At 42.7% G+C, this 143,748-nt stretch overlaps 2 protein-coding genes across 3 annotated transcripts; one reads left to right on the top strand and one right to left on the bottom strand.

The window, feature by feature from the left end:
• The first annotated feature begins 22,248 nt into the window (after window positions 1-22,248).
• On the top strand, window positions 22,249-83,521 carry TRIM71 (tripartite motif containing 71). Of its 2 annotated transcripts, none has more exons than XM_040548097.1 (5): window positions 22,249-22,455; window positions 23,280-24,869; window positions 64,133-64,300; window positions 74,074-74,208; window positions 76,970-83,521. In XM_040548097.1, the coding sequence occupies exons 2-5, from the start codon at window positions 23,943-23,945 to the stop codon at window positions 78,419-78,421; spliced, it is 2,682 nt and encodes an 893-aa protein (XP_040404031.1). In that variant the 5' UTR covers window positions 22,249-22,455; window positions 23,280-23,942; the 3' UTR covers window positions 78,422-83,521. The 2 variants fall into 2 exon arrangements, with proteins under 2 accessions (XP_040404031.1, XP_040404030.1); XM_040548096.1 differs by having other exon boundaries at window positions 23,209-24,869.
• A 3,521-nt stretch (window positions 83,522-87,042) lies between these two features.
• CNOT10 (CCR4-NOT transcription complex subunit 10) lies at window positions 87,043-118,937 on the bottom strand. Its single transcript, XM_040548548.1, has 19 exons — window positions 118,707-118,937; window positions 115,272-115,363; window positions 112,365-112,526; window positions 111,686-111,836; window positions 110,884-111,029; window positions 109,923-110,009; window positions 109,137-109,220; window positions 108,043-108,160; window positions 106,099-106,248; window positions 105,023-105,225; window positions 103,101-103,222; window positions 102,318-102,494; window positions 99,738-99,818; window positions 93,857-93,970; window positions 91,863-91,993; window positions 91,108-91,143; window positions 90,885-91,012; window positions 88,920-88,995; window positions 87,043-87,339 (listed from the first exon to the last, which is right to left on the bottom strand). Exons 1-19 carry the CDS (start codon window positions 118,726-118,728, stop codon window positions 87,185-87,187), a joined length of 2,235 nt encoding a protein of 744 aa, XP_040404482.1. The 5' UTR covers window positions 118,729-118,937; the 3' UTR covers window positions 87,043-87,184.
• Window positions 118,938-143,748: the final 24,811 nt, after the last annotated feature.

Genomic DNA, 143,748 nt, shown 5'->3' with positions numbered 1-143,748 from the left:
TCTATGAAGAGAGTGAGTGCTGGAAATAAAATCCTCCCAATAGAAGCCTGGTTTAGACAAGATGGGGAATGGTCGTGGTGTGGGATAAGAGAGAAACCACACCAGCTAAAGGGGAATTGGGCGCACTTGGAAATGTCTGTTTGCTGTGAACAGCACTGATTCCTCACGGCATTTTTGGCATGAGCTCCTTAAGCTCCACCAGCTTGCCAAGCTATGTGTCTTGCACTGGTTGTCCTTGAGAAACTTCACCCTTTAGCAGCTGGGTGGTGTGGCACAGAGTACGGCCCATGCCTGTATGGGAGCTTCGCCTCTGTTTCCATACCCTCCTGAAGGCAATTTGGATTTACCATGGGCATAGACCCTTGCTCAGCAAATTAACATGGGACTGGGTGTACTTTGTTCCACATGTTGGACCTGATCGGAGGAATTGGGCTGAAAAGGATCCAGTAGTGAACGGCGTTTAGGAGAGGAATCGGGGAAATATCCACTTTGGATATTTTGCTCTTCCTGAGCAAAAGCAAGGTCATCATGCTCCATTTGTTTGAGATGGATATGTTTTGCAAGCCACAGTGCAACAAATTAATACCTCTAATGTTTGTTCAGTCCCGCAAGACAGACCTGGCATATTTTAACAAAAGCTCTTTAATTACCTTTTAGGAATGCTGATGAATTACCTGGAAGAAAACATCTCATCTGGCTGTTCTCAGAAAGTGAATCGGGGTAAAACATGAAGAATACATAGCAGAAAGCAAAAGAGTGGTGACTGTGGGACAGATCTGATGTGTCTCCTCACCCCAACCCTCTCTCTAGCAACAACGAGTAGCAGATGTTTAAGGAAAGATGAGAAGCAGGGTAAATGCAAAGTGATCTTCTCCTTATACGTCCTCCCAGCTTTCGGCACACAGTGCTTTTGGCAAAGCTGTGAGTGCCAGGAGAAAATCATATATATGAGATCTTCTCTAATTCTTGTTTCTGTGATGCATGAATGTGGGATTTTTGTCCCGAATCCACATGAGCTCATTCAGCCACTGAGCAGGCTTTTCAGAAAGACGGCATTATCGCAATAGCCAGATCTTCTGTGCGGCTTGCCACATGACTGCTGTGAGAGGGCAGCCTGCCAGGCTACCCAAATCCAGCCAGGAAGCTCACAAAACACCACTCAACAAGTCACTCTAACTCCAGCTTCCTAGTGGTTATATTAATGGTTGTGACAGTGACCACAGGCTGAACGGCGCGTGTTCCTCTGCGGTGTGAGAGCAAGGCCGCAGCCTCATGTTGCTCCATCCTCGGGGGCTGAAGGACCATTAATGGCTGCAGGGATCACTGCAGCTGGACTAAACATCCCTAGATTTTTGTAGAGAAGGGAAATGCCTAAAAATGCCAGGGAGAATAGTTTGTCTGGTCGGGCTCTTGGGCCCCAGCTGATGTTCACCCCACATACAAAGTGGGGAGGACCCCTTCCCAAAACGCTCCCCGCCAGCTCTGCAGGGCCGAGCACAGGTCCCCTTGTATCAGCCACCTCCTGCTGCTCAGAGAGCTGGGGCCTCAGGTCAAGGAGAGGACGTGGCCAGCCCGAGGGGCAGCCCCAGGCTGTAACCCACACCGGAGACCGCCTGCTCGCTTTCCCGGCCTGAGCCGGCGGTAGGAGAGGACGAGAAGACTTGGGGCAGCCTAATCCAGCATTAAAGTCCTGGCTAATTCTCTCCTTCCTGAGGACACCTGAGACGCGGGGCTGGCGCGTGGGGGCTGGCGGCTGCTTCCCAGTTGGCTCCGACAGCTGCGATCTGCAGCGCTCGTCTCCGGCAAGGTACGGTTTCTGCAGGACCGGCGCCCCAGGGTTGGGTTTCTGCTCCTGGGGGCCACCCTGGACCTGGGGAGGGAGGGATGCGGCTTTCTGGAAGAATGGAGAGGGAATATTTCATGTAAGCATCTATCCTTGGTGCCAGTTGGGGGGTGCTAAACCTCTGTTTCCCTCCAGAAACGTTGCTTGGGAGAGGGGAAAAGTGGTGGCACAAAGGAGAGGTCTCCTGCACCCCAAAGGTTGGACCTCCTGGAATCCAGGAGGAACACGATGTCCTGAGCACCCAGCACAGAGGAGGAAGGCAGGGAAACCCTGTCCCGTGCAGGGAATGGGGCAGGCCATGCTGTGTGCAGTTCATCTGGAGATGTTTTTCCCCAGTTGCTGCCAACAGCTAGGGAAATTGATGAGTCCGTGAAAAGGCGAGATGAAAAAACTCCGAGTGGTTCTTAAATGTAGGCTTGTAGAGTAGTGGATCACTGCTTTGGATCTTTATAATGTGGGGATGCACACATGCAGAACCCAAACTAACAGCAATATCAATTGACCTGAAACAAAAAATCAGTCAAACCAATGCAAAATTTTAAAGAATAGATATAAGAATAATGTGCTTTGCATTTCCCTGTCCTCTTGAGTTGTTTGGACCCAATGAGGCTGAAACATCTTTAAAAACGTATAAACAACTCAAAGAACTAAAAATAACACAAAATGATTAACTCATCCAGCCATATGTTCACAAGTGATGCTTACTTTCAAAATAATAGAATCAAGATTGTGTTTTTTTTAAATCTTTGCTACATTATTTAAGTACTCTATAGACTGGTTAGCATACATATCTACATCCTTCAACAACTTTGCTTTCTAACTTTCACACTGATTTCTTTTTCCTCCTCATTTTTGGTTTCTGCTGTTTGGAGACTGAAATCAGCCAGGCCAAATAAGCTTTCTGGTTCTTCTGCCCTGGCACAAAGCAGTCTTCACTAGCTGGGAGCTCTGAGCAGTCCTAGAGGCAGGATGTGAGGTTCAGAAGATGCTCGTGGAGGGCAAGGACAAGGGAGCAGGGCATGGGAGCAACTCCCCTGAGTTTCACCGCTGGCTCAGCTGCAGGACTGCTGAGTGTCCTCGGGAGGTCCTGGGCCACTGTTCCAGAGCTGTAAAATGGGGGTAACGCTTTCAAAGCTTGCATGGCTATTGGGAGGATAGTGACTATTAATGGTCACGAGAAGCTCCACCACTGGGAGATGTGGGCCTTATAAGGGCTGCTGTCTCTCCCTTGAGAGAAAAAGCTTAAGTAAAATCAGCTGTCTCCACTGGTATTAGAATCGTTATCACATCTTTAGGCTGCCTGGGTGTAATCTTTCTCCTTTTAGAACTAAAACTGCATTTCAAAGCTCTAAACTGCAATTTGACCTTCACAACTTGGCCAGATTCCTTGAAAACAAGGGTTGGAGCTTGCATTTGATTTTCTTCTCACACTCCTGGCCACAGCTGGGTTTGAAAACATAAATACCAGCCATCCACATTCAAATAAAAATGACTCTGGAGTCCAAGGAAAAATGCAACCATTATTTGGAAGCCGTACCAAAAACTGCCAGTTGCCCTCCTTCAGAGTAATAAAACACACATAGTTTTAGTGAAGAAGTAAAATTAGTTCATGAGTTTCTGGCCTGATACAGCCCGCTTCCTACCTCTGACTGCTATTCCAGACTGCAGTTTAATTCAAGTGTTTATGTGAAGATGCCCTATTGGGATAACGCAGTGAATCTCGCCAATGTTGCAGAGATGAATGCCTTTATTCTTCTTGAAATAAAAATGGTGCCATGGGATCTTTCATGCCTCCCTGCAGACAGGAGCTTGATTTAAAATGTCATCTGAGGGATCGCATCACTAGAAGCACATATTACTTCCTAGCTCGGTGCTAGGGTGTTGACAGAAAGCAATAAAGTGTCCTCAGCCATGACATGCAGTAAGATGCTGTGCTCTGGAGGCAGAGCGAACACTCAGCACCCAGGCACCTGCGCTGTGGCAAGGGATGACCAGGCTCTCGGGTCCCTAGATGACACTGGCAGGATTGTGCCCTTTGCTGGAGATATTTTTCTACTCTGTTGAATATAAGTATGGTTTTGTAAAGAGCTAATGAGCTTGAAACATCCCCACTGCAGCATTTACTCAGCTTGGCTTCTGACAGCGTAATTTACTTTTCCCCATCCACGCTGCTATTTTCAGACCCAGTTAGTACCGGTATTTCAAGTGTGAAGATCATTGTTAAGCAGAAAGTTCCCCATAATTTACCTATGATTTAAACCATCCCTTGAAATGCATTTGCTTAGTGGTGTCAGCAACCTCCACCGCTAGGACCCCCATCATGCCCCCAAGAAGGGCTGGAGCCTGGGGCAGGAGCAGAGCCATGGACAAGCAAAGGTCCCTGCATCATGAAGTGGCAGCAGGCACCACCATGCCTTCATCCAGTACCTTCATTAAATAAGCACATGGGCACATGTGTGAGACCATTAATCTGGGAGGGACGAAGCTGAGACGATGAGTGGCAAGACAGCATTTATCACGTGAGAGGTTTCAATGGCTGGCACCAGCTCCTCAGGCACATGAAATCTGTTTGGGTTTCTGTGCAGCTCAAATTGCTGTGCTCACGGACCTTTCTGCAGGCAATGAAACCCGCTGGAGCAGCTTTTGCTCTGGGTCTGGTCCCAGGAACATCTGAGCCTAGTCCCAGAAAGAGCTACGTGCAACGCGTGCCGGCGGAGGCCGAGGTGGCAGGCTCCCCTCTTGCCCTCCTACAAGTGGTTCTGCTGAAACACAACCCTCGTTTTAAATCAGCTGCAGTGAAACGGAAGGCTTTGAGAAAACAAACTCCCTCCAAACATATCCTTAACTTCATTTCCTCTGGTGGCCCTCCTTGTTTCTGTGCTAGGTTTCATGGGTCACTTTGTATTTTTTTTTTCTTCTTCTTCTAATTTTAATTCTTGTCCCACCAGGGGTTGTTCTTTCATAGGATTCCAGCCATGAATTCTCAGATGGCAATGAGAACTGAGACAGGGACCTGACTGTGTTCTCTCTTCTTTTTCCTTTGCTCTGTTCTCTAGTTTTTAAGCTGAGTTCTAACATACCCCATATTTTATTCATTTAGGAGGATTCTCTTACACCACAAGAAAAGTAGATTGTCTGCTGCTCTGTAGTCATGCTAAAAAGATTAAAACCAATAATAAATACAGTTTTTCTTAAAACATTTTTTCCACCAAACCCCACTTGTATTGAAATGCAGCCATTTGAGCACCATTTATTTATCACGTTTCTAACAACACAGCCAGATCATCCTTATCAAGAGCCTGTCCTTACAAAGACAGCAACGTCCTGTGCACTAAATAGGGGTAGGGCTGAGGTCTGCTATGAGTTCAGCAGGAATTTAAAAAGGCAGAATTTGGCAGTGTTTCTGTTGGAGCTGTCTTATGGATCAGACCCACAGAGGAAGACGAGTGATGAGCCATATCCTGCTCTCCTGCTCTCCCTCCTGCCTGGGCTCGGTGGCCCATGGGCTCCTGCGGCTGCGTTGCTCTGGCTGTTTTCCACACCTCCAGCAGATACCACCAGTGCTCGCTGCGGGCTTTGGGGCTGGTTCACGTGGACTTGCAGACCATTGCTTGCTAGGCATGATTAATGTGGTCTTTGTTACTCTAAGGCAACGGGTTACGTGATTTTTGCCAAACATCTGTTCTTAAAGGCAGCGGTCTCAGCACAGGCACTCTGACAGGATCGGCAGCTCCTGATGAGGATCAGGAGTTGGGGTGAAGTCTGACAGAGTTTCTTTGCAACTACCTCCTCTTCCATTTCTCTTGTTGGCAGACAAAATTTCGGTTTGTGTCTTGCAATCCCATGTCCCTGTCTCGCATGGGTTTCCTCAGAACAAAACCAAAGGCTGGAAAAACCTCTCTTTCTGGTGTTCGCAACGGTGGTCCCCCCTCGCCCACCGCCTGGAGAGGCTGAGGGGAAGATCAGTGTGATGGAGGAACCAGCCACTGGGTGCCACTCTTGTCCTACCAAACCCCGCCGGAACAGCTGCCGAAGAGGAGGAAAACCCCAAAAGCAGCTTCTTGGGGCCGACATGCCCACCGGGTGTGGGTTGGCAAGGCATGGATGGAGGCACTTTCTTCTCCTTGGGCTGGCAGGGAGCGGGCGGCAGGCCTCTCCATGAGGGATGTGAGGTGCCAAGGCGTAGGCCACCAGGTGATGCTTTCCTTGAGGAGATTCCTGCGACCACTGTCCCAAAGGGCTCTCGTGTGGTCAGGGCTGTGGTGTCCGGACTGGGGAGAAGCTACGTGCTCTGCCATAGCTAATAAATCTGCACAAATGGGTAAAAAACCTCTTTGTCTTCTCACAAGGATGCACAGACTGCAGTCTGCGATGCATCCACTGTCTGTTTCGCTCTGTGGGGTGGACATCGTCTCGTCAAGCTGAGAGCACTGTCAGGTTTGCACCTCTCATTTTCCATACAGCACCCACAGTTCCTACTGAAAGTATATAACTGAGACTACAATATCAGAATTCACATAAAAAATGGGAAGCAAGTGCTTACTGCAACTGTCAAATAAAATGTCTTGTGGTGATTATTGTTAAGTTCTATGCCTACCAGCAGTATACACAGAAATTTCAGATTATTTAGGACATTTACACTGATGGTTGAAAAGAAAAAAAAAAAGAAACAGGACATGGGAATGACTCTGTAAGTACAGATTTCAGATTTAACGTCTACTGAAAAATTCATTGGTACCTACCTACCTCTCTGTTTGACCCCAAGATTATTAATCCCAGAGTGAAAGCCCTGACAACTACCTCTTCATGCAGGCTTTCAGAGCAGTCCTTCTTCTTGTGCCACATGGTCCCCCACAAAGGAAGCCCCCATCCCACATGTGCACAGCAGCAGTGTCCCCATAGCCCGCAGCAATGTCCTCACGGCAGTGTCCCCGTGTTGCTTTTATGACCGCTGGAGATGGATGGACCTAGGTCTCCACTGACTTCTAGCCATTAAACTCTGAGACACCTTTCTGTGTGTCTGCGGGCTATGTTCAGTCAGATGAATCCCTCCTGGAAATGTGAATATTGAGGGAATGTGGATTGTATGGGATTTCATATGCTGTGAAATTAATCTCTAGTCACCCCCTATGGGGGAGAGGAGGGTTTAAGCAATGTGCTGGAAAATGTTGCCTCCTGAAGACACCGATCTTTCTCCTTTTTTTTCTTGCCATATTTCACTTTAAGCCTTCTTCAGGAATTTTCTTGTGATTTTAAGGTGAGATCTCTGATCTACCAGCAAATACATCTCACAGTGGCCAGAATCCACACTTCACCCACAAAAACCACTTTAGCTATCTCAGGTGTTTGTCAAAGCACCAGTATGTAAACCAAGGTAAAAGAAGAGATGCAGAGAACTAAAAAAATGTGTTCCTGGAGCCAAGGCAGACGAAAGAGCCCACCTCTGGGGCTCAGCACAGAGCTCTGAAAGCCAGGACATGGCATTAGTGAAAGCACCACCAAAAACAGTTTGAAAGACCACAGAAGAAATTGTTTACCTGAATAATGATAATGAGAAGAATAAAGTATATTGAAGATTAGGTATTCTTTTTCGTGAGGAAAAATGAATGCTATTGTTTGGGTTGTCTGAATTTCTGAAGACTGTATTTACCAAATAGTCCAAATAGAGCATGAGTGGGAGTTCTGCCTTTTATTGCCCTGGGACAATAAATCAGACCGTGGACTACACCTAAACTGCTCGTTCTCATAGGATAAGCATGAACTTGAAATGCACTTATCTGCTTCAAAACTGCAAAACTAGCAAGGCAGGCCGAAGAGTAATAATTATCCAAAATCCTGCAAAAAGCTGTGAAGATTTCAGTCATATCCAAAACATGTAATTAGGCCTTCTATCGATTTTTGGTAATTAGAATCTTCCCAAATATCTCTGAGCATTTTCATTACTTTGTCAATTTTCACCAAATAGTTTAGGCAAATTATTTTCAGCAGATGGCTTGTTATGAATAGCTTGTGAATTTTTCACTTTGACATCTGTACTGTGTTTATTGGGAGGTTTAATCAGTTCCTGGGCTGAATGACTGAAATGTTTGCAAGGGAGGAAAAATGAACACAGGATACTAAATAAGAAACAGTGCGTTTCAAGGACAAACATATTAAGCTGACTGCAGTCACAAGCACTTTCAGAGATTTCCAGCCATCGCTGACTATATTGTGGATGCTGGATGCCATGATGTGTGTGTCCCTGCAAATCAAACTTGTGTTGCTCATTCACAAATGTAATTGTGAACCTCTTCTCATTATTTAACAGCCATGTTGTGTAGTCAGAACTCATTAGCAGAATTTTTGTTCCAAAGAGTTATATTTTAACCACATGCCCAATCCTTTCTGTCTCAACACTGACGGAGGGTATTGTTAAGCAGAGCTGCGAGTCAAAATGGGCTGCATTTATCTCCTTGCTTTGTCTTTCTCAAAATAACATTGGAAGATAAGGTACACTCTTTCTTTGATCAGTAATCTCCTTCTCTTGAATGGTGACCACAAAGGATAGGTATGCATTGAACAGAAGTTGTAATGGCCAGCACATGATTACAGTTTCAAGCAATGGGAAAACTAAAAGAGAAAGGAAGAGCCCAAAACATGGGGGAGGGTGGAAAGGGAGGAAAAAGGGCCAGTATAAAAAACTTCAAATACCTTCAACGGAGCAGAAACGTAAGACAAACATATGCATTTAAGGGTGGGAATTAGCATACTCTTGCTTTAGCGCCTCTCTTCCCTCAAGATAATTTTGGAAGAAAATCACAGTAATAGAAGCTAACTATTGAACAAAGATTGTCTCTGTGGTATATGGCACATGGTGCCATGGGCTCTTGGCTCCTAGCACTGCCATCATGTGAATATTAAATAAAAATAGCATTGGGAGGAGTGGTGGGAGGTTGTGAGACTGCAGCAGAGCCGGCTGCAGCAGCACAGGCTGCAACACGCTCCAGGAGTCAGCCATGCCTTTCCTCACGCCGACACTGCTGTGCCGACCACCTCGGGCCACCCCCGCAAAGCCTGGCAAGCCATGGCCAGCCTCAGGTTTCTTGAAAGGCTTGTGATTTTCTGGGCTGAGTTGCCATCCCAATGGTAAGTAATAAACACTTTAATAATTCATAACCAGTCAGCAACATCTTAAATAATTTAACAAACAATTTGTCATCTTTCCTTGTGATGGAAGGTGCTGGCTGAAGAGTGGCTGCAAGCAGGTTTGTGTCCACCTTACCCCCTCCCCAAAGTGTGCTTTACCCCAGCCCATTCAGCGACCTTCTGCCATCACTGCTCATCATACTCAGAGCCTTATTTCTGGGGCTGTCCTCCTGCCCACCAGCCTTGGAGGTGAGACTCTGCCCTCCCAGCTCCCTGGTGCCCACTTTGCTCCAGTTACACATTTCACTTCTCTGCTGAGCAGCACAGACACGGGACACCCTGGGAGCTCTTGGTTTGTGACCCAAGCTGCTGTGCTGAGGGATGGCAGCAGCCCTGGGGCAGATGGCCCTTCGTTCCCACACAGCCCGAGCAGCAAGTCCCAGCAGGATGGATGTTATCTTCCAAAGGCGTGGAGAAGTCCTTGGAGCGATGCTCAGTTCAGAGAGCCATGCCGGAAGATAAAGCCCCAAGAGAAGTAAGAGACCACCTACTCTCGAGTCAAAACTAGTAGTTTGACTTGGTTGGACTGTAGCATGTCAGCAGCATAACCGAGGCATTACGTTAAACACAAACACCACCCAGTGAAGCCAGCCAAGCTCTCCAGGTGCTTAAAATCATGCAAGTGCTTAAGATGGTAATTGAGCAAAGCGCATAAGGATTACGGGTGTTGTCAGCTTAGGCAAAAGGAATATGTAATAAGTCACAGAGAAGCATTCTTTTTATTACGGTTTGAAAGAAGACTGCTATCACTTCCAAGTAGTTCCAATCCTGCCGATGGATACAAGCCCCAGCACACAGGTTTTTCAGGATAAATCATTGCATTGACTTCAGTGAAGTTATACTGACAGAAAATGTGGCTCCCTACAATGGAGCTGTTCCCCAAAATGCCCCTTTGCTAAGAAATTTTCCAGGTCTAAGTATGTATTTTAACTGTAGAGGTGAACGCTGAGCTGCACACCGGGGTTGTGGCACTACATTCACAAGTGCTGCTCTGACTGCAGCTGCTGCCCATGGAGAACCAGCCACATCTCCCTGCAGCCACCCACTATTAAAAGCCTTTAAGGTGCCCCCACTGCAAGCACAAGGCTCCACAGGGATAGCCTGGCAGGGCTGGTGGTGGAAGAGCTGGTTGTGGAGGCGTGAGGAGCAGCGATGAGCACCATGAGAGACGGCAAGGGGAGCAGGGCAGAGCATCAATGGGCTGCAGTGCCCCTAAACCATGCCCTTTGCTGCCACCACAACATCCCCCATGCTTTGAGGGCGAGAGCTCAGGCATTTTGCAGGAAGTTGTCTAGCCTGGAGAAGCAGGTGAAACTCCAGCAGCGTCTTTCTTACCCTGCAAACACATCTGTGGCTAATTGGCATGGCACAGCACTTTCAAAAGCACCAAAGTGAGGCTTAGGAACTTTACCCGTACCCTGAACAGGTGTAAACTTCTAAGCATTAAATCACTTTGAAAGTTCCTCTAGGCTTAAAAGTCACTTTGGTGCTTTTGAGAATTTGACTCGTGACAGGAAGCCTCTGTTCCTGGACCCTGCTAGTGGCAGCCCAGGGACGGAGCCTCGCCTGGCTCGGGCGGGTGGTCGTCCACCACCCACAGGGATGTTCCCTCACACAGACACATTTCTCTTGTCCCAGGCATGCTGAGGCTCCTGGGCACAGGCTTGGCCTCAGTGAGAAAAGGTTGATGATGAGAGGATGAAGCAGCTCTGGAGGTCGCCTTGAACCATGGGACTTGGACTTTACCTCATAGAGGTGTCTTCTCTGAAACGGGTGGCATCTAAATTACCCTTTGTAGCAGCTAGTAGGTTTGTCAGTGGTGGCTTAGTGCCATCATTTGCCAACGGGAGTTTCTACTTGATCTCATCAGTACCCTTACTCACAGGTCTGCTCAGCCACAAACACAAACAGAAGACTAATTAACTTCTCCAAAGTGCTCTCATAGCCCTCCGTTCCTGCCGTCTCTCTCTAGACCTGCTGACAGTCCTTTGATAGATTTTACTGTGCTCAGGAGAATCCCAGCTCTGCAGATGCTGCATAACAGCAAGGCTGCCCCGAGACTCGCTCCTGCTTTATAAATGCGGTAGTTTTTGACTTCTTTTTGCTGTGGTCCTCCCCCTCCATACAGGTTTTTCCCCTCAGTAATCTCAGAACCCCTTTTGACAAGATACGAGTTGACATGCTTGGTTGATGTCAGGAAAACTGTCAGTTAGTGTATGGGCAGGAACCAGCCTTCTGGGAGATGCAATACATTATTCATCATCTTCCGAAGATCATCTAAAGGTCAGGCTATTTTGGCCTCAAGGTGGATAAGATATGCATTCAGCCTCACGGGCTGGCCACGGTTCCTATACCTGAGAGCCAGGGGTATTACACAATGTGCTTTTATCAGAAACCTGTAAAGCAGAGATGGCTTCAGAACCTTGCAGATCGCCGGTGCTGGGATCGGATAATTATTTACCTTATCTTGAGACAGCCTCAGTCTATCATGTCAGGAGAGAATCAGCACTTCAGGCTTTGCTAAAAGGTAGGGCTTTTCTCTTTAGCCACTGAGGAACCACTTCTTGTACTGGGGTTTCTGCTGCAGTTTGGATCCACACAGTGATAGAAGTCCAACAAAACTTCATCATAAATGACAAATATGTGAATTCAGTTCAGAGCAGCTCCATGCCAGGGCCACCGTGGCAAGATGCCCAAGGGCAGTCAGGACAGGGCAGAAACTGCCAGGACTCTCAGCTACTGCTGCGGGGCTTGGAAGTTTTAATTTTTCTGAGTTGCACAGGTTCCCAGGGGCACCGGAAGTTTTATTTTGACAGTCATGTAGTCAGCCATCCCCCAGCCAGGCCTTTGACCAATATTCCAAGCATCTTTGGGAGGTGCTTAACATTGCAGGAAGTTTAAAACTTAAAACATTTCCATCTTAAAAACAAAAAGTAGCTCCCCAGTTAGGTGGAAGCTCTCAGGGTGCTGTGTCAAGCAGTGTTGAGACAAAATACAAAATGAATTTAGGTTTGTCATATCTGGGGTTTAAAATAGACAATGAAAGAAAGAAGGTTGGTTCCCGTATTGCTATAGCTGAGTAAAAATACTCTTTGCATCCAGGAAATACAAAGCATTCCCTAGTACCTCCAGAAATACCGCGGTGCTCTCCGTCTGCTCTGATGCTGCCTTTTTTTTGAGGGGTGAAGGTGGCCACATCCCAGGGGCTTAAACTAGACCAGCTTCTCATGTCCAGATTTGTGTCTCTCACTCTGTAATATATGTGGTGACTTTCTCAAGTGTTTGTTTGGCAAATAGACTGCGGCACGGTGGATTGGACATAGAGAGTTCTCTGCGAAGTTCTGCCATTTTAACTGCAGTCATTCGCTGTCACCATAGCTTGGAGTTAAACTGGGGAGCACTCTGCTATGTCCCAGCATCTGAATCACACAGCAAGAGGGGGCTGGGTGCTGGGGTGAGACCCAAGCGATGAATCCCCTGGTGCCATACCATCTTGCAGTAGGAATGCCCTCAGCCCATATATGAGATGTTTTTATTCCGCAGTAGCAGCTTTAACTACCATCTAAGAGAAAGGCAGAGTTCACCTTTCAGGCAAGAACTCCAGTGAGTTACTTTGTATTTAAATTACATCTAATTGTCTGGCTTTCATATGGAGTGAGGACCAACCCCACCAAGCTGTGAAGTGTCCAGGCACATGGCTTCCTACCTAGATGCCATCTGACAATGGACTTGGAAAAAACTCATTCAATGCTTTCTTTTCCTTGCCTTTACTGGCAAGGTCTGAGCTCAGTGCCACAGACAGGGGAGAGGAGCACTCCCCACACTGGAGGATGGTCAAGCTAAGCACCAAAGAAGCAAGCTGGATGCACATATGTCCATGGGACCAGATGGCATGCACCTGAAATGCTGGGGAAGTCGGTCAATGTTGCTGTGAGACCACTCTCTTACATCTGGAAGGTCATGGCAACCAGGAAAGGTCCTTGATGACCAGAGAAAGATGCCTGCCTTCAAAAGAAAGGCAGAAGGGAGAATGTGGGGAAGGAACAGCCAATAAGCCTCATCCCTGTGCCAAGGAAAATTATGAAGCAAGCCCTGAGGGACTCTTTCCATGTCATGGAGGACAGGAGAGTGACTAGGAACTTCCAGCTTGGGTTCTTCAGAAGGAAGGTGTGAGGGTGCAGCCTGCCTGCCCTCATGATGGAAAATGTGACCCATCTATGTGGTAGAGGAGGCAGTGAAGGCAGATTTCTTCAGCTTTAGCAAGGCTTTCACCATGGTCTCCCATAGCTTCCTTGTAGCCAAACCAAGGTAGTATGGGCTGCGTGGATAGACTACAAGGTGAACAAAAAACTGGGCTCCAGAGGGAGTTGTCAGTGGTTCGGAGTCCATCAGGCAGCCAGGTATGAGCCATGGGGCCAGAACCACTTTATACCACCATCACCAAAAACCTGCACAATGATGAAAGCTAACTCCATACTTGGTGGATTGGCAAGCACGTCAAGTGAAGTGATCCTTTCCCTGTTTTCAGCATTAGTGAAACTGCAAGTGGGTACCATGTCCAGTTTGGGGCTCCCAGTACAAAAAAAAAGATACAGACTTAGGGGAGCAAGGGGTCTCTGAGGTGGTTGGAGGACTGGGGCATGATGTGTGAAGAAAAGGCAAGGGAGCTGGGTCTGCATCGCCTGAAAAGACTGGAAGGACGAGAGGCAGCAGTCACGAGCTGCAGGGAAGGAAATCACGCCTGTACATAAGGAAAAATTCTTTGTTGGTGGAGGGGAGGCAGCAGGGGGCAGAGAGGCTGGGGACTTCTGTCATGGAGATTTTCAGCCCCCCCCCCATAGCTTTTTCTCTGCCTGCTACCAATGTAACACCACTCTTCCAGGGACTACAAGAAGCAAACATTTTTACCCAGCTTATTCTTAAACGCTTAGCCAGAGCAGAGCAACAAAAAGCACCATTTACCGAGTGACGAGCTGAAAACCTCTGGGGAATGGAGAAGCTGTGGCTGGCCCAAGGGTGGCACGAGGGCAGGAAGGTGAGTGCCTAGGGCTGAGACAACACTCATCACCTTGGAATGGGACTTTACGAAATGATGGAGAAAGCTGCTACTGGCCACAGCATAGCTGGAATTTGGCCTGGAGTGAAGTCAGCAAGAAAGAAGAAATAAAACCCCCAACATCAAAGCTTTCCTCTCGGGGTCAATTTACACCTTGGAGTTGTCTGCCGCCAATGTATGTCAATCTAACAGCTCGCTGCTGAGCAGGGAGGGGCTGCGTGGCTCGGGGACCCCAGCCCAGGACCTCAGCCCTCCACCTCCTGTCACCTCCTGTGAATCCCCAGGCAGCTGGTTTTCCTCCATCCACCTGGCATCGAGGAAACAGGATCTGCAACTACGTATTGATGCCTGGCATAGCGACTGGCCAGGGGAGATTACTGACGAACCATTTACTTTTACCTGCAGGTCAAACTGTCTTTCTGCTTCCTGCACTGCCACCTCGAAGGCTGCCTTCTTACCACCACAGAAGAGCTGCTGCAAATCAATCCTTTGAAAAAGTTTCCTGGCGCAGCCTCCAAATCACTTATCTTTGATTATTTCTAGTTCCACCGTGCAGTCCATCGTGTCTTGAGGGCACGGGACAGAAGCCAGGAGCCCTCCAGTGCAACCGCTTGCTTAATTCCTTGGGTGTCTTCCCTGCTGATACATAGCAGAGATTGGCAACTAATCTATATATAGTACAGCGCCGCGGCCGAGACACAATGGCTGCATTCAGCGTGCATACATGGTGATGTCAGCAATGGATGTTTAATTGCATCATGGGAAGTGAGGGGAGAAAAGAATTGGGAGAAAAAAAAAGGAAAAAAAAAAAAAAGAAAGGGGGCCCCTTGCCCCTCCACTTTACATAATTTCCTTCGCCGCCAGATGGGAAGGCATGGGAATGCCGTCCCCGCATATCGGGAGCTCCCTCCCCTAAGCCTGGCACGGCCACATCTGTTTCCCTGATTTCCTACGCTTCTGATCTTCTTCACCTGCCCTGCACCCCACCGCCTTGGGAGAGCTTCCTGAGATGCTGCCTCCGCCGTTTGATTTGGCTTCCTGAGGCTCGCTCCCTCCTTCCTTATTTTTACCTCTCCGCCTCGCGGTAGCATCCAGAGGCTGGTAGCTCTGAAATGCTGAGGAAGGGTAGGGTCCGCACCGCAGAGACCACACAAGCCCCTTGGCTGCTTTTATTTAAACAAATGAGCATCTGTACGGCGAGGCAGTGGCTCACAAAAGGGGCTGTCAGCCTCAACACAACTCCAGCGCTCCGTGGCGAGCAAACAGAAGACACACAAGCTTCTCTTCCCAGCAGCCATCCATCATCCTAACGTACGTGGGTTTTATTTGGAAGGAGAGACAACACCCTGCTTCAGCAGAGCAAAAAAAGGAAAAAGATACTCAGAGCTGTGGAGTTCCCCTGTGTGAGACCTTCAGCATCAGCCAAGTCCTGGTGTTCTGGCTCAACGGCTCTAAAATTTCCCCGAGTCGCCGCCTTCCCTTTAAAGTTCCCGCTCTTGCAGACAGTTTCTGTGGCATCCTCTGCTTGAAGAAAGCTTCCCTTTGTCTTATCCCCCCGCCTATTTATAGCTCCCGTGATGGAGGTATACTGGGAAGGATTTACACCAACATGCCCTTCTGTGTGCGGACACGAGGCGCAATGCAAAGGGACACCAGAGAGCCTCCAAGAAACCAGAGGCTCCTCAGGGCACATTTTTGGGAAGGAGGCTGTAGCAAAAAAGGGATTAATTTGGGTGTTTCACCATCAGCATGCAAGAAAGGCATTTATGAAGGACCGTATGAGTGCTGTCAGGGTCCCACATAGGAGAGGAACCACCCCAAAAGCTTCCCATGGCCAGGGAGAGCTGTCTGAGCAAGAGCTTCTCACTCCTTGGCAGCCTCACAGGGCTGTGAGGAGGGGAGCTGCCTCCCCCGGGGCGTCGGAGCCTTCCCAGTGGAATTGGGGTCTGAGACTCGAACCTCTCACACATCCCGCGGGTGCACAAGAGCCTCATCGTGTAACCTGAGTCTGGAGGAACCGCATGATGCAAGGTAGCAAAAGCTTCCTCTGAGCCCATCTTACAGCTTTCCCTACAGGAAATGCAATTATAGCCAATTACAATACTCGAGTGAAGCAGAAACTTCGATTATCACTCCGCGGGGCTGCCGGCTTATTCATTCCCTCTGCTGAAGGAGCATGTTACCATTGCTGTACTGTCACTGACCAGTTGGTTTCAACACATAAAACCCTAAACATTTGAGGTCTGGGTTGGCTCTAAGACTATTTTTCTGCTAAGGACACTGCAAAAACGCTTTTCTCTCTCAGCATCCAATTCACACCTCTGCAACAGACCTGCCTTGGTCAGAGCTCCTCCTGTGGTAGAGTGGGGTCAGGATCGGTGCCACGGGTGTTTACACAGGTCGTGGTCCACCCATGCTCCAGGAATTGTGGTCCCTGGGGAATGATGAGGAGGTGTAAGGGGATTTGCAGCACTCTATCTCAGTTATCCTGGAGATGTTTGGGATGTCTCTTTGCAGACAGATGGAGAGACTGAAGATGGGAGCATCCCCCTGAGCAGGCTGCACAAGGGCCGCATCCTGCCCTGCACAGGGCTGGCTGTGGCAGTGCTGCGGGGTGTTTGGGGCCAAATCGGGGGCTGGTAGCAAAGAATCGAGGTGCCCAAGCATCCCAGCTCCTGCTGGCAGGTCTGGAGGGAGCAGCTGCTTGCACCCTGAGTTTACACAGCTGCATGGAAGTGTTAGCAGCTGGCAAGCCATTCTCCCCCAAGCAGCAGTGTGTACCACCTCCTGCAGCTAAAAGCGTTCCCCCAGCCCGGTAAAAGGGTCCTGGGGACGTGGAGGAGAGTGAAGGTGGGGCTGAGTTGGGAGTTACAGCCGAGCTAAGCACGCAGAGAGGATAAACTCTGAGGGAGGTATCGGGGCAGCGGCGCTGTCATGAAACAGGAGACTAATAACGAAACGTTTGCAATTATTAGCCCGTAATGTTGGCACCTGCTTTCTACCCCCAGCTGTGCGGAGCTTGCGTTCCTTGACCTGCAGAGCGTGTTTACAAGACGTGTCTATTCTGCCAAGATTTTCCTGAAGGGAAAGGGGACCCGATGGGACTTTTCTTTGAAGGTGAGTTGAGAGGCCGTTTTAATACCACTCCAGCATCAGTTTTTGTGCATGTTTTATATAGTCCAACATCCAGTCACTTTCTTGTGCACCCAAACCTGGATTTAGACCATTCTTAATGGCAAGCATCATCTTTGAAAACCATGACAGCATTAGGGCAGGGCTAGGGTGAGAACAGACATTTTCATCTTCTGGCCTTGAGCCCATCCTGGAGGGCAATAGTTGCGCTGTCAGCATGAGATTAAAGCCAACACAGGTACTTAGTGGAGCAAGGGATCTGATTGAACAGATGGTGAATACAGAGAGATTTGAGAGGTCTGGAAGAGGAAACTAGTTTTTGAGATGCAGTTATTCGGAGAAAAAGGTGCTAAAAGTCCTTGGTATGTAAATCCCTTTGAGTGGTTAGAAATATACGATTTTCAGCCAGAATCTCTGAAAGGAAGAAGAAAGAAATCGGAATGCACAGGGAAAAAAAATGTTCTCAGGTTCCTACCGAGTAGCAGGAGAGCTAAGCATAAAAGGTGAGACTATCAATGCAAGTGAAAAAAACTTCTTTTATCAAATGCAAAAATGACACCTTTTCATCGGCTCTGTGCTCTCAAGCATGACAGTAGGGCCTTACTGCTCTCGGGAATGGAGAGAAGAACATCGATCCCCTAACCTGGTTGTGCCTGGGGTTAAAAGCATTGTCAGCTGCTCGAGCACAATATCCCTGCTTCCCAACAGCCCTTGAAGTGTGCAGAGACGCAAAGTTGCATGCACACCAACACGATCTAGAGATTTCACTGGCACATGTGAACAGGGGAGGCTCTCTGTTCCCCTCTGGATCCTACCACATCCCAACAAGCACATCCTTAAACTCAAGGTGACCCTGCTGTAGGGGAGATGGATGGGTGGAGGAGGGGGCATCAAGAGCTTGAATTAAATTGCTGCACAAGCCAGTTCCCAGTGATTTATACCGTGGGGACAACACTTTACCGCTTCTTTACTCCCCAGCCCTCCACCCTGCTCAAGACCCAGCATACCATACAGGAAGCTCAGCAACACATGCAGAAAGTTGAACTTACTACTGTACTTACTAATGGATCCAATGACAGATATATGGTTGAACGAGAGTCAGTGTGCAAGAGCAGGCATGGCAAATTTGGAATCTGAGGCAAATTTAGAAGTTTGTGCTTGCAAGAGGAAAAATGAGGAAAGGGGGGGGAAAAAGAAGCACAAATCAGTGCTAAAGTGGCTGGATATAAGTGGCACGGTTGTCCATGGAGTACCGTCATGGTGAAAGCCAAAAAAAAAGAATGGGTATTCCTCTGAGTATAGTGAAAAAGCCGCTAACAGTGAGCTAAGGAACAACAGCAAACCCTTCCCCTTTCACTTATTTGGGGCTATTTGACAAATGTGAAATCCCCGAAGATGAAGGCAGCATCAAAGCCTTGCCAAAGACTTTACTGGGATAGATCTGCTGAAAGTGACCCCCTCACACCCGGATTGAGCGCAGGAGGCAAAGATCCAAGGAGGATGCAGCACTGTGTCTCTTGCCTCTTCGTCACTGTTAACAAATGAAGAAGGAAGGGGATTCTCGGGTGCACCAGGACAGGGAGAGTTTAAGGCTTTTATAATCCCTAGAAAATCTTACACAACACTTAAAGTGATGAACTACTGGCTTGGCTTTTTATGTCTGTGTACTCCTTTGGTATAGCAATATCAGGGATAGAAATGTTTTCCAGGTCCTTAGGTGCAAAAAAAGCCACAATGACAGAGAAGCTTGGTCCTATACATTTATTATTATTACGTGTGCGTGTTCAGGGATTTTCACCAGCTACTCATCCTCTTCTGTTCATGTGCCATAATGAGCTTTGAGCTTGTGTGCTGCTGTAGTGCTCAACACAGCAGGGCAAAAACCGCCCGGCTGCTGGACCGTTTCACGCAGGTGGTATAGGGGAGAGCTCCTTATGTGAATGTTTGCCTCTAAAATTACAGTAAAATATCCCCAAACCCACAATTACTGTACCTGGTTCTATTTAACAAAGCTTTTAACCTTCAGACCCCTGGCTTTTCCAGCTGTATTGCTTTTGGCAGGAACACTGTTCTGTTTGTCCTGTCGTGCTGCTGGCAGAAATCAGATGCTTTCCTTCAAGTAGACAAAGTTTCCAAGCACGGACAGTGTGGAAAGCACATCCCGACATTTGAAGCAGATGCTAGGGAATGATTCAGGTGCAGTCTTCCATCCTAAAGTCTTATTTTCCTCTGAAATAAAAGGGGAAAAGGAAAAAAAAATGTATTTTTAATGCATAGGTCAGCTGCAGTGGCTGGGCAGTTAGTCAAAGGCAGACAAATGTTGCCAAATAGAGATTTTCCAATTAGGCAGAAGTTGGCCAAAATCCTTAGAGCTATTTTGAGGCTAGGTAGGTGTCTCTGAAGATCTGGCCAACAGTGCCCAGATTTTCATATTGTCAGAACGTTTTAACATTTCATATCTTAACACAGCTCCGATGCGATCACAGCAGAGTTGTGATTTCAACGCAGCCTAAGTGATGGACTTGCCTCGAGAACAAGCTATGCCGTTTCAAATTCAGATGGCAACAGTGTATGAATGGGGGACAAAAGAAAAATGGGAGAAATGGGCATGAAAAATACAGGAGAGAAGGGAAGAAATGCGAGAAACCTCAGCAGAGTGACACAAAGGAGAATGAGCAGAATGCCAAGAAATGCCTCAGACGCTCACGTAAGCAGTAAGATTTCATTTATTTGGCACGGAGGGACAATAGCCCTGCTAACCAGGATAGCTATTGTTCTTTTGTTTTTAGGAAACAAAAAGGGTAGATGCAAAGCATGAGATTCCCAGGGAAAAATCATAAAAATAAGTTCTCATCCTGCTGTCTACCGAGGAACCAGAGGACCCTCGTACTTCACCTATGGCCCTCGCGCTGTTACTCACCCCCGTGTTTGTCGGCTTAGAAAACAAATGAAATATATTGAGGCCTTGCTCTGTCTGAGGAGAGCCAAGGGTTTTTTTATAGTAGAAGAAGTTAATAGGATTGGAAAGCATCGAGTCAATGCACTAAGCAGAAAAATGCTCAGCGCTGTCTGCTGTGTCGCTGAGCACATGAGCGCTCCAGCAGCTGATGTTTCAGAAGCGAGTGTATTCCCCTTAGCTTTATTTCAGTGCTTTTCATAACGAAAACAGAAAGGCATCCATACTCAAAAGAAGCCTCAAAATGCTGCATTCCTTCGGGGGTGGTGGAAGGAGGAGAAAAGAGGGACTTAGATCTAGAAAGACAGAGGTGCCCAAACATGAGGATGACAGTCAGGGAATAAGGACCCACTGTCTGGGGACAGGGATTTGCTTATAGATTTTTACAAGCTCGGGGAGGGTTTAAGCGGTACACGAGGTGCTGGAGCTTTGGCGCAAGCACAGTGGATCCTGTCAGCAAAAAGGACCTTCCACACGCAGGTAGCCTCGTGAACCCGCAGGAGCCATTTGAAGCATGGAGGTGCAGAATTTCCCCCTTCAGCCGGCTAGCTGAAAAGCAAACAGCTGTCACCGAGGAAGGCAGGGGTGTCAGATATGCCTGGAGACATGCATCTGGGGATTTCTGCCCAATTAAAATATTTCTGAATGCAAAAGGCGAGGATTTCAACCGAGGGGGCTAGCGGAAGGCGTTATCTGGGAAACCCGAACAGACCGGCTGGGCGTTTGTTGTTCGGGGAGTTACTGCTCTTCGCAACTAACTGGCTTCATCTGGAAAAGGACAAGCTCCACAGCATCATAATCCTCTGCGTCAACCACAGTACAAATAAACAGAGTCGAGTCAAGGCTCAATGATTTTTTAACCTCTGCTAGTCAAAGCCGTGGTGGGTTTCACCTGCACGCTCCACTGTGAACATATGGATACGGGATACAAAGAACAGAGCCCCCGAGCCGAATCCTTTACTGATAAATAACGCAAGTTCCCAGCTGCATACACTACTGAGGGGCATGATAAATATTCATACTTGTTTATAACCTAATGCACGGGAGTTGCCCCGTGGACTTCTTCAGCGATTCCCAGTGCACGGTCTGGCATAAGGACGCTGTGCTCTTGAGTTTCTCAGGTCTCTGAAGAGCTTTTGGAGATGCTCGCAGGCATGGCTCAATGCTGTGTTTAGGACCTGTCAGTAAAAGACAAAAGGCGTTTTTATTTCTAAGTAGACAGTTTCAGTCAGTGCCTAGTTTTTTGTATGTCTAAGGCCTAAAGAGAGGAGGAACGTCATTCCGTGTAGTTTGATAGACTGTTTTCCTTTTCGCTCTTTTTTCCTTATTTATTATCACTACTCGACGCGCATTTGTTTTGAGTTCATTTTCCTTTTTCTTGTTTGTTTTACCACCTCTTCCATTCGCAATCCTGTGCGTACCCTTCCCAGTCTCAGCTCTTTGCTCTCCAACCCTCGGCCGGTTTCACGTGCCCGAGCTTCCCCTCGCGAGGGGCGCGACGCCGCGGCAGCCAGTTGGGATGGGTGCAACTCCCCCTCGCCCTGCTGCTGTCACGGCCGGGATTTCGCGGCGGTGCAAGGGGGATGGACGCTGATTTTTTGCTAGCTTCATCGGGTCGGTGTCGGGAGGGGAAACGCCGCTCCCCGCCCAGCAGCAGAGCCGGGGCTGGCCGCAGCAGCGCAGAACGGGCTGGGCGCAAGGATGGACCGAGCGATGTGGCAGGTCTGAAGCCACCTTAACGCCCCGATGCCTTCGCAAAGCCCCAAACGAAAAGAAATATATAAAATAAAAGGAAAGAGGGGAAAAAAGGTCTGGGGGGCGACCGCGGCTGGGGGTTCCCGGCTCCGAAAGGAGCGATGGCAAAGGGCGGGGGGTCCGGCAGGGCGGATGGGGGCAGGTCGGGCGGCGGCAGCAGCAGCAGCAGCAGCAGGAGGAGGAGGAGGAGGAGGAGGAGGGCGAATGTTTCCTGCCCGCCGCCGCCGCCCCCCGGCCGCCCCCCGGAGCCGGGCGGAAGTCAGCCCGCGCCGTCGGAGCTTAAAAGGCTCCCGCACGCCGCGCCGCCCCAGTGCCGGCGGCCGCAGCGGGGCCAGAGGCAGCGCCGCCAGCCCTGCCGAGGCCGGGCCATGCGCTGCCCCCCGCCCTGAACCCCCCCCTCCCCGGACCCTTCCCCACCTCCCAGCCGCCCGCCGGGGCCGGGCTCAGCCCCGCCGCACCCCCGCCGGGCCGGGGAAGGCGCCCGGCGCGATGGCTCTCCCCGGCTGCCGGGACGGTGCCGCCGCATCAGTGAGTAATTGCTGCTAATTCGCCCCCCGGGGCCGCCGGGCTCCGGCCCGGCGTTTTGCGGGGGGTGGTGGGCTTGGGGGGGGGGGGGGTTGGCTTTTTTTTTTTTTTCTCCCCCTCCTCCTCTTCCCTCCCTTTGCCCAGGTTTTACGTTATTTTTGTTTTCTCAATAAAACCCCACGCGAAGAGGCGAGATGACAAAGGAAACGTGATCCCAGGCGCTGCAGGGGCTCCGAGCGAGCGAGAACCGAGGAGGAGGAGGGGGCGAGCGGAGCGCTCTCGGATAGCATTGCACAGCGGCTCCAATTTGTGCGAGCGAATATAATCCACCCCCCATGAATAATTCAGGGCGGCCGGCGGGGACCTGCCGCTGCTCCTCTGCCCGGCCGCGGCGTGTGCGAGCCGAGCCCAGCCCGCGGTGCTGAGCGGGGGCCGGGCACCGCGTGGGGGCTCGCCGCTGCCCTCCGCGGGGGAGCCCCGCTGGGAAGGAGGGAGGGAGGGAGGCAGGGTCCTGCGGGAGCCGGGGCTCCGAGCAGCCGCCGGATCCCGTTCCCTCGCCGTCCCCGGAGCCTTTTTTTCTTCCTCCCTGCCACATCCATCTCCTCCTCCTCTGGGTCCCGCCGGTGGGGTGGGCACCGAGGCCGCCCTCCATCCCCACCCCCAGTCATGCGGTGGCGGAGCAGGCGTTGGCGGGGGAGGACTGGAGCCGGAGAAGTCTGCCCGGCCGCTCTGTTTCAGTGCCTCTCTCTCTCCTAGAGCTGCTCTGGATTGCAAAAGTGGAGGGGGGAACTGAAACGAAATTTCCCCTTCCCCCCCGCCAAGCACAGGTTTAAAGGAAAAGAGGACAAAACCCAACGCCCCAAGAAGAAAGAGCGAAACTCGCGGTAAGCCCCACTGCCCCCAGCCCGGAGGGAGCCACAGCGGACAGAGCAGAGCAAAGCAGAGCCAGGACAGAGCAAAGCAAAGCTGAGCCCGGGCCCCGGCGGCTGCGGGGGGACCTGGCGCCTGGCGCCCATGCACTCTCCGTTGAGGGAGAAGACGGGTAACCAAAGCGCCTTGTCAAACTGCTGACCCGAGGGGGAAATGAGAAGACTGCGTGAGGTATTGACTGCTCTGGGGATCGATACAATTTGTCTAATGCAACGGGGGATCGGGGGTTAAGTACATGGAAGGGAAGAGAGGATCCATTTGCTGAGGGAGAGCGGGACGGCTACACCTTGATACCAAAAATACCCCCCCGGCGGCGAGGTACGAGGCGAGGATCCAGCAGCTCCCTGCGGACCGCCAGATCGATGACACCCTATTTGCAAACCCGGCCAATCGATCCCACTTGGCAAAACGACTGATCGATGCCAGCTTGCTCGTAAGCCGTTTGCAAAACTACCTTCGGCACGCCCCCCGCCTCACTTTTCCTTTTTTTTTTTTGCGTGTGTGTGAGGGGAGATAAGCTTTTCTCCCCCTTAATTCCATCCGGATCAGGCCCCTCGCAAATGGCTTCGTTCCCGGAGTCCGACTTCCAGATCTGCCCGCTGTGCAAGGAGATGTGCGGCTCGCCGGCTCCCCTCTCCTCCAACTCCTCCACGTCGTCGTCCTCCTCGCAGACCTCCAGCTCCTCCGGGGGGGGCGGCGGCGGCGGCGGCTCGTCCTGCGGGGGCCCTCCGCGGCGGCTGCACGTCCTGCCCTGCCTGCACGCCTTCTGCCGCCAGTGCCTGGAGGCGCAGCGGCACCCCGGCGCGGGGGACGCGCTCAAGCTGCGCTGCCCCATCTGCGACCAGAAGGTGGTGATCTCGGAGCCGTCGGGCATGGACGCGCTGCCCTCCTCCAACTTCCTCCTCAGCAACCTGCTGGACGTCGTGGTGGTGGCGGCGGCCGCCGACGAGCACAAGAACGGGCGCCCCGCCGGCACCGGGCCCGCCGCCGGGTCGGCACCGGGGGTGGGCGGCGGCAACAACCGGCACCACGGCCGCCCCCCGCCGCACCGAGCCGCCGCGCCGGGCTCCTCTCCTGCCGCCGCCTCCTCCTCGTCCTCCTCCTCGTCCTCCGCCGCGCCTTCCTCGACGTCCTCCTCCTCGTCGGGCGGCGGCTCCTCGGCCGCGCTCCTGCTGCGGCGGCCGCACAGCCGGCAGGGCGAGCCGCGCTGCAGCTCCTGCGACGAGGGCAACGCCGCCAGCTCCCGCTGCCTCGACTGCCAGGAGCACCTGTGCGACAACTGCGTGCGGGCGCACCAGCGGGTCCGCCTCACCAAGGACCACTTCATCGAGCGCTTCGCCGCCGGGCCGCCCCCCTCCGCCGCCGCCGCTGCTGCCGCCGGGCCGGCCGCGCCGCTCGCCCTCAGCCCGCCCTACCCCGCCTCGCCCTACAACATCCTCTCCGTCTTCCCCGACCGGGCCAGCTACTGCCAGCACCACGACGACGAGGTGAGGCCGGCCGCAGGGGGCCCCCCGGGGCGCTAAGAGCCGTTAATGGACGTTACGGGGCCCCCGGGGTGTGTGGTGGGGGCACCGGGTGGGCGCGGAGGAAGGGGAAGGGTGGGGAAAATGGCCGCGGCGCCTCCCCGAGCCCCTCGGGGGGTGGTGGGCACGGAGCACATCTGAAACCGAGAGGGTGAAGAGGGGACGGTAACCCTTTGAGTCAAAAAAAATATATATTTTCCTTGTGAAGTTAGTAAAGTTGTTCATATTTTTTGACTCAAAGTTGTCCGTCGCTGTGCATCCCACCTCCATCTCCCGCTGGTGGTTAACAGGAGAGTTTTCTTGTGGGAAAAATGGGAGCTTGCTTTATGTGGTCTCTCTTCAAAGCGCTTTGCCTGAAAGCTGCCCTCCAAATGATTTTAAGCACTCTAATGCCGCTGCTTCTTCAAAATCTGCTGGAAGTGTGTTAAGTCTCCTTGGGATGTGGTTTCTCGCTGCGATAATTTGAAACTTGGTTTTCTTCTCAAAGTGGAAAATAGTGGTTTGCTGTCCCCCCCCCCTCTGTTCTGGGGGGTCAAGATGGGGGGCTTTGCTAGAATTTTCCAGTCGCTTCAGTGCTAGAAGTGGTTTTCCTCCTGGTACAGGATCAGCACAACAAGCTGCTTCAGAGGGATAGCCCGGCTGAAGGCAGGGTAGTATGAGAGGTATAAGTTTTCTGCGGGATGCTTGTTTAATAAATGCTCAAAAGCATTTAATGTAGTGAAAAGTGGTGATGCCCTTAAGGGCAAACTGAAAGCGGAGGCACTTCTAACTCTAATGCTCCTGTATCTTGAACTTTCTAGAAAGCTCTGGAAGATCTCTTCTTTTTTTGTTAAAGCTCCCAGTGACTGAGGAGGGAAAGTAGGAGTTTACTGGAGAAAGGGGGAAAAAACTTAAAATAGCGCTGGGGGCAGAGGGCATGCTTGAGGGGCAAGGAAACTTTTTAGTTTTTGTTTTCAAAAACCAGCTTACTGGCTGTTGGGCTGCTTTTACAGCTTTTTGTGGCATCTTTCTGCCTGTGGATTTCTTAAGGAACTATATGTAATAGGGAATGCTGGAATGAAGGGACACACAGTTCTTAAGCTAAAAAAGTTGCGGTTTACCTTCATTTTGGACTATAGCTTTGGGCTAAAAACTTTTCGTTCTTGTGTTTGCAGAACCCAAAACTTCTTGTTGGAGTGTAAGTGGCACACTGGAGCATGAGCTGTGGCTGTATCACAAGAGCGTGCAGCTACTGGAGTAGATGTTGAATAGTCCTTACCACCCAACAAAAAAGTGGCAGGGGCAGGAGCTCCAAGTTGTTTTTGTAGACTTCTTAAGTGTAAACACCAAAGGGAAGACATCCTAGGCTGGCTTCAAACTGTACAGCTTAACTAGAAGTGACTTCTAAAGAGGCTTGTTAACTAACTTCTATGTAACTTTATTTTCAAAAGTGTGCTTGGAAAAAGGTACATGTGTCAAGATTGGTCTTGGGTGTCCTTGTGTCCTGTAGACCGAGAAACTGTTTTAAAACAAGTGAATGTTTTCAAGCCTTCAGCCCCTGTTGAGAACCTTTTATTCTGCAAATTAATGATAATTAATGATCTATGGCTGTTCTTGATTGGTGAGTTTTGGTGGTTTCTTAATGTGGGTGTGCCTGATTAGTATTTGCAAGTATTTATTATTAACTCAAGGGGAAACATTTGGGGAGGGACTATGAGAACAGTTTATACTGTAAATCTTTCTCACTTGTTAAAAAATCTGGGATGCAAAATGTACCTCTTTTGAGAGAGGGTGGCTGCAAAACAGTGAGGGTTATTGCTTGTTTAATTCAAAGAATGCTATTTACAGCCTCATAAAAGGTATGATAAATAGAAAGGCAGCCTTCCAAGAGAGTGCTTAAGTGATGCACTAAACGCACTATTAGACAGCCAAACAAAGTAAAAGCAAACCTAAAATGCGAGGCTGGAATGGTAGCTTGAAATGTTAGTCTCCATAGCCATGAACTGTGGTTCTACTTGGTATGCAAGTAGAAAAAGCTGGTGACAGAGCAGGATATTCCCTCAGATGTGTCTCCTGCAGGTAAGTTTAGGCACAGGCAATCTAATCTGTGAGCTGCTAGAACAGTAGTTCTCAGACATAGAGTGCTGCTTCCCTAGGATATATCCTCCTCATCCTATTTGAGATAACTTGCAAAGAGTTTGACTCTGACCCTGTTCCTGCAGCTTCTCTGGGCCAAAGCAGCTGGCTCCCTTATCTTCTTCCTCTCTTAACGTGATATTCCTCTGTCCTTCCAACATCAGTATATCACTTGTCACCTTTTGGTTCTAGTCTTCAACGGTTTTTCCTCCCCTTCTCCTGGGAAGTTCTGTGTAGTTCCAATCCTCCCCCCTTCCCACGTCCCCATTTTGAGACCCCCTCAAGTGAAAGGAGGGAAACAGCACTGCCGATGGCTGCTTGCTGGGTGTGTTCCAAGTCTCAGAACAAGGCTACCAATACGCATTTGCTAGACAAAATCAGCATAGTTGCTTATCCTTTCAGTGCAGAAAGATGAAGGTTTCAGCTCTTACTTGTCAGTAAATCCTAAGTGACTGAAGGCACTCACAGAACACAAGTTAACAGCTCAACTTCACTCACAACAATAGTAACAGTAACAACTTATTGTTAGGAGGCAAATATTTTGTTTTCCTTAAGGAAAACAAAACTCCATGCATTGCTTTCAAGGTGGATAGTGCCTGTAAATACTAGAGATGCATGAAAGGAAAGTGAACTGTGTTCCTGGGGAAAAAGTAAAGGCTGATCTTTCTGTGTTTAACAGAGCTTCTGTTGATACCTGTTCCAGTTGGGCTAGTTAACACTTGGAACCTCACTGCCTGGTATAAAATGCTTTTGGGACAGCAAGGGGAATACTTAATTTCAGTCAGATATTTCAAAGCATTCTACAAAGGTGGCAATACTTCTGTTGCAGCCCTGAAGCTTTCTTCCGTGTGACCATGCTAGTGTGGATAAAACTGTTCCAGTAGTAACTGGATGATGTTGTGATAAAAGCCAGTAGAATAGGACTTTACCTTGAAAAAGGTTCTACCTCAATCTAATCCATAATTAAATCAAATAAGCTGATTGGTTTTCAGTGTATCTGATTGTCTCATATCTTGGCATGAAAGATCACATCTATTTTTCTTTCTGTAGAATTATCAATGAGACTGCAAACCAAACTAGGTGCTTAGAAAATGCTGGAATTGCTATAGGATGTTTGGCTTCTTAAGATGGAAGAAAGTATCTGGATTCAAATGACTTCACTATTGCAAAGAGTGGAAAACACAGCAAGTATCAAGTCAAATGATGCGGAGTTTCCTTTATGCCAGTCCTCAGCTGTGCTACATGGTTTAGTTAGTATCACTTGGTGCTTGGTCAAAAGACTACAATAGCAGACTTCTGACACTTTCTAGGGAAAGTGCAGAGTGGCTAAATTCAGTCAACTTAATGGTCTGTGACCCCATGGTTCTCATATTGCTTTACAGGTTCAATCTCTGAAGTGGTTCAGAGACCATAGGGTAAAACCTTGTAGCACCATGGCTTACCCCTGCTGCAAGAAAGGATTTCATTTTTTTTTCCCTTTTACTTAGCCATGCTGTTCCTTCTTTTTTGCTTGCATCAGTTATGGTTTTGGTCAGGTTCTTTATGATTTGGATTAATTCACAAACTCATTAGCAGTTTCTTATCAGATCAGTGAGTTGAAATGGATTCATGGGGCTATCAGTGCTCTTGGGCAAGACTGGCTGAAATTAGGCAGCTATTTTGAATCCTAGAGTTGCGTATATTCATAATTTGTCTCTTTAGACAACAAAGAATTACATTTATTGTTCTGCAGGTTGTAAAAGAAAATTTTGAGAACTTGTGTATGCCTAGGGGAAGGAATACAAACAACTGCCATCTCAGCTGAAAGTCTGGTACCTTGGTTAAAATTGCTGATTGAGTTCATACCTAAGCCGCTCTTATTAGTGTACTTCTCTGGTTCCACAACAAGAGGAAGCTGTGCTGTAACATCTCGTGGTTGCTCAAAGAAGAGAATCTAGTTTCTTCCTCTTTCCACCAGGCTTGGTTGTATGTGCTCAGCAGGTGAGTCTGAGCTAGTTTAGCTGATTAATGTAGTAGAAAACTTGTCTTCCTCCTAACACTACTGCAAATTTGAATCACAGAAGAATCTGGCTAAAAACGAAACTCTTACAAGGGAAAAAGAGGAAGAGTGATCCTGGGAAGGAAGTGTAGGTTAGATATGGTCCCCCTTTGTAGTGGTTTGCCATCGCTGCCAACACTGAACTTTGCTCTGTGGCACTCATTGTTGTCCACCCTCACGTCTCACCAGAATGGCTGACATAAAGGGAAATATGCCTGTACCCCCCACTTCTCTCTCAAAGGCTATTTGTATGGAACTGCAGTATGTGATTCAAATGCAGGATTTTCCTGTCTGTTTTTTCTGATCATTGGGATTTTTTTACCTCCTAACAAACTCTTAGGAGTACGTCCTGGAGGCATCAGTTTTAATATGTACTTTATAGTAGTGCCTGCTGCACCTTTAGCTTTATAGGACAACTTCTACGTGACCTAGAGAAATGTGTGTTTTCAGTATATAAATTGTGCACAGACTTCATTATATATTGCTGCACCCTTCATTTATCATATTTGCTGCATCTCTTCAAATATCAAATGCATGTGCAAGTGTCCATCTAAAGATAATAATTTGGATTCAATTTCTGACACTTGCTCTCATCTTTCTTTTCTGGTAAAGAAAGCAGAACATGCCTGAGTTACTTTGTTCATACATGGCCCATGTAATGGGGACATATCTTCTGGATGTTCAAGGGTTTTAAAAATCTCTAATTTGACACAGGTATTGACATGTACCTAGTCTTTTTACTTCCAGACAGTGTTCAGATACATGGCGCTAAGCAGCTCACCTTTTAAATTGCCTTGCTTTCTTTCCAGCTGCACTTTCCCTCAGTAAGCACTCAACTTCTGTCTCTTCCCTGCATGAAAAGGTATTTTTCTTCAACTGTTTTCTTTTGTAAGAGAATGTAAGTCCTATTTCATAGCCAGTAAAGTTAGCAATACCATATGGGACAGAATAAAACCTACCCTCTTCTCCTCTACTTTGGTACAACTGACATTCAAATACCCACAACATTTAGGGAAAACACAGTGAAGTCTTTCCTGGTGATAATCTGATACCATTATGTTCCTGGCCTTATTAAGCATGACTTCAGATGTTTTCCAGTGAGTTAACTGGAAGAAATATAAATGCCTTGTCTGTTTGAGGGACTTTCATGAGCTGTTTTTACTTGGAAAACTTCTCAGAAACCAACAGTATCAGTACAGTAGAAGCTTGCATACAGACTACAGCATAGACTTATGAGGTTATAATAACTTTCATTAGAAAATATGGCTGGATATGTGCATATAGAATGGCATGAAACTAATCCTCTCTATACTGAGGGGAAAATTCCTTTATGTAATTTCATTTTCACCCTTGGAGACATCATGGTTACAGTATCTTGTAACTTCAAGAGAATCTGAATTTTGTATCAGTTTGGCAAACAAATCTTGTAGCATGTTTAGGAGTATCCTTTCAGCTAAATTTTCAGCGTGTAAACATGCGTGCCAGACCATGCTTCCTTAGATGAAAACTACCTAGTTATCTCTTTTAAAGTTAAGAAGGTATCACTCTTCTTTCCATACTGTCTTGACCCTGTTTCTTCCTAGTTCTCCTGCCATGCTCCCTTCCTTCCTGCAAAGCTGTTTGTGTCTTTCCAAAGGATCTTGGTGTGTTGAGAGCACAGATCTTAATTTGTATGAATGATGTGCTGAACACAAGACTGGTCTTACCAAAGATAAGATTTCACAGGTTTGTCTTTACTTGTAATCCATGTTCAATAAAGCAATTAAAAATATAATCTTGGATCATAAATATGTAGTACATAATTCTTAGAAATGCTTGTACCCTGTCACTAAGTTTTAAAGTGTAGAAATACTGGATGGGAATGGAAATACTGCTTGGTAATGCAAGAACTCTTTAAATTTAATGAATGGACGTCCCTGATTCTAAAACATTTAGAGTACGTCAGTGTTGTACATGGAAGGAGCTGCAGCCAAGTGCATGTGCAAATCCATTGACCTGCTCTCTAATTTCCATTCCTGAGCTTGCTGAAGGGCTATGGGGAAGGGATGGTATTGTCCTTGTGTAATAAGTTGTTTGTGTATCCAAATCAACTTCGCAAGTCACAGAAATAGAAAAAAGATTAATAAAGAATCAGTGATACTATCTGACTTCTAACTGGAGTTCTAAAGCTTCTTTACAGTGCAATGTGATGTTGGACAATTTTAGTTATGTTCTTTTCTTCCTTTTCCCAATTTAAAGAAAAATTGTATGTAGTTAGTACAGTAGTCCTTTTGCTGAGTCTAAGCTACTTGTCCCTTTCTTTCCTTTACCAACCTTCAAATAATTTATCAACTATGGCATCTGTAGCTAATCACTTCATTTGTGAATTAAAAATGCTGGACAGTTTTGAATGCCGTAGTTCTTCAGTGTGAAAAGGAGTGAAACTTGCTACCCACAGATGAGGCTTATGAATGTATGTTCTGTGTTGTATTGCTGTGCTACATTTTGGCTATGTGAACAATACTGACACTTCAGAACAATTAATTCATAGTTACATGTTCAGCTGCAGGAAATAAGAGCTCTAGCCCTCTGTTTCACTTGAGTGTATAGCGTGCATTTCTAAAATCTCAGATAGTGAGCATGGATAGGATGATATATCTGGTCAGCAGTCTTCAAAGTAGGTGAATTTTTCTGAAGTGACTAAGACTTCAGCTGGAAACTTTAAATGAGAAACTTCTCATTAAATGATTCTGCTTGCTTTGTGCTATGCATTTGCTTTGGTGCAACTCAGAAAAATGGCTTGCTTTCCACCTATGTAGGCAACCTGAGGCAGGCCCTAAACTTGTGTCACTAGCAATAGGCAAAAATAACATTTCAGGGCTGAATACTTAAAATCTGGGGAAGGGTGAGGTATGCCATCGGTACTGTTGTGAAAATAGTCTCTTCTAACCAAAGAAATGTGGAAAAATGTGGAAAAATCTTGTCTGAAATAAGCAGCGAATTAATAGTCAAAGGCTGCTGTCTTCCTGTAGCTACCTCAGTAGTCTTCCTCCTGTTGGTTACCGTGTGGTATGATCTTCACCAAGTTCACGCCATCACCACCACCAAGGCTGGTCCCAGTGTTGTCCAGGACTGCCAAGTAGCAACTGCCAGCCCTTGCAAGGGTCTTGGTCTTCGGGGAAGAAAAAAGTGTATGCTCTCTGGTGATAGCTCTGGTGAGCTAAAGGTAATAGATAAGCTTGTGTTGCATCACTTTCCCTTTAATGTTGGCCTGTGTGCATAACCAAAATATTTAGAGGTATTTTGTCAAGTTTGCTAAACCTTATGGTTTTGTTTGTCTTACATGTTCATCCCATACATTTTGTGGGTAGGCAGTGTTATAAACTATAATTCACTGTAAATATTTCCTTTCCCTGGTTAAGGTGCTGTCAACATACCTAACTACTAAAGGATGTGTTTGGCTGGGTTAAAGGACTGTCAGGGACTTCTGATTCAGAAATTACCATCTCATAATGCCACCAGTTTAACGTTCCAGCTTGTTGCTGTATCTTCCCTTTGTCCTGTGCCATCTTAGGTTCTATTAGCACACTTAGGTACTTGTTGTCCAGAGTGGCAGGCATATGCTAGAAGACTGATTTTATACAGTTTTTCTTCAGCTGATCTTGGTGAACAAAAGGCAAACTGTTATTTAGGAGAACACACCCCCCTTTCCCTTCATTTCATGGCTTCTTATTACTCGTGCCACCCATACTGTCACTGAAGTGTACAACATAAAATCCCTAGCCCTAAATGTTCAGTGTAAGCAAAGCTTGAAAGCTGTCTGCTCTGTAGATGCCTTTAAGCTTTGGAACCCAACCCAGCGTCGCAGCAAGGAGCGAGAGGATGCTGCCCTCCTAGGTGAGGGCTGGTAGCTGGACTGGGAACTAGCTGGTACCGGTCCCTGTCAGCTGACCAGGTAACTATTCCTGATCTTCCCTAACATTGAGTAATGCCCCATCAGGTGATGGGGGGTGCAAGATAAAGATCAGGTAGCTTCCAGCATTTTGCTGTGTCTGTCGTTTGGAAGTCAACTATTCAGTTCTAAAATGTCCTAGTAAGCATGTAGATGCATGGAGCAGAGTGCATCTCTTCCTTTGAGGAAGAACCTCAGAGAACAAAAGGACTCCTCATGCCTCCTAGCCTCCTCTTCCCTTCCCAAGGCCTGCTGGTGAAGGGTTAAGCTCCCCCAGCAGCGCCCCCGCCCCCACCACTATATATGGTGTGCCCAAAGGCGCTGGGGATTTAATACATTGAAGTCGGAGCGTGAAGGGGGTCTGCAGCCTGCTAGACAAAGTCACTCAGATTTCAGGAATACTTGATCCATACAAGGATGTTACTTGAGAAAGGCACTTCTCTGTAAGAAACGGGTTGCCAAAGGAGCTGCCCCAGTGTGTCAGACACAGCGTTCCTCTGGCTACATGGGCAGCTTGGCAGCTGAGCTTTGTGTAACTGGTGACTGATAGGTAGGACAGCCCAAAATCTGGTGAGAACCATCTCTGCAGAGAAGTCATTATTTGTAGGGGTAATAAAAACTGTACTTCTGCCACTGACATGTTTGCAAGTTACAGAAACTGTTGCACAGATAAATTCTCCTTAGTTATATTGAATCAACTGAATAAAAGACCAAAGGAATGGCAAATATAATTCCCAGTTCTTGTAGAAGAAGCTGCAACATGACAAAGGTGTCCTGACACAATGCCTTTGGTGTCAACTTCTGCTACAGGGGTTTAAGTGGATGGGCAAATATTTTTTGAAGAGAAGGGAGGGACTGTTAGTTAAAAAAAACAAACTCTAAAGCAGAACTAGAGATCTGGCGGTGGTCTGGAGTAGATGAATTTCTCAAAGAAATAATCAAACTAACAACAGGCAACCTTAAAATTGTAGAAAATGAAATAAGAATGAACTACTGGAACAGTGAGATCCTTGTTTTTTCAGTGCTTCTCTTTTACATAATAAAATGGCAACTGAGGATGGATGGGGATGGACTGTAATACTTTCTTGCTTCCCTTCCTCCTCCCTTTGGAGTATTGTGGAGGTACCAAGGATTAGGCGTTAGGTCAAGGTTAAAGCAGGGGCTGTTGGCAATGTCCAGAAAGGTGACTGCGTGCCCTTCCTCAGAGCTGAGGTGTCTGCTGCCTTCTACAGTCTAGAAATGTATATTTTAACTGACAATACTGTTTCATGGTAGTTCTAGCATCACCTGTTTTCTCAAGTTCTCAAGGAGTGTGGGTCTCTTACCAGAGCAGAAATAACTGATAACTGATGTGTATGACCCTTGAGCTCTCTGTTGGTGTGAGGCATGGCTTCTTTACTTTAGGTGTGCTGTATAGCTGTAGGTGGAAGGGCTAGTAAAGATGTTAGCAGGCAGCCTAGGCAGGCTGCTGTGAATGGAAACAAGCTTGGAGGGTCTTGAGCTGACTCTTTCTGCATATCTGGCATACTGCTGGATGGCCATCTGCTCCAAACCTCAGGCCACTCTTAAGGTCTACTTTTGCCAGGGAGAAACTGCATACAGATGCTTATGAATTTGATATACTTGCTGGGATAGGTTTTGGACAACTGTCACTTGTCAAAATAAACATAATTTATCTTCATGTTGTTGCCTTCCTAGTAAATGTGATGTTATCTCATTTTTGCTTACTGAACTACTTTGGCAAGATGCACCTCTGAATTTGAACTGCTAACTGTAACAGTTGAGTCAAGCCAGCTTAAGGGATCAGACATGCTGTAGTAAGTTATGTCTTTGTACCAAGGGCAGGAAACGTCTCCTCCACGTGGGCTTGAAGGGAGGGAAGAGTTGCTTGTGGCAGGGGTTGCTGCCTTCTCAAGGTGAAACAAGGTGACTAAATCCTTGGGGTTTGCTTGCAAGGTATGTCTAGTTAGCTGTCTGGCACCTACTCTTATCCTTATTTAGCTCTTTTTGTCCTTGCTTACGTTGAAGGTAACCAGTCACCACAAAAACACTTAGCAGCCTGAGAATTACCAGTGCTGGCATCTGACATTGTCACTAAAACAGTTAGCTGAAGTAGATGGAGGGAGTCAGGGAGGGAGTCACTTTGGTGTGAAATATTTTTCAAGGAGTAATTGTAGGTTTTCAGTTTTAACTGAGTGGTGCTGTTATAATAATTCCTGTACAATCCAAGATGATAAACATTCAAAGGAATGTTAGAGAATCTGCTGGAAACTGTATAGCACTGAATTAACAGTGCACACATTCGTTTTCCCTTGCATGAGCCCTTGGCATCAACTGGATATAGGTAAGGTGGGCATGTCTTTGTGAAGACTTGAGTAGTTGGTTCTCTGGCCTCTGAAGCTTGTAGTGGCATACTATACACTCAGGTTTGGATCAGATCCAAAGGCTGCTCTTCTACCTGATCACTTCCCTGTCTGTTTTCTCATTACTGCTCCTCTCTCTGAGCTAGCTGTCTGAGCTAGCAAAGTCTGTAATCATAGAGTACTTCAACTCGTGATACTTACTGGTGTTCCTCGTATCTTGGTCTCCTGGCAATGATGCCAAAAAACCTTCTGACACTGAGAGCAGAAAGGGGAGAACCTTACCTTTATAAGTACAGGTGTTGCAAAAGTATGCTTTTTGTCACTAGAACACAAATTCACCTTGAACCACTCTTTCAGTCAATAGTTTCGCTTTTATATCTCAGTTCGTAAATGCTGCACAGTAACTGAATGTCTTGTATTGGCAGAAAGGACCATATTTTAGTTTAAGAAGTCATTAAGTTAAATAACTTAATAGCTTCATTTTATTGGTAAAAACAATGAGGATATCTTCATTCTCTAAATGACAACATTCTGGAAACCTATTCTTACTACCAGTGTATGCATTCAGCAAAGAATAGGACTGCTGAGGTGTTCAAGCTGGTGAAACCATTTGGTGAGTGGACTCCAAGCGGAGTGTGGGAAGAGGAAGCTGCATATTTTCTGGGGAGGAAAAAGTGAATTGGTGTTTAATATGCAGGCAAAGCAAGAAGGCCAACACAGAACCAGCCAGTTGCCTCACTTGGCACAGGTATCTCCTGTCATCTAAATCTGAACTTCCTGTGCTTCAGCCTCTTTCAGTCTGTATATCCTGTATCTGATCCCTTTACCCATTCATTGGCAAAAAGCAGCAGGGTGAGCTGGCTCAAAACTAGGAGGAAGGAAGCAAATGCCAGGCTGACTGAACTTACTGGACAACAGAGGTAGGAAAACCCTGCAGCTGTAAACGTGGTATGGAAGCAGGACAAACACATACTGAAATTGTTCCCTGTCTCTTGTCCAAACATGCTCTTCTTCCCTGGCTCTTCCTTGAGTCTAGCCACCCAAATATTGAAATTGAATTAAATAACTAATATATTTTGCATGGATTTTTGTTGAAAGCGGTAACTTGCCTTTTATTATAAAGTGTGATCAAGTATCTCACTGCTGCTTGTTCTGGGCGCTGTCTAAACATGGAACACATCACTTCTATTTAGTAACATGCTTTTGTTAATTTGTCTTGATTGTATATTATCAGTATACCTATATAAATATTTTATATAGTATTTATGAGGATTTGGCTAGCATAGTAAGGCAGGCTGATTTTTCTTAAAAGATAAAATTTGATATTTAATCAATCTAAGAGTAGCATATTGAACCAGAGTCCTGTTAGAACCATTCTTGTGTCTTAAATCTTCTGTCTTAAATGTTCAATGCAGATGCTTCAGAAGAAAATATGGGAAGCTGTGAAGTATACAGTTCTAAAGTAAATAGTTCACAAGGTGTCCTTCTGTTGTAACTTATTTGTATCCTAAATTAACATTGGAAAGTCTTTTGTATCGGTTTTCTGAGCAATAGCAAAAAACAGTCTCAACTGAAAATACCATACAGCAAACAAAATTTTATCTTCTCTAGAAGACAGCATTTTCATCTGTTTTTACTTTGAAATTTAAATTCCTTTTAATGCCACGTAAGGTGGAAACAAATGGAAACATTTCTCATAAGCTAGGGGGTAGATAGGAAAGAGGAAGTGTTGTATTTAAAAACAAACACCAAAATAAAGAATGAGTAGAGAGATGCTTCCCAGCTGAGATGACTGTGCTATCCAAATATACTATCAGCAGGTGAGAGAGATTCACTGAAATGCTATGCTGTCTTGGAAATTGTTTATTCTTCCAGGTATTCCTTAGCATATGAAAGAGCAGTTACTGCCTTCCTGAAATTCATGTGCATTCGGATATGGCTTACCTTGGCATGAAAGCCTGCCAAACTACTCATTGTAATGAAAATATACTCTGATTGTCAGTCCTGTCAGTTCTGACAACTTGGTTTATTCCTTGCTTTGAAGAAAAATTGCATTCTATGTGGTGGCTTATGACTTTCTTGGGAAAACTTAAGGTTTGTTTGCTTAAAGAAATAGTTGCCACCTGTATTAGTGGATTCTCATTTTAGAAATGTACTGGCAATTTTCCAGTCGGCTCCTGTGGCAGAGACTGGGTTTGATAGACAGCTATATAGTTCCTTCTTCTTAAAGAAGGGGAAATATCCAAGGTGACTTCCACAGCTGTAGATCTAGTTACTTGGTTTGGGTGCATGTATTCTAGTGAAGTAGCACGTGCCTCTTGAGCAGTATGATGTGAAAAGATATAAAACACTACACATGCAATCTAAGAAAGGAAACTCCTGTCTTCAGAGACCCGTGTCTGACCCAGGCAAACTGCTGCCAACAGTTCACTAAGAGCAAATGGCTGTTGTTGAAAGATACTCTCCTAAATTGGTGAGTTACAATATCATGGTGTGTGGGTTGTTTTTCCCTATTTCATGTATCTGTTTTTCTCCAAGCAGGGGAGAAATTCCTGCCAAATATGTATGGCATGGCTTTTTTATTATGATTAGGTATGTATAAATGTTTTTAGCATGAAATATCTTTATAAATCAAAGTTTAAACAAATAAAAAAATCAAAACCAACCAAATTCTCAAAACACCCAGTGCTCATGTGGTCAAAGATGCCACTTCTTGGAGTAAGCTGACTTGTTTCATGTTTGATCCCATATGGAGTTACGGAGGGAAACCATTCCTTGAGTGCTTTTGTTAAATAAAGCTGTTGCCATGAATTAAGCAACACTGCCCTGGAATGTTTCTGATCATGGTCTTGCAGAGCTTGTGACCTTTGCACTGAACATGTGAACTGAAACTTCATCTTCCAGTGTTCAATAACCGTGTTAAAAATTCAGAGGTGAGGCAGTCTTGGGATTTCCTTAGGCTAGCTTAAATGCCGAGTGAAATTTAAGTACTGATTTATACAGTTCCTCTTTCTTTTTTGTAACCAAGTCAAAAATGAAAAAGCTAAAATCTGATTACTATAAAACAGAATCTTGTCATGTTAAAACTACACTGACAGCCTTCTGTAGCCCTAATTTATTGGTACACACAAACTTAAAATATCACTGCCATCTCTAGAAGCATCCAGTTACTATAAACCTAGATGTTTTAAGTAGCAGCAGCAGTATATCACTACAAACAATTGCTTTTAACTGACTAGTCTCTTCAAGCTCTACACCCAGTTCTTGGTTAACTGGTCTGCAGGTGAAAGAATGGGAAAAAGAGCAGTTTAAAACTCACACCTCATGTACTCAACCACAGCATTATGTAGCTGGCCTTCCTAACCTACTAGAATGCTAACAACAATTAGTATTCTTCTTTACCAGATAGAAACACTGCCATCTCTTGGCTATTCTTTGTCCCGACCTTTTAAATATTTTTAATTTCTTGCAATGTTTTCTGATATGATTTCTGAGTAATTGGATGAGGATGACTGTGGAAGGCTTAACATATACTACAGGCTTGAGATTTTGTATGGAAATTTTAATCACTAATCTTACCATGGAACAAAAGGAAAGAGGGAGTGTTACCTCTAGCAACTCAACTTTTGACATATCTGTTATCTCCTTTAAAAACATTAGGTGAGGATGGGCTGTGTTCTTGTTAAATTAGATGACCAAATAATTTTGGCAGTAGTGCTGGCATCAAAGTAATGATGTCGGGCATAAGGGGATCTGCTCTCTATTCCCTAAAAAGGGATTGGAGAAATATTTTTCAGTGATCTTGTTTTCACCAAATTCAAATAGTGTTGATCACATACTAAATTCTGAATTATTTAGAGTTGGGGAAGGAGACACATGTTAAATTCTAATTGTTTCTTATGGCCAGCTTCACTGGAACTGCTTGAACTGTTAAGTATAGTACACTTTTAGTATTGCCTGTGTTGAGTGGGGTTATAATTGGCTCTTCATTCTTGAAGTTTCTCCAAGTGAGAGGGAAGCTGCACTTCTACCCAAATGCCTTTGTTGCTGTGAGCAGCAGCATCTTTTCCTGTATGTGTCCAGTGTTGTGCTGATCCAAGTGTATGTCTGGTTGTGGTGAGCCTTCTTCCTGAAAATGTATAGAGAAGGGTGACTTCAGGCCGGTCAATCTACCAGATCTGAAATCAGCCTTGAGGAACACCCGACACTGGCTCTTCTTCCTGAGAAGCCAGTCCAGCTGGGTGCTGGGAAGACTTCATGCTTAATGCTTGCCCAAGTGAGGGAGAAGCATGACATACCACTTCTGAGGACTCTACTATGTTAGTTCTTCTATGCAAAGAACCATAATGCCTGTATCCCAGAGGGAATAGGCTTGATGGCTATAATACCAGTCAGTGCAATCCCCACCCCATGTAGAAAGTCTTAGGGGAATGCAGAAACTTGAGAGAGAGACAAGGTGCTTATAGAACATGAGAGGACAGCACTGGTGGAGTGGGATTGTCAGGTTGCTAACAACATCCTGACTTCTGTATTAGCAAATGGAATTAATTTCTTGATGTGTAACTTAAGCTCTGGGATGGGGAATAGCGGGTATGGGTTTCCAGCATCTGTTCAGAAGTTGCATCTTAAAACCTTCTCCCAAAGGTAGTCAGGTCTCCTTCTTACACTCCCACCCCCTTCAAGTGTGTGGGGCTTGTGGGTGGGAGGTCATGGTGGAGAAGTAGCTTTGCTCGGTTGTATCCCTATTGCATGCACTTGTCAAAGATGGGACAGGCATAAATCAAATTTCCTGTTCTGTGAATGAATTTTCAAGTCTAATTTCTGAGATGGTGTCAGGGTCTCTTGTGGGAGGGGTCTCTTGTGGGAGATCTTCAGTGCTGTAGAGCAAAACCTCAGGAAATTCTCCGAGAGAGCAAGGATGAGCAAGGTTTTCCTGGTTTTCTATCCAGAAGGAAAGGAGGGTGTCTAGGCTGGCACTCTGCTCCAGTGGCTCATATTTCACATCATTAAATTCTTTATCCTGAGTTAAACAAAAAGCATGTTACTACAGAACAAACTACAAAATTAGCAGGAGTTGCTATTTAAAAAACTCTATGGCCATAGCAAACTTGGTTTCACTCAAAGATGTATGCTTTTTTGCAGATTTAGAGTGAGGAAATTGTAAAGGGTAAAAGATACCAAGTTCTACTAAGCCTTCCCTCACATCTTGACTTTTATTAAGAACTTAGTTGTCTGTCTTCATGAGTCATAAGGTGTAGGAGAGCTCTGAAATCTCATTCTTGGATTTAAATGGTAAGTCATATGATGGTCCCAATGGTTCCTAACATATTTGTATTGTGTTTAGTAGCAGAATTAAGTTTTGATGGCATAGAGTAAAAGTGCATTATGCAGAGTACTGTTGCCACGTCCTTAATAAAAACGGCTGTTCAGTGTGCATTTCCCAGCAGCATTATTGCTGAGTCAGGCATACTGTATAAGCAGGACAGACTGATTTTTGAAATGGAGGCTTACTGGGGAGAGGATTGGCAAAAAGTGCATTAAAAACTAGTTTTCTGGAAATGCTTTTGTAGTGAGAAATTCACTAGGATAAAATCTTAACTGAATAATTCTGGTTCATTTGTGAAAGTAAGCAGACCACAGAAACTTCAGAATTGCTTGCAGCTATTCTGGTGGCAAGTCTTCTGAATGGAAGAACAAAAACCTACCTTAAGATTTCTTTGCAGTGTTCTGGCAAAGCTTGAGAGTTTTTTAACATCTCAAAACATGTTTGACCTCCCCACCCTTAAGCCATTCTGATGCTCTTTACCCCACTGCATTTCAACAGGAAAGAAAGATCCTTTTTATAGCCAAATGGCTTCCTCTTCTCTTCTCCCTCTTTTCCCTTCCACCCCCCACCCCAGAGTGCCTTTCTAGTGTTTAGGCTTCAGCTGCTGCCCAGATACTGGCTACATCTGTCTTGTTTAGATGGTCCTAAGGAAAAACAGCACAGACCATGACCAGAGGGCCAACAACAATATATGTTTCTTTTCAGATCTGAAAGGAAGCCCTGCACTTGCTTCTGTCTGTTTGCCTAAACTGTTTTTAAATCAATCACAGCTAGGGCTGGTAAATGCCTTTTCTTCCCTCTCTCAAACTCCAAAACACTTAGATCCTAACGAGTTAAGTATGGTGGTGTCCACAGGGCTGTTTCCCTTTGTACCACTTCGAATTGGATGAAATAAACTCTTTTTAAGGGCTCTCTTTGAGACAGCCATTGGGGAAAGCTTGAAAGTGAAGTGGGGTGGGACTGGGAGGTCTGGAACTCCACAAAATGTTTGTGCTTAACAGTAGGCTGGGCTTTTGTAAGGGCATCAAAAAGGGCTGGATTAAAAGATGTTTTTGGGTCTGAGCACTGCTTGATGTTTTGTGGGGGGTTGTGTTGTAAGAAAGATAGTGGCTGTCAAGAAAATAACTGTAGGGGCTGATGGAGGACGGTGTGGTTCCTCTTTTGGGGAGTCTTCTGATTTTTGAAGTGGAGGATGAAGGCTGGGACAATGACAATCTGGCAGTCAAGAATGGTGTTAAATGTTGGGCTGGGGGGTCTGTTTTTTAAAGGTAAATGGCTGGGGTTGGGGCAGCAATGCATCTTCATGAAATCTAGTTATAGTTGAAATGGGTTTGTTTTGTGATATAAAATCTTGTTACATATAAAATAGGAGGTTGTCTTATAACAAGCCTCTCAGGCATTTATTTACCTCACAACTTGCACGTTAGTCTGACTCCTCTGAGGTGCTAGCTTTTGGTTAGTGGTCACTTGTTAGTGTGTTACTCATGGAGTAAGAACAAATTACACAGGGTTAGGAGATACAGCCTAAATGGTTTGTGTGTTACTTGGTTCTTTAAACTTTGTGCAAACCATTGCGAGGGTGAGACTATTCTGGGTTTCATCTGTAGTAAGTGCTTGAACTTTGGAATCCACTTTCCCTGCTTTTGTGTGGGGAGGCAGAGCAAAATGGATGTTTGCACTGAACTCAGCATGTGCACCGAGCTTCAGATAACAATTTGGCTTTTCAACATCTGTGTATTTGGTGCGTTGAACCAGCAGTGCAAGGCTGCCTTATGTATCTGCACACTAGGTGTAGGAAAAATAACCTGGTCAGCTCACAGGTGCTTTACCTTTCATTACTGTGTGTTGCTGAAAAACAGCTTGTGATTCTGTGCTGGTGCATAACCTAAATAACCTAACCTTGCTCTGAGGCTTCTTGCTTTGGTGAACAGACTCTGAAACTTGTGACTGGAATGTGTTTAAAAAGGCAGCCTCTCCTAATACATGGTACAGAATGTTGTAAACCAGTAGTGTAGGCATAAAAATGCTTTCTAAAACGTTTTCCTAATAAAATGTGGATTAAATAGGGAATTCGATTCACAAAAAGAAAAAAGGATTTAATAACTGAGTCAATATCCTTTTCACTTGAAGGGGTAAGTTTAAACTTAATTCACTGATTTAATAAAAATTAGTGGCCCGACATCTAATTCTCAGCAGACCTGAGAGGCCACAAACTAGAATAGGCTGTGCCCACCAAACTGGCAGGATTCAGGTGCTGGCACAAACTGATGTGTATACTACCTGGATTTTATCATGACCAAGAGACCTGTGGAGCCACAGAGTCACACATGCTTGTAAATAAACTGGAGCTTTGTCTTGACTGCTCTTAAGAGGAGTGGATGAAACGACCAGCTGAAACGACCTGTTAATCCCCAGGACCTCCCCAGTTTGAGACTTGTGCACTGTTTTACAATCTGTGGCTTTGCCCTGCAGAAATAGTGGGATGGGGTAGAGAGTGCAGATTAGAATGGTGTGTATAAATTAAAATGATTAGCGCTCGCTTTCATTTTCAATTTAGTAATGTTTGAGTTTCCTGATTTAGCAAGAGGATGCTGTAAGGACTGGTCTGGCTGCAGAAATCCTGCTCTCCTTGTCCCTTAGCCCTGTGTGCTGCCTTATTCCTCTGGTGTGGGGTGGGAGGAGGGGCTCAGCACCCAGGTTGCTGGAGAAGTGGACCTGCAGGGTAAATGTTCCCTGTGCACAGAGCCAGCATGTGACTGGAGAGAACCGCGCTGGCAATAATGATAGCCCGTGTGGGGAAGCATGAACACGGACCTGCCATTTGTATTCCTAGCCACTGAAAGCTGATGTTTGGCCTCTCCAGGCTGCCCCCAAAGCCTCCAGCTCCTCAAAATGGAGGCTGTTTGCTGATACAAAGGCAATCAGCAATGCTGCCGGAGGGCGTTCCCTCCCCACCACTTCGCTCCTTCAGGCTGTGGTTCTGCAGTGGCCAGAGCGAAGCGCGTGCTGCTGCGGGAGGAGGGGCAGGGCAGGCTGGCCCCCTGGCTCCTAGCTGCCTGTTCGCACAACTTGCCTTTACTCTGGCAGCTTTTTGTACCTGTAATAGTATTCCCCAGTACTTCCAACAATCAGTACAGCAAGCCATATCAGGGAACTGAGCTGACTTGTCAGCAACTCATAGATGCAGGGCAGCTTTCAGCCAGATGAGTTCTTCGATGGCATTGCAATATGCTAATGACTGCATGAGGGAATTCACGAGGAACTGTGGGGTGGGGCTGCTCTTTAATAGGAGAGTCGTACCTTGAAACAGTTGTGAAATGTCAGCTGTGTATTTGCAAGCATGAATATGAGGTCATGCTTTCATCATGGAATAGAGTAATGTTGTTTTATAGGTTCATGATCTCTGAAATTAAAGCTGACTTCCCTGACTGCTTCTACATAGCAGCCCTAGGAACTTGCAATGCTGACGAAACTAGACAGAAGAAACTGTGGGACTGCAGTAATTGCCAGGGGCTGAGAATCACTCAGGATTGCATTAGATCTGCTTGACACCACAAAACCACAGGAGTAAATAACTATCTCTTAGAGTAAACCTTGAACCGCATTCACCTTCATATCCAAAGCATTGCCTGCAGTGAATGTGCTTGGCCTTTTTTCTTCCACATTAAGCTATGCAGTTAACACAAGCTCAGTCTTTATGAAGCAGCAGCATTGGTCCAGTGAACAGAAAATAGTGTTACAACTGAAATCTATAATAGTGGGTTTTCCCCCATTCGTCTATTTACATAGGCTCTCTGTAAGTAGGTCTTACAATGTAGCTATTAACGCTTAGTTGTTAAGTTGTTGTTCTTTATCTTTTAGATTTGTTGCTTGTGTCTGGCACCACAGCTTTTCACCTGTCTTCTAAGTCAACACTTGTTTTTTTGAAACAGGCTTTAATGAACAAATGTAATTTTGGGATAAGGGAAGAATATTAATGTACAGTGTAACTGGGGCTTCTGTTCACTGTAAGGGTCTTTTGACCTGCTTTATTAGTGGGGGCATTGTTCTGGTAAGCCATTCCAGGACCCATCCTGCCAGTCTTCTGCACAGGATTAATCATTTCCTCTTGACCTCCTGCTCTCTTTTCCCAACATGTTGCATTGATCAGAATCCTTAACTTGCAAGTTTGCTCCTGTTTTTTAAAAATGGGAGGAAAAGGAGGGGGGGAAGGAATGCAAAGAAATTAGATATAATGTCTGCTGTTAACATTCTTAGTAAGCTTTTTTCCTTTTTTTCTTGACTCCTCCCTTTTTCCCCCAAGAAAAGAAATCCCTTCCTGGTCTGTATTAGCTCCAGATCTCAAGCGTCTTGAGTGCCTCTGTTTCACTAGAATTATGTCTTCTGAGCATGCAACTTCCTGCAAGATCAGTTTTGCTTATAAAGGTCACAGTTAAACTTCACCTAGCTGAAGCTATCCACTGCTGATCTACCAGATTAGAGCACTATGTTAATGTTCTGTCTGCAGTATTTCTACCATAGGTAAGCCAGCATCAAGAATACTGCGTGTAACTCATTTCTGTTTTATTTATGCCAGCAGAGAAGGGTATTAATGAGGTCGTATAGGGTACCTCCTAACAGAAAATTCAATGTTTGTTTTTGCTGGCATCTGTTAGGCCTTTAAGGGAGCTGTTGATTTAGATACAAAGGTCTGCTGCCAGCCAGTCCCAATTACATCAGTAGCAGGAAGGAATAGTTGCTCTGTTCATACTGCACAAGGGTCCCCGTCTTCCCCTACTGCCTGTTACTGGTGTCCAAACCAAGCTCCCAGGAGCAGTCCTCTTCAGGCTTAAGACTTCTTGGCTGAGCTAGTTGTTCTGTTGTAGCTCACTGTCTGAAGTGTTAATGGCAGCTTCATGGAGAGAAGGAGGCTTGAAGAAAGCTGGTGTGGTTAAAAACAAAGCTCTGCTTCTCATCAGAACTCTTTGTGCAGCTGTAATGTCCTAGGTAGTCTTCTACTCTTAGCCTTTGAGGTGAAAGCATCTTGGCCTTTGCTCTTCTCCGAGCAGGAAAGAAGGCAAGGTGGGATTTAACACTTCCTGGAAATAAGTCACTGTTTCTGTGGATAGTGATGCCAGCTGGTAAGCTGTTAAGTTCATGGCCTTGATAAGATCAGTGCAGCGCTAAATGCCAGTGCCACTCCCAGGACCACTTTGTGCTGCCCAGACTATGTGGGGATCAGTCTTGGCACTCCAGTTTGGCCTCCTCAGGGGAGTGGCTCCAGAAGAAAATGTGACAAAGCATATACCTGAAGATACACTTCTGAATGTTGGAAATGAGCGTGCCAGACGTGGATCATGAGTTGGGAAGTAACTCAGTGTGGTTCTAATAAAAACAGACTGTAAACTCTGTCTCTAGTGAAACTGTTACTCCCATGGAGCAAGAGAGGTCAGTGTGACTAGAAAGCCCATCCTCTAAGCCCATGGAGTCTGCTGAGGCTGAGACAATAGCCCTGTGTTCCTGAAACTGTGGGGGTTATTAGCTTTTATTAACCATTTGTTTTGGAGGAATCTCTGAATTCCACTTTGGTTCCTGCCCTGAGGTAGGGTTATGGGATCGTCCTTTGAGTAAAAAACAACAAAACCCAAAAAACTGTCTTCTTTCCAAACAAGCAGCGTGTTCAGACCAAGCAAAAAGACCACATTACAAAACCAAATTTTTTGTTGCTTTGTGTGCATTCACAAAGGAGTTAGAGGTAAGAGGTCCTTTCATAAAAGCACCTCTGTGGAGGAGGAAGTGGGCCTGCTGCCTGCTTGGTAATAGCCCAAGTAAAACAAGCTACCTGCACTGAAGGGGAGTTCAGGCTGATCACTGCATAGGAGCTCTGGGGGAGCTGCACCTTTCTTAACATCTTCTGCAAGAAGCAGGAGTGTGTGAGTGGAGGGTGCTTTCAGCCATGCCCAAGACTTTGCATAAATAGTTGGTTTTGGCTGCTGTTGGCCACCACACCCAAACATCCAGGCTATTGTCCCCAGCTTCTGCTGCCTGTTGTTCTCTCCAGCAGCTCCCCGGTATCTGGCTCTAGTGATAAGAGGCATAGTAGCAAAGAGGAACATGCAGTTGCACAAAGGGGGCCTCTTTGGTCACCCCGGTCTAACTCCCACAGGCCTAGGCCTGTCTGTCTTCTCCCTTTCTTCTCCTGTAGAAGGCTACAAGGTCCTTCATTGTAATTCGGTGATAATGGACTGCTTCAGCTGTGGAGTGCATGGGGATACTGCATAACCTTGAGCCCTTGTCATGTGTTATCTTGATGGCCTGTATTGGCAGTCATTACTATAATCAATCAATCTAAGAATTTCCTATTGGCTTTTCTATTTTTTTCTTTCAGAGCAACTTCTGTAGGCATATGCATAAACTATTTTCATCCTTCAGACTGAGTGCTTGAGAAAGTCATATTAGTGATTCTCTGGGAGTTCCTTGTGGATGGTCTTGAGTTTTAGGGTGTTTTCTCCCACCGTAAACTTGAAATATGAACTTGAAACTATCTTGAAATACTGTCTCTGATCCCTTTGTAGAGATGAGAATGGAGGTGTAATGGAAAGCAGATCTTTCTAGTATAAGTAGAAAAGTTATCTTTCACATAGCAGCCAGAATAGGGCTGAGGTAAGGTCAGGGCAGTCAGTTACCTGGATGACTACCATCTCATTGCATTCCCATGGCACCTTCTGTTTAAGAGCAAATAGCTGCCTGTAGCATTAGGCTGCTCCTTATGGTCCACAAGGCATCCCTGAGTCCCTGGAGAACTCTTGGGCATAGTTTTGTCTTGTATCTAGCTCAAACAGAAGGGCCTTCTCAGGAAAGTATATTAAGTAGCTGGATTTCATAGGCTTTTGACAGAACTGTAGAATCAGTGGTTTGGGGACTGGAAGGGACCTTAAAGATCACCCAGTTCCAACCCCCTGCCATGGGCAGGGACACCTCCCACCAGACCAGGTTGCCCAAAGCCCCATCCAGCCTGGCCTTGAACACCTCCAGGGATGGGGCATCCACAGCTTCTCTGGGCAGCCTGTGCCAGTGCCTCACCACCCTCTGAGTGAAGAATGTCTTCCTTATATTTAATATAAACTTGCTTCTTAGTTTAAAGCCATTACATCTTGCCCTATGCTTACACTCCTTGACAAAGAGTCCCTCCCCAGCTTTTCTGTAGCCCCCTATAGGTACTGGAAGGCTGCTCTAAGATCTCCCCAGAGCCTCCTCTTCTCCAGGCTGAACAACCCCAACTCCCTCAGCCTGTCTTCACAGGAGAGGTGCTCCAGCCCTCTGAGCATCCTCATGGTCCTCCTCTGGACTTGCTCCAACAGGTCCATGCCCTTCTTGTGCTGGGGGCCCCAGGGCTGAATGCAGTGCTCCAAGTGGGGTCTTACGGGAACAGAGCAGAGGGGGAGAATCCCCTCCCTTGCCGTGTTGGCCACACTGCTTCTGGTGCAGCCCAGGATAGTTGGCTTTCTGGGTTGCAAGTATGCATTGCTGTCTTGTGTTGAGCTTCTCATCAACCAGCACCCCCAGGTCCTTCTCCTTAGGACTGATCAGAAGCTGCATCACAATATGGTACCCACTTCCAACTTCCAGAATTACAATTCTAAAATAGCTGTATTATCCAGTCCTACATTAACATAATCTGACCTCTTTATACAAGAAAACTTAACTACAAGAGGACTACAAGTTGGAAAGCTAGAAAAGTGGGGAATGGCTACTTTTAGCAAGGCCTTTTCTAGTTTTCTAGCTTTGCTTATCTTACACTCTTCTCAGGACCATGGCACAGGAAGGCAGTGCAGCAATAGCCATAGGAGTTAGCTCTTGTTTCTGCTGTAGCTTGCAGACCTGATGTAAACCTTGCTCTGTCCCTCTTAAAAGGAAAGAAGTGGTGGTAAACCTATTCTCCCTCTAGCAAACAGTGCGTGCATGTTACACTCACTTTAAACAGCCTACCATGGTGTCTCAGGAGTGGGTTGGAGCATGTGCTAATGTGGTTAAACCAGAGTGCTGACCAAGTAAGAATCTCAGATGACCTTTCTCTGAGATGTCTTGGCAAAGTTGTGTCCTCAAGCCTCTGTATAGGAGACATCTGTTATGGTGTTCTGTTCCTTCAGTGCTACCTGAACTGGGTACCTGCAAAAAGGTTTAAAAGATAAACAGCCCATCTGTAGCTCTTTAATTTACCAGCTGGATGAACTTTGAAGTTGTTTAAGAAATTACTGGTATGGTCTTCCTGTGTTCTGTTCTGGTGGGATTTTTTACTAAAGCAGACTTAAAGTTAACAGTAAGTTTGGATAGAAGTCTCATTTCCTGTGATGAGCTGTGTGACCTGCATACACAAACCTGCGTTCAGAACCAGTTATATGCATGCTGGCTGTCTGAAAGTGAACCTTTCCTAGAAATAAAGAGTGTGAGCAGAGGGGTTGATGTGCCCACCCTTAGTTGCTCAGGTGGTGTGCTTTTCCCATTGGCAATGAAAATACTGGTTGCAAAAAGAACAAGGTAGCTAGCAGCACAGGGTATATTTTCACTCAAGTCATCAATGCCTACTTGCAGTTTTCTGAAAATATTTCTCCCATGCCATTAAGGGTTGTGGATATGATTCAGTCCGTGCCTAGAGACACTGCTGTGACTCTTAGGTTCTCGTGGGAAGAGTTGGCAGTGGCTGATCCCCTAATGCTGGGGAGAGGGCTGTTTTGTTTGGACAACTTGCTGCTCCCTAGAACAGAGGAAAGCAGTAGTTTTTATTACGACAACCATAAGAACTAGGGTTTGGGCTGTGTGGCCCTCTAGACTAAAATTGATTGATCTCGCTTTAAAACTGCGCAATGTTCTTAAATACGTGTAGACATATTTTAACAATTGATTGCCTGCAAAGTGTTTTGTGTGTGTGCGCATGTGCTCAGCTGCTAATGGAGAATCAAATATGCTTTTCAAATATACCTTGGGTGCGTCAGAAACCCCTTTTAATGGCTGTGCTGCCCTTTGCCAAGCAGCAGTAGCACCAACCCCATTCTAGGAGCTTGGAAGCTGACGGACCAGAGCTGAGCATGCACAGCCTTGGTGTTCAGCGAGGCTGTGTGTAAGGACCAGGTTGGGAACTCTTACCAGAGGGGGCAGTAGCAGATAAAATTTAAGGTTTTGGAGACTAGAGAGAGATGACAGCCTTTGTTTCTATCTTTGCTATTTTAGCTGTGTTAAATAAAGTGTTCTAGTTCTTTAGTGCAAAGAACCATGGTTGGCCACAAATGTATTGCTTAAAAATACATAGCCAAGTAAATGACTTTAAACTGTGACTTCTGAACTTAAATCATTCCAGGAAAGAAATGTGATATCCTGATATTCTCTAAAATGTATTAATTGCAGTTTTAATTTTTCCTTGCTCTCCCTACTAGAGGAATAGAAGTTACTTGAATGATTCAAATGCTTGACTGTCTTTGCCTTAAAGTTTGAAAATTTTGTAATTGCTCTTACAGCTTAGCAGAGCAAATTTTGCCTGGAGAGATTGAAGGGTTTGTTTAATCTTTGCCTGCAAGACCTAAACTCCTTTCCACCCCCACCCCTCTCAAGGATAATATTCCACTGTGCCAGATTGCCCATATTGCCACCAGAAAATTGCTTGGACCACTTCTTACAAAATCAAAGGTCAACTCCATGCCTTGGTGGCAGCTGGGAAACTAATGATTTAATGCTGCTTTGACCTTTGGCTTCCTAGTCCGTTTGAGCCTGACCCAATGTTTTAATTTTCCAATACTGCTGGGCAGTTGGCTTTTGTCTGTTTCCAGATGTAACTTGCATATTGAGGCCTGTTACTGAAGTGAGAACAAAACAACAAAACATCTCAGCCTAAAAGGGGAAGGAAAAATAACAGCACCTAAGTTCTTTTAAACTACAAAATACAGCTGCCCAGTGAGGCTTGACGTTGCTGGCTGTAGAAGAGTCGGGTTTGTCATAACACAATGTGAATATTTGTCCAGCATTTGCATCTAGACCGAAAGTATTTTAACTGCAGTCTCTAAAAAGCCACTTTTTACAGCTCTGTAAAAGGTAACTTAATAAAAACAGTAGCTCTTTTCCCCATTCTGTTCTCAATCTCTTCAAATCGTTTTTTTCTTCATGATATTTATTGGAAGAAAAATCAATGTTTGATCTGGTAGTGGGAAGCACGAGGAACGTAACCAGTAGGCTCATGAAAACGTGTGTGCTGCTTTTTGATGGGGGAGAAGTGTGAACTGAGATGGAAGGCAGTGATGACTTTGCTTTTACTGATTAGGAATTTCCTTTTTTCAAAGCACCGCAATGCTTGATCAAGTATCAGTACTTTGTCATGGATTTCTGGTGTATATGGTGAGGTGAAAATTGCACTATTTCTTTACAACCACCTCACCGGGCACAGTTTGAATTTGCTATTAATGGTGTGATAATGTTGGGGAAAGTACCCTGAAGTGACTAGTCTTTTATTGAAAAGAGGAATTTCCATATGCATCAGCACTCGAGTGGAATCTTTCCAAGCACTCAGCAATCCTTTTTGCCTGACCCGGCTGCCCATCAGGTACCAGGACTTGCTTCTTGCCTGAACTTACAGCACAGCTTTCAACTTCCAGAGGTCGGTTCGTACCCGGCCTTGTGTGTGAGAGGTTAGTTTTGCAGAGCAGATGGGCTCCTAAAACTTTTATGGTCTCCAGTCAAATCACCTCAAGCTGTAATCTCATTAAATCCTAAGTGAATCAGTGGTCTGGTTATTACTTGAAAGGGGAGTTACAGGAAGCGATGTTCCTGATGCAGTAGGTCTGTCTTGGTACTAAGCTACCAGAGGTACTTGCCTGTGTGTGTGGCTCTTAAAGTTGCTCCATTACTTTGATTACAGTGAAGGTGGTATGCAGGGTGCAGCAAGTTAACCTCTTGGTAGGGGACAAAGGTAGAGCCGCAGCGTTTCCTGAAATACCTATTGTGAGCATCTGTTAATTTACAGAGTTTAAATTCTCCCCCACACTTTTGATCACATACCCCCATTACGCTGTCCCAATAAGCCTTTTGTCTTAAATTAACCTCAGAACTGACTGAGGAATCACAGCAGAGTGCTTAATGCACACAGTTGCTGTGAAAGAGCTGCATGAGGACCCTGTCAAAAAACCCTGGAGCTTTCCCTTCCTCCTTTCTTTCATCAGCATGTCTTTAGGAGTTCCTGTGCTAGACTTGATTAAACAAATGAATAGGCTAAAGCAGAGGAAGGCAGGTAGCTTCCTTGAGAGTCTTTTAACCAAGCAGACTTAATTTAGTAAATTAATTTACCTGTGCTTGGAAATGTGGTTAAACACATTTTGTTCTTCTGCCAGGATTGCAGAAAATCTTTGTACAAAATCTAATCTATCTACTGAAAGTTTCTTCTTAGCAGGCAGGGTACATGTAGGGCTAGCTTGGCAATACAGTAAAAAAAAAAGAATCCTGGCTTCCGCTTAACTTGTGTTTTACAAATTGATGCATTTGTCAAAACCTTTGTAACTGAATGCCAGCTATGCCTGGCTGTAGTGCACGATGTGTGTACGTGAGCATTCGTAAAGACTTCCCACTTGATTGTGCTCAGTTTTTAAAAATTATTCAGCATTGCCTATCTGGTTCCCCCACAGGACAAAACCCTACTTTGTGTAAACCCAGTCTTTTGGTGAAACTGGGTACCCCAAATGCAGTTGAACTCTTGGTGCTGTCAGAAATAGTATATTTGACATAATGTGAATGTTGTGCTTCCACATCGTTGCTCGGTAGGAAAGGCCTCTTAAGAGTCTGTTATATAACATTTTCACCGTAACATAGCTTTCTTTTTGAGTTAAGACTACTACCTCTGCTCTCTTCCCAGGCTTGAGCAAGGAGTTAACTGTGTCAGTTACCCCTTCTCCCCTCTTCCTTTGAGCCACGTCTGACTCTCCTCCCTAGTTCTGCCTGGATAGCTTTTCTTTTGTTTTTACTGTCGCCTATTGAACAAACCGTCTATATTTACATTCATCCTGATTTAAAGCTCAAACAAGGCTACAGTTGAAGTTTAGATAAGGTTAACTTGCCTGAACAATACAGAAGCAATCTAAAGCTAGTAAGTGTTATGTGGAACAGCTGATGTTGCTATTGAGAAGGTCGATGCTTTCACTTAAGGTTTCAAAGTATTTAAGCATTTTAGAAAACCAAAATGCTTTCAAATTCTTAGTCTGAGATATATTGCTGAAGTATGCCAGGGTGGCCCTAAACCAATTTTAGCTTGGTTAGGCCAAAATTATAATGCTCTATAACAATTTATTTGGCAGCAGTGTGAACATATACACTACATACTACACTTACATACTTGACCCATGAGAGCCTCATGGAATGGGTTAAAAATAGTGCGTGAGTCATAACTTAAACCTTGAGTGGGACAGAGGCTTGTCTTTGGTCTCCCCAGACTGAACATACTACTCAGTAACCGTATCTGTGACACAACGACAAAACATGATTTGTTTACTGTTTGTAAGCACTTCAATTCAAATCTTCTCTGTAGTTTGAATGTGTTGTTCTGCTTTCCTTCCATTGTTTAATCATATTCATCCTGGGATGCGTCTCTTCCCTCATTTCCCAAATTCAAAAAGAAAGTATTCTTAACCCGCTCCGTGAGGGCAAATAAAAATAAAATTGCAGTACTTACTTTCTGTCCTTCTGTCATAGTTATCTCTTTAGTCAAAAAAAAAAAAAAACTTGGAGGGGGGAAGGGAAGCCATAGGATTTGAACTTGTTTGTTCCTGTATTTCACCGATTTGGAAAGAAGAGTAGGGCAGGTAAGTGATTAATTTAGAGTTCTGAAACTTCTGAGGTCTTGCTTCTGCTCTGTCACTGGAGAGACAAGCAGCTAGAGGAATATAAAGACATGCTTGAATTCTCTATCAGGGCTTGTCTGGAGCCTTCAGAAAGAAATATGTTGAATTCTGTGTTAACAGCTTGTAAACAAAGGTTTCGGTTCTTACAGTTCTGTAATGGAGATAAAATTATTCTGAGTAAACACATCTGCCTTCTAGGAACAGATCTACTTATTCTTAGATCTGTTTTTCTTTTATGATTTACAGTACCTTTTTGGCAGCAACTGCAGAGCTGTGTCATTATATGATAGATGGACAAGAATTTACTCATTCACTCACAAGGGATTAAAGAGTAACCTGCAGTAATGTTTGTTATATGATTATTGAAATGCCCTGTGGCTGTTAAGACAGCTAGGTCTTCCAAAACAAACACTAAATACTAGAGTTCATTTGGAAGTAATAGTGCACTAGCACCCAAAGGATAACGCTTTTGTGAGGAGTCTTTCATAAAACGTGATTGTATAATCCTCTCTAAAATTAAGGGGAATTGTAACAAGCATGCTAATCTGATAAATTTGGTCTTGGCTTTCTACTACTAGCAGCAAAGCTTTGATCCTCAAGTTCAACATCATTTCTCTGAATAAGATACACAGACATGTGCCAAGTCATATGCTGAGAGCAGATAATGATTATTTTGACATGGATGGTACAATTAGATGATATTAGCCAAGGAACCCCGATATGGTGCCTATATAATATGCTGTTAGAAGCTACTGCCTGGCTCTGCGACTCACCACTTTTTTCTTTCAACGCAGTCCAATCAACGCAGTCCAAATTTGTTTTTGCTTAATTAAGTTTCCTCATTTATGAGGAATCCCAACCAAAACCTCAACATGTTGTAATCTTTCTTCCTGCTCTGAAACATGTGTACGTAAGCTAGTAAAGTTTTTACACTTGCATATTTTTAGTGTGAGCGTTTGGGAGGATGATGGTAGAGAGGGAGAGACCGAATGTTTTTAAAGAAGATTTCTTCCAAATGTTCATGTTAGCAATTTTTAGGTTTCAGTGAAGAACAGTAAGTTTCTTCAAAGACTTCATCCAATAAGGACTTTTTGTATGTGGGTATACAGTTATAAAAATAGTGATTGGGACAGTGTGAGGCAAGAGGAGCAGAGAAGGCAAAGAACAGAAGAGTGGGCCAATTCAGTGCTGCTTTTGTGCTTTCCACAAAACCTGTTCCACATAAGCAGTAACTAAAAACATTGCAGTATAAAACACTTGGAATGGGTTTATATGTCAGTTTTCCCAGACAAGTCTTGCCTGTATTTCGTAATAAAAGGCTACAGTCAGTCATATTTGCTTTGACCTGAGTTTGATGTGCATATGGCACTTGGAGGTAACTGGACTTGTTTAATAGGTATGGATTGTTTCACAATTAAAGAAAAAAATTAACAGCTCCTGCTGTGTTTGAGTTCAGTACCACAGCCATTCTTGTTACAGCTTTCCTCTAAAGAGAGCTGAGCTGGAAGGCAGAAGCAGGAGGAACAGCCAAATCGTTGTTCCCCATCAGGTGTCCAATCTGCAGTAGCAGACAACGCCTAATGCTGAGAAGAAGAGAAGGGTGAGACTTCCCCTTCCCCTGTCCACCTCAAACATGTGCACACTTGGCCAACCAGGCAGTTTCTCTCTGAGAATGTGAGAGGTAGGAGGAATTCCTTCCTAATATCCAGGTGATCAGCTTATGCCCTAAAGCATAAATCAGTAGTGCTGTTCTTTGTTTTTTACTCAGCACAGCTTAAATTGTCATAGGGTAGCAATAGAGTGTTGTTTGTAAATTTAAGCTGATGGAGGTATTTCTTTCTTGTATATGCAAAAGTGTTTGAGTCTTACTACAAGGCGTCATTGCAAGCAGCCTAATCCCTTCAGTAATTGCTATCTCTGTAGTGATATTAGTTTGCATAATGCTAGGTAAATCTGTTGGAGAGCTGATAGTGGAAAAGGGGGAAGGGACAGTGTCGTCCACAAGTATGTGGGCTGATACTGCCTACAAGGCTGTTACTCTTAGCAGAGCGTGGTGGTGGTGGTGTTAGATAGCAGAATTGCTTCATTTTGCTAAATTTATATCAGCAGTCCTCTTTGTTAAAACGGCTTTGAGGTTAGCTAGCCTAAAAGTTGATGCATTTTTCCTTCCATCCTAGCAGAAATCCTCTTTTTAAAAATGCTCCTTTTAAAAAGGCACAGAGATGCTTTTTGAATTCTCTAGAGATTACATAATACTATTAAAAATATTTTTAAGAAACTGGAACAGACAAATCTCCCTCCAATTGGGAGAGAGAAATTTCAAGATAGAAATTAAAGATGTTGATACTTAGATTATTTATCAATGTCACTTCTATATGGAAATGTCACCTCTGAAATTTGTTACTTTGGATATCTGTTCTGTCTTAGTTGTTTTGACTCTGGGTTCTCTTGCTCGTTATTGCCATACAAGCAAAGAGGGGGGAACCACTAGACTATAAAGCCACAAAGGAGGCTAAGAATTCAACTGGAGATGGGAATTTATAGTTGCATAGTTTTCTAGTATTCTATAGCTGCTGTAGTTTGAGTTAAAGGTTAAATTCATGTGGTGTTTAAACAGTTGGATTTTTCAAATATGCACTGCAATATTCTCTCTTGCAACAAATATTAGATGCTGTAGTTGAAGCGTTACAGTGTGAAAGAGAGCACAAATTTGTGTTCTAAATGCTTTTCTGAATCAAGACTCCTAGTACTGCTCGTTTAAAAAAAATGGTGTGGATCTTTGTCAGTATTTTAGAAAATAAAAAATCTGCAAAGCCACAGTTTCTCTGGATAAATGTTCTTTTCCCTCAGCTGGTTTCCTCAACTACCTAACAATTGAGCATTATGAAATTAAGATGTCTAGTCTGGTAGGTTCTCTGCCATGTGTGCCCACCCCCCCCAGTGAAGCCCACTAAAAATATTAATGGGAATCTGTTGTGTAAATAAGACTTAGCTCACCAAAGAATTTTCTTAGGAAGCAGTGGTTTGACTACAGGCTTGCTCTGTAAGAAAATCTTGCAAAAGACCTGTTTGTGCTGGGACTGGGAAACTGCTCTGGCAAGCTGTGCGCAGTCCATCAGCTTAAGATGTTCCCCAATTGGCTTGTCTCTTGCATGAGGAAGGGCTGGCCTTTGAAGGAAAGCTGGGAACCTTGGAGTTCGTCTTCTCATCGCCTCCATCAAATTAAAAGGGGTAAGGTGTTTCTCTAGTACATTGAGACAAAGCTTTCTACCTATTTGTTTGCAAGGCGTATAATAGCATCCTTGCTGTCAGCCCTCCATAATGGCCAACAGCTGCCAAGGACCTGAATGGAGGTGGTGTTCTCTGTAAGGCAAGGAGCAGGACAGAGCTGAGGAACACAGATGTGAAGGGGTGAGGACTCTACTGATGTTACCCACAGGTAAGGAAGTGGGAGCTCCTGCATATCTTGACCCCTATTTCTAGCTCTTCCTGGGCATGGAAGAGAATTTGAAAAGCTCTGATGTTGAGTTGTGCATGAAAAGAGGGAAGTGTGTTAAGTTCATAGGGATGTTGAGATTTGTGGGTTTTCTCTTAAAAAAAAAAAAAAAAAAGCTTCATGTGATAGTAAAACAATAATTGTCAATCCATTGCAACTTAAAGCATCACTGAAATCGTGGGCAAGCTTTGGCAGAGAATAAGGCGCTCTTTTTAGAGAGCTGAAGAGGCAGGGATTCTGAGTGAGTGACCTATAGGGACTCATGACAGTGGCTTGGACAAAACAGACTTGAAGTGGAACTGGGTTCTGACCCACTCTAATATCTGTGTCCACAGCAGGCTATTAATGTGCTTTCTTGAACTGTTGAATATTTAGATCCGCCCACTGTCCCCTGTGCCAAGACCACCCTGCTGCTACTCGTGTCATGTAGATTTGGCATAGAAGCTGCATTTAAACAGCTAATGAGTTGCATGCTGAAGCACAGGCTGGTCTACCCTATTGAAAGCTCTAAAAGAGCTGACTTACCACTGGCTGCATAATCTACTAGCTATTGATACTATTGCATTTGCCCACAGACTGGCTACTTTACCTGCTTTACTGCTGAAGCAGATGCTGTGACTTTTTTAAGACAAAAGAAATGAAGTTTTCCTACCCCAAACAATTTCTTCAGAAGAAAATTCTGGAATGTAGATTTACTGTTACACACTGATAACCCACTGTGATAATTGTACCTGTGCCACTTCAGTATTAATATTAGAACAACTTTAAGCCTAGCTTATCCTTGTTTAGGAAGAATTGGAGCAAAGAGTTTAAGGTGGATGTGAAATGTTCTTTCCAGTCTATCTATTTACCAGAATCTCAGAGGCAGTATGTTGGATCAGATGTCCCAGTTAACCTGCACCCAAGAGCTTTAAGGAAGCTAGCTGATGAGATGTTAATCTCCAAATGCAAGGCAGATACCAGGCAAGTGGTGTGGTGCTGTCCATGTTTGGAGTGGATGACCGGGGTCCTGCAGCTGGCAGAGGTGCTGCTATGAGGTGCTTGGGATGCTGTGGTTCCAGGGCTTCAGGCGGGTAACTAAGTTCTAGTTGTAAGATTTTGGTCCGAAACACAGGATTAAATTTTGTAGCATGCTGGAGCCAGCGGATCCTTAAACTGGCTTTGCCAAAGGCATGACTTGCTGCCTCCTTGTGCAGACTGTTGTTGTGCCACTGAGGATGTGCCCTTCAAAGTGGAACTTGGTTGTCACTTCTAACCCCTTCTAACACTCTGAATTTGCAAATGCTGCTTTCCACCACAAAGATGGCTTAAATGGTCTTTGTTTATTCCCAGCTGACTGTTAATACCAATGGATTTTTCTGACCTTGGTTAGTGGAACTATGCATCTTCCAAAAAACCTTTTAATATAAGTGATTTGACTACCAACATTGTCACATCAGCTCTCTCTAAAATATGCAGCTGCTTTTACTGGCTTCATGACACAGTAGCAAGACTGGAAAAGGTAAAAATCATGAAGTGTAGGGGCACGGTAATATGTTTGGTTTTAAAACCTCTTAGTTTGTCAGACTCAAATCTGGTTAGCTTGTGTTCATCTCAAGTTCACAAGGTCAGATTGAATAAACCAGTTTCTAAAACTAGTTTTCTGCTGCTTATAAAGATCCCCTCATCTCTTAACTGAGATGGAAGGCATGAGCGGTGAAGGGGGGTGGAGATAAAGGAGAATGCAGGAGGTACAGGGCTTCCTCTTACAGCGGCTGCCAACTACCAGGGCGATGTAATTGTAGGGTGAAACAACAGCCCTGAGCTGCGGCTCCACACCGGGAGGACTGCTGGTTAGGCAGGGCTCGGTCTTCCCCCTCGTGTGCTGGGCCACGAGAGCTACCTGTGTATTTGTTCACGAATCATGCTGTTGTTTGTTCACTGGTACGCATACGTAATTCTTAAAAACGTCTCTGAAAGCTAATTATCCCAAATACAGTGGGGAAATGAGCAAGTTATTTGATACGCTAATCTTCAGTATTTATATTTAGTATTCAAATTTCAGGCGTTATTAGTGGAGAAGTTAAGGTACCTAAAATGCTACTCTGATCGTGGTGTGACACAAGCTAATTGTTGCAATTGTTGCAGGTCCATTCTCCAAGGTTGCCATTAAAATGGGAACTAAGAACCAGGTTTTTGTGGAGTGTGAACAATTTTACCTCTTTCCACTTAAACTCCACAACAATTGTCTGCATCAGGCTCTGATCCAATTCTCCTGAGTTACGTATTTATGCTGTGAAAGCCTGTGTGTATTTTATATGTATGTATATATATCGCTGCTTGAATGATGTGGGGAAACAGTTTTTCTAGGTTTTCTGAAAAAAATAGTGGAAGAGAAGGACTGAAATTCACTGGAAAACGAGTTTATACTAAATTCATAATGCTCAAAGCCTTGCATAGTACCTAACAAAGCCACTGGTGTTTGAGTTATTGTCAAGGGAATTAAATAATAAAACACCTTTACTAATGGAAAATTTCAGACTGGCTACTTTTTCCAAAAGGTAAAACCAAGAGGCTACTGTTTTGTCTGTAGGGTTTTTTGTTTAAGATTACAGGGTAGCTTTCAGAGCATCAGACTTCATTTGTGCTTTAAAACATAGCCTCGTGTGTTGCTGCCTTGTGCTAATACCTAACACTGGAGGCTTAAAGAAAATCTTGTCAGGGCTCTGAAATGTCGTGACGGCATGTTTTGTGCAATGCAGCTATATTCCACATGTTTTGCCGACAATTGTGTGCATACATGCTCTTACGGGCTCTAAAATGAGAGAAATCAAGTGTTCGCAAGCTGGGGGACGAACGGCACCGGCAGGATCGCTGAGAGGCCGTTTATTTAAATGCAGGTTAAGGATAAGCCGCCTCAACTGCTGTTTTTGCTGCATTTTCTTCTGTCCCGGTGCCTACTACATTCCACTGCTTTTGTCTGGCCTTGGTATTTGGGAAATTTTGGTGAGGGCTGGAAGGTGGGGGCGGGGGGGCGCGCTGGAAGCTGGTCAGCAGCGAGGAGAGGAGCGCTGGTGTGGGAATTGTGGAGTGGGGTCAGGGTTTAACTTTAGTGGCCATTCATCAGATGATGATTGATTGCTGTGCAGTCCCAGGGGACGTTTAACAACATCTCCGCCCATCCCCCTGCCCCCTTTGAAAGCAGATGGACCAAAAAATGGGGAGAGCGACACCCAGGAATTCCTGCTGTTGTAAAATGTTTTTACGGTGCACTGTACAGCCTTTCCTGAAGCAATCACATTTATGGCCTTGCTGTTGTATTTCTTGGGCTGCTGTGGCTGTAAAAGATGAATAGCCCTGTAATATGGTTCACTGATTCTGTTTAAATTGAAGTAGGCTCCCTTTATTGTTTTGTGTCTAAAATTGTGTGCCACCAATTCAGGAAATATTTCCTGTTTGGGAAATAATCAACCCATACCTGATTTACTTTAAAATAAATCACTTTTAACTATCTCTGAAACTATTCTGTTTTTGCTTCTGACTTTTATCTCTTCATTTAATTTTGATGAAACTCTAAAACACTATTTAATGTAACAAAACAGCTCTTTTAAAATATACTAAACTTGCTTATGCATCTTTTTCTTACTGGAAAGCTTTACTGAAATGAGTGTTGATAAGGTAAGTTTTCTCCTAAAAACAATCGTGGTAATTATATAGGAGAAAAAAAAAAACTAGCACAATTCAGAAATTCTTTGAAAGCAATCCATTTCTGCTTTCTCCTCGCTTATTTCCTTCCTATCAGAACACTCGTGTTAGAGAAAAAAAGTACGGTTGAAGGCTTCACTCTCAAACTGTTTTCATACATTCAGGAAAACGTTGAAATTAACAGGGCGATGGTTGATTAGTTTAGATCTTCTTACTTAGCTTGCTTAGTATTGTCCCTGCCTCTTCAGGTGGAGGGGGTATTTTTTCATCTTTGCTCTTATAAGTGCTGTTTTCCAGGCTGTGTGTCATAAGCAGATCCTGTTTTGGAGCACTTGGCTGTACTCTTCCCTTCCACTACCCCCACCCATCCACAGTTCAAGACTCTTCTTGCTGTTTTAAAGGCGGTGATCTGGGCATAGAAGGAGCTGTATGTTGCTGTATTAACAGCGCAAGTGAAATTCAGGATGGCCTTGCTGCTGAGATAGGCAGAAGGGGAGGCTTTGCCAGCTTCTAGGTACACTACAAATTCATTGAGGCTGAATTGAGAGCAGAGTCCTGTATCATCCTAATACCAGTATCAAGAAAATACAAAATCAGTATACTGGTTTTTGGATAGGTTGCTTGTTTGTGTTTTTGCTTTTCTCCCCCTTCTACTTTGAAGCACGTATAGAAGCTTTGCCTAACAGTACCCAACCTTTGTTCCGTGACCTAGGGACTGGGATGCAAAAAGACTCGAGTGTAACAATAAATGAGCGGCTGTGGATGTGATCATAGACAAACTGGATGCTGTGCTCCAAGCTCTGCTGGTCTGACTGGCACAGATCCCCCTTCTCCCTACACAACTGAGTACTTCCCAATTTAGCTCTGGATTGCTGAGAGTCCTTCTGCTTGGTAGAGCCGATGTATATCCTATTGGGTGCTCCTGTTCTTGTTTTCTCATTTGGGGTTGGTGTGTCCAGAGGGGAGCTTCTGGGCAGTTCCTAGTTCACCTAGGAGTTGAGGGACTCTTCCAGTCTTTTGGTGACCAGCTTCATTCCCCACTGAGTGCCCTAGGGATATTAGGCAATTGTTCTTTCTCACATGTGTATTTAAGAACTGTTTTAAACAACAGTATATTGATGGAGATCAGTCCATCAGTCTGCTTCTTCCCCTTCTCTTTACCTAAGCTTGTTAACTCCTTTGCTCCCAGATTTAAATCTAAGTAATTTCACCATTTTCTATTTACAAATTTTCTATTTACAAAGAAACAAACAGGAGGCTTTGTCAGTGACTTTGTAGTGTTTACCCAAAATACTGTAACCCACATCCTACATAATCTGGACACTTCTGAAATGAAATTATGGCTCTTGTCACTCCTCATTCTAAATTGAAGATGGATGTTCTCCACCACATGATGGTGGGTGGCAAGAGGCAACTATAAATGTTAAATTGAATTTCTCTTTGGCTTGAACAGCAGGATGATTCTTTGCAGTGGACACGGTCACCTTACAGGAATGCCTGGCTGGCGGGACAGGTCTGTGGTGTTTACCCTAGCTTTTGCTTCTGGTGTTGCCTACTTTGGAGGGCTCACAACAGATTTAAATTGCTTTTGGACTTCTGTTCATATGGTCACCATTTTCCTTTCAGCTGCTCTGCTTGATTGAGGCCCCAAATCCCTCTTGTATGTTTTTAAAGTATATCGGATTCATATGACTTAACTTGATACCCTGTCTTGGTTTTCATTCTCTCTCAACTTCTCAGTTGCTTAAGTGGAGTCATTCAGCAACATGTAATAAACATTCCCTGTAATTTCAACAGCAAAATTACAGAACGGCATGAGCAAGTGAACATTGTATACAGATTTAGACAACCGCAGTGTAAAGACAAGGAACCCTGTAGTTGAGGAAGATGTATATAGAAAAATGCATTCCAGAACCGAGGCGGCTTTTACATCCTTAAAGACAGAGGATCTGAGACACTGCTTAAGGGTTTAGTGTTTGAACAGAAGCAAAATGAAGTCTGTTCCAATTTCCCTACAGCAAAACTTAACTTTCAAGAAAAGGGTTTTAGTAAAATCTGACACGTGCACAAATGCACACATACCCCTTTGAGAAATTAATCCATATACCACTTCAGCTGTTGCACTTACAGGAGCTTAAAATGGCAGTTCATGCAACACAGGAAATCTGAGGGAATCACCTGTCCCCCTTCCCCCTTTCTTTTGTGGGAGAAGGGAAATGGGGATGTCATGCGCTGTATCACAGGCTGTTAGCTGGAGTCAGAGGGGTTGGATGACAGCTGTGAGGAGACAGGCATATCGAATACTTGCCCAGGCTTTGTTCTACTCTTGCTGCCTTTTGTGAGGTAGACCTTAAATAGCTGGTGATGGAAAAATTATTTGTACTGTACAGTGGCAAATAAGGTTTCGTAGTGGTTTTCTGGCTCTTCTGTGGTAGCCTAGATTTTTCTAACACTACTCTATTCAAAGTCTCACTCCTAGCTACATACACTTTCTTAGAGACTTTCTTGTGTTGAAGTTTTGTATTCCCTTACTTGTGTCTTCAGAAACAAACCAGCTGATGTTTTCTTCCAAGAAAACAGTTCCATGTAAGATGCTATTTTTGTGTGCTACTTCCCTCTACTGGATGGAATGGAAACTGTTATGGCTGGTGAATGGATCCACCTATTAGGCTGGGCTGATGTCTTGTGTAAGACTTTCATTGTGAATTCAAAATACTTTTTAAGTGCTTTGTGAGTAGAATGGGATTTAGTTATTACCCCGAGTTCCCCGTAACACAAAAACGCTCTGGGCAAGCTACTGTCTTGTCTTGTTCTCCTCCAACTCAAGCATTTCCAAATATCACTAGTGTAGAAATACTGTGGCAGAGTAAACGTTTTGTTGCTTTGCAGTTGGGAGTGGTAGGAGGGAGTTCTGCCTAATATTGTCGCTGCCCTGAGTACGTATAAGTGGTTTACGTGTTTTCAGAAAACAGAGGATGGTTCTTGGCATGCGTAATGTTTTTCCACTGGGAGGGGGAAAGGTGGGGATGCTCTATTTATTCTCCATTGCAGCGATTATTGTGACCCACTTCAGAGAATGTAGTGTTGTGTATGCAGGAAAAGTCTTCATCTGAAACTTGCTATAGATGACATCTCCAATCTGTAAGTGTTGGCAGATGGCTTCCGTTCTTAAGAGGAGCTGATGTGGACATTCTTCCTAGTATTGTATTGCAAAGAAAACAATGACACTTCCATCTAACTGTTAAAGTACAATTTGGAGCTTACTAGGAGGGATTGCTCTTCCTCTGTGGAGAAACTATTGTGAAGTCTTTGCCCATTGCTACTGCCTTCAACCACCTTTTTTAAATTATCTGTTTTTTTTTCCTGTCCCTTTTTTTGCCTTCAAGTCTTCATCAGACAGTGATACAGGTTTTTCTCTTCTAGGTACTGCATTTCTACTGTGATACTTGCTCTGTCCCCATATGTCGGGAATGTACCATGGGACGACATGTGGGTCACAGCTTTATCTACCTCCAAGATGCTCTTCAGGACTCCAGGACTCTTACCATCCAGCTCCTGGCAGATGCTCAGCAAGGACGACAGGCTATTCAGGTAAGATACTCCCAACTGAAGTGCTTGATTTTTCTCTTCTATTCCCCCACAGCTTGTTTGTTACAGGGCAAGGTGTCAGGCAAAAAGCTCTCTGCTTCTTCTGTCAGTCTTCTCACCCCTTCTGTTCTCCCAGAACTGACAGAAGTTGCTGCGTAGGTGAAAAGAGTGCTGGTAAGAATTTTGCATTCTTGCAGCGTAATCCTGTCATGCAAATCATAACATATATGAAGATCTGTCCAAACACACTTGAGCATGAAGCATTTTGAACCAAGTTCTGATCTTATGTAGCAGTGCTGAGCGTGTTTTTGTTTTTACAGTTGAGGCTTATTTTCAGATGTCTGTCTTGTCTGTATGGCATCTGTACTGTAACTACCTATAAGTCTGATGTGTGTTCGTGTTGCCACCAAATGTGAAGTACTAATCAGCTGTTTGGATTAGTGTGGAACTCCTAATCTGTCTGGGGAAGGGGTCGGTTATCTCCATACAAGGACTGCTCTGACTACACAGGTGCATACTGTATCCTACCTCGGCTATTTTACAATGCAAATATAAATACTGAGTGAGAACCAGAAGGATCATAGCACAGTGCTTCAGTCTACAGAAGGAATTAACACAGGGAATTAACCTGCTGAGGATATGTGGATAACTAACTTGTGCTGTGCAGTATCTACTACTAAACATTGTAATATTAGCAGTAGTTTTCTTTGCATGAAGAGGCTTTGGACAGGGAAGGCTTAGTGCGATGCTACTCTCTGCTCTACTACCATCTAGTTCTGTCAGCCTTAAATGCTTTAATTTTGAGCTGGATACTCAACACTTCTATGTGAGATTTAACCATCAAGACCTTTTCTTTGAGTAAACACTACCAGAAGGAAGTAAGCATTCTCAACTGGATGTGCTTTCCTTGCAAATACATGGTACAGGAAAAAGCTTTCCATTCATCACTGCTTATTTCCAGTAGACGAGTATTTGGGTGGGTCTTTTTAAATTTTTTTACTAAATCTGTTAAATCTCATTCTCTGAAGGGAGTGGTCACTGCTAATAGCAGTGTTTCCAAGCTCTTTTGTGGTGCTACAGAGTTCCTGCGTACTCTGGGCAGGTGTAGGACTTGTGTGTCTAGAGGGCTGGCTGTTCTGAAGTTGGGATCCCTTTCTGTGATGTGAGACGATAATTTCCTGCCTCACTGATAAGTGAGAATAAACCCGAAGTTTTATCCTGTCATATAGCTATAACCTTTTATAGGGAAGCTTGTTCAGTGGATCAGGAGCAGCTAAACTTTGTCATTTGTACCTGTGGAATGAAATAAGTATTGTGATGGTATAGATTTTAAACTGTTGATACCTCCCCTCAACTTTTGGTGTTAACAGCTTACATACACCAGAACAGCAAATGAAGAAGTTTTAGAACTGAGTGGCTAATTTAAAACTGCATGTCAACACAGAATCCTGCAAACCTTACCTTCCAAGACTTGTTTTAAACTGAATTGTAAGGCTCTTCAGCAGAATCCATACTGAAACATTTAGCATGTCCCCAGAATGAGCAAGAAGGAAGGGATTATACTAGTTTAAAGAACCTCGGTAGTGTAGTGTTTTAAATTTCTCCAGGCTGTCCTGGACAAGGGCTTGTCTGTTAGTAATTAAATTACTGCTTTTGACCTCCCAGGCTCTTAATCATTTAACTGGTCTGGATAAATCATCTAAGTAGTGACTGTCTCTTGGAGTACACACTAGCAGAATAACACTGAGTATCACTCTGCTAGTATTGCAGGCATGCTGTTGTGCCTCCTTGCTTCCTACTGGGTTTACTCTCCTCCTTTCTTCCCAGTTCTCTTCTGGCTTTTCTGTTGGAGGCTTCTGCTGTTGTGGTGAGCTGACTGCTTTATGATGGCACAGGTAAAGGGTGGGTGGCCCTAACACTGCTCATGTAACTCAAGCAAATAGCTCAGTTGAATTATGCTTGTCTAGTTTTGCCATGGTCCAGATACTGTCAATGCAGGTTGAGGCATCTTGGAAGTGCTAACTGTGCAATTTGTATGAAAAACTCTGAAATAAATGATGTTTTTCAAGAACTGACTTATTAATGCAGTGGTCCTTTTAATCTGGACCACTCTGCAGAGAAAAAAGGGGTACTGAGTGAGCATATCTGATAAAGTTGAGGTAGTAATCTGTGAGTGAATGTGGGAAGACTACAACTCTGATATTGCTACCTAAGTGACAGCAGCAACAACTAGAACTGTGACACAGTTAAAGGCAGAGGTGTCGACTCAAAGGCTGGTACAGTGAGCCTGCTACACAAGGCAATTTTACAGAGCAGAGCTTTCCTTGTTCTTGGGACAGTAGGGTTGTGAAGCTACGTGTTTATCCCAGGGAGGAGACAGCATGTCAGCATGAATTTAGGACAAACCCTGAACTAACCAGACTCTAAAATAAATTGGCTTGAATGCTTTTCTTAAAGCTTGGAAGCAGTCTGTAGAACTAAGTGCCAATATAAGCTGCAATATGAGGAACAGACTGGTGTTCTAAGGCAGGTTGAAAAGTAATATGGTGCAGTAACGCTTCTTAGTGGGATTGTTTCATAATGCTGTATTAGTAACTTTCCTAATAGGCTAGGAAAGTGATACCTCTTGGACATGCAGTGTTGAGGATGGATGAAGAGGGGTGGCTGGGAGGAAAGGGAAAAAGGTGGACTCTTAAGGGCCTTGCAGGAGAGGGGAAATCAAGCCAGGAGTCAACTGACTGGAGAGTATCTGGTTAACCAAAGTTGAAGGCTTTTAGGAAGAAATGTTTATTTAAACTCTTCCTGTGGCTTTGGAGGAAAGATTGTTTTTCAGACTTGGGGGTGGGGTGGGGTGGGGGGAATTGCTGTGAGTTAGGATACATTTCAGGACTGACTGACCAGATCAAGCTTCAGTGAATCAAGATGCTGAAAAGAACAAACCTGACTCCTCAAAGGATTCAAATTTCTCCAAAACAAGCAGTAAGCCTGGCAACATGAGGCTTGCTTTTTCCCCCCCCTTATTGATTCTGCAGCAAAGGAAAGCTGCTCGCCTGGTGCTGCCCTGGTCCTGGCTTGGAGCGTACATTTCTAAGCCCATCCCCAACACAAGAACTTGTGCATGTGTAACTGAGTGGTGAGCTGATCCAGCTGAGAGGATAACCTTTCGGTAGGATTACTCTTTTGGCTGAGTCAGCTCCCTAGGCTGGTTCACTACAGTGCTACAGGGACTGATGATGCCAGGAGTAGAGCAGAACCCCCCAGCCCTGTTGCTTGTAGGACCTCTTTCTGAGCAGGCATATCTCATCAGAAAGCTATCCTCCTCGCAGAGATAATTTTCTAGCGTTTTCAGTGACTTGATTCATATAAGGGTCTTAAAGCTGAAGCTGACATCAGATTAATGGGGTGGGGGTGTCACACAGGACTGTTCCCTTTTGATACCTATCAGCTTGTCCTGCTGACTTGCTTTTACCTTATCTCAGAGTGCATGCTTAGCTGTCTTCTTTCAGAATTTTTTCCGAGGAGGGGGCCACAAACTGAGCGTAAATCTGTTATGATGATAGATAGATGGCTTCTTCAAAATGTCATGTTCTTAAAATACATCTATACATGTGTAATTGTATATATGTATGTATGTGTGTGTAATTTAATGCACTTGAGTAACAGTAAAGCATTGAGTGCTTGCTCCCATTTAGGGTTAATTTCCAGGTGAACATGTTAAAATACAGTTTGATCTTTGTATGTCAGCTGTCTTAAAAATAGCTATTTTTTTAATTGTAGCTGAGCCTATATCTGTGTTTGCTGGGGTATTTGGCAATGCTTTAATTTAAATGTGGAAGCATGCCATGGGACTGGTCATTAGCAGAGCGTGGAAGGAAGTGACTTGCCTTCCAGCATCAAATGCTTAATCTTTGGTAAGGAGGGCCAGCCATTAAGGCAGTGCCTCTTCTTGCAGGAATAAATCTGGGGGAGGTGGTATGAAGTAGATCAAGTGGACCTTGAGCACCTTCCCTCCAGAGAAGGGGGGAGAGAGGTAACTAGGAAATTTGGTCCTTCAGAGGAGGAAGCCGATCTGTTATCCTGAGCCTCTGCCCTTCAGTGGGAGCTTCCCTGTGGGTTCACGTATGGAATCTGTGCTGCTGCTGGGAGGCCGATAGCTGAGAAGGATGGCACTGCTGTGCTGCAAGGCATCCTTTTGGTGTTGTCACACTGAGTAAGCTCAAACACCCCAGTGCATGGCTTTGAAGTCAGGCTTGTCGGGTGGAGAATCTAAAAATGAAGCCTAGCAAACAAAACACAAAAGCACAATTGACTCTTTCCAGCAGCCCAGATGAAAGGAAATATAAAACAGAATACAATTTCACAAATGATCAGTTAAGTCCTTAATGTAAATCTAGCCTTTATATCAAGAGGCTGAATTTCTTTAGGTACTCATTTTTCACCTTGTTTTAGTGAATTTCTTAGTTTAATATACAAGCAGATAGTTACCAGGGAAGACAGACTTTCACGTTTTAAGTCCACGGTACTTTACATTGTAAGTCCATGCTACTGCTCTACCTTTAAAGTTTAGGCAAAAATCCCGTTACAACTGAAGTGGTTTAGTTTGTCTGCCATGAGCTAACCTCGGCAACAGGAGGCTCTAGCCCTTCCTGTGTCAAAACTCTTTCAGATTCCTTAACCACTTTAAGTGAGAATATCTTAGTTCGTTCACGCTTCTTACGATGAACTTTAAAATCGGCCCAATGACTGATTTGCGCTATGGCCACACCAATATTACTTCAAAGCAACTGCAAAGCCTATTTATCTTAACGTTCTTACTGTAGCTATACTTTGTATAAGATCTCCAGTTAGTTTCTCTAGTAGAGGAACACTAGGAAGCTTATATCCAGTTCTTGATGGAGAAAGCTGGCTGTTATGGCCTAAGCAATTGGAAAAATCCTGTAAAACCAGCCCTCTATCTGTTCTCACTTCCTTGTGGTAACAAAAAATATTTATGGGTGCAACACCCTTAGCATGTGGTAGAAGAGGGCTACCCTGAGATATGCAGAAAGACTTCCCTAGTTTTTTTAAGTTGCTTTTAAAGTCTAGAGAGGGTTTGCCAGATATCTCAAAGCTTTTCTTCCCAAGAAAAAAGCCCCTCCCCCCCATCCTTTAAGTAGGATAAACTTGCTCTTAAGTTCCTTAGTGTTTAAGGTTTAAGTCTTCCATATTGAGGTGGGAGGTGGGTATTCAAGGTTCTTTATCCACTATCTGTGAAAGGACCTTTTAAACACTCATGCAAGCTTAGCATTGATGGTTAGCAATTCAATTACCACAAACCTCCTTTACATGTTGCATGGTGTTGCCACAGTGCAGTGTTGTACAGCAGTGTTCAAATAGATAACTTTCTGAACTGATCAGATGCAACATCATGGCTAAGCGTCTGGATTAAGAGGCTCTTCTGTTTGAGACCTAGGTTGGCCTCTTTGATTAACTGTGTACTGTGCGGACCTAATTGTGAGTGTACCCAGATAACTAGGGTAGCAGGCTGCAGAAACTCGTACAGTGAGGGTTCTCATTGAGTGTTGCACACTTCTGGCCATAACTTTTAAAAAGTGGCACTAGTGAAAACTTAAGCAGTGATTTCTAGAAAAATACTTCTAAATGTGTTGTAGGAAAATTTAAGTTAAGCAAAGATGAAAAGCCTTCTGGAATTTCATTAACATTAGGCTCTGGTTCCTGGTGGAACCAGTTCTTAATGTACAATAGAAGATAAAAAATCTGGAGAACTGCTGAAAACAGAAAATGGCAAATCCTGCTCTGGGGCCCTCCACAGTCAGCCCAGATATCCAGAAACGCAACCAAGTTCTCATACTACTTTGCTGCTTCTGACTCCTGCAGTCAGCTCCTCATGACTTTGTGCTGCAGAATCAGTTGTCACATCAGAACCGCTGTAGCAAGATCATTACTGGAAGTTTTTTGCGGGTTTTTAGATGTAGCTAAAGGGGAGCTCGCAGAGGTGTCCTAAAGGGCACCAGGGGTTCAAAACAACTCTGTTTTTGCCCTTTTACTCAGGACAGGCTGGAGCATATAGAAACTAGCCAGGCACGTCTGGGTTTCTAGTGTTTCTAGTCTTGCCCTGAAAAGGAATGCTTGAATTAGCGGTTTGTATGCAGGTCTGGCACCCTGGCTGCCAGTGACACTTTTGTGTCACTGACGTGTTTGTGCAGAGCCAGGACTAATAAGATGTAAAATGCTGTATGAATTGATAGGTATAGCTACCTTGAGGGTTCAATGGAGTTGTCTTTTTCAGCTTGTACAAAATGTCCGGAGACCAGGAGACTTGTGCACTTAATAATCCTCATTAAATGCTTTGTAATCTGAAAGTACAGGTAATACTGCATGCCATTGTCCTATTCCGCTGAATGTGTGTTCTGTGTTGCTTTTTGGGTAGGTTTATAGAGAAGAACAAGAAATTCTGAAATGGGTTGGTAACAGCATCCAGTGATGGATGTTTGCAGGGTTGAATTGCATTCCATCGTGAAAGCATGCTTGTCTGCCCCCTGGAACCTTGATTTGCAAAGCTTCCATTTGTTGTGGCTCTTAAACACACTTCGTCATTACTTGAATTTTAATATGACAAATTGGAAGTACTAGTTTCAGTCTGAAGTTTTCAAGATACATTGCAAAGTCCTTTCTTTAATTTTATTTTAAGCAACAAAAGGCACTGGTGACATCTGTAACAGAATGGTAAATATCTTGGTCATGTTACCTTGGCCCCTGGGTATTCACGTGAGTGCAAGCTGCAATTAGGCAACTTGCTGTATCTACCAACAGCAGGAGCTATGGTAGTTGTAACTGAATTTGTGATGGATAACTGAACTGGTGGATGGTCTCCTAAACGCAGTCCTTGTCTCCAGTTTCTGAAGCATGTGAACTTGTTAACCGTTGCATTCACAAGCACTGGAATAATTATGCTATGAAGCATGGCATACAGGGTGCTCTTTAAAAGGATTTCTTGTAAAAATATCATGTGCCTGACCAGAACAAGAAATGCTGCTTCTCAACATTGTTCCTAACAATCTGACCTCTCTGAGGACAAGTTCTGCATAAAAATGCCTGCTAAACAAAAGGAGAGATTTACTGTGGCAGAGTTGTGATGCCTTACAGTAACTAGAAAGTGCGAGGGATTTCCACGTAGTGAAGGCTCTCAAAAGTTATCCTTAAAGCTTCTAGTTCCTGCTTTAGGCCGGTAATTTGCCTGTTGCTCTTCTCCAACATACCACTACCTGCTGCCCTGCTTGCTGGTTAGCCTTCCTAGGCTGTTACAGCCTGTTTGGGCAGAGTGTTATGGGATCGTGTGAATTTTCTAAAGCTTTGTTAGTGTTCCGGACAATATTAGTGTTCTGGACAATGCTAAAGTTGTAGCATCTTTGCCATCCTTAGCTGCTTTGAACTGTTTGGGCTAAGACTAAGAACAAATCCACATGCCATGAGTTGTTGGTAGACAATTTCATGCTATAGAGTGCAGTTCTTACAGAAAGCATTGTGAGGATGCTTTGCCAAACTGTAACCGGTTCCTATGGATGAAAAATCAGCATCTCCTGTTGTGATGGAGTTCTTGAATGGTAGAGTGGTTTTGGTAAAGAATTGAGAATAGCTGAGATTTTTCATACCTTATAGCTAATTGCAATGTGCACACAGATCAGTCCTAATGGGTACTGCTGTACAAAAAGCTCAATTTCAACCAAGACTTTCCTGCTTTCAAAAATACTTGCTAGAATTAGAATATGTATGGATAACGTCGTTTCCCTATCGCTTAACTTCTTAAGGATATATCCCCATCTCTTAGCAAGAGGAGGGTATTCTGCCATTGACAGGACTAAATCTGCTTTGGAAGAAATACGTTTCCTGACAGTAGAAACAGGTTCTGTATTTGAATGGCAAAGCAGAGATGATATGGAGGAACAGTAATTCTCGCATGTGGACTTTTCCAGCTAGGACTGAGACTTACTGGCTTTTATGAAGTCCTAATCTGTGGGCAGTTGTGAAATGTCTGCTTTGCTAACTGTTGTAACAAGGTTTTTTCCCCCTTTCTGTGGACTTGAAATGTTGAATCAAATTTGTCCACTAGCTTTGTGTGAAAGCAGGTCAGGTCTACATGGAGTGGGATATTTAGGCTGCTCCTTCTAATTTGGAGGGAAAAAAAAAGAAGCAGGGGACAACCCAGGTGATTCTGACCCAGAGCTGCATGAAGGCAGAACAGCTGCGGCATGCTTCTCTTCCTGAGCCCTGTCCTGCAGAGGAGCTGTAGAGTAGTGTTTCAGTCTTCCTCTGCCAGTTTGCAAGAGACTCCTCATTAAAGATCAGAACTGTTGTCCTCTTGTGTTGTCCTCTTGTTTTCTTAGGCTTGTCTTCATCTTCTTTTCTCTAGGGGCTAATGACCTGAAGTTAGTCTTCATTTTGCTTTCAGTTCTGTATTCCTACATGACCTGGAAACATACACTTAATTCAATAACTCAAACTTGTTCTAGAGAAACTACCTGGAATGAGGAAACACTTTTATTTCTGTTTGACAGGTAATGCTCCTGTTGTTGGCATAAATTAGATGCTGTTAATTTGCCCATTCAGACTCTGAAAATACCAGTAACTCTGCTTTACATAAAGGGTAACAAAAAGCCCTGTCTAACTTTATAGGCAAAGCTGGAACCAGGTAGTTCATGGATTATTGTATCAGTTTAATTCTGAAAGTGCATGTGTACTGATCAAACTGAAGATATTTTCTGTAAGACCCTAGATGTGAAGCCCTTAAATTACGTTTGTTCTCTTTATCAACTATCAAGACTGCATTTCAGAAGGTATCTTGAGCAACACTACACACAAAGTACAACTTAAATTTTTCTGCCAGAGCATTCCCTTGCCACCTATTTTGAAATAGCTTAGGGAAGTTCTGAAATGTACCAGTCTTTCAAACCAAAATGAGGAAGAGGAATCATAAAATCTATCAGAATTCTGCATTCAAAAACAAATATTCATGGATGTTTCCATGGCTTTCAGTATGCAATGTGGAAAATGAAGTTGAGTTTTCTCATCTGCCAACAAGTAAAATTCTTCCTTGTCAAGCCGTCACAGTGGTGTGTATTGTTGGTAGGGTGTTGGATTTTTTGTGTGTGTCAATTTTAACATCTTTGTCAGTTACATGGACAGTGGGATTGAGTGCTACCTCAGCAACTTAGACACCAACTATGCGGTGCAGTCAATGCACTGGAGGGAAGGGATGCCATCCAGAGGGACCTGGACAGGCTTGAGAGGTGGGCATGTGCGAGCCTCATGAGGTTCAACAAGGCCAAGTGCAAGGTCCTGCACCTGGGTCGGGGCAATCTCAAGCACAAATACAGGCTGGGTGGAGAACAGATTTGGAGGTGTTGGTTGATGAGAAGCCCAACATGAGCCAGCAATGTGAACTTGCAGCCCAGAAAGCCAGCCGTATCCTGGGCTGCACCAAAAGAAGCATGGCCAGCAGGGCAAGGGAGGGGATTCTCCCCCTCTGCTCTGTTCCTGTGGGACCCTACCTGGAGCACTGCATTCAGCTCTGGGACCCTCAGCACAAGGAGGACATTAGAGCCTAATAGACTTATTAAAAGAAAAAAATCACATCTGTTTCCAGGCTTTGAAGTGCAAAATGGGTGAAGGCCTGGTAAAACCTTAGAAGTGTCACTTTGTGCCTTCTCCTGAAAGTGTAGTTAAATGTCAGTTCTTACAGGTTTGGTTGTTCCCTGAATGTGTCTTTTTCTTTCCAGTTGAGTATTGAACAGGCCCAGGCGGTGGCAGAGCAAGTTGAGATGAAAGCTAAGGTGGTACAGTCTGAAGTTAAAGCAGTGACAACTAGACACAAGAAGGCCTTGGAAGAGCGGGAGTGCGAGCTGCTCTGGAAGGTATGTACTTAAACATTTGTGCATCGTACACTTGAAATTGGAAACGTGTTCTTTAACAGTACAGGGCTAGATTCAAATATCTTTCCTTGGAACACTGAATTGAAATACCACTTCAATTGAAATACTGTTTTCTAGGAAGAAGGATGCTGGATTCTGGCACTGGTTGATTTTGTTTTGGAGGTATCTCTTAATCTTAAACTTGTTTTTTGGTAGGAACTACTATATCCTGAGGCAAGCTCAGCATCACAAGTAAGGTGGGCACCCCCCCTGCTGGCTCAGCAGCAATACATCACATCTCCAGTGCTGAACAACAAATAGAATGTCCTTCACACTTCATTTAATGAATGTCCCTTTAAAACATTTTAGAGGTTTCTGTATAACTAAGTATGTAGTATATGGGTGTTCTTATAGAAGGATCCACTTCTCGTACACAAAGGAAAGGAGTAAAGCTGTATATGCTGTGTCCTTAGAAACAAATTAGTATAAATTTGGCAAGACTGGCTTTCTCAACACACCCAAGAACTTGCTTTATTGTATAAAAAGTGTAGTTGCCCCTCTGACTAGTGAAACTAGGCAATATGGCAGTTGGATTTTTACTAGCAGAATAAAAATATTTCGCAGCAACAGTATCTGCACTCAAGTACTTTGAGTAATCTCAGACTCCTGCATTCACTTCAGCTGTGATAAATGTGCAGGGTGGGAGGGTGGGGGAGAAGTACCCAGAAAGGTAACTTAGTGGTCATGCTTTTTTAGTGTTTAGCAGTGGTCCTTTGGGTCCCAATGCAGTACTGAGCAGAAACCAAACCCGCTCTTCCTGCTGTTGGCTTAGTTCTTTTAGACCAGCCAGTCAAACGGACTTCTCTGTGACTGCAAGATTGCTAAAATTGGTACAGGGGAAGGAGCAAATATGTGTGGCAAAGAGGTGGGAAAGCTTACAAGTAAATTTCAAGTGCTAGTGTAAACCAGCAAGTGCACTGGATGAAGTATAGTAAAAAAAAAAAAAAAAAAAAAAAGTCCTGTGTGGCCACTGCCTGTATTAGCATGTGCAGGCCAGGATGGCCTGTACACATGGTTGAGGCACTGGATGTCAAGAGGCAGTTTAATCTGTTGCCTGCAAAATGACCACTCTAATGGTAAGGGCTATTTCTTGGCTGTACTGTAGGTACAGTGAGATTAATCTCCTAAAGGAGAGGTTTGTGTTTTTGTAGTTCTCTTGGTTTTAGACATTCTTATAAAAACAAACTTGATAGTTACTGTCCGAAGGCTGCTTTCTTGAGATACTTGGATTGAGGCAGATAAGTTCACTTTCCACTCTTGGCCTTCCCCAAGAAACTTGGCAGCCTTTTCTTTTGAGGTATTACTAGTACAGAAGTAAGAGATGCTCCTAAGCTGTTTGTATCCCAGCATATGTGCATTTAAAAAAAAAAAGCCTGCACTGAGAACAAGTTCCCTTCGAGTTATAAAACAGTGTTTTCTTTTTGTGAAGGAAAAATGGGTCTTGATAGCATACTGGTGTGAGAAATGATTCTAGCAAAAAAGAAAAAGCAGAATGCGTATTTAGGCCTGATGTGAAGAGTGCTAGTGAATAATTCTGGGTACCAAAGCTGAGGTCAAAGTACTTACGATTGGTAATCTTTTGGAAACTGGTGATTTTAATGAGATATTGGAGGAAGCATATTTGATACTTTTTTGGAAGCAGTTGTGTAAAAACATTTATCCCTTAATTTTAAATGAAATGGCATGTTTGTACATCTGTTAACTGCTCATTTTGTGAAGTCTGAAGACTCAATTATACACTGACTTGTCCCTCACCAAAATACACTGGTATTGTTCTGCAGCCACACAAGTATCAGGCATAAAGAAATACATTTTTGCAACTATAAAGCAATTACTTATTTCATTAATTTTACAAGGCAGGTGTATTAGCCAGATGTCAAAAGTGATTTTGACAAGTAAAGACAAACATGAGCATGTTTTTAAAAACAAACAAAGCTATTGTTGGTTGAGCTTCCAGCCCAACTAGGGGCTGGCAGCAACTGTCTGTCCTTTGAAGTGACATTATGGCAACCTGTTGTAAAGTAGTAGCTCAGCATGACTGCCAGTATTTGGAAGAAAATATTAAAATAATTGGATCCTAAAAATTCCTGGAGATAGGTGTCTGATATTATCCAGTCCCATGGAAACAGTTTGGGCAGGCAAGGGAATGAAGAGAGCCCGTATCCATTAGCTGATGCCAACTCAGCATCAGCCTTCTGTGATAGCAGCCCACCCTCTGAAATTCTTCTCCCTTCTCCTCTTGGAGATGCCTTGGACTCTGCTCTTTATTGAGAGCTGCAGTAACTTCAGTCTTTAGAATCTAAATAAGATGTGCCTTCTGATGATCGGTCAAGTACCTTGCAGGTAGGGGGTAGAATAGCTTTTAAGGAAGCAAGTCGTTGTTAGCTACTAAAGAATCAAATCTTTCAAATAGAACAAATAGAATACTGATGCAGCAGTTCCATAGAGCAAGAATGTATGATTTTAACTGGAGGACTGGAGAAAACAATCATCTGAATTTGGATAAATAATTGCTTTTCCTCACTTCTGTTCTTCTATGCCATAGTTTCTAAAGGCTTGTTCTACAGTTTCTTATCACATCCTGTGTCAGCATCCTGCAATAACTACATAACTGTTTATGTAGAAGTAACATTAGGAAGTGTTTGGGTGTCATGGGTTGTCTTTCCCTGATAAGTGTGCTTTTCTTCCCCCTTCCTCCCCTAAGGTGGAAAAGATTCGTCAAGTCAAGGCTAAGTCACTCTACCTGCAAGTTGAAAAGTTACGTCAGAACCTAAATAAGCTGGACAACACAATTAGTGCTGTTCAGCAGGTCCTGGAGGAAGGTCGTACCATGGATATTCTTCTGGCCCGGGACCGTATGCTGGCTCAGGTGCAGGAGCTGAAGAATGTGAGGGGCCTTCTCCAGCCACAGGAGGATGACAGGATCATGTTCACGCCCCCTGACCAGGCCTTGTATATGGCCATTAAATCAATGGGCTTTGTTAGCAGTGGGGCTTTTGCTCCTCTGACCAAAGCCACTGGGGAAGGCCTCAAGCGTGCACTGCAGGGCAAAGTAGCCTCTTTCACAGTGATAGGCTATGACCATGATGGTGAGCCTCGCCTTTCAGGAGGTGACATGATCTCTGCAGTGGTGATGGGTCCAGATGGAAACCTTTTTGGGGCAGATGTCAGTGATCAACAGAATGGGACCTACCTGGTCAGCTACCGTCCACAGCTAGAGGGAGAGCATCTGGTATCCGTGATGATGTGCAACCAACACATTGAGAACAGTCCCTTCAAAGTCATGGTGAAATCTGGGCGCAGCTACATAGGTATCGGGCTACCTGGGCTCTCGTTTGGCAGTGAGGGAGATAGCGATGGCAAACTCTGCCGCCCCTGGGGGGTTAGTGTAGACAAAGAAGGCTACATCATTGTGGCTGACCGCAGCAATAACCGCATCCAGGTGTTCAAACCGTGCGGGACTTTTCACCACAAGTTTGGCACGCTGGGCTCCCGGCCTGGCCAGTTCGATCGGCCTGCTGGTGTGGCCTGTGACATCTCGCGTAGGATCGTCGTGGCTGACAAGGACAATCATCGCATCCAGATCTTCACATTCGAAGGGCAGTTCATTCTGAAGTTTGGGGAGAAAGGAACAAAGAATGGGCAATTCAATTACCCATGGGATGTGGCTGTCAATGCAGAGGGCAAGATCCTGGTCTCTGACACAAGGAACCATCGCGTTCAGCTGTTTGGGCCTGATGGTGCATTTCTTAACAAGTATGGCTTTGAAGGGGCACTCTGGAAGCACTTTGATTCCCCCAGAGGTGTGACTTTCAATCACGAGGGCCACTTGGTCGTGACAGACTTCAACAACCATCGCCTCCTGGTCATCCATGCAGATTGCCAGTCAGCACGCTTTCTGGGCTCAGAGGGCAGCGGGAACGGCCAGTTCCTGCGCCCGCAGGGAGTGGCGGTGGATCAAGAGGGGCGCATCATTGTGGCCGATTCCAGGAACCACCGGGTGCAGATATTTGAGTCAAATGGTAGCTTTTTATGCAAGTTTGGCACTCAGGGAAGCGGCTTTGGTCAGATGGACCGTCCTTCAGGTATAGCCGTCACCCCTGATGGCATGATTGTTGTGGTCGACTTTGGAAACAATCGAATTCTCGTCTTCTAATCTGTGTTTGAATTAGGAAGAAACTGTCTCAGGGAAATTCTTCTAAGAGAAAATGAAAAAATACAACGTTAATTCAAACCTACCTCATCTTTAATTTTTTTACAGATGAATGTACTTATCTTTTCTGCAGGGAGTGAGCCTGTAAAGTTAAATTCTATCTACCTCATTGTCCTCCCTTCCATCCCCAGTTTCTCTCCTCTTCCCTGTCCCAACACACTCACAGTTCAGAAAATTTTTACCTCTCCCCCCATGGGGTTTCATGCACAAACATGTTGCTGTGCACATTAGGTGGTTTGTGTGGTATATTCTGTAGGCTAAGCCAAAAAGGCCCTATAAGTTTTTTAATGGAGAAAATGGTAGTAGGTATTTGTAGAGAATTTGTGTTCTTGACCATACTGCAGTTCTGTGGGTGGGGACACGGGAAGGGGATTTTTTTTTTTGAATTGCTGCTGCAGCAGAGAACTTTTTCCTGTTCTCCTTTTTATACCTCAGTGTGTTTGATTTACTGGTGAGCACAGTGTCTTGTTCCCAGGAGACTTTGAACTTTTTGTGAAAGTGAGTGGGATTCACTTGCCAGGAAGAGCAAGTTTGCATCTTTTTGGCATTTCTGTGTACTTTTCTGAAACACAGTAATCCAACAGCACAAAGAGAAGCTGATGAAAATGCACAAAAATTCTTTTGAGTTGAAACCAAATTGTTCATTTTAGTGGCTTAGTTCAGTTGTCAAAAAGTTTAGACAAAGCAAGGCTTCCTTTAGTGTAACCTGTCCTTGAGTATTTCTTTTTATTCTTTTCATCTGAAAGTTAAGTTAGTTTTAAAATTTTTTCTTTTATCAGTATGTATGCCTGATCTGGATAAGAAGTTATGAGGAGCATTGAAACAGGGAAAAATCAAGCCCTTGATTTAATTTTTTGTGAAACGACTAGCTTTTTTCTTTTTTTTTTTGGCCCTCCCCGTAGAGAGACTTTAAGGGGGAAAAAGTTCAATGGATTTGTTAGAAGTGGTACCTATTTCCAAAAGTAAGAAATAAGCACAGCTTTGGAGATTCAGGGTGAGTTTTGGAAAAATCAAGTCTCTTGTGTTTAGAGGATTGCAATAACTATCAGTGATGAAACTTTTTTTTATCCTCTGGCTTTCCCAGGGAGCTGGACTGGAAAAGTCCAGAAGCTCTACTTCAGTATTTCAGGTGGGGTGAGCCTGTAGCTCCATGTAGCTCTTGCTACAGATCCAAATGAAAAGTTACCTGTTCCAGCCTAAGGCAAACTATATCAAGATGAAACTTTTCTTTTTTCCAGGGCAGTACCAAAGAATTCTGTGTAAAATAAATAAATAAATAAATAAACTAATGATCCTTAAAAGCTTGGAGGCAGGGGGAAATTAGCCCTTTCAGGGATATTAAAAAAAAATGCTTTTTTGAGAAGCAGAAACTTTCTGGGACAATAGATATCTTTCTAATAAATGAGGGACTTTGAGGCCCTGGAAGCTTTAGTTTTATTCAAATTTTTCAATTCACATATAGCTGTTAGTGCAGGTATGGTTTCTGGAGTTGTTGCTTTATCCTCTGGATAAGGCACTTAGTGGCAATGGTTCAAGTTAGGGAGCACAGGGCTTTTCTGTCACTCAGTGATGGAAGGATTCATGTATCAGTAGTCTTTGCCTTGGAAATGCTATGGGATTTATATTACTGTTTGCAAGAGAAGATCTCTGAAACATAAGCATGGTCAATGTCTGAAGGGCCTTTACCATCCTCTGAGGAAAGGGTTCATCCCTTTGCCAACTATCATGCACAAAAGTAACCTGAGATTGAAAGGCTCTTTATAAATTTGTGAGAAATCACAAGGTGCACTTTCCTTCTTGCTGCTTTTCCCCTCCAAGGAGTGTTAACTTTCTGGGTTTTGTAGAAATCCTGATGTGTTGCATATAGACTTGCTCCACTTAGAGGAGGCTTAAACTAAAGGACCAGAAAGAAACAGACAAATTCATTGAGATGGCAAAACCTTTTAAAAGAAGGGTGAGGAAAAACACCTAAATTAAATAATTGTGCTGCCTTTCAGCCAAAGCCTCAAGGAAGCAAACTCTTCAAGGCAGTATGTTTCAGCTGGGCTTAATCTTAGGATAGCATGTTTTAAAAACAGTCTTCAAAAGGATAATCTTTTATACAGTTGTCTGTCATTAAACTTGTGTGGCCACCCATCATATGGGTATGAGAGAAACCTAGTTTACCTTCAACTTCAAGTTCTACTTGTGTACATGACTCCTGTCTTGGGGGTGGCCAACATTTATGGCAGATGTCAGTGTTTGCTTCATATTATTTCAGTCCAAGAGTTATTTGCAATTTTGGGCTGTGAAAAGTAATATCTGCAGGATCTAGATACCAAAGAAAATTGGTTTTAAAAGCTTTAATGTTTAGTTTGCTGTGTCCTTGCATTTAACCTATCATGTCTTAATAAAAATGCCAGGTGTATTGATATCTTGACCTGAGTGGCTGTTGACGTTAGTGTGCTAGAAATGCTCTTTTGCTTTGGTGCTTACTGGGTTTCTTCTCTGGGGCTGGGAGAAGGGAGTTGTTATCCAGGCCTTTTTTTTTTTTAAAAAAAAAAAAAAAAAAAGGCTAAGCATATGTTCAGCATTGTTGAACAGAAATATTCTTGCCTTTTTCCAGCCTGCACTGTGTAGAAGGTGACACACAGAAGTTGCCCTCTGCTATTTGGTGTGGAGCCATTGCACAAACCACCAGTCCAGCTCTGTCAGGGAGAAGAATAACTAACTTTTGCTGTCTACATAATTCAGCGGACTTGCTCACAAACCAAACCATTAGGCCTCAAGCATTTGACTTCACATGTTGGGGAGCTCTTTTGTTTTAAAAACACTACTATTTAGCTACCCAAACTAATTCCTTATCTTTGTCATAGATAGTGCTAAGCACACTTGGTTTCTCTGAAAAGCAGTAGTGTAGCTTATAAAATGGAGTGTTTTATATGCAATGAAAATGAGTAGCGATAATATACAAGTTCAATGCCAACATCAGACACTTTTGTAAAGTTCCTTATATGGTAATATGTAGCTAATTAACAAGATTCAAACCTTGTCCTGTTTTTCCCATACATGTTCTCATGCTATGAATGTTCTAAAGTTAATGGCCCGGTATCATAATATACATGGTGAAAGTGTGCAGAGGAAAAAAAGCAAGGCTTTGAAGCTTGATTGCAAACCAAACAAGCCTAAGTGGTCGGAGTAATCTTCTGAACCAGTGGAGATGATGGTCTGGAGAAGGGTAAGGTGAGCTTGTGCCTCTTTTTCTTAGCTCTAGCATTGGCAAATGAGATGTGGGTAACAGACCTGTCTGCTAGAGCTCCCAAAGGAATTTCACTATGCCAGGTTAAAACAGTGGCTCTCAAGCAAACTTTTTGCTTGACAATGTTATCAGTGGTCAGTTTGGTTGTTCCAGGTTCAGCCTATGAAACAATCTTGTCCCTTCTCAGTTAAGCAGGAACTTCAGTCCCAAACCGCAGCAGACACAGTACTTGATAATGCAGGTCCTTCAGATAATTCACTCCTTTCATTTAGTACCTTTAAGTAACTTGAAGCCCATAAACCCAAACTACAAAGAAACTTAGTGAATGAGGACAACACTTGAAAACTAATGCATATTGGGGCCAGACATAACCAAGCTGGGAGAAAGAAGAACAAGGTGACTTGGATGTGGCCTTCCTTTGTAATTGCAGGAAAATGGGCTCGGTCTGTTTTGTTACAGTTAAACCAAAATTAATTTTGGAAGAGAGCAGGTTTATAGGCTTATCTGGCCATGTCTTTGATCATAAGACTTCTGTTCAGTTCTGGTTTAAAAGAAATTGTGCCAAAGTGTTTTGTTTGTTTTTTTAAAGGAGTGTAAGCCAAATGGTGCCAAAAGGTAAGAGGGTATTTAAAAATAGAGATATTTAGACACAGTTTGGAGCTGTATAAAAAATGAACACTGGTACTTGCGTTAGACAAATATTGTACCTTTGGTCTTTGTCCTTGGGAGTTTGAAACCCAGTTTGTGGTACAAAATGCACAACTAAAGATGCCACTATCTTTTTCTTGAAGTTCTACCTCACTTTGCAGAAGTTAATCATCTACCTCAATTTAGCATCAGACAGGTTTGAGAAATACTTGAGAATCTGCCTGGGGGAAGGATTCATCCTGCTTTTCAGACAAGCATTTAACTGAAACAGATATTAAATGTGTACAATATAGTGGCTTGCTTTTGTTTTTTTTTCTGTCTGCTCATGGAAATACTAAGCTGCCCTTGCTAGAGAATCTGTAAATAAAAACCAAATGTTCATATACTCTGGTAAACAGGACTGAGATACCTGAAACACTTGAGTTTGATCCGTTTTCACTACGAAGTATGGAAATGTAACCTTCTTTCAGTATTATGACACTACTAGCTGACATACTTCACATTTATTTGCAGTGTTCTTATGTCGGTAAGACCTAAAGGTCTTCTCTCTACAAGAGAAACTTTTATGCATGCCTACGAGTATGTCCTGTTCCTGTGTGGAAAGACTAATGTTATGATTGCTGTAAACACAATGCTGTACCAAATGCTTGAAGGGAATAAGATACTGATTTTTTTGACTTGGTGATTGTATTAGTAGCTTTCTTGACACAATGGGATTTTTTCCACCATGACAAGGCAACCAAGTTCCTATTCCTGGAGGGCGGTTTAAGTTCAGATATTCTCAGGAGAGGCAGTTTAAAACCAGTGTGTTGGGTTTTTACGCAACTTTAATGGCAACACACAACGTGCCCCTTGTTTTACCTGTGGAGTAAAGTTGCAGAAGCACATTTTCAGATCACTGTATTGAAAGATCTTTTTTCCTCCCCACGTTCGGGGCTGACAGAAGCGGGTACAGAGACTCCCTAATAATGATAGGCTGTGTTGGGTTTGGTAAATGTTATGGTGGAAAATGTACATTGATGTCTCTAAGTGATCTTACGGGTTAACAAGCCAGAGTGGCATCTTTTTTCCATCATTGTTTAACCAATAATGGTTCTAAAAATGCTTTGTGTACCTGCATGGTCTTAGACCTTCTATTAAATGATTGTATCAACTTACAAACTCAGGTAGATAATTTTTTAAGCTCTTTTCATGGAGCCTTACTGACTGAATGTTAAGTGTCTGTGTAGTGATGTAGTTAAGTAACTTCCTTTTGAGCTACCAGACTAGTTTAAAAAAAAAGTCCTTTTATAGGTTTGTAGAGTACTTCTCAGACGATGTAGTAGTTTTTTCCTTCAGAGGGAGAGATGTCTGTTTCTGGGTTTTGTTTTTAGTTTCTTTTCTAAAATGACTGAAGCTTTTAACTAGGTTGTAAGGTGTGGTTAGTCACCTAAGTTGGTGGGGGTATCTTACTGTACGTGACTCTTGTTCGTGCTGTGCATTACCTGTCAAGTGCTGCTGGGTTGGCGCGCCATCCGTTGGCGCAGCAAGGGTGCCAAACACGTGCCTGCAGTGTGAGGCGCTCTGGCCTTGGTCAAGTAGAAATTGGAAGCCTGTGACAAAATGGAGGTCGCGCACTTGAAACTGGTGTGACAAACTTGGATTTTCTCCCCTCATTTAATTGACTGTATATGTATGGCCCCATCCTATAAAACGTCATTACTAGTGTATAACTGGTGTTGCCTTGACGCAGGCTCACATCGGGATTCAGAATGATTTTGTCAGCCCTTGGATGTTGGGCATCTTGAGACAATTGGTTTTGTAGCTTCCTGTTCTGCTGCAGTTGTTTCTCTTTAGTGATTAATCATGCTGCTCTCCTAATAATAATAAAAATGTCTCAGCAGGACAGACAGTGCTTTGCTTTTAATGAGCTGCTCAGAGCTTCTCTATCTAATTGATAATGAAACAGGCTGTGACAAGAACTGCCATGCTCCAGGAAGGGCATCACATTTCTACTTCGACAAAAAGCAACATTCCTGGCTGTGGGATGTTGAGTACTGCAGAGAGGAAAGCACGACAGGTTATGTGCAAACTTTTATGTAGAGTAAGTGAGCAAAATGTTAGAACTCTTCTTGTGTTAACGGAGGCTTCTGAATGTATCTCTGTGGTCCATAGGGAAGGCTGAAGGATGTAGCAAGGAGATGACGTATCAGCTACTGGCAGCCTTAAAACAAAGTCAGTGTCTCTCTGGACTTTAAAATGTTCCTATGCAGTTTATTTTATTTTTGTTTAATCAAATAAATGTGATGAGTTTTTTCATGGCAAACTTGTCTATGTTTTATTCTGTATTAATCAACCAGTCTTCTCTTCTTCCAGGATGTAAAAAGTACTATTACCAACTGGAGACACCCAGGTTCAAATTCTGGAAACTTAAACTAAAGGTGCCTGAGTGGAAAGGGAAGGAGAAATTAGGTGCTAAGGAGAAAGTGTGGGCTTCTTGTTTGCGTTCCTGAAATGTTCTGATGCGTTGTCAAGTTCTTATTTGTCTGGTCTATTAAAACTCAGTTTGTCATGATTGGAGGAAAGGTTCAAGAATTAAGGCCAGAGACTGAATAGCCAGTGGGAAAAGAAGTGGAAGTAGAGCCTAGTCTCTAGAAGTACTGACTTGAAAATGCTTTTGAGCTGAAATGCTTTCTGCTCTGAGCTGTATACAACTGTAGGGCTGCTCAGCAGTGCCCTGTGCTCCTCGCCCTCTGCCCAGACCCTCCCTCTGCAGCTGGCACCATGGTAGGGGTATAGAGATCACAACAAGTTGGTAGAGGAGGAAAAGGCTGTTAGGTAAGTTTCAAGACTACCACTATGCCAGGCTCTGTGCTTGATCTAGCTGTGGAGAAAAACATTGGGAAACGGAAGAGGGAGCCTGTGAGGAGTCTGGGCCCCCTTGACAAAATCTCCACCTGAGCTCCAGGAGCCTGATACAGTACTGGGGGGACGCATTCCTCCTGGGCTGGTGCTAGGAGCCCAAGCAGGGCCTTTAGAGACCCCTGCACCAGGTACAGGCACCCTTCAGGAAACAGTAACTCGCACTGACTTCACAAACTCAAAACACAATTGGGACTGTATGCTTTCACTCCAGGCCAGCTTGCTGTTGTACTTAACCTTCAGTTTTTACCTGTTGGATCTTAAAAAGAAATGGAGGGCACTACTGATTATGGCAGTGCCAGAGAAGAGAGGTCCCTGGCCACAGGGGTTTTTGATAACTTTTTTCCATCATGTTGGTGCAGCTTCATGCTCCTAGCAGCTGAAAACTGCCACCACTCACCCTTCTTTATGGGGGGGGGGGGGAATAAATCCCGAAGCCCTCCCTAGGGCAGAGGCACCGTTGCTGGTTTCTGAAGGGCAGGGGATGAATGGTTCTGCTCACATGCAAATGCAGCTGCGATAAGCGGTGCGGGGCTTGGGGCAGGACAACTCCATCATCCTTCCCGAGCTGCAGGGCAGCGCTGCATGCCGCGGGGTGGAGCTGGGCACTGCATTAGCATTTTTTGCATGTGAATGCCCTGCATTCCTCGGGGGGCTGGGAAGGGCAGAGAAGAATCTGCTCTATTCAAGACCTGAGACCACACAGCGAGCATCTTGAACCTTTTTGTGTTTAATCAGTCACTCTGACTTGAACGATGGATCAGCTTTTGGGCTCCCGCCTTTTTAGAAAGGTGCTCCTGAGATGTTTTGTTTCTTAAAAAAGACTTTAAAGAATTTAAAAAAAAATTTTATACCCCTACATATGAGGACAGTAAGGGTGCCACCACTTACATCAACTGATGAAAAAGTTGCTGAAATTGCCATTGCATCAGTACTCTGAAAGCCTTAAAATGATGTTAGGGAAGGTTGTCATCTAGCAGAAGAGACCTGTTAACAGGGTTGCTTCAGTATTCCTGCTGAAGGGACAGCCACTGCTATACTCATTCTGCAACTAGTACATTTTTCAATAAACTTGCTGTCATGCTTGCAGCTGTGGCTTGTTTTGTTGTGGCAAAGCCTTTGCACAACTCACATTACTGAGAGCGGGAGTTTCAGGCTCTGCTCCCCCCATAGCCACTGGTTTCTGTGACCTTCTGGAGGGGCAGTGTTAAGGGCCCTCTGAAGGGCCTGAGGACAAAGTACAATGGCAGAAGAGCCACAGCACAGGGAGATAAGGTGTTATCCGTCAATGATCACCTCAGAATAGCTGAAACACCACAAAATAGCCAGGAACAGGGGAGGGAGAGAGTGGCTACATTCCACACTGGGCCCTGATTATCTTACCCCTGGATTAAGGCTCAAGGTAGGATAACGCGTCTGGTTGCTGGTGTTCACAGTATATAAGCAAAGTTCACACTGCTGGCTATCGTACACCTGCTTCATCTGAGCAAAAGGCAGAAAACTTTTTAAATACAGTCCTCCAACCCCAACGTTAAACAAACAAAAAGAGAACCACCACCCACAAACCCAATCCTTTTTCTTACAGACAGGCACTCTTCAACTGTACCTGCACCATCGCACCTTCCATTAGGACAAAGGCACATGGACTAGCTAAAGCAACACTGTTCTGCAGCACCCCCCCCCCCCCTTCCTGCTAAGTCAACTCCCATTCATGTTTGAAACAGATACCAACATCTCTTCCTCTATTACATAAGCTTTGCAAACAAAAAGACATGACTAGAGGCATTTAGGTGTTTTATTAAAAATTTACAGAAATGAACACACTCCAGCAACCCCGGGTATGCAGGTGTCCTAGGTTAAAAAAATATACAAAATCCCAAGCCCTCATAGAAAGGGCAGCAGCAAGCTCAATCAAACCCTCACTTCCTTTGAACAGTGGTGAAAGCTGGCATCTGAATGGGCTGGATTGAATGGACTGGCTGAAAAACAGGCTTCTTCCGCATGTCAGAGAGTGTTTTCACAGAAGGGAGAAGCTGGTTTCTCTTGATGATCTGCAATGCCAGCTGAGTGTTACCTGCAATTCAAAAATAAAAAAGTTGTAAGAGCTTTGTATGACTTTTCAGCTCCTTTGTGTCAACAGTGATGCCTGAGCCCTGGCATCATTTCCTGTCAGCCCTGTGGCCGGACCACATACACAAGCAAGCTTCCTATTCAGTGAAGGACAGAGCCATTAAAAGCACTAACAGAAGCAAATCTGGAATCCTAGTACTCGATTCTACCTCTGTTTAGCTGAAGACATCAAGCTTTAACCTTGGAACTAGAAGGTGCCAGAGCCCCTTCTGAACTTCTGAAGGTACCTCTTCTCACTCCTACAGCTAGAGCAGAGATTCTCTCACACAAAATGCCCTCACAATGTCACACTAAGGAACTGGAATGCAAGTGTCAAGAATTTATATTTAAAATCTGTTTTTAAAAGAAAAAAAAGTGTGATTTTTCAACTGTATGTATGGCCCATCAACTAAATATCTATGTACTTGGAGCTCTATAATTGTGGGAGGAAACCTGTTAAGTTCTGAAAAGAACATTTTTCCTCTTCCCAAATATTTTACTTTCACTAATGTTTTAGTTTCAGAAGAAGTGCCTTTTTGTTGCCATTCTTAGAACAAAACATAGCTTTAGCCCCTTTGGTACTCTCTTCTGTTTTGTGCTTCTTTGTTGCAAAAAGAAACATTTCCAAAATTCCAATTTAGAAACATTTTCATAAGGAAAAACTTTTTTTCAGAATAAATAAGCTCATGTCCTCTGCTTCCCTGTCATGCAAGACACCTAAAGGGAAACAAGTACAGTGATTCAACCTGCTCACACTGCAGAATCCAAGTACAAGCTTTCCCATTATGCATTTTTTTTTTTTTTTTTTTTTTTTAAGTTCACTGCATTTTCATGAAAAGGATGGATTTTGGAAGAGTTACCAATAGTACAAGCTTTGTTTCATAGAGTACTTGCTGCACAGCCTTTGACATAGCTTCTTTGGGAACTTAGACTTGAGTTTTCTTTTACTGTAAAACCTTTGAAGCCCTCTTACTATAGTATAAACCTCATCACAGGTTTTACTGGGCCTATTCAAGACTGCTAATTTCTGGACAAAGTATAGGAGATTTTGGCTCAGAAGATGCATTTGTAGAATGTCAGGTGTTTACTGCAGTCCTGCTCTTATACATGTGTGTTTTACAGGTTTAACAGCAGGAATTGCCAGCCAACTAAGATAAACTGCCTTCTATCAAAACACAACCATTATGAAGTTATAAAACCCGCATTCACAAGTAATTGCTCCATGGAAATGAGGGTACAGATACATAGATCCATAGCAGTGTAAAATGGAGATAGGGCCTAAAGGATATCACTCAAAATGCTGGCACAACTCTAAAGATTAGAAATGATGACAACTGTTCTTCCCCATACATCCCAAATCTAGATTGACAGAACACTTCACAACTTTACAAATGTGTTCTAATGCTTTCCCTGTGTTAACTGTGAACTTCAGGGAAAGATCTAAGATATTATAAATACCAAATGTTACACTCAACATTACATACTAATTTTATGTATTATATTAGGGCTTTTAACATTGGGGGGAAAAAAAAAAGTAATATTTACCATTCTGTAATTCAAGATATACAGCCAGCAGAATAGCCTCTGGAGGGATCTCTTTGGGGTGGATCAATGAAGCAGCCTTATTGAAAAAGAAGGTGGGAGGGAAGAAAGAGTGCTTTAGAGAAATATCCAGCTCAAAAAATGCCTCTTGACAAGACCATTAACATCATCTTACCTGACAAAAGCAAATAACAATCCATAAAGTAAGATTTTTCAAACTAATACACACCATTAGACTCATGCATGCAAGGAGAGGTTGAAAGATTGTCTGCCTTGCAAGATTGTTTCACACTAATTAGCAGCACCATCTGCTGTATGCTTATGTCAATACGAGTCTGTCATTCTTGGGCCAATTTACTGCGATTTCCTGCTGAGATGACGGATGAAGGTAACCTCCATTGCTCCGAAGTTCAGAATACAAAGTTAACAAGGATCATCATAAGCAAATATACAAGTGTTTTCACCTATGAAGTCAATGATGCTGTCTTCTATATTAGCTTCAGATCTAACTCCCTATTCCTGACCTCCTACACACTAGGTACATGCCCTTGATTTCGTTTGGCTTGCAGGTAAGTCTCTGTGCTCCAGCTGAGATGTGCCCAGAGCCACGAGCCTTCAGAATAACAGAGCCCCGCAGAACTGCCTCCAGCAGTCCCCAGACAAGTCCCTGCTTTCTGTCTCACCAGCTTCTATGCCGGGAGTCATGCCAAGTATCAGACTGCTGCTCCTTCCCTTTGGTTCAAACAGAAGGTCTCTCCAGAATCTCACTGGGAGAGGGAGGAGAATGTAAGAAGATGAAGGAGAGCTACCAGGCCTTTCAAAGGAAAATGTTATTTCTCTCCTTATCCTTTGCCTTCCCTCTTCCCAGGTCACAGGATATCATCATCATGTTGGTGTGTAAGGACCAAACCAACAGTTCTGCGGGGTAAAGCCCAGCCTTGAACAACAAGAAAAATGACAAATAATAAAGAATTTGTCCCCACCTCTGAAACTTACTATTTTCAGTTATTTATCAAATGTGAACACTTGATAATCCTAGTATGAGGATGACTCCTATGATGACAGTAAGGCTGAATCCTGAAAGTTTATCTTTTCTGTAAGGGCCCAATCCAGAGGGCAGGAAAAACACACATTTGTCTCTATACATTTGTAGAAGTAAACTGTGTTTGAGATCAACCCATTTCCTGAGAAAGGATGTATCTGCACAAAATGTGAAAAGCTAACAGGACTGATTCCTGATCAAAAAGAGGTGCAAGATCATTTGCTACAGGGCTACCTGGTAGTGGTACCTGGTATCTGCATCCTTCTACAAGGAGCAGATGGTGGAGATGCTCCCCAAGGAGAAACCACTTATTTAACAAGCTAAATAAAATACAGGCTGATCCAGCCATCCACTAAACCTGCTCAAGAGAAAGTGGTCTACATACTGTTTCACATCCAACAGGTCAAATTTAGCACCCAGTAGTAACCTGGGTCTATTCTACTGAAAGAAGGGGAGTGAGCAGCCCCCAACAGACCTGATCTCACCAGATCAGGCAGGCAAGAACCATACCTCCAGCAGATTGTAGTTGTTCTCTCAGCCCTAAAGTTCACAGCTTAGATGGTGAGTTAACTAATTAAAGACAAGGAAATTCAAGGCCCTCAAGAACCTTCTCTAGAATATAACGATTACTACTGGACTATTAAAAAATTTAGAAAAATGGCTTCATAGTCATATTCCACTGTTTTGACACAATCTAAAAGAAATGCTTTCAAAAACAGTACTGAACTATTTACAAGTAATAACTTTGGAATTCCTTTACGTTACTAATACAGGTTGGTTCATTAAGACAGAACAGAGCTGCCATCTCAGCAAAGTCAACAAATAAATGTTGAGCTATGAAATCACCAGGATTTGCTGTGATCTAAATGGCACTTTGAAGGACGTACATTTGTCCCTAGAGCTCTCTTAAGATTTGTTTTTCATACCTGATGGAGACACTTTCGAGCTTTGTCATATTCACTCCTCAAGCAGTAAGCACTTCCGAGGTTAAACAACATCATTGTTCGTGCAGATGTGACTGAACTGGGATAACACTGTGGGGTCTGCTTGCCAGCTGCAATTGAAGAAAATATTTATTTTTTTAAGACCTTTATTCGGAGCTGCCAAATAAGTTCCTGTACTTGGCTGAATATGCTGGCTGGTACTTACAAGATTCCATTGCCTCATTCTCTCCTTTGTCAGACCCTACAAAGTAAAAACAGACAAAAATATCATTTTCTGTGAGCTTTTTTTAAAGCTCATTACAAAAATTATAGTTACAGGTCAACAGATACAGATCTGCTTCTTCCTTCATGGTCTGACACAGCAGAGGGAAAACACATCAGTTTGCTCTACAGTTTAAGCTACATGAGGCTTCCCATAGTTATGTTTTGTTTCCCTAAGAACTTTAAATTGGCAAATAGGAACAATGAAGTGTAAACCGCAGTCATCTGACTGAAATCAGAGCTGCTGTAGTCTTAATTATGCAGGTGGGCTCTTGAAGTATTTTTGTTACAGACTACACACTCCCAACTGGAAGCACTGCAAGATACAGATTACATTCTCCCTACTCCTATCTCTCACACAAGCCCTGGCTTAGAGACTAAAAAGCCTGAGGAGAAACTATGAAGCACAAGTTAACCACAACTGCATATTTAACAAAAGGAGTTTTAAAACATTATGCTTAATACTACAATATACAGTTCTATTTATATTACAGAATTAGACGTGCTAAAGGAAGGACGGGCATGCAAAAGACAAAACAAAGTCAAAGCAGGAACTAAAGCCTGGAGGAACAAACCAACCCCAAACAATCTAGCATCTTAAAACAAGCGGTGTTAATCATCATTGTATTTATACACAAAGTTATAGGAAGAAAGCAGCTGAAAACACAACCAGTTCTAATCAAGTGTGGATTCATTAACCTTGATCCTGTTCATTTGAAGAGATCCCAAGGGAAACATCAGTGACGTTCTCAGGGTTCAAGTGAGTGATGGCATCAGATATTCTGTCTAGAGAGATGAGAGCTTCTGCTGCGTACAAATGCCCGAGAAACCTACAACGGAAAAGGGTCAGGTACAAATGTCAGCATAACCACCCCCAAAATTCACTGTTCTTATACAAGACAAAATTACTTCAGTTTTTAACTTAAACACATGACGACTACTACTTAATGCACATTCATGAAGTAAGCTTGCTTGTGTAATACCCCATTCTGACATCTGCTTTTTACACCCTAGTGTTCCAAAAAATTCTGTACATGAGTAACACCAACTAATTCATGCACAGGAACAGCCATTCTAGACAGACAGTACTTCAGTATGGCTTCATCTCAAAGAATTAAAAAAGAAATGCTTACAAAAACACCCTCACAATATTGATACACCTCAAATTTGAGGTGTAAGTGACTTCACATTCAATAAAGAGTTAAACTAATTCTGTAAAATATCTGCATTGGAGGTTTTTAAGAAGACCAACTAAGCAGACCTATCCACAGGGCACAAACACCTTTCCAAGTGCAAGTCTTCATAAAAGTGCTAAACAATTCTGATGTTTTGACATTTATCATTCACCTCAGCTAATCAGCGGCTTTTCTTTTCAAATTTGGAGGAGAAAGAATCCTGTTAGTTGAGAACATCATTTGCTGATGCTTAATCTGCAACAGAAGTTGAGTATGTAGCTGCATACAGTAGATTTCAATTTAACTGTACAGTTGGTTGTACTGAATTATTAAAAAACAAGTAAAATTTCATCCAAAGTAACTTCTGTAATTTAGAACTGTTAAAACAAGCAAAACTCCCTACATGTAACTAACTTACTTTGCTTAAGAAAACAGGAATAACTCAGTATTCCCAGTCTGCACAAAAGCCTAGCTTCCTGAGACCAAGATACATGGCTCTACATCTTTGCAAACAACTGTCACCTTGAATTTCTTGCATCACATAACAGTAACACTGCCTTTAGAAAATTACGCGTTACCTTGCAAAGCCTGTAAAATCTTGCTTTTACAAAGACTGCGCAAAAAGATGAGCTTCTACTGTAGTTTGAAGCATGGGAGCCAAAGAAATTAATTGACACGGACAATTCTAGAGAATGCTGCCAGCATACATAAGCACAAGTTAGCTTGCTCTCTGTTAGTATGTTACCAGTTTTGCCAAATTTCATTACTACTATAAAAGCCTCTTGTATATTTTATTCAATTCCTGTCTGAATTGAATAAACTGGATAAACTGAATACACAGGAACTGAATGCACAAACAAGACCAGAAGGACGGGGCCAGAGCTTCCTTTTTTCGAATTTGCAGAGGTGTATCAGAATTGGTGAGCAGAAACAGAAAGAGGTTTGTGTATCTTTCCAAAAAGATAACAGCCCAGTTAGAACTGAAAAACAGAAATTGAAGAACGGAACTTCTATAAGCAACAGCAAGAGGTGAAGTGACAATCCTGCACATCCAAGGCCTGGTGCCCTGCTGTCTGAGCAAACCTACTACCCCTCTGAGGCTGTAGCTTCGTAAGTGAGTTTTCAGCTGCATGCTGGCTCAAGCAGTTGTCCGCACCTAGCTGCTTACTCCTGCCCCCTGTGCTGTGCCAACACAAGTAGGTGCTGCCCCACAGCGAACCAGGACAGAGACCTGACAGTCCTGCCACTGAACGGGAACTGCAGCTGAAGATTAACAAATAGCAACAAGAGCAGCAATAGATTCTGAATTACACGGAATTCATACACAAACAAGGGGACTCACGTTCCTGCGTGTCAATGAACATTTAGTCAGAGCTTCAACAAGAACAGGAGCACGCGAAGCAATTCTTTGCATCAGATACAGAATGGGCAAGCAGCTACAGACATTGGAAGCTTCAACTCAGAACTCTCCAGCAAAAAGCAGGGCTGAGAAAGAAGAAATGGTCACGTCAGACTTACTTAAGAGACCCTGACAGCTTTGGTTGCTGAAGGAGTTTATCTGCGTGATTCAATGCCATAAGGTTATCACCCAAAGCCAGAGCCACGTAAGCACTACAGGCAAGTATTGAGCACCTGGAGGGAAAAAAGGCAGAAAAAAAAAGGAGGGAACCAATATGTTAAACAGAAAATTCTGTGATTTCAAATGCAGCTGTAAAATTTCTCCTTTATCTGGATTTGCTGGACATTTGTTAAAGACATATAATATTTCTTACACAGAGTATAAAAAGAACAGAAGCAGGAATAAACAGCACAGTCTATAATCTTTAAAATGATTCTGGTCTTACTAAGAATAACTTTTGTTTTCCTACTACATTTCAGATTTGATTTATACAGGATAAAAGCAATAAAGAAACTTCATATACAATACAAATAGCTTAATATCTTTAACTACTCATACACAAATGTTTAACTACATAAAAATTTTAACAGCCATACAGCAACACCACATTCAGCTCTTACTTGAAGTTATTTTACATTCAAGGAAAAATATTTGGAATTATTAACTTATACCTCAAAAAAACAAAAGACAACAACAAAAAAACTTGCTGGCTTCTGGAGCATGCTGTAACAGCAAACATGCAAAAGATTACGTTAGCTTTAACATAGTTAGTCACTAGATGGAATAGTTTTCTACTAACATAAAATGCAAAGACCTCCACTTTTCACCAACTGTCCAGAAACTCAAAATGAAAGACATTTAAGTGTTGAGGAAATAAATCGTAACTCTTCAATAATATCTTCACATCAAACTACAAAGTAAAGGAGCTGGTCTTTCTTTAACTGGGGCCTCAATTGCATTCCCTGAATGAGGAGATGCATATGCTGTGTTCTACCCGTACAAACCAAAGATCACCATTGCGATCGCCACAGTATGATTTTGAAATTTGACAATTAATAACCAATGGACCTCACCACACGTCATTTTTCTCATGGACTTTCCTGCCCTCTTTTTATTCTTTAAACCCTGGGTTTTCATTTGCGTTTCTCTGCCCTCCCCCTCTTCCGGCAACAAAGGGTAACAGATTTCTGTAACTCTCAATTCTATAAATCACCTTGAACTACAGCTGCGTTGTTGCAGTCAATTAAGTTTTAACATATTTCACTCTTGTATTTTACAACATTTGTACACAAGGAGACAAAACTGTAGGAAATTTTGTTGTTTCCAGTTCTGTGTCACATTGAGAGTTGCAATCCTCTGCCAAGAGCCTGATTTGCTATGTGGCATTTTGTTGCCGTCACAGACTTTCATGTGTTTCCAAAAGCCCAAAAATCTGACAGTTCTTGTAATGAAATCTGAACTACTCCCATTTTCCATCTTCAAACAGGAATCCCACGTCAGGATGCCATCATTAAGCCAAGCTTTACAGTTGGTAGTAACTCCCCTCCGTGTCCCTGCCCCCCTCCCTCCCCAAGCGCGGCACATGGGGCTATTTTCCACTTGGCAAGGCACCGCTGAGCGCAGGCCGCCTTGTCCTCCCTCAGGGCACAAACCTGTGCCCGCTTTGCCCTGCGACGCCTTGCTGTGAGCATGGACTCTGTTCTCCTCCGGGGAGGAAGAGTGGATCCTCTTAGCGAGGTCTCACGTTGGGAGAGAAGCAAGAAGAGCCTTCGACTCTCCTGCCAGGAGGTGGGCTATTACCGCGCCAACCTTCTGGCAACTGTCAAGCCCACTTTGAGTCCAGCAGTAAGTCATGTAATTCATGGCAGGGCCTGGGGTGCCTTTATTCCTGGTTCCCAGGAGGCATGCTCTTTAATTATGCACAAGCAGGATAAGAAACTTCTCCAGTGTTTCTCCCTACCCCCCACTTCCTCTTTACCATGCCCAGATGTCACATCAAATCTGAGCACATACAAAAGCTTCCAAGAAAGAGGGAAAAGCTTCCCCAGCTCAAGTCCGCAACCTAAAATATTTCTGAAAGGTTGTGACTGTAGGGAGGGGGAGGGAAATGGGAAAAAAAATCCCTGAAATAATGGCCTGCTTCTAACCAGCTTCTTTTCTTCTTGACCTCAAGGAAGCGCAACTTTTCAACAAGCAGAGATGCTAAATACCTTTATGCACAAGTCAAGGCCTGCAGAGTTGGTTGCTCCTACCCTTTAAGTCAATACAAGCCTTCTATTCACCACAGCATTTTAAAACTATTTTTGCTTTTGAAAGCATAAATTCCAACACAAGGCATGCTCCAATCACACAGCAGATAGGTCCGACAAAATGGAAACCTATTCCTCTGCTCGAAGGATTCATTGCCAGCTAAGCCCTTTAAGGCCTTGTGCTGAAGAATCTCTTCAAGTCTTCTGAAGAAAACATTCACATTTTCTTACGTGCAATACTACTGCGCACTTGGATTCATTGTTGAACCAGCCAAACCAAACACTCAAGAGATCTGACAGCTAATCAGAGCAGAAGAATTGCACCACAAGGGAAAAGACAAACTACTTTTTCACCCCGGTCACGATTCTGACAAAACTCCGCAGGTCGTCTTTAAGCACTGGAGACTTCCAGCGTTACTGAGCCCCTCCATTCCCTAAATAAAACTGCCTTTGCACTAGGAAAAAGAAAAATGTTTTTTTAAACTGCCAGATTATGTCAAACAACCTCCTGGGAGGTTCAGGGAACGAGATTTGTCAGCCCACACTGACTGTGAGTTTGTACAACCTAACCTACATATTCAGTGTAGCCTATTCCACAGGAAAAAAGGCTAACCAGAGCAAATCCACTCCTCCAAAACTTACCATGAAGGCATAAAAAATGACACCTCCAAATCATTTGGAGAACATCGCTAACCTGAAAAGTCTGTTCAACTAATTTGCACACAAGTGCCAAACAATACACCCAACACTTAAGCTTTGCTTAGAGGCTATTTTTAATTTTGAAGAGTCATTTAGGGGCAAAGTCAGCCATTTTAAACTCGTATTAGGATGTGCAACTGTACAAAATCCTGTAAAAAAAATCCCAAACATTTAAGTCCTCCATGTCGGTACCAGAAGCAGTGGAGATTTCTCAATTGAGTGATCGTCAGCAAGGGGAAAAACTATTCCTCAGAACAATCCTTGCCATTTCAGTATTTCTCTTAATTTTTCCTGACTGGACAAGGATTTTAACTTTCCCACTTAGCTGCTCAGTGAGCAAGCCAACAGTAATACATTAACATTTGAGTCTATCACATTTTCATAGCTATCTGCAGAAACCTAGGACCAGTTTTAGCAGAGTCACACTCTAAGGATGTCTAGTCTCACGGATTTAACCAGCAGTCAAAGCAAGTATTGCAAAAAAAAAAAAAAAAAACAAAATCAATGCTTTTCTTTTCTTTACATGACGTTCTTTACCAGAAGCAGTATAGTTCTTGCTAAACTGGTAGGTTTTTCCTGACAGGCTGTCAGGTTTCATCAGTAGATAACAGCTGATTGTGAAAGAAAAGGCTATGCGTTTAAAAAAACCACGATATGACACCGTGTAATTTTGACATGTGGCAACCACATTTTCAAGTCTGGAGAGGAAAAAAAAACAAAAACACACCACAACACTGTTTTTAATCCACTGCCTTCTATTTCAAGGAGTATACTCTTGCATCACTGCAGAATAAATTATCAAGGTCTCAGTAACGTCTCCTCACAGACTACTGCTAAATTGCCTTTAAACAAATACAAGTAGATTTGCTATACACAATGCAGCAAAGTAAAGGTTACACTGGTCATTATAAAACACAGGTTACCTGGGGTTAGGCTGGAACAAAGTGTTACTCAAGAGTTTAAGTGGGAAATTACTGTATGCTTTGTCCATAATGGAAATTTAAATCAGATTTCTTTTTTAAGAGGTGGTGTGAGCTTTATAGTAAGAGATTCTCAATGGGCTACCAGCCACCTGAACAATGTCATTAACATTTCAGCATATGATGATCTTATTGGGGAAAAATAAAGAGATTTCAGATAACACAGTACTCATTTGGACAAATAGGAGTTATTGTGTTTGGTAGCCTACATTCCCCCAAATAAGTAGTTCAAAGATCTTTGGGAATGCAAAAACACTGCAGTAAAGTTTTATTCATCATCTTCCATGGTAAGGAAGTCAAATGCCAGGACAAAGGCAATTTTTCTTTCTATTCTGCGCAAACTATGGATTTGTTTCAAGTGGAAAAGCTACCTGATGACAGGGATTTTTCTGTTTTGCCATCACTGTGCAATGTCACCTGGGACAGAAGGAATTGTACATAACATGCAATAACAGTTTAAACTGTGAAAAGAAACTACATGACAAAATGGCTGTTTGCACTACAATGCCAAGAAATTTAAGGCTTAGAACAACGATCAGGTTGCAGCACAAATTATTGTCTATCACAGGGAACAGTGGAAGCATTTACATATTACTAGCCTACTACAAAAGCAAAGCCAAGCACACTAGCTTAGGCTTATTTTGTCTAATTAGCCCTGTAACCTGTTGTCAGGCTCACATTTGTCTTAGATCTATTTTTAGTTGTATCTACAGTATTGCAGCAATCAAAGAAAAAAATAGCTGTGAAGAGTCCAGAGAAGACTAGGTTATCTGAACTGAAAATTATACAATATTATAGATTATAAAATCTAGATTATAAAATAACACCTGGCCAAATAATGTTGAATAAATTCTAGGAAGATAAAAACTCCAAACTGCAGATACTTGTGCAAATATTTAGTGCAAGATTCCTTGCTCAAGTATCTCTTCCAAAATGCAAAGTCAAAACTGAGACAAAGAATCCATGAGATCTCACAAGCCAAGAATCATCTTACAGTAATTCATTATCGCTCATGGAAAAAACTTTATTTAGAACCAAAACATCTAAAAAAGTATAAAAGCAACCTGAAAGCTGCCATCACTTGCTATTCAGTAACTGGGATGGTATTAAAGTATTTCTAGAACATTTATTACTTTAAAAGCCAAGTAACATATGAAAAAGTGATAATAGTAAGTTAATTAAAAATAAAAAAGTTTTAGTCTAAGCCATAGTCGGGAGAAGGAAGAAAGAATAAACTGATGGGAAGGGTGGATTATTAAAGATTTCATCCCTAGTCCAGATGAGAACTGTGTAGGGGAGAAGAAAAAAAACAACCAAACAGCAACACCCCACCCCTACATCCTCTCTCGTCTCCCCACACACGGCAAAATCAAACTTAAACCCTACTCTAGAAATGGCCTTAGAAATCCTGCCTTATCTATTACAGTAAAGGAAATAAAGTCACCAACAGGATTATTTCAATAGATTTTTATTCTTTCTTCAATTAAATGCATGGTTTTGTTTAATATCTAACTTCCACAAAAAAAGTCAGCTTTTGATTCAGCTTCTTTGTGAGCACCACTCTGACTTGAAAGCAGTATAGCTGCTTTTACCACTTTGATTTTTTGTTCCATTCAGCAAGAATTTAACATTGATGAACGTAATATTGTGGGCTGACTTCACAAACCAGCCTTACCAAGTCTTTAAAAGGTACAGGTACTATACTGTAATTTCCCCCTCTTCTGCTAGTCAGAAGAGCCATTGTCAGATTTTTAGCTTTGTCATTTATAGACCTTGATTTTTTGGTTTTACCAAATATTTAATGGCAAGCCTATAATAGCGGGATCAAACAGACTTATCTATAATCAGATTTGAAATTCTGCAGGGTTTCTACTTGTTCTGACTCAAAGCCTTGAGGAAAGGAAGAACACGCACGTAAAAAAAAAGACATCCTTACATCAACAACTACAATGCAATACTGCAAGTGCCACACCATTAAAAAAAAAACAAAAAAGCTAGCAATGACTCCAGAATCATAGCACAGTTCAAGAGGGGGCTCATTTAGTTGTGAATATTTTTTGTTATTTACTTGCCTTAAATTTTCTAATTCCTGTTTCTTCAAAGGTGAAGAAGGTGGAGCTGCAATGAATTTATCCCCTTCATGACTTTTATTACTAGAATAAAAACAGTATATTAATTAGAAGGAGTGACTAAATAATTTTTAAAATGTCAGCATAATAAGCATTGATATTCACTCCATTTAAAAGGACTGCAAGAATTCTATAGCCTAAAAAACAGGGAAATGAAGCTATGCAAAAATTGAGGCAAATGCTCTTATCCTAACCATTCTATCTGATAAGGAAAAACAGGAGCATTTACTGGGAAAGACTTGACTGACACACCAAACAACACATGCCACTTTTCACGGCCTTGAGCTATTTTTGAAGTTCCATGTAGTACGAGAACTTTAAATTCCAGAGATGCAGAACTTACTGCATTTGTAATCTTCAACCAGTAAGAAAAGCAGTAAACTAGCTGCTGTCCTAGACACCTTAGTAATTACATACATATTCTATAAAGAAAAAACTCACAAAGTACTACAGCTTCCATTAAATTTCTAGCTACCCTTTATCTTTATTACTTCAAAATACACACCTTAAAAAAATACACCACTTTCTTAAAATTAGGCTTGGAGTTTGTTTGGGGAGCAAATATTCCCTCTATTTTTAAACATAGGCGATTTCACTCCCCAGTAAACTGATAGACAACCTCCTTCCAGAATGAAAAACAGGAAGAGAAGGTTAACAGTGGCACCTTGGCAGAGAGATGGTTTACAAACAGATCAAAATCTGAATTGAAAATGAGTTCTGTCCATTTAACAAGTACAGAGCTTTTTCCACTGAAGTACAGTTTCGTGTCTGTTTGTTACAAACAGGTAAGATAATTCCAAACTAGACCTTCAAACAACAGCACTGAAGGGAACCGATACTTGACACTGTTGTAGTGAAGGTACTTCATGTGACGTCTTTGCCAAAAGTAGATCTAAAAAATACTTGTAACCACTGAAAGTATTCACAGTTGTCTTGTGAATAAGAGAAGAATCTGCCCAAGAGTCAGCCTGTTCAATTAGTGGGATTTGCTTCAAAATCATCCTGTTCAATTGGTGTGATTTTCTTCAAATGCCTTATATCTTTTACTGCTCTCTCACAGAGGGTCCCTTGTCAGAAGGAACAAGTCCTTTTAGAGCCTTTCAGAATGTGATACACAAATTCAAGAAGAGCCTGAATATTTTGAAATTAGCAATGACCACAGAGATATGAGGGATTCTTTTTTTTATTTTTTAAGCTGAAGAAGCATCTGCTTTTGAAAGCAGAAGGTAGTAAGGGATTTTCCTGTACAGGGCATGCTTTTCTTTCCTTACTCCTACAAGGAGGAAGCAAAGCAAAACCAAACAAAAAGTAGGTCTTGGCTGTGTTTGGGCCACCATTTTGTTTTCATTGCTGCCCCTCACTGGCCCCTGTGAGCTTAAGTCAGAGGAGCTTCATTTCAATGGGCTGCATAAAGCTTGCCAGGTAAGTTAGCTCACTATGTTCACCACCATTGGTGAGCAAAAAAATATTAACAAAGAAAAAACACACACAAAACCAGCCCAGACTTTTATAAATCATTTGATCTCTTGGCAGGAAAGCTGGTCATTGGGAGGAAAGGTAACAGAGAAGAGCCTTCAAATATTGTTGAAGCAGCAGCAGCCACTGACTCCCATTTCTAGTCTGTCATCAAGCAAGCTCAGAATACACAGGGATGCACCTTGTGCACACACAATACAACATTTGTGCAGTAGATCCTGCCATCTGACAAAGATCTTTTAAAAGTTTAGCTGTACTCCGGACTGACAAAAAAAATCATGTTTCTTAATTATTCTCAGTTCAAGCTCTAATATAAAGCCTCAAAGCTTTTTCCAGATTAGAAGTTTAACTTCTCATAAGGGTCATTCATGGAAGTGCAGGATATGGACAAAGATACATTGTGAACTTCCTTCTGAAGAGTATCTGTAGCTCAGGGGTAGTGAAGAAGTTAAACACTTCCTCACTATTTAACATTTGACATACATTGTCTGTAAGTTACTTTTTCTGAAGCTTTAAAGAAAGAGTTTAACTTTTTTTTTTTTTGGTAAAATGCAATTTATTATGAAGGAAAATAGTGTAGAGGTGTTGCTTATCTTCTATATCTTGTTTCCTATTTCTACTCTAAAACAAAACCAAAGCATACTAGGGCTGATGAATGCCAAATCGGATCACAGGGAAATGTTTACAACTGAGTTGCTAGATGTTTATATATTAAATCATATGACATACATGCAGCACACAAACAAAAATCAGCGTAATGTGAAACTTCACTTACGATTAGAAAAATACCAGTAGGTACTGCAGGGGTGTGTGGGAAAACAAAACAGAAAAAAAAAGATGGCCAGTGGAAAAAAAAAAAAGAATTTCACTGTCTCATTTATTAAAGTGGTTTCATGGCAGGAATCAATTCAGCATTTAATTCTTAAATTAGCTACCAGTAATTAAAATAACAAGCAACTTAACTGAGCAGGCACACAGCCTACAGTTGTTTTGGACAAAAGGTAAGTTTTATATGTAATTCAAAGTGTATTTCAAAATTCTGATTACCTGCATGCTTCACTGCTTTCACTGTTTTCTGCATTTCCACCTAGCTGATTACTAGTTTTAGATCCATTTTCTTGCTTTGACTCCTGCTGGTCTTCTGGAAGTAACAGCAAGGCATTTCTTAGACAAATCGCTGCAAATTCCATACTGGCTACAGGTATTGCTGACGACTGCCCATCACTTAAAGAGACACAGAAGATAGCTGGTGAGTACCAATCCTACTAAATTTAAAAGGAAAAGCAGAGCTCCAGAAAGACCTGGATGCAGAGCAAATTTTATTTATGAAGATATATACACCCTGATATTCTTACATATGGAAAGTATACCATGACATCCAAATAAAGTACGCAGGTTCAACTATATGGCAATTACAAGAAGTTCTCTTGTTTTGCTTGAATTCACTTCTTGAAGTCTTATGACAGAGGAACTACATTCCACCTGTAATTTTCTAGAGTGGATTACCAAAAATATATATTTTAAAGTGAGAAAACGATGACCAATTTAGCTAACTAGAAATGTAAGTTTCAGATAAATCAATTTTAAGCATTAATGACTCTTAGTTACAACGAATACACAATTAAGCCCTCTGCTGGCCATAACAGAGGAGACGTCCAAATGATGTTTAAGTAGGACTCAAGCATTTTAAATACCTCTCTCTTTTCATTACACGAGTAATTCCAAAATGAACACACAATTATTCCATGACAGTTTAAGAGTCCTGATGAACAAATACATATTCCTTAACAAAGCTATGATAAAATAACGACCCATGGAAAACATACTTACTTATAAACAACATTCTGTATTGACTGGGATGCCAGGACTATCTTACGGTGGTAGCCTTGACCTACTATAGATTGCACAATTCCCTTTTTGCTTGGAAGACCTTTAGTCTCTTGTTCTGAAGTCTAAAAAAGAAGGGGAAAAGAGAAAGAAAAGGAGGACTAAAATATCATGGCTGTTGAATGAGAGCTTTGCAAAATACATGAAGACTGGCAGAATTCAAACCCAGCTACAATGCAAGAATAGTTTCTTTTTCCCCCCATATGGGTACAGTTTTAAATTTAAGTACCATGAAGGATCAGATACTTTCTATTGCCCTTGTGTTGCAGAGGGATTTAACTGCACACAGTGTTTTCACAGATTAGTTCTGACAGCTTGTCTGATAGCCTACTGACCTAGTTTCTCCTCTGTTTTGAAAGCAGAAGAGAAATGAACTAAGTTGCATTAGAAGAATTGCTAGGATATCAAAAAAATCATATGATCAGCCAAATAACATCAGAATTGTCACTATAATTTGCCATCTTCTGTCCCTGCTTACATAGCATTCAAAATGCTCTCAAACTGTTCCATGGGGAGTATAACGCTGAACTACAACATATGTAAAGTTACATTAAATTAACTTGTTAAACAGATTTTGGTGTATGTAGATATTCTAGGGATCGAATGAATTTAACACACTAATTATCAGTCCCAAGAATCATCTCCACACCACACTTATTTTAAAAGAACAAACAGAAAAAAAAACAACTATAAGCCATCTTAACAACTTCACTGGTAAGTAGAATTAGTGACAAAGAATTACAGTTGTAAGGAAAACTTATACTAGTAAATAGGCATCACTTTTCAGAAAAAGTTATCAGAATCCAAAGAAGAATATTAACGTGTTAATGGCATTTACCATAAAATTATAATTTGAAAAAAAATGTTAAAAAGATGCAGTGAGGGAATCATCTATCTATATCCTATAAACTAAAATACTATATCAAGTGAAAATCAGCTTCAGTGAAATTAGTTTTCTGTAGGATGTTCAGGGCATAAATATGAATCCACAGTTAGACATCAAGGTATATTATTGTAAATTGAGCTACAAGGTCAAATTAAACACACCATTAGTTTTAAGGCCTCACTTGTCATGTCGCAAATCTATCTTATAAGTTAAGAACACTTCCCTTTTGTCTTTAAATATTAACAGCACCCAAAGTTAACTTCTTCCTCATAAGATTACAAATTTGGGAAACATCAAGCTGCTTTTGTTACCCAAATTCACTCTCTCTGGTACTCCATACAATATTACAACTGTAGGAGGAAGAACATTAAGCTCCAGGTGCTTGACATGATCTACTGTTTTAGTTGGTCTACAGTAAGCGAAGAAGTGACCCCTAACTTTCTTTCCCTGTTCCAAACTGTTAAACGCTGTTCTTGTAAACAGGCTCCTAGCTTTCTTTTTTTTTTTTTTTGCCACTAAATCTACGCTAATTAAGTCTCCCATACCCAGTTTTCCACTAGAGATGATCAGCTCTGTGTTCTTTAGGTATAATTTGTTACCAGTAAGGTAGACACAGAAAACTGCAGAACTGCTATGAAGCAAGCTGTTCTTCCTGCTTTTACTATGCTTTATAAAACTAATACCTGGAACTATAGGGCAACACATACACAACCAATGGCATTTTGGACCCCACACTCTCTAAACTTCAATGTTGCGTCTGTGTAATTGGTGCATAAGTAAATCTACAAAACTGCTGTGAATAGCTTTTTTAAGTTTCAGAAAGAATCATAGAATGGCTAGGGTTGCAAGGGGTCTTAAAGTTTAATTCCTATGTTCACAAAGAAAATATATTTCATAACTACAATCTTATTGCTCTAAGATTGCTATACAATCTTACAATTTCATAACTACAAAATAAGGAATTTGCAAATCCACTTACCCCCTTATTGGCAGCAATGCAGCATTCAGCTATCCTCAGCCAAAGGCGAGGGTTTGAGTGATAAACCTGGACTGCCTCAATCAGGCATTCAAAGGCAGCTAAAGGCCTCCCGATATGCAGGAGCTGAATTCCACAGTTGTAGAGCAACTCATACCGTTTGTTGGTCAGCAGCGTACACATGGGCCTCCCTGAAAATTTTTTACCTGCAGAAAAAGGTATATAATATTGGATGTGCAGCTCAGGAGAGCTGATACCGTGACCTCTTGTAGTGCAGGACAAGAGGGAAAAGTAGGAGGGAACCTGTGGGAAACACCCAAAAAATAAAAACAAAAACACACACACAAAAAAAAACTTAATTACAGAATTCACTAGCCTCCCTCTGTAAAAAAAAATAAAAAAATAACTCTTTCCACATCAAAGCTGATACTCAAGACAAATTCATCATATCAATAAAGGTTGAAGACATTAAATGCTAACCACTTAGGTACCTTGTAAATTTTAGGTAATATTATTGAATTCCAGACTTATGAGAACACACGTCTTTGTTATTCTTACAAATTCCAGAAGAAATCCACTTTGCTGTTAACAAATATAAAACATTTTGTCTTCACACTGGTATCTAAGACTGCGCTACAAAGGTAGGGGGAAACAGCAGAAATTATAAAATGTGTGATAGGAACTAGATTATAAAGTAAACAAGAAATGAGCAGGCTATCACTTCAACACAGTATCATTTGGAAGAGAAAAGATTGAGTATTACTAATCAAAGCAAGAAAACTTTACAGTATTTATTTTCTATCTACTGTTAGCAGGACCACAAGTAATGTAATCCTTAATGATGTATACCATGCCACAGAAACTTTGGTTTTGTCAGATCTCCGTGACTGATAGTCAAAGACTAAAAATAAGATAGAAATAATTGCCCCAGCCCCACAGCATGCCAAAGAAAACAAGAAAAATGAACACACTTCAAAAGAGATGGAACAGGAATTTTGGTGGCAATTAATGAAAGCTTTTATTTTCTTCATTTTCCCATCTCTTTTCCACCATCTGTTTTCATCTCTTACAAGTCTTACCTGGATCTGAGCTACCTGTTCCTAGCTGCGCACACGCATTATCATTTTCTTGTAAGGCTTTTTTGAAGTAAAAAATTCCTAAATTGTGCTTTCCCATTGCAAAGTGGATGCAGCCAAGATTGTTCCAGAACATGCACCTTAAGCATTCACCTGAAAGAAGAGCAAAAGACTATTTTCATAAACTGAAAAACATCACTGAACCCACAAAACACTTCCACCACTCATGCATCGGTATTATTATGGTAGCTTATTAAATATGTTCTTCAGCAAGATGTTCAAGGATTATGCAGTTATGTCCCTGTCTCAAGTATTGTAATAACCTGCACTTCCGTGTATCATTCTACTTCTCTGGGAAAGTTCACCCAAACTGACCTACAAGTAAGCAGCCTTCAGATCTTATGCATCATGTTTCAGGACACCCAGGTATAAAGCCAATTTGACAAACTGCAAGTTGAAGTAAGTTTATCTGATTTTTTTCAGTGTTCACTGTATATAAACACTTCTAGTTTTTTTTTCCCTAACAGATGGCTCTTGTAAAAAGGAAATTCTTTAATGACGTTATCTACCTACATTTTACAAAATAAACAAACATGTTAAGCTAACCTTACAAGCAGGAAATGCGCTCTCCTTCCTAAATAGATCATGTTGACATAACACTGTAAGAAGCTCCTTCTACACAATAAAGGACAGAAAAATAAACTTTTGACTTATCTGCTGGTAACTGAAGCTTTACAGTGTTACGATTGTTTAAAAAAAAAAAAAAAGAAAAACCCACACCACTACAAATCAAAACAACCAAAAGCCAGGTAATTTCCAAACAAACAAATTAACCTGACATTATTTTAACCATAATTTTGGGAGACTTAAGTGAACATTACACTGTTGCTTACACAAAATAGTATTTTTAAATAAATTTATATTTTTAATAAAATGCTGAACTATAGAAAATACTTTAGGCATAAAAATTGCCAAAAAATAAGTTAACAGCAAATGCCAAAGTTTCAAAATGTAATGCCAGAATAGGCATTTCTGCAAATATTTTGAACGTTTTCTAAATCATGAAACTTATCTGCAAATACAGAACTTTCTTAAAAACTTTAGTCCTGTGATAAACCCAGGGCCAATTCTGCGACTTCTATCGTCTAATTGCAACCTATGCAACAACATTTCGTACATAATTTCTTGTGCTATAAGGGCTTTTAAGAGTACTATCACAAAAACAGCACTGAACCAGCAAGTGGAAGTAAAGATGTTTAGCAGCTTTATTAATAGCTTTACGCTAAGTATTTTTTGAAACCGTCACTCTCTATTAATACAAGACAGCTTTCTCTCTGGATTTTTTTTAACAGATGACATCTAAAAATCTCAAACATATCTAAGTCAGTATACAGTGTGTGTATGCATACAAATAACTCTATATCTAAGAGCATACACATGCCTTCTGTGCATGTATACACAGACATACTTTCTAGATATAAAAGTAACTTGAAATGGCATTCAACAGAAGCCAAACCTTAACACTTCATGAAACATTTGATTTTTCCCCATGACAATCATCATAACTGCTATAATTTCATATTTGGGTACAATCTAAAAGTCTCATTTCTAGATCTAGAATGTTGCCTTTTGTTTTACGTCTTGATTTACAGAACTGAATATAAGCCTTGCAAACATTACATTTACACCTTCAAAAATCCTTAGATACATAATACATGATGCATAGATACATAATCCAGTGACTAAATAAACATTTGAAGAAAACCACAACAGCATTAAGTGCAGAAGCACAACAATATAGTTGAAAACACACCTAGGATATAAACCCACGACATTTAGGGTCTACCTCTAAGTAACTATTAATATGCCTAAAATTAATAGCAACAAGTAGTCCTATTTGTACCACACATTTAAGTACTTGCAGAATGAAGTTTTACTTTATTTTACCTGTTTTCATGAAGCCTGGATGTTCAGCAATGTTTGCACTGTTTAAAAGTTTGACTGCTTTACGGTAATTGCCCCTCAAATATTCAAAATTACTCTTAAGAAAGAGAGAAGGAGCTGACTGTGAAGGAGAAAACAATAGTTAGTTATCTCATTTTACAATTTCTACTACTAATGTTAAATCACTCCACAATCAGCTTGCGCCTGCTGACATTTTAAGAAGAGATGGGCTGAGGCCCTACCGATTTCATGAAGTAGCATTTCTTTGTTGAACACTTACCTTTCCTGAACTACAAATCTATATAGATTTTTTGTTGTTACTGCTCTAAAACCAAACGTTATGCTACAGAACTCTGTCATGGCAATGGCCAAGTGCAGAGAATCTCCCTTTTAAGAGTATATTTCTCCAACCTGTCTTCTAGTACACTCCTCCCCATGCTTCCCTCCCTGCGGAGTTCAACAACTTCCTCCTGGGCTGTGATTTTCCTGGTCTGCCACAGACATCATGATCCAGAAAGATTTCTGTCAAACTAGCAGCTGTTGAGACTGGCAACAAAAGGGAAGTGCTCTCCTCCTACTCCCTGCTCCTCAGTTAACGTAGAACATATCTGGGATGTTGGACGTAATTCTGAGTTGAAAACTCCTACGTAAAAAAAGAAACTGCTTTCTAGCAAGAAATAAGCCTCCAAAAAAACTTCAAATACAAAAAACAAGACACTGAGTACCCCAAAAATTAAGTAGTTTAAATCAGTGACTTCAGAAGATTTTATTTCCCGTAGCATTTATAGTAAACTAAAACCTGTTTTGCATTGCTTAAATTATAAACCAAACTTGACCTGTTTATTATATAGTTTCACTTCTTTTCCTATCATTAAAAATAAACTGCAATTTTCTGAGCAACTGAAAACAATGCAAATAAGAAAACCCTACATTAATTACACTTACAGAAATGATTACAAGCCCAACTGACTATATGCACTATTATTTCAGACATCCATCCTCAAGAAGACCTTCCTTTTAAAACAAGTTAGTACATTTCAGCTTTAAAAGAGGGAACAGACCTAGATAACAGAAACAAGAACTTTAAGAATACTTACATTTCCAGCTGTGTTCATAACAGACTTGATCTCCCTTTTGCATGCTTTTAGTGATTTCATCTGGATATAGGCTCTCACCTTATACTGTTAAAAAATTAAGTTTGTTAATTAAAAACAGTAACTTATACATGTTCGCAAGATGAACCATAGGTAGAGATCTGTTACAAAACATTCTATATACATTTTAAAAATAGGCAGTAAAAAGCTGTTCAAAAAGCCCTTCCAAGGAAGAAATTTTATTCAGAGTACCAACAAGTTTATAGGCTTCATATTTACAAGAAGCAGAAGTGTGTTTTGTTCAATGGTCAACAGCAACTCTATATTCAAACGCCAAGATACTAGCAGTTAAAAATGAGACTGATTAAAATAACTGAGCTTTTTAATTCCAGATATTTACCCGCTCAACTGACAATGCCAGTAAACAAAAGATGATAGAGAAGCATTTTGTTTCTTCACATATTTCTCCACAGAACAGTACCATGAAATAAAACCTCAGCTGTTTTAGACTGTTTGCAAACTGATACAAAAATCAGCAGAGCTAATTGCAGTTTAACAAAACTATGATTAAGATGCAGGAACTAAAGTCGGGATTTTTGAGGTTAAGTCAGTTTCTCCTGTACATGGATCTTACTACAGGAGAGTTAGATAAATCTATTCTTTTGTTTTACAAGATGAAATTCAAGAATGGTATCACAATTCATGCTTAACTAAATTCTATGCAGGTAGTACTCAATTTTAAGAAAGACTGAACTGATACGCTTGTATAAATCACATGTAGACACCTACCTGATGTATCTTAGATTTAGCAACTTCTATTAAAGCTCCACTTTCAGCTTTTTGATTAGAGGAGTCTTTATTTGTATTATTACCTGACTGAGCATCAAAAAAAAAAAGTGAAAGTGTTAATATTAATCACTTTTAACATTCAATCTACAGATTCCTTCTTCAGCTATTTTTATCACTCATGAGGCAAAAAAGTTATTTAATAATAAAAAACACATATCCCACCAAATATTGAAACTTGAGCTTCGTGATCAAAATCACAGAATGACCACACCGGCCTATGAAGCACGTAGTTCCATGTTAACAATAGTGTTATGCTGCTATGGCATTGGGACATTTTAAGAATTCTCCTACCCAGAAGGACAATATGTACGTTCTAGATTCTCTCTTTCATATTATCTCCAATAGAATTATTATGTACTTTGAAATAAAATGTAAGTATGACATCGATGGGAAAAGACAAAAAATGTCCTCTTTTCAATTCTAAGCCACTACTCATTCTATTATTTTTTCCAAAAGACACATACCAAAGATTTCATTTGAAATTTTACCTCATACTTTCAGGAACTACACCAAACAGATGCTTGATTTCACATACTATGACACACAATTTCAATTCCTCTGACATTGATTTTCCTTTCAAACTTGGGGGTCTCACATGGTCATAATCCAAGACACATACGAAAAAGTATAGGTGACACCAAAGACAACCATCTTGCTATTGCAAGTCTCTGACTTAAGAGATGCCTCTTAGCTCCTTAACGGTAAGAGAAAAGGGTGGAATGGAAGGAATAGGCAGCTGCTGTACACACTTAACTCCACTACTAAAATGTGTAAGTTGTCTGAAGTTACAGATGTTCTAACAGTTCTAAAATTCTGAACTACTTTAAAAGACTAATTTTGGATTCAGTAAAAACATACCTCTGATAAAGAGGCAGCGGCATTCATGTGATTGTAAGCTTACCTCATTTTTTCCATTCTTGCTGTTATTATTGCCCTGTGAAATCATTTTTTCCAGAACAGCAAGCAGATGCAAGGCTTTCTCAGCTTGGTAAGTTAGCAGGTACAAGTCCACAAGCAAGAAGCACACAGCCTGTGCAAACTTCTCTTCTGTGCAAAGCAGAGAAGTAGAAATGACTTTACAATTACATAAGAAAAAAGAAATGCAGACACCAACATACTGTGGATGCGCACAAGCACAAAAAAGGAATTAATTCAAATGACATTAGTATGGAAGCAAAGGCTATAGACAGCTTAACATGTATTTAACATTTATAGACTTTGAGAATTGGTCTAAGTAAATCAGCACCCAAAGATCCAATGTCTAAACAGATGAAGCCATATGCCTACACAGAATCCCATATTACTTAAGAGGATTCCATACATCTCTGCATTTCAGGCTTCACTGAGTAAGTTCCAAATAGGTATCCCAAGAACTGGCAGGAATCCAGAGAAAAACACTATCACTTACTAGATTTATTGAGATCCACACACAACATATACTTCAGACTTGTCACTTCATAAATACCTCTTAAAGTTGTCAAATATCCATTTCAGTTTCACTATTGCCCGCTAAATATCTCTGAAATACCTTCTGAACCCCAAACTCAAATGTTGTCCTTGATGTAAGTAAAGCATATTCTTCATTCCCAAGTTTATCTTTTTTTTTTAATTAGGCAGATTTACAAATCAGTTTTCTGATAACTACAGAAAGATCATTTACTCGTTCTTGTTACTGCGTGAAGAAAACTCTTCTGTCTACACACCGAAAGGCTCTATAAACTGGTACAGCTTCTCTCCAACTGATATAGCTTCAGTATACTGACGCAGATGGTACAAAATAACAGCTTGATTGTAATAAAGCATACTATTTTCAACATCATCTAAACCATCCATTTCTTCAACAGCAGAGTGAACCTGTAAAAAAAAAGAAAATTGTTTCATTGAACTTTCCATATTTACGATTTTAAAGTGTCAAATATTTTACAAAAAGAATCCAAAGGTATTAATTCATCTAAAGATAGGTCAGAGTTATAAGCTAATAAACTTCACTGTTGTTCAACATATATGCAGTGAAAGATTTGTATTGAAATAGAAAACCATCAGTTGAGTAGTAAAGTAACATTTCCACTTTTTATGTTACATGAGAGTAGTTAGACTTTCCGGCTAAAAAACTATCTATTCAAAGAACGTAGCAGTTCTTTCTACAGTTAACCTCTGAAACGCTTAAGGTCCAAATCAATTTCAACAGTAACTGAAAACTATAAAAGCAGTGTCCTAAATGATTAAAGAGACTCAAAGGTTTAAAAGTAATGTTACTTTTCTATTCATTTATCAAGTCAAGGGGAGAAGGGGCAGAACTTTTCTTTCTATTTCAATTGTGAAGATCCCATCACCATTAATAGTACTCAAATATCACCTTTCACATCAATATGTTTGCATTACCTGGTTCTTCAACTGGTTAAGGGTTTGCCTCAAATTGTCTGTTGTAGTCTGGTTACTTTTACAGAACTCTGCAACAGCAGTATTCAGTGTTATTTTGTAGTCATCTTTGTTTATGTCTTGAAGGGTATTTAGGTGTTGCAAACAAGCATCATAATTTCCAGCCTAGAAATGGCACATATCAGAAAGGTATTAGAAGATAGTTTAGACTTTGTAAGTTTTAACGGAAGTATCCTCTGTATAAGTCTACAAATGTATTTCCTCCATCAACAGGGAGTGAAATAAGGCTAAACAGCTACACACATACTTCATTTTTATTCAGATTAATAGGTGTTAGAAGCAAGGCAAAAAGTTGAGGTCGTAACAAAGCCTGAAAAAGAATTTTGTAGAGGAAGACAGTGGATTAGTTAACGGTTATAAACAGATGTTTCTATGAAAATCATTATTCTGATACTTCATTATAGTAAGTTTCAAGATCATTTACTCTGTTTTCTTAATCTTTCCCCATCACATGTACATTGAACAGCTGCAGCTGTTATCTAAGTCTCAACACATCCTTTTTACATTCATTCCAGATGAAGTGAGGAAAATTATGACTTAGTCTGTTGAAGTCTGCTTAAGACAGGTTGGCAAAAGAGGGGAGGGTCACTTTCCCAGGACAGGTTTATATATATATATACACATACACATTTTAGCTGTTGAATGAATTATTCAAACATTTGGGGACCTGCACATGCTTAAGAGAAACCATGACCCAAGCATAATGCTCCTGAGATGTGATTTAATGAAGACATTCCTTTCTTTGACCTCAGGAATAGGCAAATTATTTTTAAGGGCTTCAGAAACACCTGATCTATTTCAGTTTTAGTCTTTTCTGTCTTTTAAGTCTCCTTTGGGCAGTAAGAGTTTAGTCACATTGAGTAGTGAAAGAACTCCAGAGTCTTTCAACTAAGTCAAGCCTAAATAATTCTTTGCTTTCTAATGTTTGACTGATATGCACAAATAATCCCCTTCACCTCTTCCAGATCAGGTCAACTTCCAATCTGGTCAGTCAGATACACAGAATCATTTCCAGCTCTGTCAACATTTCACAACCCAAAACTGTCTTTTGAGTACCACCACCACTCCCCACTGATATGTTCTCCTCCTTTTCTAAGTGCTGTTACACTGAGCTTCTTCCGTGCACCTAACTCCTTCTGCTGAGGAAACCTACACTGCAGAGAAATCCTCCGTGGGCCTTCAGGAGAAGCCCAGCCTTTTGCTCTTCCTGAGAAAGCGCCCATGCTGCAGCTACTCTGAAGAGAAGTACCCCGTCCCTTCACCATACTATGACAGCAATTATACAATTTGTGGAGAGATGTAGCAGGACATTGACACAAAGTATTTCCACAGCTCTGGATCAACACCATGGACTTCTTATTGAGGAGATACATAAACATAGGAATTTACAACTCAAGTGCTGGCACACTCTGTAAGTGGGACAGTCACCTCCCAATGGTTTTCTTCACGTGTTCACACTCAGAGCTCCTCTTCAACAGGAGTTGCTTTCAGATCACAGCCACAAGGCTTCTAAACATGCTTTGACTAAACACCTTGAACCTTTAAATGCTCAGCTTATTTTGTGGTGTTTTTTCTCAGCCACTAGTCCTTTTACTCTACTCCATTAGATAGGATCTAGAATATAACATACATGTATTTTATAGTAATTCTCTCAAGACAGAAATTGCAAGTGCAATATAACGTAGCATGCAAGACAGTCCACAAGGATACGTAGAGCAACTCAATACAAAGCAAAACTGACAAACAAGGCACATTATTAATTCTGCTCCCACCTGCCACCTCCTCAGAGCATCGCAGACTTAGAGAGCTCTTAAAGCAAGAGAAAGATCATGAGATAAACAAGGTGCATTGGACCAGTATAAGACTAAAGATGAAGCTGTCAACAGATCAAGAGTATTTTAGGTATCTGTAGTTAAGCTGGAAAACAGGAAACCCTTTCCTATACCTTCAGTTCTCAGGATCAAATGTCAAACAGCAAAAAAGTATTGAAAAAGAAAAATTGAGCAAGAAACTCAAGGCACCAGCCATAGTCAGTTTAAGGACCAACTACATGCACCTGATGGAGAAAAAAAAAAAGAGGAAAAATAAAAGTAGTAATGAATAAAACACACAAGCAGAAATCTCAGAAAGCAGTATTTAACTTTTTACCTGAAATCTATTTAAAATATCCAAAACTAAACTATGTAAGTCAACGTAGAGATAAAGACGCAACAATTAAGAGAAAAAGAAATTACTCTTCCTGTCACCTGCTACACTAAATAAAATCAGGAGGCAACACAAAGAAGCAAAATGAAAGACCTGATACCTGGATTTTAACACACAAAAGAAATCTTCCAAAAGGCACAGGTCATGTATTTAATACTGTCTAGAGATATTACGTGTTGAAGAACGTTTTAATGTAAAGAGACAGAATAGTATGCAACCTTTTTAGAATGTAGCGAGATGCCTAAAATGACCCAGATTTGTTTGGTTGTTGTTTTTTAAATACACTTGGCTCCTTTAAATCCTTTAACAACATTTTTAGCTTGAAGTCATTAATCCTTCCTGTATGTCCAATGCTGATACAGGGTAGCAGCCTGCTTCTAATTAACTCATCATATATCTTTTGTGGCTACTAAATTTTGAGAATCAAGATTAAACATGCACTTCCACACTTCATTCAAGTGTCCCCCTTCCTGTCTTACATTGTAACAGAACGAGAACTGGCTTATAACACAACCAATGCCGCTTTTGTTATAATAGCTTGTTAATACATTCGCAGCTGTGCTAAAAAAAAAAGGAAAAACAATTATATAAGCCAGTTTAGCAGTTATGTGGTAAGTTAGAAGGATGGGTTTGACTTTGTCTTACCAGAAAAGCTTGTAGTGCACTGCTCGACAGCTCCTTTTCCTGATCAGTAATCCCTGAAGTACCCGCTCCTTCATGTTTCTCAGTACCTTGATCTGTAAAGTGGACAGATGATTACAAAAAAGTTTGCAAATGTGATAAAAGCTATTCAGCCTACAAATGTTGTTTCTGCCAGTTCTCAAGATCCACCTGCCAGGAGGAATAACATTCCAAATAACCGCAGCACTCTGTCCCTACTTCACTAAAACATCTCCAGTTATTCAACGATCCTAAGTACATTACCGTGCTCTCAATCAATAACCAAAGTCCTGCAAGCTAACTTGATATGCACACATTTTAGATTTATCTTAAAAGCCGCAACCAGACACTAGAAATAGGCTGTATTTACATAAAAGTTTGTAGGGAAGATTACATACCATAAAATAAGTACCCCACTGCATTAGTCAAAAAACCCATGCATCCCGCATACCGCCTCCTACATAGCAAGCAAGGGATGTTTTCCGGGAAGAACGTTAAAAAATAAAGGAACACACAGCATCGTTTACCCAGCTCCCTGCTTTTGAACAACATCTCCTTAAAAGAAAGGCTGCAATCAAACCACCATGGTTAATATTCATCAACAGACCTGGTATTTATTTTTTTAAACTTTTTATACTTTTGCACTCTTCAACAAGCCCACCCTATCAAATGCTATCCAGTGATTATACAGCAAGATGCCATAAGCAAATGCTGCCCATACGCTTCCTCAGCTTCAGTCCTGATCTCGCAGGTCTTTCACTGACCCATCTCTCTTCCAAGGTGAGCAGCCATAGTTTAATTTGCATCTTCCTCACACTTCTTTCCCCCAGCACCTTCTCCAGTTCTACTATATCTTTTTTGGATCAAGATGAGAAGAACAGCATGTAGCATTTATGATGGTGGCCCCTCTGAGCACTTACATTATAAGGTTTTCATTTTATATGGTCTTCAATTTCTTTTATATAGAATTTCTAACGTGTTTTTACCTTTTGGCCACTGCTGAGCTTACTGTTCAGGAAGGAGTCTCGCTGAACTCTTCTGACATCATGTAATTAAGAGTTCAGTGAAGTTGCACTGAACTACAGCACAGATGTTCCATGTTAGAGCAGCTGAAAATAACAGCCAATCCCTGCCTTTTACTGAACATAAACTGCTGGAGGAAAAAAATAAAACAATCACCAGCACCACACCAGAGCAGCTTGTATCTAGAAGCAATACTCCTAGAAGTATTTCCTATGTTTCAACACAAGTTAAGTCATTTAATGTTTTTGAAGCAAAGATTATAAACCTGCAATGGTTTCCACTTCTGCTGTGAAATTCAAGAATTGTCTGCAAAAGCTTTGCTCTAACCTACATTTTGCCATTTTAGTAGGGAAGGTGGGCACTGTATATTCAACGTCTTCTTTCTCTCCCTAGATTTAAAGGAGGCAATGCAAACTCTGTTAACTTTATTCTTACATCAAACAAATGATGCTCACTTCCCTGTGAGCTCCACTGCAAAATCCATTCCCCCTCATCACCAGTATACCTAGATCATCTGCTACTGACCAACCATGAAAGCGTAAATGTTTATGGACAACGACAGTAAGGGTCAACCAGACCTCCGAATATTCATCAGGTGACATCCAGGGTAGGAATAAAACAAAGTTAAAAATTGATTCATGGTTTGTGCTTGATGCTGGGAGGACAGCAAGATCCCTTCCATTGTCCCATACAACAATACATTTCCGCAAAAACCGTGTCATTCATCCTGCATCAAGACGCCAGAGAAGATGAGATATTAAAATCTCAACAATCTTTCACCAGCTGGTTACAAAGCAACCTACCATGATTTGGACAAAATTTGGGGTTCAGCAATTTCAGCACTCAGGAAGGATGGATCCTTAGGGTGTTACAGAACTATACACACCTGCTACAAAATCAACTGCACGTTATGCAGCTATCGATGCCACTTGTGCCGCCTCTTCCTTAGAAGGGAAAGGCAGAACAGAAAATTGAAAGTCAGAAAAGCCCAGAAAACTTTTGGCATGCCATGGTTTTCCCACAGCAAAAGAGAAAAGGAACAAGAAGCACTTCTCAAGCCAAACATCTAAAGATCGAAACCCTTACAGCTGCGCAGCTGAACAAAAACCTACCACCTTCCAAGGACCTTTAGAACAGCAGTGAATAAATAAACAGGTTTTACCCTCCAACTTTCATGCTAACAGATACGTTATCTGCTTTACTTGCTCAGCAGGCCTTTACGATTATGCTAGTACAAGTAACGACAACGCAGAGTCTTGAGAAGCCAGAAGCTTTGAAGTTGATGAGACTCAGTCTGGTCAACAGGTTCCTCACGTACAGGTTTACCTCTCAGGAGCGCCATCCAAACCAGCATTGCCCATTGCTACCATCCTATAAAAGCTCGCTGAACAAAGATTTCCAGTGACAGTGGTCTTACAGAGGCCTGAATCCTTCAGTAAAATGTCTGAAGTGAAAGATAAACCACAGAGACTGTTAGCTGCCCAAGAAAAGTGCCACTTACTATGTTAGATGCTGCTTGGCACATCTGCTAGGGAAAAATCAGGACGGATCTACAAATGCATTTTACCATGCCTCTAAATCTGCTCATAGGTTAAAAAAAAAAAAAAAAGAAAGAAAGAAAAGAAAAGAAAGCAGGGACTATTCTCAACGAAAGCGGGGCTGTTCCTTCTAAAAAGTCACTTTTACAGATGTTTAGATGTAGAGCTTAGTGATATGGTTTAGTGGAGGACTTGTTAGTGTTAGGTCAGAGGTTGGAGTCGGTGATCTTGGAGGTCTCTTCCAACCTAGGTGATTCTGTGATTTATGGCCATAAACTAATGAAGCGCATCTACTACAACGCATTAAAGAAAGCCAGTTTGTGAAATCTGAACTGGAAGCTTATCGAGAAGGTGCAATACTGAAGTCCAGCCGGAGCAATTCACAGCACGGCTTTTTTATTTGAGAACACCACTTTGGCTACTCTTCACCCCTTTTGCCCAAATGCATTTGACACCCGTTAAAGGGCTGGAGGCCCCTCTAACCTACCGCAATCCTACCGCCCCTGGGTAAAGAAGAATCTGTTACTCCAGCTGAGCACTACCAGAGGTACCTCGCCTAAAACCTGACTGGTGCAAGATACTAAAGCCCGCTACCTAACGAGGGAGGGAATAAAGCACTCCTGCTCTCAAGGGTGCAAGTGGCCACCGAGTGCTTGTGAATAACAGCGTTAGCGTGGCATTGCTCGAGGCGCGTGAGGAGCACGCAGGCCGGTGACGGGCGCACCTCACGGCCTGCCCCCCGCGCCCGGCTCCTGTCCCCTCAGGCACCCTCGGAAGGACACCTGCCGCCCCGGCCGCAGCACCGCGCCGACCGTATCCCTCCGCCGCAGCGGCCCGGGCTCCCCCCGCACCCGCTCACCCGCGGCCTTGTCCGCCGCCATCCCCGCCGCCGCCGTGCGGTCCGTGGGGGGTTACCGGGCCGGGGCTGCCGAGGATGCCGCCGTTCCCCGCCGGGCACCGCGCCGCCCCCGGGACTACTTTCCGCCGCCTCCGCCGCTCGGCGCCTGCCCGCCCGCCGCCGCCGCCGCCGCCGCTTCCGGGTTCCCGGCGAGCTCGCGACGTGCGGCCGTTGCTGGGGACCGTGCGTCTGACGTCAGGGCGCCGAAACGCTCCGCCTCGGGAGGGGCGGGGGAGCGGGGTGCGGCGATGGTGGGAGGGCGGATTCCCGCGTCCGCACCGCAGCCATCTTGTGGGGGGTTGTGGGGGGCGGGGGGTCCTGGCATACAGTCATAGAGCCATGAAGGTTGGAAAAGACTTCCCAGATCACCTTGTCCAACCACCCCCCTACCACAAATGTCACCGCTAAACCATGTCCCCAAGCACCACGTCCAACCTTTCCTTGAACACCCCCAGGGACGGTGACTCCACCACCTCCCTGGGCAACCCGTCCCAATGCCTGGCTGCTCCTTCTGAGAAGAAATGTCTCCTCATTGCCAACCTGAACCTCCCCTGGCACAGCTTGAGGCCATTCCCTCTAGTCCTGTCACTAGTTACTTGTGAGAAGAGACCAACCCACATCTCACAAGCAGGAGTTTTTCATACACTTTTCACACCTTTTATGCCCTGGTTCCCAATGTTTACTTTCTCCCTTGGTTCCTCGTTGGCCAAGTACTGCTGGTTCACAACCTGTCCGACACTTGCTGCTAGTGTACCTTGAATTTCAGTTTGGTTTTGCATTAATCACTTCAAAATATTTACTAGTTTGTGTGGATTATCTACCTGGCTACCTGAAGTGCTGTTGGTTTGCTTATCGCCATATCAAATACACATAAAATAAAATGAAAGGTTGTGGGTTGATAGAGACAGTTTATTATGACAGAAAGGAAAACAATAATAATAGTACTACTACTAATAATGTGTACAAATCAAGTGATGCACGACGCAATTGGTCACCACCCGCTGACCGATGCCCAGCCTATCCCCGAGCAGCCGGTCCCCCCACCCCAGCCAGACCCCCATATAATTGTTCAGCATGACCCCATATGGTATGGAATACCCCTTTGGCCAGTGTGGGTCAGCTGTCCCGGGTCTGTCCCCTCCCAGCTCCTGCTGCACCCCCTGCCTGCCCGCTGGCAGGACAGCATGAGAAGTCCTTGGCTTAGTGCAAGCACTGCTCTGCAACAATTAAAACATCAGCATGTTATCAACACTCTTCTCATCCTAAATCCAAAACACAACACCCTACCAGCTACTAGGAGGAAAATTAACTGTATCCTAGCCAAAACAAGGACCGAGGGCTACATAGATGATCAGAGGGCTGGAGCACCTCTCATATGAAGAAAGGCTGAAAGAGCTGGAGATGTTCAGCCTGGAGAAGAGAAGGCTCTGGGGAGACCTCACTGTGGCCTTTCAATACTTAAAGAGATCTCATAAAAAGGATGGAGAAGGACTCTTTACTCGGGTACATAATGATAGGACAAGGGGGAATGGTCTTAAACTAAAAGAGGATAGATTTAAATTGGACATTAGGAGGAAATTCTTCACACAGAGGGTGGTGAGGCACTGGAACAGGCTGTCCAGTGAAGCTGTGGATGCCCCATCCCTGGAGGTGTTCAAGGACAGGTTGGATGAGCCTTGGCCAACCTGATCTACTGGGTGGCATCCCTGCCTATGGCAGTGGGGTTGGAGTTAGATATCTTTAAGGTCCTTTCCAACCCAAGCCATTCTGTGATTTCTATGATACAGGTCTCATTTCCCCAGGCAGTCCTCTCTTGGTACAATGCAATCACACATTGCATCCCCTGGGAATCCTTGGTCCATCCCAATGGAAAGGGCACTATCTGGGCAGTCAGTCATCCTGAGGTGCAAGCATAGCAATTGCTACGGTTGAGACTCTGGATGGAATATTTGACCCATTCTATCCAGCATTCACATCCCCATACTCTGTTTCAATTTCAAATGTTTGCCTGAGATCCTTTTTTATTTCTTTAACTGTTACAACTGCAGGACTTTGAAGAGGACCTCTGGTTTCCTTCTAGAGTCTCTCCCCATCTTGGGTGACTTTAGGGGATGATTCCCATGGAGCTATCCTAAACCTGGCTGTTGGGTCTTTCCCAGTCACATCTGCTCCAAGACCAAAGGTACAGTTAATAAGGCCATCTGCCTTATTAATTGTTACAGTTATTGGATTACATTGTAGAGGCTGGCAGTTGGGCTGAGCAGTTCCTTTAAATATGCTAATTTGGCTCTTTAACCCTTTTAGGCTATTACGTGAGCTGGGTGTATACATCCACCCTTTGTAAGTGGTCGTCCACCATACATTACTTCATCCTGGGCAAGGGGGGCCTTTAAACAATCCACTAGTCTTAGGTTCAGGACAAAGATATTTGTTCTCACTGCTCAATTGCTGTTGGGCATTTAAGTTCCCACAAGCCAACACCTCACAAGCATCAAACGTGATGTTTTGTGGTAATTCATTCTTTGTCACATTTACCCATATCTTGACGGGATAACTCACTGCTCCTATTTCCCGATCACCTCTTTGCCAAGTGGTTATTTGGCAGAAGTTCTCTCTAAGGCATATAGCCACCAGGATCAAGGCTAATAATTGGCCTTCCCCTATTGACATTTTTAAGCTATAAGTCTCAAATAATTATGCGTTGATTTACAATTATGAGCTTCTACCCAGAGTCTATCATGAAGCCTTCCTTCTGATTTTGATCTTCAACGAGGCTTCTGTAGGCACAACTTCCCAGGTATTGGGATTGATGGATGCCTTTACTCGTGTATAATGAGTCCAGCCTTTCTCCACCGTTCTTACAGCTGTTTCAGTAGTAAGTAGTATTTGGAATGGTCCTTCCCCTTCAGGCTGGAGCTCGGATTCCTTCCAGGTGTGTATCAGGACCCAGTCTCCTGCAATGAATGGGTATACTGGGAATTCCAAGGGCGGTGTTTCAGCCAACAGTCCGTGAATCCTAAGAGATGTCAAAGAAGAAGACAACCTGAATACACAGTTTATGAGAAAAATATCCTTGGTTTCAAGAGTAGGTATTTCACTGCTCCTACCCAGGTATGGTCATCCAAACATCTCATATGGTGAGACTCCTCTATTCTTTCCTAGAAGCAGTTCGAATTCTGAGAAGAGCTAAAGGTAAGCATTTTGTCCAGGGAAGTTTAGTTTCTAAAACCAGTTTTGACAGGTGTTTCGTTAATGTCTGATTCATTTGTTCCACTTTCCCAGAGGAGGAAGGGTGCCATGGAGTACGAAACTCCCATTTTATTCCCAAAGTTCTCATTAATCCTTGTAAAATATATGAAGTAAAATGACTTCTTTGATCTATTTGATTCAAAATAGGTTCAGTAAATCATCTTTTTCAATCAGTATAGCTTCATGTTTTAGTATTCTAGAGTCTGTCCACCATCTTCCTGCTTTTTGAGTAAGGGTAGCCTTCACTTGGTGAGGGGTAACAACAATCAATTGCCCCCCAAAGGTCAATTTCCTGCTCTCTTCTACCAGTAAGGCAGTTGCTGCTACTGCCTGAACACACTGGCCATCCCTGGGATACGAGATCTAATAATTTAGACATATATGCTACAGGCTTTCTTGTATCTCCCCATTCTTGGGTTAAAACCCTCAAAGCAGCACCCTCATTTACAGTTATAAAAAGATAAAATTATTTATTTAGGGCAGGAAGAGCTATGACTGGTGCTGTAATCAGATCCTGTTTTAGTTTTTCCACTATTTCTTTTTCTTCTTCTGTCCAATTCAATGTATTGGGTTTCTCCTCCAATAATTTGAGATATCTTTGTTTTCTGTGCATATGCCTCTATCTATGATCTGCAATATCCAGTTAAACCTAAAAATTCTCTTAATTCTTTCTTTGTTCAAGGGAGAGGAAGTTGCACAATTCCCTGAATCCTTTCAGGGTTTATTCTCCATCTGCCCTCAGAGACTAAATATCTGACTTCTTTTTCCACATATTGTAATTTATTCTTAGATACCCTTAGCCCAAGTTCTCCTAAAATAAATAAATAAATCAGGAGTTCATTTGTGGCTTCTTTTACCTTTGATTTTTTCTACCACAGATATCAACAAATCACCTACATTTGTAACAACATCCACCCCTTCTGGAATCTGAAATGTTTCTAAAATCTTCTCCAATACTTGCCAGAACAAATTGGTGGGATTCAGTGAATCCCTGAGGCGAAACAGTACATCTACATTGTGGTTTATGGACCATTTCTAGGCCTTCCCATTCAAAAGGTTTTCTAACAGTTGTTGATTCCACCCTTCTGTTTTCTGATGTTTCCTTTGTATATCTGGCCATGCTTTCATCATGAAATTAACCTTTAAAAGCTGCTGTGCTACAGGGTCATCAGGATTAATTCCTGAATACCTTCGCATCCTGTCTCTAAGCCTTTCCAAGAAATCACTCGGAGTTTCATCTTTACTCTGCTGAACCTCAAAGGCTTTAATAAAATTCTGAGACTTAAGTACTGCTTCTCTAATTTCTCTAAATACCATTTCTCGCAAGTCTTACATATTAACCCTATGCTGAGCATTATTGTTGTCCCAATTAGGGTCCACATTTGGAAATTTTTGCTCTGCTGGAATCACCCCATCTCCTGGAGGATGATCCCTTTCCCATTCCTGCATTCCTGCTCTTCTAATCATTCTTCGTTCTTCGCCTGAGAATAGCAGATTCAGAATTGCCATCATTTCTCCCCAGGAATATAAATTGTGTCCCAGAAATTGATGTAATTGATGTAATGGCTCTGCTAATCCAATGGGGTCCTCAATGAGGGACTTCATTTCCTTCTTAAAATTTTGTACTTCTCCACTAGTAAGAGGAGCATTTACATACCCTATTTGTCCAGGTACTAGTGGAACTTCCCAGAGAGGATACATAGCAGCTTCAGTAGCTTCAGTAGTGTTAATAGTGTTAGTATTAGGGAATGGAAAATTCTCAAGATCTTTTCTGCATTGTTCTCATTCTTTTACAAGCCTGGGGTACCTCCTGCCTCTGGAGCTAACTTTGTTCACAGTTACTGTGCTTTGTACAAAAGTATGTCTCAATCACATGTCACACAAGAGTCTCACCCAATTCCCAAAGCAATACTTAATATTTCTTACCTTGGTCTGTGCACAGACTTACCGGGTCAATTCTCGAACCCAGAGTGCCTCCCTTCCCCAGTACTTCATGGATCTTGCTTCTTTAACCAGTCTCGGGCCCTCTGTCAGCTCTCCCTAGAACCACTGCTGTCAATGCACAGGATCACTGAAATCAGCGGGGCGCACCTTCTTGCTGCTGCAGTGACGGGGTCTGTGTTAGGCCACTGGATCCCAGACGAGCTCCCAAGTTGTGAGAAACGCATGTTGGCCAATAACGCAGGCTCAGGCAAGGATCTCAGTGAAGTAACCTTTTATTCGCGATTGCAGTGGTGGACATCTCACAAGCAGAAGAGCGCTTATGGACTCAATTTTCACACCTTTTATGCCCTGGTTCCCAACTCCCCTGGTTCCCCATTGGCCAAGTACTACAACTTGGTTCACAACCTATCGACGCTTGTTACTAGTGTCATACAAACATTATCAACCTTTAATTCTTCCCTTTGTTTTTCTTATCTTTTGCAACCTTCTTATTGTTTTCAACAGCTTTTCAGCCTTTTGGTCACGTACACCCAGCCAGTGCTTTTCCGCTGCATATCAATCTAGTGCTTGTTTCCCCCCATACATTGTGCAATCCCAGGAAGCAACATGCCTTGCATTTCCTATGCTTATGTTACCAATTCCGATGCAAAAAAAAAAAAAAAACATTTTCGTTCCCACATCGCACAGGAGAAGGGTTTTCCCCTCAGTACTCCAGCACAAAATTCAATTATTTACCTACTGCTCATGCTGCAGTTTCATTCTTTGCCTAAGAGTGCAACAAATAAGCGTGTTTTCCTGGAAGAATCCATCTTGAGTTTCAGTTTGGTTTTGCATTAATCACTTGAAAATATTTATTAGTTTGTGTGGATTATCTGCCTGGCTACCTGAAGTGCTGTTGGGGTGCTTATCGCCATAGCCATTAGGGTGGATGAGGCAGCATTGCGCCTGCGGCCTGCATTCCTTGTTGGATGGCTGCTTGGGCAGCAGCTTAACCCTGCTGGGAGCCCCTCCTGCTGCAAGGCCACTGTCCTCTGGTGTAAAGGACTCCAATTAACATTTGCTATCATTGCCATTATCCTTGTAATTAAGGTACAAGGTGTACAAGAGAACAAGAGGTAAAAGACATGAGGTAAATGTGATTTGCAGTGTCTGGAGTAGTCATAAATATTAAAGACTCTTAAATGTCTTTAATGACTTGGACATACTGTAGATCTTGAAGCATTTCAAGACCCCCAAGAGAGGTCTTTGCATGCCCAGCAGCTATGCACAGCTCTGACCTGTCCTAGGGACAGCAGACAAGCCTGGAGGAGCCACCTCCACCCACAGGTACCTGCAGGATGCGGGGCAAGGCTGCAAGCAGCCTGGCGGCCCTGTCTTGGTGTCCCTGGGGACACATGGACAGTCCACTTTAGTTGCCACTCTGTGCATGTGACTTTCCATCGCTGGGCTCCCCGTCTGCTTCCTCTGTGTCAGGGCGGTTCCTCTAAGATGCTGCTTCTATAATTTTGTCATCTGTTAATATGGGAACAGTTTATTGTATTATTTCTCTGGATCTGTTTCTCCAAGACTTCCCTCCATCCACATCTATTCCTGCTAAAAATCAGCTTGTTTTCTTCTTGCAACAGTAAGTGTGGATCTTAGTAGATTCCGCATTATATGATTTTGACCTTGTTGCCAGCTGACAGTATTTGTCAAGAGAGACCAGGCTATCTAAAGCATACCACACCTGTTGCATGCCTGTTACACATTAGATAAAGATTTCAGGATGAAATCTGTCCTTAGGGAAGCTGACCGCAAAACTGGTTTGCTGGAAGCATGATTTCTTACTGGTCTTCTTGTCATAAGCATCCAGTTACTTTATTTTTCTTAACTCTCCTGTTCCACACATGGGAGAGGCATGGTTTGTAAGGAGAGGTGATACTTTATTGAACAAGGAGATACAGTTGGAAAGAAATAAGCACACATCTAGACACACCAGCTCTGAACACCTTTAAACTATCACTGCTTTTAAGGAGCCAAGCTGTGTAAACTGACAAATTTTTGAAAACGCTAGTTTGGGAATTTCAAGATCAGGGTGAATTTTTATTTTGCAGTTAAAATTGTGAATATTCCAACTTCTGTTTTATGAGTTCTGTTAATCACAACTTCTGCAAATCCTCTTCAATTTACCCTGATCTTCAGACTTTGTTATGGACATGTGTACACATATACAAGAAAATCCTGCAGTCCATATACATAAGCATTTTATTCCAAGCCTCTGAATTTGTTGAATTTCTTTTGTGAGAAATAGCGGCTGGCCCACGCTGTTAGCCCATACCTGTATTAGATAACAACTGCCAATAAAGTTGTAATAGCAAGCCCTCCTGATGTGTGTATATATTTACTAGTCTTATTAATTATTTATGCTGGTATGTTCTGGCTTGGTAAGCAGTAGAAACTACAAAAGCAAAAGCACTTTACTACTAGTGTAACTGTGCATTCTCTCTGACTATTATTAAAACAAGAAAGTTGCCAAAAATCCACCCTGACAGAGTAAGAATGTCTAATGTGAACCTATATCTCTCTCAGGTTTGCTACTGTGTTTGTCACCAGTGCCAAAACAGCAGCCTGCTAGTTCCAGGGCATGCTGCTCCGAGATAGATGGGCACCACGATGAATTTGCTGTTCCCTACCATACCTCTTCTTTGACAGTCCTGTCAAAGCTCATTCAGCTTGAAGCATGGCAGCACTGGTATCCAGCTTCTCATCTCTTCTACAACGTGACATCTAGAGGACAGTTACAGAAATTTGCTTTATCCATCATGCTATGAATTTACTGCAGGGCTTCTTTACCTGAGGGGTACTTGCAGCAATTTTTGGTATACTTCCAGCATTGTTTTCCCATGTTTGTGGCTTGCATTTCCAAAATCAAAATATTTATTCAATTTCTAAGGCACAGATATTTTTGCTGACTAGATTTTTTTTTTCCCATTTATCAATATGGATGATTTTTTTAAAAGGAACTTGTCACAAAGAAAATAATTTTCCCCCTTTTATTAATAATCAGATCTTACTTGCTTATTTGCATGAAAGGTACTGAAGGAAGGGAAGAGACACATGGCCTTTGTTAACATTGCAGTTCAAGCACACAGTCATGCAATCAAAATTACTATTGACATTTTTCCTTCAAAAATGAATACTATGATAGCATCACTATATTCCTGTAAGGGTAGGGGAAAGAATTTCTTGAATGCATGTACATCCAATTTGCATTCTGCCTGAGGTGTAGTAGATCTTGTCAAGTGAGCAGATAATAGAACCTGTGACTGAGCTCAGTAAGACAGGTACGCCATCTGCTGTGGAAGATACCGAATAAACTCAAATACCCTTTGAGAGAATAAAAATTTGTGGAAAAAAAAAAAAAAAAACACTTTTTTAAAAATATTTACTTTTGCAGGAAAGAAATAGTCCCAATTCAGGCTTTTAGCTGAAAGCTCAGTTTGAAAAAAAACAAGCATGGAACAGAGATGGGCAGATTATTCTAGGTTTCTTTTGCCTATTTCTAGGTTATGTTAAAACAAGCAAAAAGGACCCAACTGTAATTTGTAATGCATAAGTGGAAAAAGGCAATTTCAGAGGAATAAATCATGTCTGCTTAGGGCCAGAGTGTAGGCCCAACTTCTCACTCCTCTCCCATGCAGTACCTTCCTTTAGTACATGAGATTAACTAGGCCAGGGTTTCCTCTCTGATTTTGGCCTCACTAAGCAAGCAACTTTTCAAGACTTTAAGTTCCTGCATACTCAAAACCAGCAAGACAGCAATCTCCTACCCAGCCTTGCAGCAGCAGATAACCTCTCTGCTGCTCACATACAGCAAAACCTATCTCGTAGAGCAGAAAATCAGGACTTACAACATCCCCCACTACCGCTAGGCTAGGAAGAAGGGGAAAAGTATAGCCAGCTCCAAAGGGAACTGTAAAAGTTACAGTTCTTTATCCGGATACAACCATATAGAAATCTCGGCAGCACTTTGTTTTCCTAGTAAATTCCAAAATACAGATCATTTTATGTAATACATCTTCTGCTACTAATGGGGCTTCCGATCCCTTGCCCCTCTAACATTAAAAAGCGCTTAACCCCTAGGTGGCACTATTTAATAAAATAAGGCATGTTTAGGCACTATATTTTCCCCCCACAGATGGAGTTCTTATTTAAAATGTAAACTAGTGTAAATTTAAGTATGTTGAATGCAGCTATTAGTCTCAGTTTGGTAATCCTCTTTTTCTGAATCTATCTCTCAAAGCCAATAAAATATACTGCTATGAATCTCATTTAAATACAGTATTTGTGCCTTCAGAGTGCTATGGAATATATTTCCTGGAAAATTATGGTGCATTGCAAACTATTATAGTTTTTGTTCTTTCTGTGAACAGTGAATAAAACAGCGTAGGCTGTGTTTAGCAATTCGCTTGGACCAACAGTAGACTGATAGCTGTAAACAGCTGGTGCTGAGCTTCCCCACATCTCTCGTATAATCTCACAGGTTATTTTGGATCAGGTGGAGGCTGGCCCAGCACCACACATCTCCAGTGCACATTTTGAAACTCCCTGAGGTACAGCCATCTCACAAAACTTTACATCCTCAACCACGGGACTTGTAGGGAGCAGCATGCTCCCCTTCTGTCTGCCTCATGTAGGTAGGTTTCACATCAGCCTTCACTCCCCACATAAAAGTGGGAGTCCTCTAACTTTTCTCACTCCTGCAGTTTCTGAAAGACACTGTTGTAGTCCTTCCTGATCCTGCTTTTCACACTGATGCTGGAATTTGCATTGCTTGGTGGTGCAGGGGAAGAATGTTAGAATTCATCCTGCAGCCACAGCAGCAGTACCCCAAAAATACCTTGAATAAACCCTTCTTACACCTTGTTTCCACAGACAAAAAGGAGAGGCAGAATACCTTTAAGGCAACACTTACCACTATGACATCTTTGCTCGCAGTCAAATGTAGATGACGATACCAGGAGACAAGCCAAGGCTGATAGGACCTCAGCATCCTTGGGGGTGCGGAAAGAGAAGCAGTGGGTGCAGAGCTTCTAGGTGCAGGAGGTACCACTGGGAAACAGAACAGTGGACCTTAAGGCAGTTAGAGGAACAGTGCTACAATATCCCCAAGAAATTTCTATGATTCTCCTTTTGAAAAGATGTTCCGTTTTTTTTTTTTCCTCACATTGTAGTACCTGATAAATAACTCCTTCATGGCATCTCTCAACGCCCCCTTGCCTCATTCTGCTCTGATTTTGCTTGTATAGGCAATTCTTATGTATATTCTCTCCATTTTGCTTTTGTGATAGCTTCATTATCTTTTTCTGTTAATAGCTTTAAGTTTTGGGCTCACCCAAATTGCGTTATTTTATCAGACTTTCTTTCCTAAGGTAAGAAATGAAGCATGTTTTTTACACCATCTTTGTCACTTCCCCTCTCCATTGTCATCCAGAAAACAATTGTGCATCTAATTACAATTCTCTGAAAATCAACGTGGTTGTGGAAGGAAAACTGTACGTATATCACTGTACTTTTTGGGTTATTTACTTTTCTGTAGAGAAGGCTACTCTAAAGCTTATGAAACTTTAATTTCCACTTAAATCCTAAACTGACGAGAAGAGCGTTTATTTCAACAGAAGCATTCTGAGGCCCAATCCTTAATTCACAGGGGGCAAATTTTCCAGTGTGACACTGCTAAGAGGAAAAGGATCAGGCCTCTAAATCATTTTATCACTACATCAGTGACTTTTAGCACAAGCAGGAACTGATTTATTCATCATAGTAAGATGTCTGCTTGACTACTGTCCAATGCACCAAGCACTACTTTATGCCCTTCCACATTGCAGAGTACTTTGACCCTGAGATGCAGAAATAGAAAGTGAATGTACGTGTGTTGAATCAGAGACCTTGAGCAAATGCTGGTTCTTTAGCCCAGTCTTAATTTTTCCTGTGCCAGCCTAAGCTCATACATACACTGCAGGAAGTCTAACACTCAATGTGCTTGCTATTGCAACAGTTAGGAAGCTGGAGTTTGTTGAGAAACTTTTATATCTCCAGACAGGAGCAATCTGTAAATCAGAAAAGATAAGTAAATTCTTACTAATTATACATTTATGGTAGTTATTATTCTTAGCATTTCTCCAAGCATTCAGATAGAGATGGTTTATTTCCTGAGACATTTCAAGCAATTTGTTTTTCTCCAAAGATACAAATTAAGTATTTTGCTGACAAATACTATTTATTTTTCTTTTTTTTAATTCTCAAGGGCATTTAAGTAAACTTGAAATATTTTTTCTTCCAAAACTTTTATGAGCTTAGGAATGAGTATATTTTATAGGTCATGCAATTTGCTGAAAGATGTTGGACTATTCTGATGGAACTTTTTTTTGAAGAGAGAGAAGGTTTGCTTACCCATTTTTTGCCTAAAATAGTAGGCCTCTGTACAACTCGCATCTAAATGCTTTCATACTGCACATCTGCAGATCACATGAAGATACCCAATTTTTTTTTTGTTGAGAAAACCAACAGGAAATACTCTATTGGCAGCTACCACGGTTGTCTGTGCGAGACTGTAGGGTTAAACTCTGTGTAAGACTGTAAGACTCAGGCAGCCTCCAGTTCAGGTTGAAACTTCCGTATGTAATGATATGCTATTAAATACAAAGGCTTTATCTTTTTTGGATTAAATTTTAACTTGCTGAGTAAATTAATCAACAATTAATAATTAAAAACTGATTCAATTTAACTTGCAAATAAAATACTGTGTATGACCCTGGATGAATCCAGGACAAAAATCTCCATCCATATCATGATTTATTTACTTATAAAGATTAATGCAGATTTTATTTTGTTTCAACAGTTCATGTTGGCCTTTCAAGTTCCAAATATATTTGACTGTAATAGAAATCTCTGAAAGGTGTTTTACCTTCTTTCTGTCTGTCCTTTTGCCTAATCCAAGTCAGTTATAAATGAATGTGGCCACAAAGGATGGAGGTAAAAAACATAATGAAAATAGTCACATGGTCCAAAATGTTAAAAAGATGGAAATCTATTTAAGGAATTAAACATGTTTCAGGAGCTGTAGAATCTCTGCGGACTGACATATGGGAGTCGTATGTCAACATATGCCTGTGTTGCACGTACAGCCTATATCCTTTGCTAAATTCTATTTGTGTCCATAGTTGTAGCAAGAAGATCAAGTTTCAGTGCAGTTAGAAAAATGCACAGGCATGACAAAATGTTTAATTTTTAATTATCTGCAGAAGCAACCTTACACATAATTTATTCCTCCCTTACTCCTTTTTGTGACCTCTGAGAACATCCTGACAGCTAAAATAAACTTACCCATCTCACCCCCTGTTAAATTCTCAGTGTCAGGAAAGATGGGACCAACACTAAGATTAACCAGAAAATGAACACTACAGACTTCCGAAAAAACTTCAGTTTTTACTCTTTTTGGCCTCTATGTGAGAACAAGGCTCAGTTACAGAGAAAAAGGATTCAAAAGGTGCAGTGCGTGCTAACATGTACCCTGTGGGCAAGAAATGTGGGATTAGGGGAGGGGAAAATTTCAATTCCAAATCTAATCATATAATAACCTAACAACAAAGTCACAGCATTTGTTTCTTATTTATAGACTAGAAAACCTATTTTAAACCTGAGAAATCTCCCTTTGGAAACATTTTTTGAAATTAGTACAATTTAAGTTTCAATCAAATAGAAAATAAGAAAAGTGATGGGAAATTTCCAACACCAGTCAGCCACAAACTAGCTGTGAGATACGATCTAACCTCAATTCCCATGCTGTTTCCAAAAGAAACATTCCTTCCTACATCTCAAAGTTGAGGATAGCTCTTGGTTACAGTTTTAGGGCCCATATTAGAGTCAAACTGTATGTTCGACTATTCTGACAACTAGAAAAAATAGGTTATTATGAGCTGCAAATATCAACAGTTAACAGTAATAATTGTGAATGTTGTGTAATATTTGATGGGTCTTTATTATTTGTTACATTACTCAAGTGTAAATGGAAAGCAAGTGTTTTAGTTGAGGGTACTGCATGACTGTGAATTAGGTTAGAGTGAGAAGAGAGATAAAGCTGTAGAATTTCCAGTGTAATATAGTGCTGACTGATTGTGAAAATAAAGTAAATGGTGTATTTATTTCCTTTCTATATGGAAACAATGAAGAATTTAGATTTCTAGTCAGAAGGTCAGGGAATGGATTCTCAACTCAGGCTAAATCCACATAATTTTGCTAACATCAAATGAGTATCATTAGGTTGACACTGCTACAATCAAGATGAGAAATTCACTCATTTCTGAGTCTCAAGCACAAGTACTGAAGCACTCATTTAACCATTCAATTTCATTAAATGGGACACAGAGTAGAAAAAGGAAAGCTGCTTTTAACATGCATAGATCCCGGGATTAGACAATCACCAGTTTTTCACCAGAATTTCTGTTTGAAGATTGTTGCACTGAAATGGAGGCTATTATCGTAACCAAACATAGTGCTGGGAGTTCAGGAGGAGAGGCTGTGTGATGTTAACTGTTTCTGCTTCATTGCATTACCTCGCAGTGACATTAGCTCAGATTTTACATTCTGTGAGGGGAATGCTTCTCTTGTCCTGTCTACCACTTGGAGATGAGAGCTGACACTTGAAAATACTATAGTGCTTGTGATCTCGTCAGAGTATAAGATGGTCTTCTTGGATGCAGAAAATTCAGCTGCCTGGAGTGGTTTTGCTTTGTCCAGCTGGTGTCCTACCATCTCCAGTATAATCTGAAATACAAAGCTGCTTCCAGACACCACTGCTTGTTATTCACCTGACTTTACTAGCCTTGTCAGAGTTAATTGGATTTGTGACATGGTCAGATGTTTATTTCTTGATTCCGTTGTTCCTTGCCTTACAGGACACATATGCCAGGAGAAACTACAGTATATCTAGTGAATACTAAAAATATGAAGAGATACATGGACATGTTATCAATGTTTTTAGGATATAAAATCTAAGGAAATACAATTAAAACATCTTTTATTCTAATCTTTCCTAATATTTTCAATTAGCCTCTGATTTGTCAAGACAATTACAGCACTCAGGAGTCTGTATTTGAATACGTTCATGAATCTCTTGACAGTCTAATATCACACTCGTTAGTTTAGTCAGGCATAAATGCCCAACTAAGTATTACTGTAGATGAATACTATTTTGGGGAAGAAGGCAAATAAATCAGAAATATAAGGTTACGCTTCCAGTAAAATCTCTTAGTTTATTAAGTATTAGACAGACCTATACTATTTATTAAAGCCACTGCCTACAGCCGTAATCATAGTATACTTTGTGTAAGAACGTTTATGTCTTGTATAGAAGATGACATAGTCTCAGGCTATAAAATAGCTCTTATGCAATTCACTTTCTAAATCTTTCCTACTATTACTAATAATTTTACTGTAAACTTTCTAAAACACAATGAAAAAACAAGTATTAATAACTTTGAAAAACATCAAGCAATTTAAATCAAAAGCCACAAAAGAAGAGGACTTCACTTACATCTGCTGCAAAAGATCATGAGTCTGGGAGCAGATACGCTAGAAAGGATTTACTCTGAAATGCAATCTATCTGATTACAGAGGCTTTGGTCAGATGAGAGGCCCATACATTGCCTTTGAGAATGGATACATACATACATACTTTCATATATATAAATACACATACAGGACTCACAACACACTACGGTGGAAGTCACAGTGGATATACCAAGTCATTACACCAGCCTTTTGTTTGGGCTTGGAACAAGAGTAAATCAATCACACTTTGGTCTTCAAAAAATGTATAGAAATTGTTGAGCATTCACTTGTATGTTGGCATGAGCTAAATTTCATGCATATGATATTAAGAGGAAGAAGAGAGAGATACATAAACAAAGCACTTAGGCCCATGCTTAACTTTAAATATCTAAATCCTCGTGAAGTCAACAGCTATGCAGTTGGAGCTATGACAGTTTGTAGCTGAAAACATGACAGTCATGATAATGTTTTATACAGTCATGTTGTTATTAAGTTTGCAGGCAGACAACAACTATGCAACTACTTTTAGTCTGTAAGTGTTGAGGTATGTAGGTTTGTGAGAAACATATTAGCAAAATGTTGATATTGACTGGTACAAAAGAAATAAAATCAAGGACAAACTACTTGTCATCATTTCAGCAAGAACCGGTGGATATGATTTATCTCTGCTTCATTCTCATTATTAGCACAGGTCCAATGCTTTCAATACACATCAAGCTGGGGTAGCACAGATTCAAATCGATTGAGTTTGGTTTCATTTTTGACGACTTATTGAAAGCGTCTGCTAAATGCACAACAAGGTCAACCCTCTCCACTCCAGCATATCACATTAGCTGTGAAACAGAAGAACTAATAACTTATCTTTTAAACTGTAGTGCTTCCGTCCTTCAAACCGTACCAATTTAGATAAGTCATTGCTCCAACCAAGGAAGGCAGGGTTTGATTTTTCAGTATCACATAAAGTGAAAAGATTATTGTCCTGGTTTCAGTTAGGACAGAGTTAATTTTCCTCCTAGTAGCTGGCAGGGTGCTATGTTTTGGATTAGGATGAGAAAAGCGCTGATAACATGCTGATGTTTTAATTGTTGTAGAGCAGTGCTTACACCAAGCCAAGGACTTTTCAGCCTCTCTCTGTCCTGCTAGCGAGCAGGCTAGGGATGCAGCAGAAGCTGGGAGGGGACAGACCCAGGACAGCTGACCCAAACTGGCCAAAGGGGTATTCCATACCATCTGATGTCATGCTGAACAATATATAGGGGTGGCTAGCCGGGGTGGAGGTGTGGCCGGCTGCTCGGGGATAGGCTGGGCATCGGTCAACGGGTGGTGAGCAATTGCATTGTGCATCACTTATTTCGTACACATTATTACTATTAATACTATTATTATTATTATTATTGTTGTTATTCTTTTCCCTGTCTTAATAAACTGTCTTTATCTCAACTCACAGGCTTCACTTTCCCGTTTCTCTCCCCCATCCCGGAGAGGGAGGGGGAAGGGTGAGCGAACGGCTGTGTGGTGTTTGACTGCCAGCCGGGCTAAACCACAACAGCCCATTTGGCGCCCAACGTGGGGCTCGAAGGGTTGAGATATCGACAGATTTGACCAGAGTGTGTTAAACTAAAATTGGTATAAGTATTCGACCTGCTTAATAGTTGCTAGTCACAATGTTGATTGCCTTAATCTCAAGTCTGCTGTGCCTGTTTCCCAAATTGAGTTTTATAGCAAGTTACTTTCTGTATGTGCTCCCTGTCGTGCTGTTTACCCTTTCCGGGCCCTGGTTTAAGATTGTTATGGTACTGTGTGGTGTAACGATGGCTTATGAAATGATGAAGTATCTGGTCATGACTCTAACCTGGTATTTGTACTCAGCACTGTCGTCGACTCTATACTTCAGAAACCATATCTCAGAAACTATTAGCAATTACACCTATTGCCTTTTTTTCATCAGGGAGTCAGTCTCTGGAGGGGACAGGGGAAGATATTTTTTCCTACCTGTTCACTCTCCCTTCCTCCTTCACCACCCTTTTATCCCCCGAGCTAGTTACGGTAGCTCTCCAAGATGTTGAATATCCTTGGGATACTCAGACCAGCATGTTCTTGTTGTTATGTCTCCTGAATGCGCTTCAGGTTTTGTTTAAGGTTAAACAACTACTTAGGAATCTCATCCGGAGATCTGTCTTGAGGCGGGATATTTGCGAGTGGCAGGGAGTGTGGGAGGATATGGGCAGGTTTCTAGGGCAGTGGGCACCTCCAGTGTTTTGGACATTCACCCCTGAACAACTGCAAAATCCTAAAAAACTGGTAGAATGCTTGAAAAAAAGGTGTCATGACTCGGGCAGTTCCAAAGTGACACAAATCACTGTGGCGTGCTGGGGTCTGGCTTGTGCCTATCGAGCTGCAATTGATGCTACTATCAACCTAGTGACAGACCCTGCGGCCGTTCCAGTCCCGGCTCCTGCAGCCACTCCAGCTCCAGCTCCCGCAGCCGTCCCAGCTCCAGCTCCCGCAGCCGTTCCGGCTCCAGCTCCCGCAGCCGTTCCGGCTCCAGCTCCCGCAGCTGTCCCGGCTCCAGCTCCCGCAGCCGTTCCAGCTCCCGCAGCCGTCCCGGCTCCAGCTCCCGCAGCCATTCCGGCTCCAGCTCCCGCAGCCATTCCCACTCCTGTGGCTGGGTCAGAGAAACGAACTGTAGCAGTGCAAGTTGCCCCTGCAGAGGGTACTCCAACCCCTGTGGCAGACCCTGTGGCTGGGTCAGAGAAACGAACTGTAGCAGTGCAAGTTGCCCCTGCAGAGGGTACTCCAACCCCTGTGGCAGACCCTGTGGCTGGGTCGGAGAAACGAACTGTAGCAGTGCAAGTTGACCCTGCAGAGGGTATTCCAACCCCTGTGGCAGACCCTGTGGCTGGGTCGGAGAGGCGAGCTGTAGCAGTGCAAGTTGCCCCTGTAGAAAAGGTGAAAAAGTGGTATAGAGACGCAGGTCGTTTAGAACGCAGAAAGTCTTCTGCTAAGTCTGGGTCTGGAGAAGACGAGGCTGGGCCATCAAGTGTGCAGGAGGATGAAGATGAGGATGAGGATGTCAGTAAGTCAACAGTAACTACCCGAACCCTATACCAGCGTGAGCTACGAGATGTGCGAAAAGATTTTGGTCGCTGTATAGGTGAACAGCTTGTCACCTGGCTGCTCCGGTGCTGGGACACTGGAGCCAATGGTGTGAAATTAGAGGGCAGGGAAGCCAAGCGGTTGGGATCCCTTGCTAGAGATGCAAGCATTGACAAAGCAATTGGAGATGGAGCACGATCTCACAGCCTCTGGAGGCGTCTCCTGTTAGCTGTGAAGGGAAGGTATCCCTACAAGGAAGAACTTGTATGTGTACCAGTCAAGTGGACCACCATGGAGAAGGGAATTCAGTACCTGAGGGAATTAGCCGTACGGGAAGTAATTTATAAGGACTTAAACGATGCACAAACATCCACAGATCCAGATGAAGTCCAGTGTACTCGACCCATATGGCGGAAGTTTGTACGGAATGCACCATCAACATGGGCCAGCACATTGGCAATAATAACCTGGAAAAACGGTGAAGATCCCACAGTGGGTGACATGGCTAAACAACTCCGGGAGTACGAAGGAAATCTCTCCTCTTCCCTACAGGCCTGCGTCTCGGCTGTGGAGAAACTCTCTGAAGAGTTCCACCAACTTAAAGAGAATTTATCTTCCCCCCCACCTGAACAAACCAGTGGCCACCAACTAAAAGAGAATACTTTGGAGAAACTTTTTGAAGAGGTCCAGCAACTTAAAGAGAGTGTATTTTCTTCCCCACCTGTACAAACCAGCGTCTCAGCTATTAGGGGTAAACGTGCATCCATGCAAAGAAGACAATATGGTGGGTACACACCCCGCACCACCCTGTGGTTTTACCTACGTGACCATGGAGAGGACATGAGAAAATGGGATGGAAAATCTACTGAGACCCTAGAGGCACGGGTACGTGAGTTGCAAAAGAAAACAATCGGGAGAAAGGGGTTCTCTGAAAAGTTTGCTGCTCCAACTTCTAGCAGGCAGTCTTTTAAACACAGAAATGAAGATTCTGACCAGGACTAGAGGGGCCCTGCCTCCAGCCAGGGGGAGGAAAGGGACAACCGAGTTTATTGGACTGTGTGGATTCGATGGCCTGGCACGTCTGACGCACAGAAGTATAAGGCTCTAGTAGACACCGGTGCACAATGTACTCTAATGCCATCCAGCTGTAAAGGGCCAGAGCCCATCTGTATTTATGGCGTGACAGGGGGATCCCAGCAGTTAACTGTATTGGAAGCTGAAGTGAGTCTAACCGGAAATGAGTGGCAAAAGCACCGTATTGTGACTGGCCCGGATGCTCCGTGCATCCTTGGCATAGACTATCTTAGAAGAGGATATTTCAAGGACCCAAAAGGGTTCCGCTGGGCTTTTGGCATAGCTGCCTTAGAGACAGAGGACATTAAACAGTTGTCTACCTTGCCCGGTCTCTCAGAGGACCCTTCTGTTGTGGGGTTGCTGAGGGTTGAAGAACAGCAAGTGCCAATCGCTACCACAACTGTGCACCGGCGGCAATATCGCACCAACCGAGACTCCCTGATTCCCATCCACGAGCTAATTCGTCAACTGGAGAGCCAAGGAGTGATCAGCAAGACCCATTCACCTTTTAATAGTCCCATATGGCCAGTGCGAAAGTCTAATGGTGAGTGGAGACTAACAGTGGACTATCGTGGCCTGAACGAAGTCACGCCACCACTGAGTGCTGCAGTGCCGGACATGCTAGAACTCCAGTACGAACTGGAATCAAAGGCAGCCAAGTGGTATGCCACAATTGATATTGCTAATGCATTTTTCTCCATCCCTCTAGCAGCAGAGTGCAGGCCACAGTTTGCTTTCACTTGGAGGGGAGTCCAATATACTTGGAATCGGCTGCCCCAGGGGTGGAAACATAGCCCTACCATTTGCCATGGTCTGATCCAGTCTGCGCTGGAGCAGGGGGAGGCTCCTGAACACCTGCAGTACATCGATGACATCATTGTGTGGGGTGACACTGCAGAGGAAGTTTTCGAGAAAGGGAAGAAAATAGTCCAAATCCTTCTGAAGGCCGGTTTTGCCATAAAACAAAATAAAGTTAAAGGACCTGCACGAGAGATCCAGTTTTTAGGAATAAAATGGCAAGATGGACGTCGTCAAATTCCAATGGATGTGATCAACAAAATAACAGCTATGTCTCCACCAACTAGCAAGAAGGAAACACAAACTTTCCTAGGTGTCGTGGGGTTTTGGAGAATGCATATTCCAAATTACAGTCTGATTGTAAACCCGCTCTACCAAGTAACTCGTAAGAAGAATGCTTTTGAATGGGGCCCTGAGCAACGACAAGCCTTTGAACAAATAAAACAAGAAATAGTTCATGCAGTAGCCCTTGGGCCAGTCCGAACAGGACCAGATGTAAAGAATGTGCTCTACACCGCAGCCGGGGAGAATGGCCCCACCTGGAGCCTCTGGCAGAAAGAACCTGGGGAAACTCGAGGTCGACCCCTGGGGTTTTGGAGTCGGGGATACAGAGGATCTGAGGCCCGCTATACTCCAACCGAAAAGGAGATATTGGCAGCATATGAGGGCGTTCGATCTGCTTCGGAAGTGGTCGGTACTGAAGCGCAGCTCCTCCTGGCACCCCGACTGCCGGTACTGGGTTGGATGTTCAGAGGAAGGGTCCCCTCTACACATCATGCAACTGATGCTACATGGAGCAAGTGGGTTGCACTGATTACTCAGCGGGCTCGAATAGGAAACCCCAGTCGCCCAGGAATCCTGGAAGTGATTATGGACTGGCCAGAAGGCAAGTACTTTGGGATATCGTCAGAGGAGGAGGTAGTCCGTGCTGAAGAAGCCCCACTGTACAACAAGCTACCAGAAAATGAGAAGAAATATGCCCTGTTCACTGATGGGTCCTGTCGTATTGTGGGAAAGCATCGGAGATGGAAAGCTGCTGTATGGAGTCCTACACGACGAGTTGCAGAAGCTGCTGAGGGAGAAGGTGAATCGAGTCAGTTTGCAGAAGTGAAAGCCGTTCAGCTGGCCTTAGATATTGCTGAACGAGAAAAGTGGCCAGTTCTCTATCTCTATACTGATTCATGGATGGTAGCAAATGCCCTGTGGGGGTGGCTACAACAATGGAAGCAGAACAACTGGGAACGCCGGGGCAAACCCATCTGGGCTGCTGCATTGTGGCAAGATATTGCTGCCCGGGTAGAGAACCTGGTTGTAAAGGTACGCCATGTAGATGCTCATGTGCCCAAGAATCGGGCTACTGAAGAACATCAAAACAACCAGCAGGTGGATCAAGCTGCTAAGATTGAAGTGGCTCAGGTGGACCTGGACTGGCAACATAAAGGTGAATTATTTATAGCCCGATGGGCCCATGACACCTCAGGCCATCAAGGTAGAGATGCAACATACAGATGGGCTCGTGACCGAGGGGTGGACCTGACCATGGACACTATAGCACAGGTTATTCATGATTGTGAAACATGTGCTGCAATTAAACAAGCCAAACGGTCAAAGCCTCTCTGGTATGGAGGACGATGGCTGAAATACAAATATGGAGAGGCCTGGCAGATTGATTACATCACACTCCCCCAAACCCGCAACGGCAAGCGCCACGTACTTACAATGGTGGAAGCAACCACCGGATGGCTGGAAACATATCCTGTGCCCCATGCCACCGCCCGGAACACTATCCTGGGCCTTGAAAAGCAAGTCCTATGGCGACATGGCACCCCAGAAAGAATTGAGTCAGACAATGGGACTCATTTCCGAAACAACCTTATAGACACTTGGGCCAAAGAACATGGTATTGAGTGGGTGTATCACATCCCTTATCATGCACCAGCCTCCGGGAAAGTTGAACGATACAATGGACTGTTAAAGACTACACTGAAAGCAATGGGTGCTGGGACATTCAAAAATTGGGAAACACATCTGGCAAAGGCCACCTGGTTAGTCAATACTAGAGGATCTGCCAACCGAGCTGGACCTGCCCAATCAAACCTGTTACGCACTGTAGAAGGGGATAAAGTTCCTGTAGTGCACGTAAGAAACATGCTGGGTAAGACAGTCTGGGCTACTCCCGCCTCAGGAAAAGGCAAGCCCATTCGTGGGATTGCTTTTGCTCGGGGACCTGGATGCACTTGGTGGGTAATGCAAGAGAATGGGGAGGTCCGGTGTGTACCTCAAGGGGACCTAATACTGGGTGAGAATAGCCCATGAGTTGAATTATAATATGTTAATTATCATATAACACTGTATGTCATCGCTACCATGGTTGCTATATATCATAGATGAAAATGGTGATTAATTAAAAAGTATTGGAAAGAGTGTAACCTGAGCATGACATAAATGGTATGGAATAAGGGGTGGATATCTGTCCTGGTTTCAGTTAGGACAGAGTTAATTTTCCTCCTAGTAGCTGGCAGGGTGCTATGTTTTGGATTAGGATGAGAAAAGCGCTGATAACATGCTGATGTTTTAATTGTTGTAGAGCAGTGCTTACACCAAGCCAAGGACTTTTCAGCCTCTCTCTGTCCTGCTAGCGAGCAGGCTAGGGATGCAGCAGAAGCTGGGAGGGGACAGACCCAGGACAGCTGACCCAAACTGGCCAAAGGGGTATTCCATACCATCTGATGTCATGCTGAACAATATATAGGGGTGGCTAGCCGGGGTGGAGGTGTGGCCGGCTGCTCGGGGATAGGCTGGGCATCGGTCAACGGGTGGTGAGCAATTGCATTGTGCATCACTTATTTCGTACACATTATTACTATTAATACTATTATTATTATTATTATTGTTGTTATTCTTTTCCCTGTCTTAATAAACTGTCTTTATCTCAACTCACAGGCTTCACTTTCCCGTTTCTCTCCCCCATCCCGGAGAGGGAGGGGGAAGGGTGAGCGAACGGCTGTGTGGTGTTTGACTGCCAGCCGGGCTAAACCACAACAATTATCCATCTAGATTCTGAACCCTTTATTCTGCCTGATGAGGAACTTCAGGAATGGACCTAATAACTTTTGGGACAATATATGATGCAAATTAATACTAAGATGGAGCAGACCTATCAGAATCTCGTCTTTTTCAACATCATTGCTTCTAATGGACAAATTAATTATAAGATGCATTATCTTATGCTCTAGTGTATTGTGTTAATTAAAAATTCTTTATTACATTTCCTTGAGGGTAATTATAAAAAATGTATCACCTCCAGACAACAGTCTATAAATATTTGCTGTATCATAGTTGCTTCATTACATTAATTTTGTGTCTCTCAATATTGCTACTTAACTTCAGTAAAATTTATTTATTTATTTATTTATTTAATTTATAGGCGCATCTGGTAGTACTTACTTTCATACAAACATGAAAAGTTACGGTCCCCAAAATTTCACTAGCATTGCTCTGTGCTATTAAACTGTACTGTTCTCAGCACTGACAAGATAGGAGAAAATCTATTAAGGTCAGTTTTTATTTATCATTACAGTCCTTCCACAGCACATTATTAATATAAATGGTGTATTAACTACCATGAATCTCTGATTAAAAAAGTGCATGTTAGTCCATAAGATACTGCTGAGGAGAAACAGGAATGTCTGTTAGGATTTAAAAAAAAAAAAAAAAAAAAAAAAAAAAAAAAAAAAAAAAGCAAGATCCAAGCAAAATCTAGTGCTCTGTCAGAAGCCAAATTATGATTTAAAAAGTAACATTCTTCTAGACATGCAATTGCATTTTGTGTTATTTCTACATGTTCCATGAAAGTAAGACTGCTACAAAGCGGCACGTTGAATGCATACACCCCTCTTCTCAGATACAAGATCTTCCTTAGTGACAGGAATGGATAAGTCCACTGATAAACCTCTTCCCCAGAAAACTACTAAAAGCTGGCACATGATGATCCCCCGACCCAAAAGTTCCTTGGCCCAGCTCCCTGCCTGGAGGCTGTCTGCACTGCACGTCACCCCAGGATGCTGGGGACCCTTTGGGTGGCACCTGCGAGGAGGTCCACCCAGCCACCCGCTGTGGAGCCAGCGGCCCTGGAAGTGCTGCCGTCCTTGACACAGAGGCAGCTGCAGGTTTGGGAAGGACAGGCAACCTGCCAAACGGATGGGTAGATGAGCTGGCAGGGAACCAGAGAGTTTCTGACACAAATCTGACAAGCTCGGGTTCCACAGGGTTCCTTATCTACATCATAAAAATTCTAGATTCCATTCATACCAAAGTACTAAATAGTTTATATTAGGAAGTGCATTTTATAAAAGTCCATTTTCTCCCCCCAGAATGCACAGCGTAAAATTTAACCTGACAGTTTTTCATTAACTTCAGATAAAAGTACACATTAAGCAACAAACGCCTAATTAGAACAATTGACATTGAAACAGGTGGAACCAAATAATCTACCCAGTTACTCAGTGTCAGCTGGTGCCTGCCTAGTGCAGTGCTGTGTGTTGTAGGAATTCTGCAGCTACTGCTAAGAGACTAAAGAGATGAAATATCAAAATATCACAAGCAATGAATCTGCTTAAACATGGCACTTCTCCAGGCAGGCTAAGGCCATTGGCAAGCAATGACTACAAATACGGATGTAAAATGTTATCACTCACCCAGTTTTTGTTGATTTCCCCTAGCTAGAATGTGTAGAAAGGAAAACTTGTTCCAATTCAGTTCAGTATGAAGTTGCTTCAGTACAAACTTTAATCAGTCTCCAGAAGTATTTTAGATATAAAGTAGCACATATTAATTTTAATGAGGTTATATTACTTACTGTATCTGAGCTAGATCCTTCAGCTTGGATTGTGCAGTGTTTGCTTGCTCACATTTTTACAAAAGCGGATAAATCTACAGCCTTTCAGTTGATAAACAGTATAACAATTAAGTAATTAAGTAACTACTACATAGCTTTTGGAGTAGCTATTCTCTAAACAAGTTCATCAGCCTTTCTGCATTAAAAAAATAAATAAAAGTCTGGGGACTGAAAGTTGAATCAGCGTTGATGAATCCAATTTTCCTATTGTACCTGTGTCAACGCTTTGCACTCTGACCGAGAGCTGTCAAGACATGACCTATGTATTGCTTTACAGCCAGGAGCTGTAATAAGTGATAAGCAATGCCGACAGAGTTGCACGCTGTGAATACCTACATGTCACTGTGTTTGGTT

The sequence above is a fragment of the Cygnus olor genome, chromosome 2 (genome assembly GCF_009769625.2).
Source record: "Cygnus olor isolate bCygOlo1 chromosome 2, bCygOlo1.pri.v2, whole genome shotgun sequence".
In the NCBI taxonomy this organism is placed as follows: domain Eukaryota; kingdom Metazoa; phylum Chordata; class Aves; order Anseriformes; family Anatidae; genus Cygnus; species Cygnus olor.
Note: the sequence above shows the minus strand (reverse complement) of the source record. Positions and strands in the feature narration are given on the sequence as shown.

Coding starts and splice junctions, on each gene's coding strand:
- CNOT10 (XM_040548548.1), bottom strand. CDS start 118,728: ATGGCGGCGGACAAGGCCGCGG. Junction 106,249..108,042: donor TCCAGGCTTCATGAAAACAG/GTAAAATAAAGT, acceptor CTCTTCTTTCAG/GTGAATGCTTAAGGTGCATG. Junction 102,495..103,100: donor ATACAGAATGTTGTTTATAA/GTAAGTATGTTT, acceptor TGTCTCTTTAAG/TGATGGGCAGTCGTCAGCAA.
- TRIM71 (XM_040548097.1), top strand. CDS start 23,943: ATGGCTTCGTTCCCGGAGTCCGACTTCCAGATCTGCCCGCTGTGCAAG. Junction 64,301..74,073: donor AAGGACGACAGGCTATTCAG/GTAAGATACTCC, acceptor TTTTCTTTCCAG/TTGAGTATTGAACAGGCCCA. Junction 74,209..76,969: donor AGTGCGAGCTGCTCTGGAAG/GTATGTACTTAA, acceptor TCCTCCCCTAAG/GTGGAAAAGATTCGTCAAGT.